Source organism: Corvus kubaryi, unplaced genomic scaffold, assembly GCF_017639235.1.
Source record: "Corvus kubaryi isolate FWS band 111438036 unplaced genomic scaffold, C.kubaryi_AGA036_p1.0 37341, whole genome shotgun sequence".
NCBI classification, from domain to species: Eukaryota; Metazoa; Chordata; class Aves; order Passeriformes; family Corvidae; genus Corvus; species Corvus kubaryi.
The window spans coordinates 2,128,151-2,272,329 of record NW_024581112.1 but is presented as its reverse complement, the minus strand read 5'-3'; the positions used below and the strand labels follow the sequence as shown (position 1 = coordinate 2,272,329).

At 40.1% G+C, this 144,179-nt stretch overlaps 4 protein-coding genes and 1 long non-coding RNA gene across 15 annotated transcripts in view; 2 read left to right on the top strand and 3 right to left on the bottom strand.

Moving 5' to 3' along the window:
• Positions 1-14,643, top strand: part of LOC121666254 (T-cell receptor-associated transmembrane adapter 1) — a 15,181-nt gene extending 538 nt beyond the window's left edge. The window contains exons 1-7 of one of the 5 annotated variants that reach the window (XR_006016632.1): positions 1-2,586; positions 4,690-4,800; positions 6,376-6,412; positions 7,775-7,836; positions 9,113-9,171; positions 10,213-11,337; positions 11,434-14,643. The exon at positions 1-2,586 is cut by the window's left edge and continues 368 nt beyond it. Coding sequence is in view for 4 of the 5 variants with exons in the window: in XM_042031577.1 (XP_041887511.1) it covers positions 2,496-2,586; positions 4,690-4,800; positions 6,376-6,412; positions 7,775-7,836; positions 9,113-9,171; positions 10,213-10,473 (621 nt within the window). In the remaining variant the exon portion in view is untranslated. Of the gene's footprint in view, positions 2,587-4,687; positions 4,801-6,375; positions 6,413-7,774; positions 7,837-9,112; positions 9,172-10,212 lie in introns of all 5 variants that reach the window. The other 4 variants (XM_042031580.1, XM_042031577.1, XM_042031579.1 and 1 more) reach the window with 4 other exon arrangements.
• Positions 14,644-14,844: 201 nt separating this feature from the next.
• LOC121666252 (Holliday junction recognition protein) lies at positions 14,845-33,055 on the bottom strand. Of its 5 annotated transcripts, XM_042031576.1 has the most exons (14): positions 31,704-31,853; positions 31,313-31,379; positions 29,930-29,994; positions 28,950-28,977; positions 25,988-26,043; positions 25,339-25,378; positions 22,554-22,609; positions 21,316-21,414; positions 20,504-20,564; positions 18,370-19,531; positions 17,943-18,063; positions 17,366-17,429; positions 17,105-17,192; positions 14,845-14,988 (listed from the first exon to the last, which is right to left on the bottom strand). In XM_042031576.1, the coding sequence occupies exons 1-14, from the start codon at positions 31,836-31,838 to the stop codon at positions 14,943-14,945; spliced, it is 2,088 nt and encodes a 695-aa protein (XP_041887510.1). In that variant the 5' UTR covers positions 31,839-31,853; the 3' UTR covers positions 14,845-14,942. The 5 variants fall into 5 exon arrangements, with proteins under 5 accessions (XP_041887510.1, XP_041887508.1, XP_041887507.1 ...); XM_042031574.1 differs by lacking the exon at positions 31,704-31,853 and adding an exon at positions 32,942-33,055 and having other exon boundaries at positions 17,943-19,531; XM_042031573.1 differs by lacking the exon at positions 31,704-31,853 and adding an exon at positions 32,202-32,339 and having other exon boundaries at positions 17,943-19,531.
• Positions 33,056-48,084: 15,029 nt separating this feature from the next.
• GUCA1C (guanylate cyclase activator 1C) lies at positions 48,085-88,546 on the bottom strand. Of its 2 annotated transcripts, none has more exons than XM_042031569.1 (4): positions 88,239-88,546; positions 56,397-56,546; positions 53,637-53,724; positions 48,085-50,602 (listed from the first exon to the last, which is right to left on the bottom strand). In XM_042031569.1, the coding sequence occupies exons 1-4, from the start codon at positions 88,440-88,442 to the stop codon at positions 50,472-50,474; spliced, it is 573 nt and encodes a 190-aa protein (XP_041887503.1). In that variant the 5' UTR covers positions 88,443-88,546; the 3' UTR covers positions 48,085-50,471. The 2 variants fall into 2 exon arrangements, with proteins under 2 accessions (XP_041887503.1, XP_041887504.1); XM_042031570.1 differs by lacking the exon at positions 88,239-88,546 and adding an exon at positions 74,004-74,283 and having other exon boundaries at positions 48,282-50,602.
• A 10,921-nt stretch (positions 88,547-99,467) lies between these two features.
• LOC121666250 lies at positions 99,468-130,329 on the bottom strand. Of its 2 annotated transcripts, XR_006016630.1 has the most exons (11): positions 129,406-130,329; positions 128,264-128,380; positions 123,974-124,099; positions 122,780-122,985; positions 121,220-121,461; positions 117,670-117,799; positions 117,451-117,590; positions 115,308-115,364; positions 108,159-108,252; positions 106,761-106,802; positions 99,468-105,451 (listed from the first exon to the last, which is right to left on the bottom strand). It is a non-coding gene; the product is annotated as an uncharacterized LOC121666250 (long non-coding RNA). The 2 variants fall into 2 exon arrangements; XR_006016629.1 differs by having other exon boundaries at positions 106,761-108,252; positions 129,406-130,294.
• Positions 130,330-136,554: 6,225 nt separating this feature from the next.
• On the top strand, positions 136,555-139,155 carry LOC121666188 (translation initiation factor IF-2-like). Its single transcript, XM_042031396.1, has 4 exons — positions 136,555-136,702; positions 137,693-138,196; positions 138,476-138,532; positions 138,837-139,155. Exons 1-4 carry the CDS (start codon positions 136,555-136,557, stop codon positions 139,004-139,006), a joined length of 879 nt encoding a protein of 292 aa, XP_041887330.1. The 3' UTR covers positions 139,007-139,155.
• Positions 139,156-144,179: the final 5,024 nt, after the last annotated feature.

The window sequence follows — 144,179 nt, the reverse complement described above, 5'->3', positions numbered from 1 at the left end:
GTACAAAATATTATTTATATCAAGATTTAATTGGAAGAGGGGAGGAAAGACAGTTTTATCTCATCTTTGACAAATTTGTAGACAAAAACAAGAGGAAAGAAAGGAAAGAAATCATTTTGTGCTCCAGATCATCCCCATAAATCTGGTAGCAATTAATCTGCCTCTGTGGCTAATGCGTTGATACCACAGGTGGCATGTCCAGCTAGATGGTATCTATATTCCTTGCCTCATGTTCCTTTTCAGTACAAAAACCTGTTAGATGTATGCTATCTTCCTGTTATCCTTTGTAATGGATTGTCTAAACAAAATACATTAGAGCAAGGAGGAACAAAACGTAGCACCCCTGCTACCTATTCTTATGTTGTTAGGAGGACAAATATCCAACATGAATTGTTAAATCTGGCTCCTGTCCCTGCAGGTAAGTACGTGATTATGTCCACTCCTTTGAGTTGCAATAAATTGAATTGCACAAGTTCATCAGGAAAGATTAGAATGTTTTGGAGGCTTTTGGTTTTTTTGGTTGTGGGTTTTTTTTGCCTCTTTTGCCTCACAGCCCTCCAGTGACAGTATAATGCACCCCATAAGGAGAAAACCTAAGAACAAATAACCAAAACTCTGTATTTATTCCCACGTCTTGTCTCTGCTGGTGGATAAAGTTGTCAATAGATTTTTAAAGAGAAAAAGTACAATTAACTACGCATTTAGAAGGTATGTTGTTTGTCTGTGTTTTGTGGTGTGAATATGGTAGCTTCAGTTTATAGCATTGTAAAAGATACTAAGAGGTGGAGAGTAATCCCATCCCTAAAGTCAGTAAAAACATTATCCAAATGAAGCAACTTACCTATGTTCTAGTTGGATGCTACTCCAAGTTTAACCTGGTTTTCAAATAGAAATGGAAGAATAGGAGCATAAGAATGTATCATTAATACTAAAGAGAGACTGATATTAGTTAATCAAAATACTGTAATCTTTTAAATTATTTAAATATACTGCTTCTCCACTCACACATCCCAAAGTCTTCTAACGATATAACAAGAATTGTTGTCCCTCTCATGAAACCTTTGGGTGTATAATGAACTTTTTTCCTTTCACAGAGGAGCACATTACTTTAAGAATATTTCAGTATTATTTCTTTTAACAAACTACTACCACCCTTAAGTTTTCCTATCACAGATAGAAAACTAGTCAGATAGACTGTCACAAAAAACCGTGATGGAATTTGAGCTTAGCGTATTAGAATCATAGTGTACTATTCTCAAGGGGCCTAATTATTCCATATGACTCTTTTCCAAAGATATAACAATTAAAAAAAAAAATCAGTTTGATTGCTTGAATGAGAATGCCCCTGAATACAGTGTCATGGATTCTTTGGACTAACCATATAATACGTAAAAAAGAATAATCTGGTTTTGCTCCATTTGAAAATAGATTACTTGAATGAGAATTAAAATTAGAGAATAGAAGACACCATTTCAAAATAGAATATAATTAATCTAATAGACTTTCTGTTTATTTCTCACTCACCATCTACAATCTCCTTATTTTTGTCTTTAGCACAACCTGCTAACTGTGAGAGGTTGCATCTGCTGTTGTACATTTAGGGACAGCAGTGTAGCTATCTGTGGAGACAAATTGTTCTTCACACAGTCAGTCAGCTTTCCTTCTAATGCTGCTGTTGTCGAAGTAGTTAATATTGATAAAATGCAGTTATAAATATAAGTGTCATATGGGAAACACCTATAACAACAAGAAGACATGGGAAGATCTGGGAGTTGCATATCTGTAAAGCTAGGATATAAAACCAAAATTTTTCATATTTTGTATCTGGGTAATAAGATTAACTTGAAACTGATGTTAGAATGGCATAGAGCTCTCAGAACAGCACCATTACATCTCTGATCAAAGTGTTTACTGTGGTTTTATGGGCTAAAAACTGTTGTTGTTTCTCCAGTATAAGTAGTGTTGTCTGACAAACAAATATCTAGTATTGCAAAAACAAACAAGCAAAAAAATTGAAGTCACACATATTGTTTGTATACATTCTACTGAAACACAAGCAGATGTTTAAGTCAGTGTTGTGGAAAATGAATTTAAAAATAAACTAAATAATGTTCATCCAGGAAGAAATTTAAATGTTCTTCTCTTAATCTACCCACACCCATGAAATTTCCTAAATTGTGTTTAAGAAAGAACTATAGATTGTGACATTTAAAACATTGGTATAGTTTATTAGAAATCCAAGTTTTATATGGCTTTTTTCCTAGAATGTTTTTAAAGTTCTTGGAAAGTGGGATTGCTCAAATACTATAGAATTTAAATCTGAAAACTGAAATGAAAAAAATTGTATCCAGCTTTTACTATTTCCCAGGTAATAACTTCAATTTAAATCAGAAGTTGAGACAGGAAAATAATACTTGACAACAAAAAGTGGGTCAGTTAAGGGTTGAAAATAGTCAAATGGAAACTAAGAGTTTTCCTTCTACTCTGGAAACACCATGGAAAAGTTGGATTCCTGGATCAGAGAGAAAAATTACAACATTCTATATGAAGAAAAAGGAACAACATTGGATCCTAACTGTACTTTAGGTACCTGCTAACTCTTCTTATTCTAATGAATCAGAGTTGTAGCTTGTGGAATGGGCTGCCCAGGGAGGTGGTGGAGTCACTGTCCCTGGAGGTGTTTCAGGAAAGACCGGACGTGGCACTGAGTGCCATGGTGCAGTCGGCAAGGTGTTGTTCAGTCATAGGTTGGACTCGATGATCTCAGAGGACCTTTCCAACATAATTGATTCTGTGATTCTACCACAGTCACATGTGCTTCCCTTCTCGCAGACCACAATACTGCTTTTGCTTTGAAAAAGTGTTTGTAGGAAAAGAAATATGAAAGGAACATGAGAAGAATGGAAAATAATCACATCAGAAAAGATAAGACAGGAGAAGAATGAAAGATGATTCTGATTATTTAGGGACAACAGTGAGACTTGAAATTTCTTGTCCTGGACAGACTTGTAGTTTTGGACAGGTTGCATGGGATGCAATATTGAGTGACTAATTGCACAGTAACTAGGTTCCAAAGACTGGTGATTCTTGATGTAGCTTGATAACATCTTTTCAGTGTAGGATTTCCCATTCTTTTAATTCCCTTCCTGAAAAATTATAATGATGTATAGCTTCATGGGGGTGTTGTCTCTCCTCAGGAATGTCAGTATCTCATTGCAAAAAAAGTGCCTTTCAACATGAAGAGGAGTATTGCAGTGATAAACAATCCTCAAACACCTTTGGGAGAACTCAAGTGGTAGAAAGGAAGGGAAACAGGACATTCAGTTCAAAAAGAAGGATAAATGGCCACTAAAAGCACCACATGCAAAAAAAAGTTAAAAGTCTGTCAGAAAGTTACAGCTTGTTTGTTCTGCTTTGTTCCTTTTAAAAGAGAGTTCTGGTCAGGAAAGAAACCTACATCCCAGAAGCCCAGGTGATTTGTGATTTTTGCTACCACGGTTTATCTTGTCTTGTTTTGTCAAGACAAAGAGTTGGAGTAAAACAAAACGAAAAGAGCTTTGTCAACACCAGCACAACAAGGGAACAAAACCTGTAAGGAGGTTTTGAGCCGGTCAGTCACGAACAAACATTCCAAATCTCGGAGAACATGAAACATGTCTGGGGAAAGTGAAGAATCAAGCTGCAAGCTCCTTTCACTCATTTATTTGGCTAAGTGTTTTTTCCTCTGCCAAGGAAGGGTCCATATGCAACAACGCTGATAATTTTGGCCACTGGACTATCACAAACAGGCTATTTTCCTCAGCATGGTTTGTGATGGAAAATTTGTATCAACTAGGTTAATCAAAGAATTAATTAAATGAAAAAAACAGATTTTGTGCTAAGGGGGGTTCTTTCCTGTCTTTCTTATTGCAAGGAGAGGCAAGTTTAGAGCAAAAGAAGACTTTGTTCAAATAACTGGACCCACCTTTTACCAAGTGATTTTCCAGGAGCTGTTTGAACTTTTCTCTGCAGTAGTACTGGGGGCTTCATTGGTTCCCCCAGTGTCATTCACTGGTGATGATAAAGGATGCTTGTCCTTTATCATCACCTCCTCTCGTTTTTCAGGCAAAAAAATGAGTACAAGTAAGCGGTTTTAACAGCTGTAAAACAAGACAAGAAAACACAACCAAATTTTGACATATTTTGCAGGGATTATTAAAACGTTACAGTCTTAGGTGTTATTCAGAGACACATCCAGTGAATTTGTTTTGACTGAATTCAGAACTACTTTCATGAACTCTAGAATTTAGCCAAGAATTTACTGAATTTACTGCAAATACTAAGTTAAAGACAACTGCAGAAATAATTTCACAGCTATCCAGCAAAATTACTTCTTTCTTTATTAATATCTTATTTTTTACTACATCTTACAGGCAAACCAATAGCCTAATCTTTGGCTGAATTCCTATGAAAAAGTATTTCTGCTAACAGTTTATTATAATTGCTTTCTTATTATTTAGCATCTGGTTTTGATATTAATTATTTTGATATTAATTATTTTGATATTAATTATGTACCTTGTATAGCAATAGCTGTCAGAGAGTAAGCAACAAAATAGCAGCTTCAATTACAGAAAGCAAAAATCAACCAAGCAAAAGGAATACAGTAAAACTGTTAGACAACACAAATGGTAAAATTATTTTCTTTCAGTTACAGAAATGGACTGCCATTTTTCTGTCTGGGGAGTTTTGGCCTTCCTGACTTTGGCTCTGGTTGTTTCATTGACACTGAATATTTCACACTGTATGAAAAAGAAGCAAGGTAAGTAATGTCTCTTTGTAAGGAATGGAGTTTCAATATTTAAAGTCATCCCTGCTCAGAGATATCAAGTCGACAAATTGATTCTTCTGAATCTTAAGGTACCTTTTGGCAAGAATGATTTTACTAGAGAGCATTTAGCTTTTGAAAAATTTTAGGAGAGTCAGGTATCATTACAGAATGATTGCTAACTGCCCAATCCACTGCTAAAAACAGCTACCCAAATCCATTCTCTGAAGGCAAACCAATACAACAAGAAGAATTTAGTTCTAAATTTTTACTTTTAAAGTATATTTTTAACACCTGCAATTTCCTTTCCTAGGAAGTACACTTTTCCTCTAACTGGTTATTATCTATTCTTCCATTTAAAAATTGTTTTAAGTAGATGCACTGATACGAAATACATCTGAGAAAATTTTCTCCCCCCCCAAATTCCTGACTGCTCATTTGAATTTCAGATTTCATACAGATTTCATGCCTTATCAGTGTATTTTGGAAAAACATTCTAATTGCTTTTCATAATGGGATCCTACTGTATTTCTTAAACCAATGTGTCACTCGTATGACTACAGTCATACTCTGGTTTTGGTTGAAATTAACTTTTACTTTTTTGACAGATTATGCCAGTGCAACCTCTCTTACGCGTGCAATTCTATGGTTAGGAAGTTGTACAATCCTCACCATTCCATTCACACAGGGAAAACTGCACCTGTGCTGTACATGTAGGGGTGGGCAGGCCAACACTGGTGACTTCAACCCAGCTAAATACACCTATGTATATAATCTACGTAAACAGAAGGCCCATGCTTATAAACTGCACTCACCAAGTATTAGAGAATCAGACAGTCACAGGATATTAAGAGAGTTGCTGGAGTGTTTTGGGATGGGTGTGGGTTGAGCTTTTTGGTTCATTTTGTGTTTTAGGACTACTAGGCAGATATTTCTATGAGGAAGAATCACAGTCATTTACAAAATTAACCTGACCAAGGTTTAGGTCAGAGTGGCTGATGCTGCATTTCTCATTGAATTGGAGCTTACTGAGCTAAATTCTGGAGTCCTGGAGCAGAGTTTAGAAATTCAGGCATTCCTGAATTATTAATCAAGTTCTAGCAAGAAATCTCCTTGTAGCCATTGCCTCTCTGCTTCAGTTTCTTCATCTGTGTGGATCACAAGATGTCTTTTTCAGACGTACACGCAGAACTAATAAAATAAATAAACCTCTCACTTTGTGATATAAACACATGATGCACCTCCCCAGACAGGGAAAATCTGATGAGAGAAAAAGATGAGGGAGAAACAGAAGGTGAAGGAAATCAGGAATGAATCACATGTGTTGCAATACACTTTTTGGATACTGCAAACTGACACAGACTTTGCAGCCACAGCACAGGGCCATAACACAAACATTTCTCATATTTGAAAAAAGTAGAGGGACAATTGAAGGTCCTGAGAGCCAGAGCTTTCAATTGTATTCTCTAAAACAAAATCAAAAGCATGTCTGTTGAGACAATTATCTGAAGTGTTCTAAAATAGCACGTTTCATTTTCTCTTAATTTTTTTTTAAAACAAATTTTCCAGCTAAAATGCATAAAGATTACGAAGAGAACAATCCAAGGTAAGTTGTACAAAAAGTTTCTTTCTGGCAAGGGTGAAATAAGCAATAAATAATGACAGATGGCTTGGGAGGGATGGCATAGAGGAAAATTCAGTATCTCATGCAGTCTGCCTGGAAATGTTGGTGGTGGAAAAAAGTTTTTAAGAAAACACAGGAAAAAAAATTCATGTGGGAGATACATCCTCCAGTCATTTTATCAACAATGAAATAATTGTATACTAATACTATAATTTTATCTGAAAGTGCAAGATATTGAGCTAAAGCACTATTACCAATCACTTAAACTCAATAATTCCATAATAATTTAAAAGAACTCTCAGCTCTCACAAAACAGTGAAAAATTATAGTGTGATAGTTAATACTTGTGGTGCAATAATTTACATGTATTTACATTTCATAACCATCTTTATACATGCCATCCAAAAGCAATAAAACAGTCTGTTTACAGCTGCAGGATACCATGAGCTGTTACACAAATCTGTTTCAGGTCTCTCTCTCTTATGCCATACAGAAAAAAACCCAACCCAAACCCAAACTTTAGAAAACAGAGATGGAGAGTCCCATCCCAACCCAAATATAAAAGGCCACTGAAATGAAAATACAAAAGACTGCACCTGTTACCCAAAACCAATTCTCAATTACAAATTTTCTTGAAGTTGGGAAGTCTCAATTTGTCTATTAGTGCCTGTTCAGATGAAAAATACCACGGAATGTGGTGTTAGAGCACGACTTCACCTCCTTGACGAGAGGCAATATAGGGATGCAATAGAAAGGTTACACAGTGCTTCCCACTAAAAATTCCCATTTTACAAACCCACTTAGAAGCATTTTCAAGTAACACCAGGTAATGAAACACAACATAACATTAAAAATCCAAAGCTGAACTTGTCTTCTTTGGTCTTCTCTGTTTGTATTGTCATGAGTATTTTAGTTGAATCAAGAGGGGACCTTTTAAGAACATCACTCCAAAAGACACATATAGTGCTTTAGTTTGTATTGCAGAGTGGTCTCAGAGGACATCAATTGGGTTCCTTTCAGTGATCATCAACATTTCTTAACCTACATCAAACTGTAGCTTAATAGTTTTGAGATTAGCTTTGTGCTTAATGAAGTTACAGGAATGGAGAGTTCAGTCCTGGGCTAGGTGACAAATCTCTCCTGAAAACACCCACATTGCCATTTCTGCCCCCTCCAAAATTTTTGATCTTGTTTATAAGATCACAAACAATCTGCTATATATAGATATATACACACAATCTGCATATTGCTACATGTGCATAAAACATTTGCTAAAATAGAATATTGGGGTGCTAAATAAAGCATATTCTGTGAATTAAAAGTATTTTTTCATTCCCCTTGTAGCTATGATGGCTATGACACAGAAGATTATCCAGTTTATGGCAATCTCAACCAAGATATTTTAGGTAAGCTTCATTTTAGGAACATGTGTCTATTCAGTGGTTATAGAAATATATGATTAGAAACTGGGTGACTGACATATTTTGTGTTTCTCAAATGGCAAACCTGAGAATCTACATATTTTAACTATTAATTAAAATTATTAATAGATACTTGGGATAGAAATGCAGACCTTCATACTGCACTACTATGTATAAGAACAGACCTCATACTGAATTTGATTTTTTACAGTCCATATGGTCCTGTTCAGCTAAGTATCTCAAAACAAAGAGCTTGTCTAAATGTGAAGCTCACTAACTGAAATAACAGCTTGGTCCATGTCTCTTAAAGCAATCTAAAACACATATTACTCACGGTCCAAGGTCAGTGCTCCCACAGAAGCAGGCAGAAACAAACACATAGCAGTTCTCTGCTGTGGCTATCCACAGATCACCAGCAATACTGACAAATGTGCTGAAGCCCAGCAGCTGAATGGTGGGCAGACAGCTTTGCTTTGCTTTACTGGGCTCAAGTTAACAATCCTTGGCAGAGAGACACCACATTAAAGGCTGTAGCATCATATAACTGCAGCTAGAGATAGGTGTGCCGAGGGTTTGTCTTTTGAAGTCTTTATAAAGCAGCATTTTTCTGCATATAACTTTTTCTGCAAGCTTTAATTGGGGTTAAGCAAAACTAAAGCACTTTAACTGAAGGGGAAAAAAAGCCCAAACAAACCGTACTTTTTCACACATAGTTTGCATAAATTTAATCAAGTCAACACTCAAATGCATTGACATTGTAAAACTTTGAAAACTGTAACGAAGTAACCTGTTTTACTGGTGGTTAAAATGAGATATAAAATGAGAAAATAACTAGAACCATATTTACAGAACACTGAAGTAGACTCAGGAAGAGAATTTAATCCCCAGCTGCTGCAACTCACAACCTCTTTCTCAGCCAAAGAAAAGGCTGCCTATGCTGAAAAATAGATCAATATGTGGCTACCTCTTACTTGCAAGAAGTCCTCCCTGCACTCTAAAATAATGCCCGGTTAGTGAATAATGAGAAACCTCCCGTCCATATGAACAGAAAATGATTTTTTCACAGTGTGTGTTTGAATTTCTTAGTTACTTGCCTCTCTATAATTAGAAGGAGAGATCTGTGTGTGATTTCAAAACAAACATCCTACCAAATAAAACTGGGGGGAGTTCATTCTCTAAAAGAGAGGATCTGTTGGTCTGATCTTTTAAGACTCAGTAGAATGTCTTAATAAAAAGATTTTTCTACTTTGATAAATTACAGAAGAATGTTGTTACGAGCAGATGAAGTCCCAGCCTCAAAGACCGGTTAACCAGCTACAGGTATCTTTCATTTTAGTTATGGATTTCTGAATTAGGGTAACATGGTCTGTCTCAGAGTTCCTTTATTTATCCTATGATAAAAATCTTCACACTCTCACAAAAATTACCACGCATATGGCATGATAAAGTTCAGCCACAGGCATGCAGATCGCATGGAACTAAATCCACATCCATGGCCATAGCTTATCTAAAGAAGTAATTTTATTTGGTTTAGTTATCAACCAAGTGAAAACACAAGCTGCATCACATGATACTCATGAGTTTGACTGGCTCTCTCCTGTCGTGTGCAAAATCTATATGCTTTAACCAGTGAAAGTTTGTTTTCTATTGGTTCGTATTTTGTTGAGATACCTGTATGCCTAAAAGCATGAAAGCTTCAAATGAAATTTTCCTGTAATTGAAGCATTCCTAGCATCAATTTCCCAAGTTGATTGCCACATATTTCATAGGGATCGATTTTCAGCCTCTCTCTCAGGGTATTTCCAGCAGGTATAAGAATATCTTTTTTAATCTAGACATTCCAATGTCAATAGTCATTGATGGTTTGGCTTGAAAAGCACTAAGAACCAAGGGAAAGACACAAAAAGCATGCATTTTGCACTGGAAATGAGATCGTTTATACAGACAAGAATCATCCCTCTTTGGTTTTCTGCACAGACAAAGCCTGTTAATAATGTTGTTAATAACTGGATTCTAACTAAAAAATAAAAAAGTGAAAAGAAAACCAGATCAAATAATGTCTTGCATCCCAAAGAACCTGGACTGATTACATAAGCTTCCCTCCTTCCCACAGAGAACCTTTCCAATGATACCTTGATGAATTTTTCCATATTGCCACTATGAGTCATTTACCATTAGGTTATATTGATCTGTTTTCCATTCTCCCACAGTTTAATCATTTGTACTTTTAATGAGTTGTTTTACAGCTAGCTTAGGCAAACTATAGGCAGAATTATGATTACAGTGTAGACATACTCGAAGTCTTAGATATAAATTTAAAGCAAGGATAACTACCGGATGTTAAAGTGAATTTTCTTTTAGGTGGAATCTACCAATCAGATGTGTTATGCCTCACTTGATCACAGTGTCAAGGGAAAATGCAGAAAACCAAGGAGAAAGAAAGATCCTTCATCAGAGGAAGATGAAGAAGAAAGATCATCTAACCCCAGGGTGGCTTCCAAAGTTAGCATTTACCTTAACAGTGAGCAGCTGGCTGCCGAAAACATGGCAAAAGCAGAAGCCATTCATGATGATCCCATCAGACTAATGGGCTTGATTCATAATACAAAAGGAGAGAACTGAATATGTAATGAACAAAATACGTAACAAACCAAGTATGTAACCATAAAGTGAGATTTGTTTTTTCATTCTGGAGGAACAATGAATGATTAGAGATAATATCCTGGAAAACTGACATACTAAACAAAGGTATGAAATGTTCCAAACTGTCTTCCAAGCATATTTACAGACTAAGCAAGACATAGGTCCAGGCTGCCACTCAGATGGATCTGCCCTTCTGAAGATAATTTGAGAGTTGCAGAAGCTGGTAGCTCAGTGCTCGCATGGTATGGATTCCAGTAAAAATTGATCCTGTTTTAAACAATCACCAGCTTTCAAGCAGTCCTAAAAGACCCCCTCCTTGCCTGTAGAGCTCTAGCAGAGTACAACTACTCTATATTAACTTCAGTACTTTTGAAATGAGATTGTGTTTTGTACTTGCACTCTTGGTGATTAATTGTTTTACCAATTAAGAACTGATCTGCTGTTCCACACTGTGACTGGTCTATGGTAATGACTGGAGAATAATTTAAGAGCTGATTTAAATTTCACATGATTTACATCTCACAAGACTTAGCAGTATCTTCATATATCTTTAGTTTCCTTTAGCAATACTAGAATACATCTCAAATCTCAACTCCTCTGCTAGTGGAAGATTGTATCCAGCTGTATTCTGGAGTCCACACAGATATTATCAAACCATCTGTAACAATAAATCTTCTGGGGAGGATTTCTTCCTTCTAATACCCTATGTTATGCTTACATTCCTATTGGGTTTTCCATTGCCATCCTTACTAACTATTTTACAAAAACAAAAAGAGGTTTTTATTTCCCCAGACCCTTCATTTACTGTGGGCACATGCATCTGAAGACTAAATTCTTTAAATGGTAAGTTTTATAGAGTGGGTATTTATATTCTGGGAGTCATTATGTAGTTGCAGCAGGAAACAATAAAGCAAGTTGACATAATATGCCTGCTTCTAGGTGTCAGACACTTCTGCCTTCTCAAAAAACCAGGATATCGGTGCCTTTAAAATCCACAGAGCAGCAGCAAGGAGCTTGAAACTCTGAAGGACACAGAACCCTACAGCTGTTTCAGGTCCTGAAAGAGATCGACCTGGAAACAAAAGGCCCATAGTACAGAGAGCCAACATCTCTTCTAACAGAAATGGATGAATACATCAAGGGATGAGACAAATTTATGAAAAAAAAAATATAAAAGAAATAGTTGTCTGACAGCCTGGTTAATGTTTAGTTTTGTTCATATTTAATGCTCTTATAACTTCCATGCTGGACCAAAAGGGGCTGAGTCCTGCCAGTGCTTATTATCCTGTGCTGGCACTTGCTTTTGTGTGCAGAACTCAGGTCAGGGTTCTTGGCTGCTACATCCCAGAAACAAGGCAGACATGGAATGAAAAGTCGTGGTATCAAGGTCTGAGCCCAGCTCCCACCGGATTGGCAAAAATAAATACTGCTGAAGAAGCTACAAAAACCACTCTGAGGGAGAACCGTATTAAATCGTGACACTGAGGAAGGCCCTAAGGGGGGAAAGAAGGTAGACAAATCCAAAATCAAATATCCAAACATCAAGATACAAGTGCATGAAACATTAATTTAATTAGACTGGGAGGAATTGTACTTTGTTCTGTAGCAGGGACTAAGTAAGTAATGAAATGCCTATCCATATACTCTTTCTTTCATGTACATATTGAGACTGAATACAGTGCATACACAAAACACTTACATAAAGTATTTTAATTTAGCTGGTACCAATCAGATGCAATATTTACACAAAGAGAAAGCTTTCTTAATCTCTCAACCAAATAAGCATAGGCTCAAGAGTCTATTTATTATTATTTTCCAACATATACATGTACCAATGGATACTGTATTTTTAATAACTTGTGCACACTTTGTACAAAAGTTAGTTTCCTAATTTTCTCACAGAATTTTCACTGTTGATTATGCCTTACTTCTAAAAATTTAAGAGTCAACTTGTACGAGATGCCTAAATTCAACTTCTCATTTCAATCTGGTAATTAACAGAAATGAAGTACGCACTTCTCTCATTGTGTGTACGTGTAACAGTAAGTTCACTTCATGGGATTTAGGTACAATTATTTTCCTTTCTATTCTCGGTCTTCATTGTTTAGTCCAGCTATGTGCTTATGCTAATATTCATCAGCTGCTTTCCCTTGCAACGTAGTTTGTTCGAAGAGCAGGGCATTTTTGTTAATATTCTCCTCTATATATATATACACACTTCCTTTCCACATTTAATCACTGCCTCCAATAACTTATTGATTGTGGCTCTCAGACAGGATGATCTTTAATGGCTTATCAGCTATTTCCAAGGCATTTCTAATGATGCCACATTCAAATTTAGCTTTATTCTTTTGGCTCTTTACCCTCCATCTGCTTAAATAAGCAACTGAATGACCTATTTTTTTTTTTAATGAGTGTTGGGGTAGTTTTCAAATGACTACTGAATCCTTACATGAAAAAGCGTGTTCAATATTGTTCCACTGTCAAGTCATTAGAGAAAGACCTACATAAACGATCATATACTAGTTAAATTCTTTACATATAAACCAAGTTTCAACTAATTACAACGTAAGAGGAGGTGCTAAGTTCTAGGTTTATACTGTCTCAGTAACCTCATCTATTTTTCCAGTGTTCCTTAAAAAAAAAATACAGCAAAGAGAAGCAGTGTAAAGCTGTTTTTATTAACAGTAAGTTTAGCATTCAAGTATCATTTCAATGGAACAGTAAAGAATGAATAAACAAGAAGAAATATGGTGGAAAAAGCAAAACTGCTTGGAAGGGAAGGATGGAACTCAAAACACAAGAGAGATCAGGTACCAACATGACACCTTTGTAACCTGACACAGATATATTCCAGCAGTAATTATAGCATTTGATAATCACTGCAGATGTACCTGGCTTAACAGTGGTGTTAGGAAAAACAACACAGACTTTTGCTTATACCATACTTCTAAGAGTCTGCTGACTCACATGGTGTAGGAAGATCAACTCTCCCTTTTTTGCTACTGCTAGCACTCAAAACATGGCACAGGCATGATCTTATCTTCCAACACTTCAAGGTTTTCCAAGAATGACTGCTTGAAATTATTTTGAAGTAATTTTCATGGAGACAATTTTGCTCTGTTGTATAAACAAATTTACCTTCCTGTGTGAGCTGCATTAAAGTTGCTGTGTAGAAGTCATATGTAGATTCAAAACAGGTCCAAAACCCAACTGCAGTTGACTTCTAAGTTACTTTGGAACAGAAAACAATGAATTATGCAATCTCTCAGTACTGGTGTATCAAGAAATATTGGGAAGTAATTACCTCAACAAATCCAAGAGGAAAATACTTCATAAAACATATTCTCTACAGTGCATCCATGTTTGAAAAAGGAAGAAAAATGAGCCCCAATACCATTTCTAGAAGACAATCTTTTGCTGCTGTCATTGAAAGAAATATAATATCCAAATTATGAAGAATGGAATGTGTGTGCAGAAGTTCTTATTGCAGAGAAAACCTTAATGGAGCTGGCTCCTTGTCCTATTCAAGAGCAATACTTAAGACAACAAGATTTTGATTTTAAGAGCTAAAATAACATAAAACCCTCCTGTGCATCCAGAAATAAAGTAAAGCCAAAGAAAACCAATTTCTTCCTTTTCTGAAGCTCAGAAAGCTGACAAGGGGCAATGCTGATAAAACAGCAAGTACTTGATCTGACGCTCACCACTAACACAATCTCCTTGCCAAGGAAGGCCACAGCAGTGAAAACCTGTGGGACACTCACACCTCATTCTCCTGGATTTGCTCATGTAGGTACACAAACTCCTCCTGAGAATTCACATAGGTGAAATAAAAATGTTGGAAGTAGGTATTTGTTCAGAACAGTTTTTTATTTAGAATATATATTGTGTCAGGTAGAACTTTGTCAAAACACAGAATATAACTATCAAATCCACTAAAAAGTACAAGATTTTATTGAACAATCAACTTTGGTGATCTACTTAGAAAATTTTAACATTAACATTGCATAGCAGACATAAGTCACAGCATACAACAGTGAATTTGGGTCTGAATTGATACATCCAGAAAGCATGAATACAGCAATTTAGGTAAATGAGCTTGTTCCTTATTATTAATACTTTCGGAATCAAAGCTTATTAGCAAATCAAAAGAATACAGATCACCTTCTGTTATTATAAACACTGTCAAATATGTAACTCCAACTTAGCCATAAATCGAGTAAGAAGTGCCCTGTCAAAAGGGACGAACCCTTTCCCAAACATTTCTATTACAAGAAAGTATAAACCAGAACTAGTTGTGTATTTCCTACATATAACTATAAATCCTTGATCTTGGAAGAAGAAACAACACTGAATAAAACCCAACCCGTGTAAAACTGTTTTATCTGTAGCAGTCCATGAATGCTTCTTGGTGAGCTTTAACCAGGGAGTCATCCAAGGGATTCCTACAATTGGTCTTTCCCATCAGCGTAGCTTAGTTTTCTGTATACCCTAAGGAAAAAAGCCCAAAACCCCTGTTTAGATGATGAAGCAAATTACACGAAAATACTATTATTTGCTGAAACTCCAATGAACAGAATGGAATTGAAACAAATTGTCAAAGCAAGATATCTCAACATCTTGATTGTGAACAGCAGCAGGGCTCACTGTCTGCCTCCCTATGTGCTTTCAGATGGAGAGGAAGCTTCTCATACTATGTCATTTTAGAGTCTCAGTAGTGCTACTACATCAATCTGTGTATATCTATCAAACTTTGAGATGCAATCTTTGGATGTATTCACAAATAGCTAAAAGTTAAAGACACAAGTGAGAACACAATTATTTACTTGCATATTACTTAAGAAATTGCATAAATTTTCTCTCATATATTTTGAACTAATTTGGTTTACATCTGACAATTAAGTATAGCAGTAAAGCTGTAGGACAGCATTCACACAGAGCTGAAGAAAAGTTCACTAGTTATAAACATTTCCTTTTCAGAAATCTCTTTCATAATCATCTTCTAGATAAAGGCAATCTGGTTCAGACAGAAAGACAATATTCTTTTTCTTTTCACAACCATTCATAACAACATACAGCATTTTGCCACATGGCTTAGGCATAAAAATTCTGAGGGATCTGAAGCTGTTGAAGAGCTTCACTGCTGGGAACCAAAGAAAGCTAAAAATATCACACCACAGGCCTAAGGAAGCTTTCCAGCTGACAGTCCATTTTGGCTACAAATCAGCAAACATGTCTCTGTGTAATTAAAGAACAAAGAAATAGATCTTATTCCAGATGACTTGGAAGAAAACGCTGAAATCTTGATTTCTCTACTTATATGCATTAAAGAAAGAAAAACCTTTCCCTTTAGAACAGTAACTCATCTTATAGGAATGGCTACTTCGTATGGGGAGCCAGGATATTGAGGAAAAACAAAAGGTAAGAAGAACTGAGAGAAGAAGAAGAACAAAAGGTGAGAAGAACTCAAGAACTGAGCAGAACTTTGCTCAGCTAAGTAGGCATACTCAACATCAAAGAAATGCCCTAGCATACTCATCAGCTTGTCTCCAATCCTCCAATTATATCAAAAATAATCCAAATATAACCTTTATCAATATTGTATGTATTTGTAATACAAGCCTCTAAATTTCAACTCCATCTTTGCTTAAACTGAAACTTTTTTCTTTACATCATTAAGCCTCTTTTCTGGTTAAATTCTCCACACAAGTAGTATAAAAATGCTTTCAGCCTTCCTTTGAAGTTCTAATTCAAACACTGTCAAAAATGTTTATATCAGCTGTGTGATAATCTCAAGCATACTGGATGTATTTCTTGACCGAGTTTGGGAAGCCAGCATAACTTGTGGTGACAAACTTGACTTTATGGCAAAAAAGTGAGTCAAAAATGTTTTGGTAAACAAAATTAGGACTTGTTTAGAGAGGTTTTAATGCTTTTTAAATCCTGTTGAATATTAAATGTTTGTAATTAAAAATCCAAGAGATCTGAAACCTGATAATCCTTTAAAAGTTACGTATTTCCTAAGAAAAACAGACATGGTAGGGCAGTATTCAGGGAACCGGAAAGAGTGTCTTGCTTCCAGAGATCTAAATACACTGCCAGTAGTGATAACAGCAGGAGGAGAGGATCTCTGATATCTTCCAAGCAGAGCCACTGCTTGTTTACACAGAGCCAAAATGCAGGTAATGATGCCCAGCTGCACAGGAGCTAACTTTTGAAAGTCCTTTTAAATGACAGTATACTGCACTCTCCACACTCTGCAGATCTGAGAGGACTTGTCAGCTGAAACACACAGCCACAGTCAAACAATTCTACAACATATATAAAAGAATAAATGCCTCTATAATGAACACCAAATCAGGACTACAGTAGCTATTCAGCTAGGTCATTTTACTGTCTTCTGCTCAGCAGCTCTCCTTTCAGGAATGTGGCTAGTTTTGAGCACAGACACTTGTCTCTAAGTGTTTGAGCCTGCAGGTGTGATTAGCTTGGGCTCTCCCATCCTCATTTTCACTCTACAAGTACACGTCACCTCCATATCTTTAATACAGGCGTAGAGGAGTAGGAATTCATTTTGAAATCTCTTTTTTCAAGAAGCTATTATTACCTTTTGTGACACTTCCTCACATTTCTGGGAGAGCTGCAATTCTCCATTGCCCCAGGCCAACCAGAGTGTGCACCTGCACTCCCAGATTCTGGTGATGAGAAATGAGAAACAGTAGTATGAAAAGGACAAGAATAATGTTGAGTAGCACGAACATTACAGAATGTTAAAGTATTAGCCTCTTTAAACATTGGATATACTTCAGTGGACAAATTTCTTTAAGAAAATATTCTCATGCAAATTAATGAAGTGTCTGAAACTAACCTTGCAGGGAAGTGCCAGGAATACCAAGAAAACCTTTATCTGAAGAATCATGAAATCCAGAGTCCTGAAGATAAAGCATTGACATATAACATTGATGAAAAAAACCATGCTATTTCACAGCTTGCCTCAGAAGAATTAACTGTGAATGTGAAAATAAGTGTCTGTTTAAACCAACAAGTCTAATGATTCCAGTGAAACCCAGAAAAACTTAATTTGTTTGCTTCATCTTGCCCATCCATAAAATTAATGTCATCATTTCAGGACAACACCATAACTGAGTCACTATTTGAGACCATTTTAACCAGTGACATTGTCTATTAAAATGAAATCAAATCTTTAATTTAGAACCATTTCAAAGTCATTAAATATAGAGAGCTCCTCACATGATCCAGGAGACCTGATACAACTTGTATTTTATCAAACAAATATCCCCAAGCCCCCAGAGCTGTAAAACCTCCCTACTGACCAAAGAGCACCAGAAGCATGCTATCACTAGTTCAAACAGCTCTAGTCCATTTTTAAGCCCTTCTCCAAATATCTAAAGTGTACAATTTTTTTCCACAAGGTCCTTAAATACCTGACAATGACAGCTGTGACCTGCAAAAAAGCTGGGGTTGCTGCAGTTGTATGTGCTCAAAAAATCCATGCCAGCTGTCTGAAGATTAACCATTTTTCTGTGGGAAAAATCTTGACATTTCCTTGAAGAAAAATAATGTTCTGGTATAAGTTTCAGCCGCTTTGTTGGTGAACAAGGAAGAGAGTTTTGAAAATTTCCTGCTCTTTTAATTCTGGAAATTGCAGAATAAGTTCGAACAGGAGAGTTAACAAGAGCATTTACAGTTTCAGGCATCTGTATTTCTTCATATTTCCTTAAATTTGAAGCTCTCTGAAACCCAGGAAATTTTGGAACAGACTCCCTACCCAGCTGCTCATAGATCCTGTCAAATCCTGTATTACACTGTTTAGTGGACCTCACAAAATCACTTAAATTACTCTTCACTAACCTTCCTTTCTCTTCAAGGTCCTGTGAGTTTAAAAGAGGTCTTGTCAATGTCAAAGACTTTTGGAATTCTTCAGAACACACTTTGTAGTAGAGTTCCTCAAATGCATCTTCATATTTATGGGGCATCTTTGAAGGACTCTGATTCATAAACTGTGAGGAAAATGAGTGTTTGTGCTGGAAAGTAGTTTGTCTTTCAGAAATTATTTTTTCAGGATATGTGAGCACAGTATTTGATGATCTTGCAGGAGAATAGTTTGTGATAGGTACAGAATTGTTACTATTGCCATGGGAACTGCAAGCAGATGAACACAACTCTGAGGTATCAACACAAGAAACGTCACTTTTCTGAGTCTTACTCTCTTTTACAAGATGAAGTGCTCTTGAATCTGAACTGGCAGGTGATGTTATAAAACTGTATTCTGAGAAATGTTTGCAAGCCATTTTTTCACTTTCTGTGTATTCTAAATTCTTTGGTGAGGCAGTAGTCGGTAATTCATCTTCAACTAGAAACGTTTCTCCCATTCTAGCCATAACATCAAGAAAAGCAGTGTTGTCTTTGGAGACTATTTGGCCCTTTCCAGATGCCAAATGTTGTTCCAGACTTGAGTCACAGTAGTCCATTTTGATTGCACTTGTATCAGTATAAGGTGCCAGACCAGATGAATTACTAATGAGGCAATTGTCATAACAAAATTCTCCGCTCTCATTTCCAAAAGTTGGATTCTGCTCGTCTTCACTTCCGCAGCTACATATGCTGTGAAATGGTTTCTTCAGTTTACAGGCTCCTAACCTCCTGATATTGTCCACAGTGACATTGAGCTTTGGTCGTCTAGAATGCCTCTTGGACCTTAAGTGTCCAAACATGTATTTTAACGCCTTTCTCTGAGACCGCTTGGCCATGAGCCTTGTAAATACCTCTACCATTCCTGGATACAAGTCTGCAAGAGTTGTATTGCTCCAGGAGCATTCCTCATCTGCAGATTGGTAATCTCCATGGATACTATCACTCAAAGTTTTGCTCAGTTCTGAACAAGGTTGACGCCTGGGTGTGGTTATTGTATTTGATGAAATGGGAACATCAGAATGTTGTAACTGTAGATACTTGGATGAAGAACATTCACCTGACAACTTTAGTTTCTTTCTGCGAACAACAGCTTGATCGTCTATTAAAAAAAAAACAAAAAACCAAACAAACCAAAAACCCCAACAATTGAGTCAAAAAACAAAAACAGAAGACAGAAAAAAATCCAAACCTATTAAGGCACTTCCAGTAATACATTGTATGACTTAAAAACAATTGCATGTGATACAGATAGTCTTATTGTAATAGCATATTTCACTAAGCTTTAGTGCCAGGCTAAATAGATGATTAACATGCAATCAATTAGAGAAAAAATTAATACACTTCCATAACCATATGGAATTCACAGATTATAGAGGACAGAAATTAAATATATTGGAAAAACCCCCACTATTTGAAGTAGCATAATATACAGATATTCATTGCAGAGGAAGACTTCTTTGCCCCTTCTGACTTCTGGTCAGAAGTAACAGCCTTATCCAAAACATTTGGTTACTTTTTTCCTGTGTTCCTTTAAAGCTTTGTGTTCAGCTAGTGCGAGTGCAGCTCTTGCTTTCATAAACCATGAGGAAAATAACGCTTTGTGTAGCTGTTAAGGTTAAAATAATTACACCAAAACCCTTAGGTTTGCATCAAGTCCAGAAAGCTTCTGAAGAAAGTTTGCTAGTAAAGTACCACTTTGACTACCAGTTACCAGCAGACTCAAAGCCACTGTATTACATGCCTTGAATTTAAAATAAGTAGAACTAAAACCCACTGCTTTCAGTGAGCTAAATGCTGCTGAAATTTTCTAACTAGGCATATTTTTTCCTGAGGTTACATCAGAAAAGCTGGATTTATGTACACAAGTTATTTATTTTCTGTTTTTCAAATACATTTTGCCATAAGAAAATCATGTCTAACTTCCCTTTAAAATCCAGCCTACTGAACTTTTCAGATGGATAAACAATGCCTTTGTGTTTACAAAAAATTAAATATTTTTTCTAATAAATGTTAATAAAACCACATTTTGTAACTAATATATTTGACCAACAGACAAAAGACTTAATTGTACCAATCAGTTCTTGCAGTGGTGAAGTTAAATGCTGACTTTTCAACAAACCTGGAGATGTTACCTGAAAAACAAATAAAGAAAAAAGCAACCTAATATTCTGAGCTTTTTGCACATTAAAGATAACATCAAAACCTTACTTGTGACTCCCCCTCCTCTTGCTATTCTAGGTCATGTATAGTTATGGTCTTTAGGGGCTCAGCCAAGTTCAGACAAAGTGGAAAACATCTAGTCTAAGACTTCAGTAAGAAGTTTTAGGAGTTATTAGTTTAATCTTGGAAAGCTATTAATCATTTTTTCAACTTATACATTATGTATCATGTATTAATTCCCTTTCCAAATATAAGAATTTAGACATGGATATATATACACACACACACCTGGATAATCTAGACATCTCTGGCAGGTCCAGCAGAAAACAGAAGCTGTACCATGTATCGTAACACTTCACCTCTGATCTTCCTCAGCCCCCAAATCAAAACAAAGCTAATTGTTTTTTTTCTTTACAAAGCTCAGATTTAGACTTGTTGGAAAACTTATAGATCAAAGATCAACTTGCACATCAGGATTCAAAGAACAAAGTATAAAAGTAAAAAAAAAAAAAAAAGTGAAAATAAATTTGTAAATAATTTTCTCTGTTTCTTACATACCATTGCTGGCAAAACCCCAAATACTATAATATTTTACAGACATGAAGCAGAAGAACAATGGGAGAACCACAGAGAAGTTGTGTTAGAATTCATCGTGCTACCCAGTTAAAGAGTTCTTGTTTTACTCTAACTAGCTAAAAACTTAAAATAGAAGACATATGTTACCGTTATCCATTTGGGAATGTTTCTCTCATCACCTTGTACTATCAGATCCACTTGAACTATCTCTTTCTTTTGGACTTGTCCATCATCTACATCCAGATTCTTAGAAGAAAATAAAATTATTAAAAGACGTAGAAATTATTGGCACAGACAACCCCAAACTTATTATTCAGATTTATTGCAAACTAGTATTTTTCAGATGAGGATATGCAACCAGCATAAACTTATTTTTAATGTATACATTTTATGCAAAAAAAAGAATCCCCCAAAACCCCAAGAAAAGCCACAAATCCCAAGAAGAAGCTATATGTGAAGATATATAAAGAGAAATAATTAACTAGTTTGTTCAGGGAAAACCACACATTGCCTTGAAGATTCACTGATAAAAACAAACAAACACCCAAATAAAGAGAAAAAAAGGAAAATGGTTACAAAGCTGCAATTACAGCTGCAAATATTTATGTGTATTCTTAACACTCCATGAGAACTCATACAGGTCTACTCTGCAATGCCCCTCTGTGTAAAATCTAAGAGAATTTGGTAAGAAATGGCAATTCATTAGTTAAACTGTCACTTTCTGAAGCAGATTGTATTAGCTGTTGTCAGAGAGAGGACACCAGCACTATGCTAAACAAGTAAGGAAAGCAAATCACATTTTTGGTAATGGTATTTGAGCAAGCAGAACACAGGATTAAAATGGCTGCACACACAAAGTGTGTTATATTTTTCTTCAACAGTGTAAATACTCATGGTAATCCTGACAAACATAGTCCAGGTCTGGGAAGCGAGAGCAGAAGATTCCAGTCTGCTTTTGTTATAGCAACCATTATTTCCACATTTACCTTTTGCTTTAAATCATGTTATCTATTTATGCTAGACTCTCAGGTGAACGAGACCATGTTTTTCATAAGTATTTTCACTTTATGATCTGTCTGGTTACTGTTTTTCCTTACCTATAAAAGCGTTTCTCAGGGTTGCCTGTTGACACAGTACATTGTATGGCTTTCTCTGGCCCACTGGTATTACCAAGACAATATCATCACTTTCTATTGATCTTCGTGACATTATTTATTGAACCCCTCACTTGCTATACTTGCTAAAAATGTGCATTAAGATGCAGACTATACCAAGTCTTCTGCTGACTGTATCAACTCATCAGGCACGTATAAACTATTTAAATAGTTAATAGTTTCTATTGAACACAAAACCACTACGTTATATTAGACACAGGAAATTTTTACCTGGAGGTGAATGTCTTCAAATTTTCTTCTTACTGAAACTATATCACTTTCTTCACCTGCAATTTGAAGGTAAATATTAAATAAAATATAGTTGAATTCAAAACCAAAATGTTTTTAAACACACGCTGTGTAAGTTATTGACTACAGTTTTCATTCTAGAAAACAGTTTTTTACACTATAAATTTTAGCTGTATTACCTTTCCTTTTCAATTCCAATGGAACAAACAAAATATTTTGTCCAGGGAATCTGAAAGTGTTTTTAAAAGCCAAAAGGGAAATTCAGTAACACCTTTGCACCTCAAAGGCAGAACAGAGAGGAAAAAAAGAAAACTTCCACCTTTCTCTCTCAAACATTTGACCTATAATACAGAAAGCTATTTCACTGGAGATGCACCCAAACACTATTATTGCCTAAGTTATAACTTATTTATCCCTTTCTCCAAATAAATTCATTTTTCTGTGATCATATCCTGCTAGATACAAGTAATTGTTCAGATATACTCTGCCATGCTACTTCCTGTGAGAACAAAGAGGGTAACCCTAATAACTCTGGTAATGTGATATTTTTACTGTATTTTCGTATGTTCTCTGTACCCTGATGGTTCATCCCTACCTTCCCCACTTCCATTCCCAGTTGGTTTGTCCCATATCCAAGCCGCTCCCCCCGTGTTCCCTATGGCTGTTCTCCTCCCCTTATTCTAGTCGGTTCCCCATCAATCACCCAAACGCCTCCCATTATTCCCGAAAGTTCAGTGTCTATCACCTAAGCCCACCCTGTTTATCCTTATGTGTCCTTGTCAATCCCCTGAGATCCTGCCCCTTCTGATGCCTCCCCTCTGGAAATCCCCTAAACCTCGACGCCCCATTGGGGCATGTGACCCCTTTCCCTCCACCCCTCGAGGCTATTGGCCTATGTGAATGTCTATCCCTGTCCATAGCCCTCCCCTAAAGATCCCTATAAGTCCCCTATTAAGCCATCCCCATTGTAGTGTCTCCCTTTACAAGGTGTTGCCCGGAGCTGCAGCTGCTCTGGGCTTGTCCTCTGTGGATATCATCCAGTAAAGTTGGATTACCTCCCGCAGCAAGCCTCCTCACTACTTTTTATCTCTCCCTTCATCGGGGGCTGCTGACTGCTACAGTGCCTGGAGCCTGTGCTATGCAGGGTAGAGCAGAGGCTTCAGAAGAGCAGCTTCAAAGCTCCGTGCCCCTGGCTGCTCCCCACTGCTGCCGCACACCGCTGCAGCCAGCCTGGGCTGTGGTCAGTAGTGGTCACTGCGACAAATAACTTTCCGTCTTACAGGCAGACTAACACTTGGAGGTCCAGGTGAGAACTGTTCCAGTTTACTTTTACCTGCTGTAGACAGGCATTGCATACTTTCAGCACAAAAATAGTGTATAATACCTGACAGAAACACTGCCTTCACTAAGCAGTGCGAAGTATTCTGTATGAATACTAAAATGGAGAACACCTGCCAAAACTAAAGTAAAACAGCTAAAGATAGAATTTTTTCTTAAGTTAGTATGCCCTATTGATAACCTTTTATATATTAAAAAATACCAAAACTGAACCAACAAAAAAAAGCCCTGGAAAAAACCACCAAAACAACCAAAAGCCAAAAAACCCCAAATCCCAAACAGCAGGGTGAACTCAATTTTTTATGTGAGGCATCCAATCCCATATCTCTAAGAATCTAATTTCTACATCTTGCAGTATTTGGAGATAGCTGGGACTCATAGACGTTTCTATAAATCCTCTCCAGTCTCTTCGTAGACCATTCATAAGAGAAGGAGAAGTGGATAATCATATTATTGTATGCTGCTATGAAGATACCAGAGTCTGAAGCACTTCATTCATTTATCCCACAAGTGCAAAAAGACAAAGGACACTTACAGAAGCCAAGCTACAAATACCTTTGAAATTTTTTCCTGTTTCATTGAGTGGGTTGAAAAAAAAGTAGTGCTTTCTAAATTGGAAGAAATGATTTTATCATTCAGTTATTTGACGTTATCCTCTCAAATGATAGTAGGAAACATTTCCCTCAAACGAGAATTATTTGTCTACCTCAGAGGCAGCTATGGAGATAAACAACCTAACAATACCAGTATACCTAAACCCGAGCTAAACATATTTTACTGCAAATGCTACTGCTGGCTACCACCTAGACATAGTTTAATTTATAAAAGATGCGTAAGTTTTTATTTGCTCAAGAATTAAAAATGTTAAGTAGTACCAGTTTTAAATACTTAAAAAAAAAAAAAAACAGTCACAGACTGCTGCCACTAAGAAATATAATCAAATAATTATTTGGGAATACAAGGTCAAAACCTCCCCAGAAAACTTTGCAGACCAGCCACAAGACTAATGCCAAACCCTTTACAAACACTACTGAAGAATTGTTGCAACTGACTGCAAACCTCTGTTTACTGCTCCCCTAATATTTAATGCGTCTATTTTAACTATTAATAAAATACTGACATATTGGCCAAGGTTTTTATTTCACTCTTCCTTTCTTTATTAAGAAAGGATAGTTGAACATATTCCACATCAACTTTCCAAGGTATCAGGGAACCAGGACTGAAATTTCAAAGAGGAATATGAATATTGATTTCATAGAACTACCAGTACACCTCAGGCTCTTGCTATTCCTATTCTTTTGCTTTCTGAAAGGATACCGGATATGCATAGAAACAAATTTTACTATATTAAAAAATGATGGAAAAGTTATTTGCAATTTTCTCAACAAGTTAAAAGAAGCGTAGCCAAGTAGTAAATTAAAAGACCCACCTGCATCAGATGTATCCACACCAGAGTTCTCAGAAGATTCCTTAAAAACACATGCAAGGAATTTTAATACATGGTAGATTAAGCTATATTAATTAGTCTGTAGAATTTTCTGCTTTCACTACAATTTTTTTGGGGGGAGGGTGGTGGTGAAATAAGCACAGTTGCATTCCACAAATTCTGTCCAAATCACACCATCTTTATTAACAAATCTATACAGAAACTTATTTTGAGTCAAAAGAAGCTTTTGACTCAAAATAAGAGATTTTTGATTACAGATACACAGATTTTACAAATAATATAAAAAGTTAGACCCACATATTGCCTAACTAAAAAGGCAATTGATGGTTAAAAGCTTATATCCAACTGCTCTCTCTCCCCTTCAAATAAACTTAATAATTCAGCTGAAATCCATGACTGATATCATGGTACAGGACCACCTGCTCATAACTAATTTCTTAGTTTATGACGAGATAAATCCATTTTCCTAAAGAGGCTGTCATAGAATGGTTTGGGCTTGGAAGGCATCCTAAAGATCATCTAGTACGAACCCCTCTGTGATGGCCAAGAGACCTTCCAATAGATTGCACAAAGCCTCATCCAGCCTGTCCTGGAACACTCCATAAAAGCAGATGCAATGTGGTGCCCATACCTGATGTACTGTTGAGTGTTCATCTTCAAAATCACTGCTCTGTTGCTCTGATATTTCTTAGAATGAATAGGAGGAAAAAAAAAAATTCTATTACTTTCATAATCTTTAGCTTCTCTTGTTCTTTTTTTAAAAAAATTCTTCTGTTTTTCTCTCTATTTATGTCCTATCAGTGGCTTTAGTAATTGGTTTCTTTTTCTGACTGACTCCACCCAGTCACACTACTATGAAATACAAACCAAAATACTACAGCACACGCTGTATCACTGCTGAACAGTGCAGAAAACCTGTTTTGTGTGCTTTACATTCAAGGCACCTGTGCAAATCTTCTAGCACAGTGCGCGCTATTTTTACAGTGGAGTGTGATGTCCTTGGCTGGCTCAACCAGCTTTCAAAATTGTCTCTTCCTGCATTTGATTATTCCCAAATAAGTCTGTTACTTTGAACTTCTTTGCATGAAATCACAAAAATTTTACTTTTAAGTTTTAGCCCAAATTTGTCAGACATCTTTCTCAGTGGTCAACCCTGCTTGGTATCATCTGAGGGTTAATTAAGGGTATACCCTCTTTTACTATTTACTTAAATAAAGCATAAACCAATAATGTGCACAGGACAAATCCTGAAAAAAAATCCCCTATATTTCCCTCAAGTTTAGACACAGACCATTGATAATTATTCTAAGCACAGTTTTCCAACCAGCGGGCTATAAAACCACTCTCTCATATAAAATTCATAAAGCATATTATATAACTAGAAGGGTCTGGCTATTGTCATTATTTTGCAAAATACTACAGTAATACTACTTCCTTTAGAATATATTTTTTTAGAAGCTGCATGGTGCATTTTCCAAACATATCTGGATTGGGACCGCAGGAATTAGAATAACACAGTAGTGTCCAGTTGAAATCCCTTACTGAACAAGGTCTATGAAACACTACAGAGGATGTTTTGTTTCAAAAAAATTTCTCAAGGAAAGAAAGCATTTTAAGTGGCTAATATGACAGAAATATCACTTCTCTTGGAGGTTGAAATTTAATATACCAGGTCCTCCCTTATTGAGAGCTGCCACATATAAAAAAAACGGCCACCACTCAAAGGATTGCCCTTTTAATCAGTAAAACTCGATGAGGGTGCTGGACATTCTATTCAAATAGTATAACTCAAGTCTAGCAAAATTCAGAACTGTGAGTTGGAAAAAACACCACTACTTATATTTCAAGGGGAGGGGTTCATTGATAGGTATTTGGTTTAATGTTTACACTTAATAGCACAAAACTTTATGTATCTTGATTGAAAACACTTAGGCCCACTTAAGAGTAAATGAATAAGTAAAATTTGTACATTAGCTTTAATAAATCCATCCTCAGAAGTAATTTTTTTGGTTGAGGGTTTTAGCTGTGGGGGTTTCTTGCTGGTTTTTTTTTTTTTTTTTTAAAGGCTAACAGCAGCCACAACCAGACAGTTCAAGTGTTTACTCACATGCCTTTGTGTTTCAAATAAAAAACTCAGAGCAAGATATGGTTTAAGCTGGATAAAATCTATGAGATTCTATTTGGTATGGAATACGTAAATATACATGTAAAAACACAAATCTATGCAGGATTGTTTTTTTATGAGAAAAGCTGTTCACCCAACTTTAATATTTAGTTAAATATTTAATATTTCTTCCCTAGGGTAACAAAATAAAATTAAATACTAAAAAGTTCTCTCAAGTTATATTAGAAGCTGAAAAAATGCATATTACCAATTTTTCTGCTCCTCTATGTCATCTGTAAGGCAGTACACTAAATTCAAAATTAATAGATCAAGACTTCACAGCATTAAAGAACTCCAAGTAAACTCCTTTTTTTTTTTTTTTAAGAACTTATAAGACATTCAGATCCTGAATTGAATTAGCAAAATATTTCTCCTAAAAGACCTCAAATACCGTATCTTCGAAAAAACTTACTTTCTTTCCAACTTTTACCACAGACTATAGCAAAATTTTTTGTACTACTTGGCCCCATCAGCTGAACGGAGAAATTAGAGGTAAAGGTCTGGACCATCTGAAACTCATTTCCCAGCCCTACATTTAAATTTCTTAGGCTGATTCAAACCCTGTACCTGACCACTGTACGGACAAATTTTTTGGTGTTGTAGAGGAAGAGAGGTGCTAGGCAGTGTTTTGTCCTCTGATGTTCCAAATAAAAGTTTCTCAGATGAATGTCATAAAATAACACCAAAAAACCCTCACTTCAAAACCTTGAGAGAATAGAGCCCAACATGCCTTCACAGTACTACACTGGAAATTTCCCCCCCTCCATCATTTATCCCAGTAGAAATATATATTTTATTGGAACATACAGCTCCTGTTCAGAAGAATGTTCAGATGTTACACACCCCACTGAGTAGTATCATATTTACACTTTGGTGTACAGGCTAGTTTCAATTTCTGTCCTGGAACTTGATTTCTGAGGAAGTAACTGTACGCTACTTTTTCCTGGAGGCAGCCTGATTCACTGAGTATACTGAAAAATCTCCTAAATTTTGATAGCTCATTATGCAACTTCATGAGATTCTTTTAGTACATATTTTTTAATATGCCTACATATCTAGTAATTTTTAAAAAGCTAACAACATTCATATTTCTCCAGTCCATGCACAGAAGTCAGGGTTGGACTTTTTAAGATTCCATGATTATCTGACAAAAACAACAAAAAACCCTTTGTTGAATTGATAAGGGGAACTTATTTTAATCAGCTTATGATAGCACCATCAATTATAATGCATTTATTAATCTTAAATATTTTAAATTATATTTTTGAATCCTTGAATCCTTATGAACATAAGTATTGCTGATTTATTAGATGGTTCCTCACACAAAACCCAGTGAGTATCCTAAAGGGTTTAGCATGAACGTGAATATCTTCCATTAAGACTCTTTGGACAAGGTAATTTATAGCAGAGGTTTTTTTAAACACTTTACCTCTATTCCTTTGACTTTGTCTATTATGCTGCAATAAAAAAAAAAAAAAGAATAATCTTAGAATAGCAAAATTATTTTAACCATTACCTTTATTTACTTTGGTATAGCCCACAGCTACATAGCCATTCAATTTCCTCAGGTTTCCCAAGGCCCGACCAGAAAAGCCATAAGTATCTAGCAAAACTTACCTCATCATTCACTTTTTCCTCATACTGTTGATGCTAAAATCACAAGAACATACCCTAGCCCACATAAGAGGCTAAGACAAAGGATTGCTCTTTCAGTCCGTAATGGATTTAATTGGGAAACATGTGAAGCAATGCTTAGTAGACTGTGCACAAGGTATTACCGGGAGTGGAAAGGGAATCATAAATACAGCCTTTTTTGGTCTCCATTAAATCCACTCTTGCTCCCTCAGACTGAATTTCATTCCTCATCCCCTTATTCTGTGGGGTTCAGAACAGCTTCTGTGTTAACTGCCCAGGCATACGATACAGGCCATGGCTTTACCTGACACAAGGAGTGCTAAGACTACAAAGATTCTTTAATTACTTTGGCATTGTTTTACAGGGGAGAAAAAAAAGAAACTAAAGATGAAACCAGGAAGCCCTGTGGAATTGAAGAACTGATTACCTGAACCAAGATAAATTGATTCAATGCAATAACTTCACTGAAAACATTCTGATGAGTTCCAGAAATACACATTCCCAACAAAGAGCAATTAAAAAAAAAAAAAACAACCTTTTTCCTGGTTTACAAGTGGTGCTAACCACTGATTAATGGTCATCTATTTTAGTCTATTGCATTTGAAAATCTTAAACAATCCTAAACCCCTATTTTAAAGCAGATACTGACCTCATTAATACCTCTGAAAATGTTAAATGGCACAGCAAGATTAGAATATAATCCTTTTTATCTATACATATATAAAGAAGTACTGCTACATTTTAACTGCATAGTGTGACTGTATTATCAAATACCTTAAATATTTTCTTCTTCCATTTTTTAACATCCTTCTTTGACACTTGTCCCCATCGTTTTGGTCCTAGAAATAACAAAAAGTAACACTATTAACACAGGTTTTCTTATAACACCATCTATACTGAGTATCACTCTAACAAACAAATATTTAGGAAGAATATATTACAGAATAACAAAGCATTATCAAATCTGAACAGTCTCCACCACAATTGCTGAAATAAAAATTTAGAGGAAAATAAACCATGAGAATATGGTAACTCAAATTAATTGAGAAGTTAGGCAGGGCAAAAAAAAAAATCACATGCTGAGTCTAACAAGACCGAGCTAAAATCCAAAGAGCATTACATCCCCATGTGCTACCAAGAGGAGAAAAAAGGCAAATACTTTTAGTTTTTAGATTTTATTTAATGAATGCAGACTACATGGTATCTGAGGTTATTTAAAGCCATAATGAAGGCTCTACAGGTGTGAGATCCATATTCATTCCATATTGAATCGAAGTTACTAAACCAAAAGCATAACCAAACCTTTATAAATCCAAAGCTGTCTATTACAGTACTGTATGAATATTTCCTCCCTCTTCCAATGCACAATGTATATAAAATGTAAGCCTGCCAGTCTGTAAAAACCTTTGGTGCACAGCTGGTAATTCCCCTGTATGTGTAAATTACAAGAACTGATATGGCAATTTATGTATCATAATCCTCACTTAGGTGATAATAAAACCTGCCAGAACATTTCATTTCCCAGAAAAGCCACCAAGATACTAAGTCACAAGTCCCACTAAAACCCTGAGCAATACATTTTAAAACAATAGGTTTTTTCTTCAATAAGCTTTCCATAAGCATTACTGCTTTGTAATGGATCAACCATTTCAATGCAAGACTGGATAAATATTGTCACGGGCCCACATGATGTAGATTTATGCTAACCACATGGGAACAGTCAGTGAAAAGCTGGAGACTGTCTACCTACTCTGCCCTGATATTTGGCATAACAGAAATTTGTCAGAGCAGTATTCAGAATACTAAGTGGAGATGAAAATACATGACCCATTCATGCATATCACCTCCTCCTAAAATCTCCATTCCTTTGCTTCCTCTCAGTCTTTTCCATTTTGATTCTTCTAACAAGTCACCCAAACATTACGCATTTTTATCCTGAACTTTGCTAATAATTCTTGTCTTGTCTAAAATGGAGCATGCAATAGACTAAAACGGCACACAGGAGTAAACTCTTGGTATTGTACCGAAGTCTACATATGAAATGTCATACCTAAGTGAACAAAATTCAGTATCTGTTGTATTTGAATGTTCTATAGCTGTCAACGCATGCTTTACTAAGTCTAAACATACAATATTGTAGCTTTAAGAAGTTCTTACCGTCAGGTGTATCGTAAGTGAGGGTATCCATGGAAACAAGTAAGTCATCTTCAAACGGATGATTATACTAAATAAAAAAAAGTATTAAATATTAGAATAAACGATCAAAGCAATGTTTTTAACGTGTATTTTACGTATTGTTTTTAGGACAATTTTGCTTTATCCAAAACATGAAATTATCAGTATGTTGTTTTATTGGCTAAAGCTAGAAGTCATCAATCTGGAAATATTAACTCCTAGAGGAAATCGGTATGTTTTAAGCATGTGTGCAAGCCATTCAACCTCAAGGCGTAAGCCAGCCAGTGCCAAACCAGCGCTCCAGAGTTCTCAAAAGCAGCTCTCTTACACTTTCACCCGAACTTTCTCTGTAGTAACTAAAAGCAGCCCTCACCAAAGACCAACAGCTCATGACATGTAAAAATATCCAGTGTGGCACTAGACGAGAAAAACCTTCTCGAGCCCGCCTTAGGCCGGTGGCAGCCCCGAACATCTGAAAAGGAAAGCCCGCGTGCCGGGATAAACGCATGCGTCGGGGCACGGAGGGGGACCATTCCCACACCTCCCAACACAAAATGGCTCTCGGGAGAGGAGGATTCACGGAGGGAGTCCCCACTTTCTGTACTTTCATTGAAAGGCCCCCGTCTAACGCGAACGGATCGGGGTTAAGGACACTATCAAGTCAGCGCGCACTTGTGATTAAGTCGCTTATCCAACACCGGCAGTGCGTTTTGTGGCTGTATTCCGGGAGCTGGCTCTTGCTAGCTCCCTCCTGCCAAGGCACAGGAGTGCGCGGCTCAGCACAGACGGCACCACTGCCTTCAGTCCCCGCTTCCCCGCCCGCCTCAGGACGGCGCCCGGAGCCCGCGGCCACCCCGGCCCAAGAGCTCACCCGCTCCAGGATGCTGTTCATGGAGGCCATGAAGCGGGCGTTGCTCCGCCGCAGCCCCTCCTGCACGGCCGCATCCCGCTCCATGGTGCGGTGCGGGACCGCCGCCGCGCGACCCCGCGCTCGCCCAGCGCGGCCGGCTGCTCCCACCCCGCGCCAATTCAAACCGCGCGCCACCACCCCGCTCCCCGCCTCCGATTGGCTCGTGCTCAAATCAGTTCCGGCGCTGCAGCCAATCGAAGCGCACGGTGGGCGGGCTTTATAGTCTGCTGCGTGGCCGATCACCCCGCCTCCAGTCCGGGCTTGAAACGTGAAGTCGCTGTTCTACCTGGCAACAGCGGCCGGCCGCGGGCTCCCATTGGCCGGGGGCTGGCTGCAGCGGTCGGCCGCGGGCTCCCATTGGCCGGGGGCTGGCTGCAGCGGCCGGCCGCGGGCTCCCATTGGCTGCGGGGCGCGGCGCCGCCTGGGCACAAGGCCCGTGCCCCACAGCCAGGATGAGCCGCCGGCGGGGAAGGAGATGCGGCGGGGCTCTCTCCGGCCTGGGCTGCTCTGGGCAGAGCTCTACAGAGCGTTGTCTCTCTGTGGGATTCGGCACGAACGGCCAGAGGAATCGGGGCTGGGAAATTTGGTGTTCAATGGCTGCCGGCAGTCACACTCTCCCCAGTCCCGCTCCAACTGGTCCCCTAAGGCTGCAGGCTGGAGGCCTGTGAGGAAGAGTGGAACTGGCAGAGACAAAGCGTTACCTGGCCACTGGCACTGGGCATTTTGTTCCTTCTCAATATTATTCAAGTAACCATTGATTTTCTGTAAATAAAGATTTTTTAAAAAGCAAAATACTGTTGTAAACGAGGCTGAGACTTTTGAAAGGAAAAGTCAACTCGTTTATTAACTGCTGAGAGCGGGAACCCAGGATAAGCCCAGGCTCCTCGCGACAAGCCAGAATAAAACAATACACCAACAAGACAGTGAGACCCACTCGGCGCTCCCTTGGACCCCAAGTTCCGCAGGTGAACCTCTCGCTTCAGGTGGCTTTTAGAGTCTTTGGTGCCACCGGACTGGTGCCTTTCTTAATCCTCATGCTGATTGGTCCCTTTCCTGTTCGCTGGTTGGCCTATACCTCCGTGCATTCCTCACCAATCATTTCCAAACAAGTCCACTTCATTGGTTGGCTCGTTCTCCAATCACAGTCCAGGGCATCGTCCTCATCCCTTGTACCCTGCGAAGCAATGGACTAGAAAGTTCCTTCTATTAAACTCATTGGGTCCTTGATATATCCCATCCAGTGGTTACATTCCAGCTTTACACCCGTACAGTCTCGCAACTTAATTAACATGTCCATCTATTCCACCTTCAACTCCCCTCTTTTATATCTCATTTAAGCAGTAATAACCAACACCCTGAAACCAATTCATTTATTACAATACCATCATCACATCAGATTCCTTGGAACCTCCCATTACAAAAACATTTGGCGTTTTGGTAATGTAAAGACGGATGCATTTTTCATAATCCCTTATTGTTTAAAGCTGATCTGTATTTACTTACTATTTATTCAATTGTAGTAAACGTTATTTTTTCAAATGGCAGGACTTCAGAAAAATACATAATTTCATCCACATTTAAGTATTCTTACTAGTGTGTGACTGTGAAGTTTTCACAGCTGACAAGTTCTGCACTAAGGCCTTACCCTGTTTATGGCAGGTCTTACCCTTTTTCTGGTTCTTCATTAAGGCCTTACCCTTTTTCAGGGTATGATTTTTCTGCCACTACTGCACGAAATACTGTGCTCAGTGGTTAAGTCATGTGTGGTGAGCAAGCTAGCTAGAAGAGTACTGAAGTGTTGATTTCAGTTTGCAGGAAGAGAAAAGATGAGTGTCATAATTCCAAGGTGACAAACCAGATCCCGCTCCTACATTTGTCACTCTACTACCACCAGGATGACTGCAGGACAAGTCTTCTTAAAAAACCCAGGGTCTCACTGAGGATCACCTAACTTCTTGTTATTTTCTGGATACATACCTGGGAGTACATTTGCAGAAGCTCTCAATGCTTTCTCTTTATGTTTACTTTGATGGAAAGCGTGCTTTGAATATATCAAAGCTTATATAAACTTCCTAAGATTTAAAAATAGGGGGGGGAAAAGTGTAACTATTCTGAATAAATTAGAATATCTGTATCACAGATTGACAAAATTGATGGGCTCTCAGTAGTTTGAAGCAAGTCCCTTTAATCCTTCCTTTCTCATAGGTGAAATATACTTCTAATTTTACTCCCTTGAATAGATGAAATATAATTTCTGTGATACTTTCAACATGGTAAAATATTGGGATAGTTTGGAATAGCAGTAGGGATTTTATTAGTAGACAAATGAATCTATACATATTCAGGGCAAGCTTTACATGATGTGTAGAGAATGAGACCTGGAGCCCCACATTTAAAGAAGAGTAAAAGGAAATAAGAGGTAACTAACTATTCAATACTTCCAAATTTCAAAGTGCTAATCATATGGAAAAAAATGCATCATTAAGTCGCTTATGGGGAAAAAAGAAGCATCAGAATATCTCTCTTTTTTCACCGGAGGGTTTAGGGTCATCATGGCCTTTGTTGTGGTGTTCTGTGATCCCCTTGCAGTGCTTTGATAACTGAAGATTGAAATACAGCGCACACAGGATGAGATTAGTTACTTTCCTCTGACATTTCCTAGCTTAGGACTTACTCACTTTACAGCCTTAATGTCCTTTAATTCCTTTATATGTAATTTTATACTAGAAATAATAGAAGTAGTCCCTGACTTATTTTATATTTGAAGTAATGACCAACCTAGGAAAGCAAGGGTATGATCCAGTTATTTCAGTTTTATCCACAAGTTACTTTTGCCTGTTTTGAATTCATGGTACACCTCAGTAGGGTGACGAGAGCACTCAAATGCAAATAATTTCTTTTACCACCTGTAGGAGAAAATGAGAGTGACATTCAGCAGTTGTGCATGAAAACTGTCCTAAATCAGCAGCAACTGGTACATTTGATAATGTGTAACCAAAAAAATTCAAACTGCATGACCTTAAGAACCACAAAGTCAACAGAGATTAGCTAATGCCTGGGTGAATTTATGTAGATGGCAAAGCAAGGTCGTGGATCAAACTGTTGACAAGCTAAAGAAAGAAAACAAGGAAGAGCTATAGTGTAAAAACCCTGATGTAAGATCCATATAGGAAGTAGCATCTGTTAATTTGTCTTTTGTGACCAGAATGGCCTATCTTTTCTAACACTCTTCTGTCGTCCTTTTTGTGTCTGCTACTTTTCATCCCTTGTTTAATAGTTGAGGTTGTAAATTAACAGAGACTTCCCATTTGTCTTCTATTTATGCAGCACCAGGCTTAACAAAACCCCTGTCTCAGGTTCTGCTCCAGTAAAGATACTTAATAAATCATTAAACTATTTCTGAAGCCATGAATAAGCTGAGTCCTGAGAGCAGTGGTTTGCAGTCCTCATTTGGGTGGGGATGCTGGGGTTGTAAAGGTGTAGTTGTGCTATGTGCCATGAGGAAGCAGGGGCCTTGGGCTGTTCCAGTGGGGAGATGGAAACGTCCTGGTTCCACAGGCAGTACACAGCCAGACTTCTGAGTCTTGGCTCTTAGGTTGTCACCCTTGCTCTGCCACCGGGAAAGGGCACACTACTGTCGGCAAGAAATTTCCTATGGTATGAAGACAGCCAGCATCTTTTTAATCTTATGACTAAGTAAACAGTGAACATTGTTCCATTTTTTGCTAGAAAAGAGAATTCATTTCAAGAAAGAAACAGACATTTCAAGAAGAAAACCTCTTTGGTGCCTGTGTAGCACCAGAAGCTCATCCTCTGTTCTGTCCGAGCTCTACATCTTCTGCTTTTCCATTGAGTAGGTCTGTGCAGAAATGTTTGACAGAAGATTTAACTTCAACTATTCTTTGATTAGTTTGACTTGTAGAAGAATAATTTGTGGCTCTGAGTTGTGTGTGTCATTGTTTACCCTATGGTTTACTGCTATGTGTAATTGTTTTATTTGTGGTGTTTATTCATATTTGGAGAGGCCTGTGTCCTCCCTAGCTCATTGTTTAGTCTAGCCTCAAGCTCCATTTTATCCCTTTAATCTTTTCATCACTTAAAAAAAAAAAAAATCAAAACATCTGCACTAAGTGATCATTTTTACTCTTCTGCTCTGGACTCTTTCCAGTTAGTCAGTATCCTTGACTACCTAGGCATCTGGAATAATAAATAATTTTCTGAAAGCAACCTCTGAAGAACCATATAAAAAGCCATTTACACATCTATTTTCAGTAAATGTTGATCTTCAGATACAGCCAAAACATGACATTGACTATGGAAATGACAAACTCCTCTCTCTTCAGTGTATTTCTTCCGGATTGCATGCTGCTCTCTCTCTCTTTGTACAAGGGAGTATGAAAGCATAAAATAACTGATCCTTTCCAGAAAGCCTTGCACAGCTCAGCTTGTGTCAGGCCAGTGAATATAATTAGAGATTCAGAGACTGTAAAAAAACACTGAGGAGAGTGGAGGGGGGTGTAGCGGTAGGCATGCAGGAGAGCTGTGGAAAAGGGAAGTGTGAGCATTCCAGGAAAACACCAAAGTAAAAGAGTCAGCACAGGTCAGGTGCTGCAGCAGGCACTTTGTATCCTCCCCTCTGCAAGGAGCCTGCTCTCCAAGAGGTAGGAGGGAAAGCACTATTTTACTCCTTTTATGTACAACTCCATCCAAAGTCATAAATTAGTTTCTTCACATAAGGCAGTCCCCACATGAGTGTCTGTTAAACAGACAAATGCTTCCAAACCTTATCATAATTAAACACACCCAACCACTCCATAACTCTGCTTATGTAAAGCATAAAAGAGACGAAAACAAAAAAAACAACCACGCTTGGCCATCAGGAAGGCATCAAAAATCTTGCTTGTCAAGTCAAAAACTTTGCTTCCAAACACAGTCCTGGGCTGAGTAACATTATTTAGGTCTCTATTTCTGAAAATTGTGTGCAGGCCTGCTGGAATCACATTTGGAGCAAGCTCTAAGGCTGCACTTGCTGGATTGCTTGTTTTCTGAAGGCTTTGTACTGTCCTCAGTTGTCAAGAGCATGTGTACTTTTCTTTGGGAGTAATTTTATTCGTTCCAGTTTAATCATTCCTCTGCCAGAATAGGTACTTTGCTATTTTCATTGTTTTGGTCCTGTTGTACTGGATCTGGCCGGGATGAAGCTAGCCCTTCATAGCAGCCCTTTTGTGCTAAGTTTTGGGTTTGTGGCTAAAGAAAGTGGTGTTGGTAAGACAATAATTGTGTGGCTATTGCTGAACAGTGAGTACAAACACAAGGCTTTTGCCTTTTTCCCCACTGCGCTGCTCTTCCCCGACTCCAGTGAGTATGAGTAGGCTGGATCTGTGCAAGAATTTGGGAGGGGACCCAATAAGAAATCTGACCTGAAATGATCAAAGGGATGTTCCATGCCATACAACGTTATGTTCAGCAGTAAAACCTGGGGTAGAGGAAGAAGAAAATAAGGGCTTTTTTCTTTCATATTGGCCATTGCTTGGAGACTTCTCTTGTGGGAAATAGTGAGTCATTGGCTACACATCACTTTGTTTTCACAGGATTGGTTTCCCCCTTCCGTAACTTACTCAAGTGTCTTTATCTTGACTCCTCAGTTTTCTTACATTTTCTCTTCATTTTCTCTTCCCTGTCCTTGGGTGCTTGTGGAGGCTTGGCTGCTGGCAGGATTAGGCCTACAGCAGGTTATTTCTGCTGTATAACCTGGTTATTTCTGAAGCTTTCTGATCACTGAAATGTGTCTGACTGCCAGCTCATTTATAAAGACAGGTCCCAAGTTCACCTCCCCTGTCTGTGAAGAGAGGAATAAGGAATTACTAGGACAACAATCACCATGAAATGGTGAATTCTTTCCCCATCACATGTGGGAATGCAGAAGTGAGAACAAAAATAATTTTTAATCATTTAGGACTCAGGGCACAAAGCTCAGAAATCTGACCTAATAGGATTGTATTACCATTGAAGCAAAGGATGAGAATTTCCTTGAAAAGGAAAGAGCAATTCTTGTCCCTTTCACTACTCACCACTGTCCTCAGTTTTCAGCACCTGTTGAAACTGTCCAAACTCTTCACTCTCTCTGGCATTTTGTAGAAGTAGCTCTGTAGCTCCTGCTTGGGTTGGCTAAGAACTGAGTGTCACCAATGTGCTGAACAAATGCCACAACTCAACAGTCACATCATGCCTCTCTCTTGCATAGATTTTAAAGTGCTTCACAAAACATGGCAAGAATTATTAACCTTGCCTCAATAGGCAGAATACCTAAGGCACAGTGCTAAGTGATTTGCCCAAGGTTGTGCACGTGCTGTTGGCTCATCAGTGAATAGGCTGTAAGCGCACCCTAAATTCTAGTCTAGCATCCCCCTGCTTGACAGTATTAACATCTAAATAATCATAGCCAATTCCCCTGGGTGGTCCCACAGACATCAGTATGGAAGGCTCAGGATGTCCCCCCTGGATGCTTGTCCTCCTGAGGCATGCACGGCTGCCTGTCGTGTCCTTTTCAATCTGCCTTTGAAGGAAAGTGTGACCCCATTTGTTCCTGCCAGCTTGCACAAATGGATGATTGCAGTTGGATACATTGGAGGTGATATAAAAGCACATTCATCTGTAACAGAGGCCACTAAAAGATGTGCTGTAATCATCACTGCTACCTAACCTCTGTCCTGCATGAGCAGATTAAATTGTTTTAAAATGTTTGAACACAGCACTCATTGTGATCAATGTCATTCTGTTGATCAGATCAGTGGGAATGAAGAATAAAACCCCATTTACTGAACAACAAACATTGGCAGTGTTTCCAAAACAGGCCAAGGGCTTATTGAAAAGAATATTGATTCAGCCAAGAAAACATCGAGCAGTTATAAAAGTTTAATCATATTCTCATTCAAGCCTGCCTTCAGTGCCAGGAATTAAAATTCTCCCATCTCCTGAGGATGGAAGATACATTTCCATAATGTTCTGTAAACTTCCAATGCTTAGCATCTGTGCTGAATGGTGGAATTATTCATTGCAAGTGGTTTAGCTGAGATGCATGGCACTTTCTGCACCAAGTGTACAAATTACACACAAACGAGCTGTGATTTCTTGAATGTTTCTCATTTGCAATTGTTTAACAAAGAGCTGGGCAAGCCAACGTTAGCCCACAAGGTATTTTTGAAGTGGCCAGAATAAATATTTGGTCTTCATGATTGAACAACATATGCCTGGTCCCTCAAATCAGATGAAATTATAACGATTCCTGAGCTAGAAAAGATTGGTTTCATTGCAAGGATGTGTCTATGTCTTTATCAGAAAACTGCTCATAAGCATTTACAGTTGCCTGAGAGAACTGCTGTATGCAGGGAGTGAAAGGCCATGTTCAGAATGGTACAAGTGCTGTGGCAGTGTCTGGTTATAGAGGCTGTGTGGGGTTATAGAGGCTGTGTGGGGTTAGTGTTTGCCAGGAGAAAACAGGAAATTGTTTTTCTGGGCTGTGGTTGTGAAGACTTACACCTTTCTAAGCTGAGCTCACTGCTGTGGAGAACAAAAACAAAACAGAGCTATGTCTGAGCTAATATTTCCCTTCTGCTTTCAATCCTCTGCTTCTTTTACAGCTGTGGCAATCTTTATGGAAGTCATGTGTTGCTGGGTCTGCCCTGCAAAGGGAGATGTGAGTGTAGCCAGGGCAACGGTATCTCAGTGGCTTCCAAATAACTGAGACTGCAGCATTAGCAAGGATGGTAGGGTTACACAGGGCATGGACACCATCTCTACACACCAGGAAGTCCTCAAACATGCTGCTGTATTTTCAGGGATTCTTGTATAGGTACCTGGCTAAGTCAGAGTTATGTGGCATGTACACCTATGTGTTGTAAAACTGACCTATATCCTACCCAAAAAAGGGTGTGCTGTGCATCCTTCCCCCTTTGCAAAGCTTGTAAGAATTCATGGCTATAAGGTCAGTGGGCAGCATAGCTTTACAGACGTGTCCTGATTGTCTTGGAGGTCTGACTTCTGATGACTGTGAACTGCAGAATGAGGAGTTAAACCTGTCTAGACTCAGAGGCTTCAATGTTCTTTGTCTGGCCTGTCACTTCTGAGATGCAAAGGACAGTTGCATTGGTGCATGGAGTTCTGAATTTCTGTCCTTTCTCTTTCTGCCCCACCCTTCAGTTGCCTTCTTCTGTGAGATCTTTTCAAGAAAGTGGAAGGAAATTTCATACTCGAAGAATACTTTAAAATTAAGATAGGGTCTGTGTGAAGGTAGCTGAAGAATTGGGGTGCAAAAAAAAAATATCAAAAGGGATAAAAGACCTGGCAGCAAGTGCTAGGTAGAAAATAAAAGCCTGTGATGCCTTGGTAGGGGTAGCTTGGGTGCAGGTAGATACAATTAGGAGCAAGGTCAAGAGGAACAGGGAAAGCCTTGAAAACCTCCTTTAGCAATCAACAGATGTACACAGTGTGGATGCATGGAGGCTCTTTTCTCAAGGGAAGAAGAAGGAACAACCTTTCCCTGCTTGAGAAAAAACCAATAAGCAACACAAAACCAACAAGAAGATATAAATTAATTCTTCTTATGTTTTATCTGGGAAGGAAACAGTCAAAGTAGCAAGTCCAGAGCACAGGGCTCTGCAGAGCTGTGTCCTGAGGCACCTTGCCTACATTCACTTGTCCAATCCTGCGTCTAACACTCATGGATTCGTAGTAGAGTACCTCTCGCTCCAGCTGTACGCCTGCTTCACAAGCCAGTATAGTGCTTCCTAATGGAACCTGTGCTTGGAAATGCCCCATTTGAGGACATGTTCCCAGTCTGCACTGTTATACCATGGTCCTTGACATCATCCAGCACCCCCGGTGCCTATTGTGTAACTCTGAGCTTACTCTGTATGTGTTTGTTGTGCTGCTTTGACAAGATGAATGTTGTGCTCCCCATCACTTAACCCAGAGATTCAGTTTGCTTTTTGGCACAATTAAATCAAATAATTTAGAAAGCAAACAGAAGTATTGCTTTTTCTGCCTTATTCTTATGGTGCATGAGGTTAACATTTATTTGCTTGGACATTCCTCTGTGATTAGAGGAGGTCTGGTAAGGTCAACACAGACCTATACTGTGAGGTTGGGGGGTAAGATTGTCTCAGTAAGGAGACAGGTGCTGGGAGGGAGCAAAAGTGCTGCTAGTGAAGGGGTTGTACCTTTTGCTTTTGTGTTTTAAAGGATTACGTGGATTAGCAGCATGTGGAGAAGCAACAGCTAATCAGGCACCATTTACAGATTATTTATGGAGGGAAAATTAGAGCTGGATTTATACAGCTCACTGTATCTGGTCCCCATATTACTACAGAGGTTGTAGTGATAACGAGTCTCAACAAAATCTCCTTTAAGAAAAATTTGTGATTATTTGGGCTGCTCTATCTCTGTACTCTTTTCGGTATCACAGAAACATGTGGAGATAGACTTGTAGCCAAATACTAATCTCACAAACTCCACAAAAGTTAACTAACACCATCTGTGGCAGTTTTTACTGCAAATTACCACAACATGTGAAATGCTTCTCAGTGATTAGTAGAGCCTTGTCATGGGAATAGTGTCACAAGGCCTCCTTGCAGCATGGCTCTCATTTCCAGATGTCTTTGTTTTAGATATATGGGAAAGGATGCTTGATTATATCTCTTCAGTAAAAAATAAGATTTTTCTTCTCAGTGTGCCTTGAATGTTAATGCAAAGCAGAAATGAAAGAAATTAAATCAAGCAGTGCAAGTAGCACATATGTAAGTAAGAAGTTTTCTCCATTACAAAGCTACTCCCCAGATGCTGAAAAGCCATTTTTATCTGTCCCCTCCTGCTTGTTCTCAAGGTCTGATTCCCTCTCCCTTGATATTGCAGTAGTACTTTTGACAAGTAGAAGAAAGCAGAAAGGATTTGGAGGGGGAAAAACCCACCTCAGCAACAAGCAGACCAAAACAGTGGGAACAGGAGAAAAGACACGAACAGTGAGTCCATAGGAGGAGCCACCAAAATTCTTAAAGGGATGGATCACATTTTCTAGGGGAAAAGCTGAGAGAATTGAGATTCTTCAGCCTAGAGAAGAGAAGGCTTTGAGGTGACTTAGCTGTGGCCTTCCAATACCTGAAGGGTGCCTACAAGAAAGATGGAGAGAGACTTTTTACAAGGGCAGGTAGTGACAGGACAAAGGGGAACGGGTTCAAACTGAAAGAGGGCAGGTTTAGATTGGATACTAAGAAGAAATTTTTTTCTGTGAGGGTGGTGAGACTCTGGAACATGTTGCCCAGAGAAGCTGTGAACTTCCCTGGAAGTGTTCAAGGCCAGGTTGTGTGGGGCTTTGTGCAACCTGGTCTGGTGGGAGGTGTCCCTGCCCACGGCAGAGGGGTTGTAACTAGATAATCTTTAAGGTCCCTTCCAATCCAAGCCCCTCCATGATTGTGTGATTCTGTGATTGGTTGGACTGTTACCCTCTAACTTTATACCTGCATTATATTCTTGCATGTCCATCCTCCTTTTGTTTAAGATCATTGATTAGCACTTCCCTTTAGTCCTGGCAATCGCTTCTTGCCTATTGTGCACATTTGGCTTCTCTCCAAAGGTATGGCAGCATCTGGTACTTTTCTAGAGAGGAGGCTGTGAAGGTGACAGCAGAACACATCCTGTATCTGAGTGGGCACAAATGTGCTTTCTACAACAATCAATACCACTAGGAAACAGCAAATTAAGATTTATAATTGTGTTCTCCAGAGACATTTACTAACTCTGGCAGACAGAACACATCTTTCTGGGAGCTTCCCATTTTGGGGAGCAGCACTATGCTTTTATTTTGCTTGAGTTTTCTGTATCAGCTTCTCAAGATGCTGGGTCTCATGTGCTGACCTACCACTACAAGAACTTCCTCTTTCCACTGATGAGCTAAGAAAAAGCAGTTCCTAACTTGGGTACTTGGGAATCTCACCATCTTAGATAATGAAAAAAATTGATTGATCCTTTATAAGCTTGGATATTTTTGTGTATTTTTGTGTATTTTTTCATGACTTAGAAGATCACTAAGTTATTATAGTCTTTCCTAGAAGCTGATTGCTAACTGACACTGCCATTAGAGGCTGAACTCGTGAACGGGATATGAAAGGGAAGACTGACCTAATTAAAAAATAAACAAGGACAAGGGAAAAAATATTCTCTTTTGATATGAGCACCCTTAGTATAATAAGAACAATAAAAACATGTTTAATTGCAAATATTAAACTTTTTCTTCTGTTAGCAGCTTTTTAAAAGCGAGCTGTGTTTTAAATCTGAGGGGATTTGAAATCCTCCAGGATAGAAGCAGTTTGTCAAATATTTGTAATTTAAATAAAAAGAGAAGGAAAAGTGCAAGCTCTTCCAATATTGTCCAGAACCATTAAAGCTAAGTGCCGGAGGTATGCTGCAAGTGTAAAAAAAAAGAAGAAAAAACCCACATAATTTTTATTGCTTTGGGAACAAGGATGGAAGGGGCATGTGAATGGATGGTAAGAATGAAAAGCTGTGCCTGAAGCCTGATGGGAGTTTAGTCTCTTTTGATATCCTCAAAACTATGTCAACCCTTTCCATGAATATTTCATTGGTTTTTAAAAGGAAAATGATCATGATTCTAATACATCACCTGTTTTTAAAAAGTGTTTTCAAAATACTTATTTCATTCCTTCCATGCATCCTTCAGCAGTAGCCCACAGAAATACATAAAAGGTTAATAGAAGTGCTACATAAAAGGTTAATAATAGTCTGAATAAATCAAGAATTTCATATATTCTTTAGGTGTTAGTGAAGAAATTCTGTTCTGGTTTGCAATCAATGGGATCATTGACTTATATGGGACCACAGATGGACCATAAGTTCATATTCATTTATCATTCTGAATGTACTTTGAGTTTTCCAGGAAAGGTGAAATTTAAAACATCTATAATTGCAATGTATTTACAAGTGACTAGATGGCTTATGGGATAGGAGAATAAAATACTAACCATTTTCTCTTTATATCAGTTGCTCAGACTCAGCTGCCAGTTGCCATTCAGAGCTCATGCAGTGACTTGTGAGGAAGAATTTACTGTGTTTCCTAAATAAATAGCAGTTTTCCACAGCATGGAAAATTCTGCATGCCAACACATCAGTTGCTACCTTGCTAACTTGCACAGCTAATGAAAATAATCTAGAGAGGAACAATGAAAAGTACCTTTGTTTTATTGAGCTGTTGGACATTCTCCGCGAATAAAGAGAAGACATCTTGAGTGGTTAGTTCCCTTGGTATTTGAGAAATCAGGTGCAGTACAAGTGCAGAAGAAACTGCTGGAGAGGTTATCACTGTTTCAGAGTCTTTATTTGTAACATTGCAAATCTGATTTCTTCTGAATGCTAGAAAATTTCAGAAGACAATTTTAGTTTGTACCCTTGTGCAGGAGATGATAAAGAGATGACAGGCTGATGTATCTGACCTCTTTTGAGCTTTACGTTCAGTGCATTGTTGGAAGTTCTTCAGTTCCATTAGGGCAGCAAGGAAATCCAAATTTTAGACAGACCCTCAGATTAAGTACCATATACTTTCTGGTTTTGTTGTGTAGTTGTTGTTAGGTATTATCTGAGGCAGAGAACATGAACATGCCTCTTCATAGTCTCAGTCTCTTCTTCCTTTTCCTCTTTTCCATACTTTGACATTTAGACTTTCCTTTAGAATATGTCTCTTAGGGACAGAGATTGTCACATCATGATATTCCTTTGATGAGGCCTGATCTTTGCTACCTCTTTTACTTTTTAAGGTTTCTTGCCCTGCTTTTTTTCTCCTGTGGTCATTTTGGGTGTTCTGTGACTCCATCCAGTCCTCTCTCCCAGCGTTTCCACTATTCTGCATAGGACATGAGTTTTTGTAAAGAGTGCAGCTTGAAATGAGACAAAAAATTCAGGCCTTACTTTCAAACTGGAGCCAGATGGTTTAGCAACTCAAAAGTTATTGTTTCAATACAGTGTTTTTTTTAAGCACAGTAAAAACTGCCTAGCAAGGTGTCTTAAATTTTCTTACATGTTGTGGATTCCCCGTCCTTGGAGGTGTTCAAGACGAGGCTGGATGAGGCTCTGAGTAAACTGGTCTAGTGGAAGATTCCGTGCCCATGGCAGGGGATTTGGAACTAGGTGATCTTTAATATCCTTTTCAATGCAAACACTTCCATGATTCTATGGCAGAGGAGGTGGAAATAAAAATTAAGTAGTGATACAGCAACGCCTTTACATTAACTGTCTAAGTTACCTTTGATGGCTGACTCTTCTCTCACATGGCTGCTGTAACACAAAAATCAGTGCAGGCCTAAGCAGAAGATGTCACTTTTCAGGTTGATCCATGTAGCCCAGTGATGATCCATGTAGCTGAAGTCCAGCCCCTGGCCCTGCACAGGACATCCCCAAGAGTCCCACCCTATGCCTGAGAGCATTGTCCAATCACTTCTTGAGCTCTGTCAGCCTTGGTGCTGTGACCACTTCCCTGAGAAGCCTATTCCAGTGCCTGACTACCCTCTGGGGGAAGAATCTTTTCCCAATATCCAACCTAAACCTCCCTTGACACAACTTAAGGCCATTCCCTTGGGTCCTATCCCCGGTTACCAGAGGAAAGGGATTGGTTCCTGCCCCTCCTCTTCCCCTCACAAGGAAGTTGTGGGCTGCAATGAGATCTCCTTTCTTCTCCAGGCTGAACAGAACGAGTTACCTCAGCTGCTCTTCAGATGGTTTCCCCTCAAGGCCCTTCACGAAGCCCTCCTTTGGACACTCTCTGATAGTTTAATATTTCTTTTATTGTGGTGCCCAAAGCTGCCCCCAGGACTTGAGGTGAGGCTGCCCCAGTGCAGAGCAGAGTGGGACAATCCCCTCCCTTGCCCAGCTGGCGATGCTGTGCCTGATGCCCCCCAGGACATGCTTGGCTCTCCTGGCTGCCAGGGCACTGCTGACTACGTTCAACTGGCCATGGACCAGGAACCCCAGGTCCTGCACAGCACTGCTTTGCAACATCTCATATCCCAGTCTGTACCTATATCCAGGGTTGCCCCATCCCAGGTGCAGAATCCAGCACTTGCCCTCATTAAACTTCATACTGTTGGTGATTGCCCAGTCCTCTGAATATTCTACCATATTTAGCAGAAGTTTTCTGAATGGATTTTAAAAGTCCCTCCCTGATATCTTCAGCAAATTCTATAATCATGGAAGACTTATAGAAATATCTCCCTGTGAAAAATTTTATCAAGTAAATGGACATATGCCCTTGCATGCAGGGAACTCCAGCTTCGAGTATTTAGCTGTTGTGGTTTGTATGGTACAGCTAATCTTACATAAGAGCAAAAATGAAATTCAGCTATGAGATCTCTTCCACATCACAGAAAGTTATTATCCCACTTTGTCATGAATGCATAAATATACCGCAAGGTTTAATCCTGCCTGTTAATGCTGATGTCATATCTACAAGGAATGCAGTTTGCTTCTGGGTTTGAATTCCCATATTTCATATTCTCAGGAAAAACAACCCCAAACAAACCTATTTATTTTCTTAGCATATTGAGCAACTAGAAAAGGAGATAGTTTTATGACAACTAGGAATTGTTTGAAAAAGGAGACTGTCAGGCTAATTACCCCTAGCAGTTTGGCTGCAATGAAACATAAAATCATAAGGATTTCTTAATATTAAAAGAGATTATATTAGAAGAGAAACTATCAATTATCCTGTGGATTGGCAAAGCTCACCCAGCTACACAGAAAGAAACCTGTGATTCTTTCCAAGGTGAATGTATTGACAAAACGATTAGCTGTTCTCAGTGCACATCTGTCTTTAATTAAAGCCTGATGATGATGCAGGCAGTCCAGCTTCTCCAGACAGTCACAGCTGGAATCTGCATCAATCTTGTTGACAAAAGACACTTCTTGAGAGCATGTGCTTTAATGTCTTTTCTTCTAAGCAAAACCACCCTGTGGACTCAGGCAGCCCTCAGGATCATCAGGTCAGCAATGCCCTAAACCTCTGAAGTGCTTGCTAAGGTGTGTACGTAACATGCACTAACAGTGGTCTTTCTTTTTCCTTTTCTGCTCTCTGTTCAACCAGCACTAGGCATTCTGATAGTCAGGTCAACTTACAGTATACCTTTGTGACTATAAATCGCCTCCAGAATGATGAGTTGCAGCTTCATGTTGTTTCAGAACAAGGTTTTGGGAGGAGGGGTCGCACTTGACAGGTTTTCCATGTGTCACCTGATTTCACTGATACACTTGACAAGCAGCTGACAAGTTTAGGTAGAAGTTATGGCCATATCGCATTTATCTCAAGCAGCTGTTTATCAAATTGTGTTTAAGTCATCAAAGGAAATGTATGTTAATCAACTTCCAAAAAAATTAGATAGAATCTTATGTATAGTTGCAAATGTGGAGTTCCTGTAGATAAATAATTTTTGAAATGATGTGCCACGGTGTTTACATTAAAATACACAAATATTTGCTTCTTAATTACACAGGTTTCTGCTAAATGATTTTAGATTAGTGTAGGAAATGAGCATTTCAACTACACCTTCTTAATTTGGTCTAACAAAATTTGGCCAAGAATTTCCTTACACACATCGTTTTTTAATGCAACACAGAACTGGTAATTCACTTCATATAATTACAGTTACACAGAAAAATTAGGTGAATTTAAATGGAAATAGTCTTTTTAAAATACACTTATAAAAAAAAGGAGTCAGTGTACATAGATAATAGCTACTTTTCCAAGCCTATCACTTCATTAGTTTAAAACCAAAAATCCCAAACACAGCTGTTTCCATATGCCCAATCTACTTAGATTGGACCATTTTATTTTAAGTATTGTAAAACCAGTTCTGAAGGACACCACCCTCCTAGGCTCTAAATACAAAAGCATTAGACTAAGAAAAGTGACTTTCTGAAGTCTGGATGTGAGAAAACTGACAGTGACGTATTTATGTGTCAAAGATGAATAAATACAAGAACTTAAAATTCAAAGCACCAGCAATCTCATACATAATTTTATTTTTTTTTTTTATTAAGGACATAAAAGATTCAAATGTCAGAACTATAATGTCAGAACTGTTTATAATGTCAAGTAATGCATGTTGCATATTCTTTCTCTATTCCATTGATCAACCAGAACCTGGGATAATAATTGTAGATGATGGAGTATATTTCATGTGCAAATGGTCATGGATTTGAAGTGAATTTGGAAGAAAAACACTTTTGTATTGAAGTCTTAATAACGGTTTTGTTCAACCTGCACCAATCCTTGCACTACTTATTTTGCATAATACTAATGTTTCTAACAATAATTAGTGTGATGCCTGCAGGGCATTGTCAGGCAAGGAGAACTTAGTCTTATGATATAATATAGTAATTTTGTTACAGACTTGAGAGAGAATCAATTGTGATAGAACCAGAAAGAATTACAGTTTTCCCTTTGCAGACATTTCATGCCATTCCATTTCAGCTCGTAGAATTAATCTTGTTATTTACAAAGTAACATTGTGTTGTTTTGAGCCTGGTTTCCTAAAAAAAAGAAGAATATGTGATCATGCCATCTGCAAATGCCTTCCCTGCACTCCTGGCTACCACCTTCAGAGATAATTGCAAGCCAGTTTGACAGGAGGTAGAAGTCTCAGAAAGACTCAATTGCTGAAAGCTTTCACCCAGGTATTTGGGCAGGGCAAACAGACCTAAATTAGTCAGGGAAAGGCTGTCTGTTTTGCAGAAGTACAAGTTACCCTATACCTCTTACCTTTTGTCTCATGCAGCCATGGCAAAGAGTTCAGTAAAAACACTGTTTTGCAAAGGAGGACATACAAGTCAAAGGATGCAAATCTCTGGGAGTGCTTACAGAATGATTCGGTTTTTGCTATTCTTTGAACTTCTAACTTTGCATTACAAAGATAACAGAATTTAATTCCACCACTTTAATAAAAGGTTAATTTGAAAGAACAGTGGCTGAGCTCTGGAAAAAACATCAAAATAGCACATTATTTTAACTTACAAATGTAATAAAATCAAGAGTAGTAGAGAGCTTGTTAAGGAGGATACACATCTTTGGAATATCAAGCTAACTGAGGTGTTTCCCAGAGAACTTAACCCAACTTTGAGTACTGATTAGAGCAAATGTTAGGTTAATACAAAGCAGGCTTTGTTCTTAATTCATGTGGATAGAACCAAGTCCTACCCAAAAGCTTGTGTCCACACTTTAGATAGTAGGTTAAAGAACACATTATTAAAAAAAAAAAATTATTAACTTTGTGTCTTCTAGAAAAGTTGCAGTTTGTGTTATATTCATTATTCTATTGATTAATCTGAACAGAAGAGGATGTGCTGGTTTCAGTTTGGATAGTGGTAATTTTCTTCATAGTAGCTGGTGTGAGGCTGTGTTTTGGATTTGTGACCAAAACAATATTGCTAAAACCAAGAAGTTTTCATTACTGCTGAGAAGCATTTGCACAGTGACAAGTCCTTTTCTGCCTCTCACCCCACCCCACACCGAGTGGGCTGGACATGTACAAGGAGTTGTGAGGGGACAGAGCCAGGACAGCTGACCCCAAGTGACCACAGGGATATCCCATACTATGTGGAGTCACGCTCTGCTGTGTGAGAAGAAGGAGGGGAGGGGATGTTCAAAGTGATGGCATTTGTCTTCTCAAGTCACCCTTATGCTTGATGGATCCGTGCTTTCCATGGAGATGGCTGAACATCTGCCTGCCTGTGGGAAATGGTGAATTAATTCCTTGCTCTGCTTTGCTTGCGTGCCTCTTCTTTCTGTATTAAACTGTCTTTATCTCAGCCCACAAGTTATCTCACTTTCACTCTTCCAATTCTCTTCTGAATCCCACTAGAGTGGAGTGAGTGAGCAGCTAGCCAGGGTTTGACCACAACATGTTCACAGAGCCCAATTAAGTTACTTTTACTGCATTAAATACTTTTTCTATTATATGCAGGCAAAGTTCTTTTTTTTTTTCCTGTGTCTGCCACAGTCATTAGCAAGGGAAAGAATAAAGAAAATAAAAGGAGATATATGAAGAGTGAAAACTGTTACTCCTGGAGAAGGCTGCTCAGTATTGCCTGGGCAGGCTTTGACAACATCAAGCTCTCTGAATAGATCAAATATTTCTTCTTGAAATGATGACACAGAGACCACCTCCATGACTGGATCCTTCAGACGCTGTTTCTCCTCCCGTTCTGTATGACTTTGAGTACGTTGGAAAGGTCAAAACTTTTTGTAATCAATTCCATTAGGTCCTCATCTCTTTCCACACCATTGATAAACTCTTCTAAAGTCAGCTCCCCTAAAAGAAAGTCAGATACTCCTTAGAAACTGAGAAACCAAGCAATCTCTCTAGCCAACACAAGACCATTCATGGGGGATTGAATCCCTTGTGAAAGTTGCTGATAGGCAAATGCAGGTAGAGTATTTGCTAATGTTTTCTCACTTTGCATCAGTCAGGTCCTAGAACTCAGACTCACTTGTTTTTCTGTTAAAACAGGTCAAACACAGCTTTCAGTGAAGTCTGAGACAATTATAAGTGCTCATAAATGTGTGTAAAGGGGCACTAATGAAGCCTGTACTAGGGCTGAATTTAGGTGTACTGGCCACTTCTCTCTGAGCTAACTGGAATTTATCTTAGAGCTGGTTTTAACAGAGATTAGGGTGTGCTTTGCTAAGGATTACTGGGCATAGTCCCTGTGTTGACTAGTAGGATTATTTAGAGCCATGATCAGATGTAGGAAAAAAAAAAAAAGAAAAGAAAAAAAAAAAGAAAAGAAAAAAGAAAAAAAAAAAATCAGCTAAGTGGCTTGATAGATAAATTCTTCCAAGAAGTGAAATGGCCATTTAGAGTGTGATTTTTTGGGCTCATATCAAAATCAGCTAATAACTTGGTAGTTCCAAGACAACGATAAAATCTCTTTCATTGAAGAGTAGGGATATTGTTTAGTGTTATTCCTGCTTTTTTCCCGGTCAGCAAAGCCAGTTCTAGGCATGTGTCTGTTTGCATAGTACACAGAAATGTACACAACTCTCTTTCTAGGGGTTATTCCAGTGATGCTGCTTTGAGAAGAGGAATAAAGCTTGGTTTAATAAGAAGAGCCAGATTCTTTCTTCTGAGAATGGTTTAAAGTTTCTTATTAAATTCACAACAATGAATGGTTTCTCAGTAAAGTAAGAAATTACAAGGGCCAGGCAAAGAGGAAAATAGCGGGATGAGGGCCCCAGGGTGCAGGGGAGCAGCAATTCAAGTCTGTCTGCTGAATGCCTAGCTGGCTGACTTTTGGCTGGTTTCAGATGTAAGTACTCCTTGTAGGGGTTTTTTTGTGTCTTGGTTTTTGTCCATGGCAGCCTTGGAAACTTCATCTGATATGAAAAAGGAAAATTATCAGCATTCAAAAAATGTGAAAACCACTTTCCTAGCCATGGTCAGTAAAGGTTGCTTTCTGTTTAGTCACTATGTCCTTGCTGCACTGGTGACAGGCTCATTTAAAGAGGAAGGTCATCATTTGACAGAAGTCCTGGTTCTCAGGCTTCACTGAAAGTACTAAGACCCTCTCCAGGAGCTTGCCTACAGAGCCCTGAGGAAGTTTGTACTTCTTTTTTCAATAACAGTGGCCTTAAATAATCATTCCACAAGCATAGACAGAACAAGCCATCTCTGTACACTTGCATGCATCATCCTGCTTCGGCACTCATCCACTCACTTCCTCTGAACTCTCCTCCTATCCCAGGTACTCCTCTAGTTCCCCTCTCCTTCCCTTTGTATTGCCTTTGATACAGGTCTTTGGGTGGATGAGGTTCCTGGACTCATCATGTGGACATGCTGCACCATTTTCCTGCTCATTCACGTCAACTGGTTATGGATTGCCTCCTCTTGATCCCAAGCTGTACATTTTGAAGTACCAATAGCCATCTGCAGGCATACAAACCACACTGTAGTTGCCAGATGTTTGTTACACTGCAGCCCAGACTCACTGCTGCTGTGACGGGCCTCAGGTTTCCGTGAGATAATGAAAATAAATTGCAAAACAAACAGGAGATTGTTTGAAGAATTGTTCTTTACAACCCATGGGATTATTTATTGTATATTAATGTAAGGAATAACTTTGCAATTTATTTGTCTGTTTGCACTTTTCTTTAGTAAGCTACAGGGAGGTAGCATAGTTGAAGCTAGACTTGGTAAAACTTGGCCCATTCCTCAGGCTGAGCTAGTCCTGTTGCTTTCCAGCAATTTAAAAAACTAAGAAACTATGGGAAACAGTTTGAAAGGGAACTACTGTGAAGATAATCCTGAATATGTGATGTTCTGGCTTTCCCTTGCTAAAATGTATGACACAAAAGTTATTTTTTCAGCTGATGGTCTAGCTCAGATACAATTATTACTTGCAGTAAATGTATGGCCAAAACCGTGAATAATCATAGAATTTGGGCTAGATTTTGACTTTGTTATTTGGACTCCTTTCATAATTTGTCTTCACCCAAAGACTGGGCCAAGGAGGTGGGTCAAAAACATCCTCCACTAGTGCATCCTCCACATGCATCACAAGACCACTGTTCATACTCTGATTATATACAGCAAACAACTTTTTAAAAGAGTAACCTCAATATACTAAATAAGACCATAAAAATGCCCCTCCCTTTGCCAAACTGCTGAAAATTCCTGTCTGTGACCTGACTTCACTCTGTTTTGCTTTCCGAATATTCCTAATTTATCAATGATCACAGCAATTGGTGTAAAACATAGTTGCCGGTGGAAGGAGGATCTTCATGATTGGAAGTATGCGAGGAAGGTGGGGGCACATTCATGTGCAACAAGTTTTCAATTGGAAACAACTCTGAAGCAGTGAAATGAAGTTTTCGTTTCCAAATGCAAGTCCAGTTGGCTTAATGTAGTATCTTGAGGAAAAAGCAGGAGCATGTGTCTTAGCGTGTGTTGACGGTCAGCCCTCAAGGAATATCCAATATGCTGACCAATCTTTAGAACATGCTGGAGCATATGCAACCATGCATCTTATTTGTTTTTTTAAATTATTTTAAATAGATTATACCAACACAAATATATTACATCCCCACCACCAATCATGCTTTCATTTTGCTGTGCAAACAGAGAACTGGCATTTTGGATGAACAGTGCAAGACCTCTGTTTTAGCCCTTACTGCATGTGATTCCTATGTCAGTTGATTTACACTCCACTCTAAAGCTGAAGTAATAAGGGCAAAGAAGAACAGATTCAGACTTTCAGTTATCTGAACCAGTCAGTCCTTCAGTTGTGTCTTCAAATCCTTTCTTGTAGAGGAGTCCCTGCCAATGCCAACAAAACCTAGGTCCTTACCGTCATTGTTCACATCTATCTTCTGAAATATCATGTTTGTGAACTCTTCAGCAGTCATGTTGGTGTAGCCATTAATAGCCTGGATAGCCTGAGAGCGGAAACACAGGAAGTTCTTTCAGAGTTTTTTCCATCAAGTTGTGAAAACAATACACTGGCAGCAGCACTACTTGAAATGCAACTCTTTAGTTCACCAACCCTTTCAAAAAATCACTAAATAAACAGCTATTTCAAGTAAAACTTCAGTAATGAGGATTGGAAATTTAATTAACATAACACAGCCTGGAGATTACAGAATAATTTGCATATCTCTGAAGGTCTGAAGAACCATGTGGCATCACTGCTCTGTAATACACTTTAGATTCCACACCAGCATTTTATCTGGCCCTAGAGAGTTCTGTGCCTTCAGAGAGTGCCCTATGGTCTGTGTGATTTAAATGCAGTATTGTTTTTCCCAGCTGAAAGCACATGCAGAGAAAGCCAAAGTCATTTCTATGTTAAGACATGTTTAACTTAGTCATTACAAATAAAGTCAGACCAGCAGTCCTGGAAGTTGAAAGAGTTTACTTGTCCTCCAGAGAAGTTAAGAAAACCAGAAGAATGCCCTCTGCTTTTTTTTTTTTTTTTTTTTGGTGGCGAAAGGACTCAATATTTGGAGTAAAGGTATAAATGTATGTTTGTGCAAAATTGTATCCCATTGCCTGGGAAAATATGTGTATGTATAAACATGCATATACATTATATAAAGGGCACACTAGAGAATTTGTTTTTCTTCACTTGAATTATCTTGAGGTGAACTGTGTTGTGTAAGATAAGTCACTGAATGTGCCACTTGTTTCTTTTGGTGTTTCTTTCCTAATTATATTAGACCTCATTATATTTTAAAACAATGTAAGGTATACCTATTCAGCACTGATGTGAAATTCTTGATCGTCACTGTCTTTATTTTGCTTTTCAGCTTTTCATAAAAGTAACCTTAATACACCAAATAAGACCATAAAAATGCCCCCCCCACCAATGCCCAGAATTCTTATCTGTTTCAAAAAGCAGCAAGAATTTTATAAAAATAGTTACATAAACTTTTTTCTATTACTAATTTGTACTTTAGGTACTTTTGGTGTTTTATATGTCTGACCGTCCTGCAGTCTTCAGTAGAAAGTTGTAGCCCTTCCACAGTTAAATTTTTTGCAGTGCTAAGAGTAAAGCAACACTGAAGTATTTGAGTCACTGACTACCACAGAATCCCCTTAAATAGTAAAATACTGGGCACTGAAAGGATGTATAGTTGTCTGGAAGGAGTTCTGATGATTGATAGTGATATGCTGGTCCATAGTTCGCATAGCTGTAGAGACAGATTTAATTTTAATAGGACTTCTGTGTTTCTAAATTAACGTCTCAGATATGACACATCTTTTTGGACAAGCCCTTGTTTACTGATGCTTATTATAAGCTGGGCACCCCCTAATGGCTGCAAGCCCGTTTGTTCTCTTTTAGAGCCCACCATTTTTAATCTAGTCTAGGTCAATGACTTAGGCAGGCTTAAGTTAAAGTTCTTATGCTCCAAAAGAGATGAAAACACACAGAGTTTTAAACTGGTTTTAAAACCAGATAAGTTAAAAAATAAATCTTCTTTACATTGAAAGGATTTTAATTTTAATTCTCATTTTGGATAAAGCCCCAGACAAAACATAATTGACTCATTGGCTCTGGGTGAAAATTAATGAAGAATAGCTGCGAAAGAAAGATTTCATTAGTCTCAAAGGAGAAATCTGGAAGATTCAATCTCTCCTTCTACCTGTAGAAAGCTGCTCTTTAGGTAATAGCTTTATTTGTTTGACCCGGTAGCTCCAGTTCTTTTTAGTTTTGGCAGCAGCTATTTAAAGTCTCTGACTGTGACTGGCTTGGCACCAGCAGTAATGCAGAATCCAGGAAAAGTACATTCCTTATTTGTTATGACATTAAAACTCTATTTAGGTCTGATGCTCCCTGCAGCAAAACTTTGATCTGTAGTGAGTCCTGTACATTTAGGGAGCAGTATTGAGTCATGTATACTTGTAAGGAGCCCTAACATACCTCTTGGATGAAAGCAGCTAACGAAGAGCACGTTATTTCATTAGAGAAAGCTGAAAATTATGAAGATCGTTTTAAAGAAAGAATTGCACTTCTTTGGTTTTATGGGTTTGAAGGGGACCCATTTTCTGCAAAATTTTGAAAGTCTTTTTATCCAAATGTCACTGCATGATTTAATAGTAAAATTATATTTCCATGATTTCATTTTAAAACAGGGGTCATGGTATTTGTAGTAAACAAATCTAAAAGCCTTCAAAAAAGTTAAAATATCATAATATTTTGATGACATCTATATTTTTCTTGCTGCGAGCTCAGTTTGAGAAGCCAGTTTTCCACAATAGACTGGCACATATACTTGTAACCATCTGTTTTATTCATCATGCTGCTACAGTTCTACCCTGCCTCATAGTATAGTTTATCACAGAAATGTCTCTACTGTTTCTGCAGTATTTCACTTTCAGTAAAGTATTTTATCTGTAGAGCCGTGGTTTAAAGTAAAATACTACTTAGATGTGTTTAATAAGGAAGAAACTAATGTCAGGACTGTCACTACTAGCCACTGTTAATTCTGGTTTTACAACTGTAAAACAACAGATAAAGTACAGACAATCCATTTACAGCACATGATGAACCACTGTTTCAGAAGCAATGCACTATATCAAATGCTCTTGCTATTGGTCATAACTTGCTTACCCTGAATATGCTTAATAGTTCCTTTTTGTCAATGCATCCGTTTCCATCAGCATCGTACAGCTTGAAATACCATTTCAATTTTTGGTCAATTTTCCCTCGTATAACCAAATTTATTGCAGCTATGAACTCCAAGAAGTCTATAAATCCATCCTAAGAGAGCGAGAAGGAGAGAAAAAACCACACCTATTTAACAACATTGGTTTTCTGTTCTTTCTGGCAATTGCACAGAAACAGGTCATCAAATTCCCTGCAATACACATTGATTTATGAAGCACCTTAGCATAGAAATCTCCTGTGGTATTAAAAAAGGATAAAAGGGTGCACTCAACTGGAAGAACTTTAGGAAGAGGTGTTAGGAAAGACATTTTTGTTCTCCCCTGAAATCTGGAGGTAGTGAAGGTGAAGGGCAAATCTGTTCCGAGCAATTGTTATTGACAGTTCTTAAGAGGAAAAGAAACTTTTTGTGGCAGACTGCCATGTGAAAAAGAGGAGTCTGAGATATCTGATTTGGTACTAATGAGATATCTACAGTGGAGTTGTTTACATCTATACTGCAGAACTGTGAATGATTTCCAGTGCCACAGAACTGGTCCATATGAGACATCATGTAGTATGATATAATTCATATGAGACATCATGTAGTAAGTGTTTTGAAATTGTAACCAATACTCTGGCATGAACCCTAAGTACTGTGGTTTATCCAAATAAACGTCAAGTCTCTCTGATGAACATTTTGCATGGGATATAAAGCCTTCAAATCATAAACTAGTCTCTAAATATTGAGGATTGGGGATATTCATCGGGAGAGAGCATTTCGGATTTATTTAATTCATTATTTTCTGACTCCTTCACTCAAGCTACTGATAGAAGCCTGTCAAGGACAGACCTCCATAGTCAGGTTCTTCTGTTTCTGTAAAAATGTGCTTAGGATGGAAGAAATAGTTGCTGAATTTGGAGAATACTTGCTCCAACTGTTTCTCATGTGCATACAAAAAGAATTAACAGCTGGTAAATTTAGTCTTGTGATCTTTATGTTGGTCAGAATCCAATTGCTTGGAAAACCTTGGAAAGACTGTTGTCAGTTTCAGATGGCCTTTGACTGAAAAGAGAAGGTTGGATGAGTATCCAGTAGGTTTAGCATGTTAGTTTTATTGTCATATATCAACACACATCTTGCCAGTTGAGGTTTACAACCAGCAGGCATTAATCAGTCCTCAATATTGTACTTAAGGAAAAGAACACCTGTCAGGATGCGGTTTGACTCATTGCCAAAATCAGAATCCTGAAATCACTTAGGTTGGAAAAGACCCTTAAAGTCATCAGGCTCAACACTTAACCCACAACTGCGAAGTCCATCACTAAACTGTGTCCTTAAGTGCCACACCTTACATGTCTTTTGAAGACATCCAGGCACTACCAGTATATTTTTGTGACAAGGAACCAAACATGTGAGCATGCAAAGAATGACGACAATCAGGAATTTATAAGGGCTAGAATATACTGAATTTGAGAGCTCTGCTGACCAACCTTCCATTGAAAAAACCCAAAATGCCTAAAACCATCCCCACACATCTACCTGCCTAGATTCAGTCACGGCAGTTTGTGGAAGTGAATGTGGGTTCTCAAAGACTGAATATATAATTTTAAATAGGGGCCCATCCTCTTGTTTTTCTTTTCTTCATTCTCTTTTTATATTCCTCACGATTGTGCCCTCATGATGCTGATCTGGGTCAGAGCTCCTGGGAGCCCCCTGTAGTGCTTGTTTTGATTTCTGTGCAAGGCTGATCAGCAGAGTGGCACCTAAGGAGATAAATTCAATGTATTCAAACACACTGGGTTCAGTGTTCATCCAGAAATGGTGTGTGCGTAACTTGTGCAGACTGATCATTGCATCACAGACCCTCTGCAGGTTCTCCGGTGGTTGCTTGTTTTACTCAAATTGCAATCACAAGCAAATGCAGCAGACACCATTCAACCACTGTTTAAGTGAAATTTGACAGTAACTACATATAATTTTCAAACAAAATTAGGCCCAGTATTAAAAGCAGATACTTAACCAAAAATGACATATTGTGCACCACAAACGTAATCTTTGTTTTGGCACACTGGCATAAATTTCCATTTTGCAAGTATTATTTCAAGAAGGATCTCATAAAGTATTTTGCTGGAGGGCAAAATGTATTTTGCTGATTACATTTCCATCATCTGATTTGATAAATCTATTAAGAATGTAGTTAAATGCATTTCACATTGCTGCTTTTTTACTGCATTTCATACTGCTTATTGCAACTACAGATTAATTTTAGGATTGTCAGATGCCCATGGCCAGATTAATTTTCTTTTTTCTCCCTTACATTTCACTCGGGATTTTGGAAAATATTATTTTGTTTGCTTTCTTTCTACATCTTGGTGTCACTATGGTTGCTCTGACAAAACATCAGAAGTTTGGACAATGTAGTAACCAGCCTAATGTGTTTGGGTATGTAATTCTGATCTGGTGGATTATATGGCCTATCTCAAACAGGAAAGGACCGAAGGCCAGGGCCAAAAAAACTTGCACCTCTGAAAAACACCTGGGAGAAATTGTGATTGTCAGGAAAGCCCTTGCCAATTTCTGCAGTCGTGCAAAAACTACTGGTGACAGGGTAGCCAGCAGCCAGTTTCTATTTCTCAGGAACAGAAATACTGAGAAGGTAGACATGTTTGTCTACTTGATGTGGAACCAGAAGCATTTCATAAAAGCATTGATGAGAAATGTACTGTTTTCCTTTCTACACCAAAACCCATACATTGTAGGTAAAAAAGAAAACATTAATGGAATGCAGAATGCTACAGGGATCTTGTTGCACATACACAGAATTTTCTGAGATAAATAGAAATAGTGCACTTTTTATAGTAGCATCTCAAAACACTACATTAAACAATGAAAAACATCATAACAGTAACCTGTGAAGATCATCCTGTGGTTCTGTGAGTACAACAAATAATGCAATAAATGTGTTATGATGTTATTAAAAGAATACTGCTGTGCTGATTTACCCATCTGCTGCTCTATAATCATTCTCAATACAAGTATCTAGGTAGGTCTTTATGTGTCTCTGGGCTCTGTAAAACACCTCTCTGCAGCATGCACAGTAACGTATCTGTTGTCTGTTAGGAAGTCATTAATTCACAAACAAAGGACTACCAGAAGAATAATAAAATAAATTTTTAAAAAATGCCTAACAACATAATAAGCAGAGCTGATTACCAGTGGCGGAAGATATAAATTATTTACTTTTGTTGTTTTACTCTGTAATTGTCAAAAGGCATAGCTGTAATATTTTTATTAAATGGAATTAATGCCAATGAAACCTGCTTATTCATCAGCTTAGGATACAGGACAAATTTGGGTGATGGACAGATTGTTCTGTGTGAAGGTTTCTTTTCCATGTCTGTATGGTGCTGGCTCTGCCTTTCTTGTCTGCAGCACATTGCCATGGGCACCTGTAGGGATGGTGAAGTCCTGCACCCTCCCCTGCCCAAGTGAACAGAGGCACATGAAGTCAGTTCACAGGGTACCCTTCTGGATATGGTGTGAAACAGAGGGATAGAAATCTCCCAATGTAGTTATGAGGAGTGGGCTGGAGAGATACCAAAAAAATGGATTCAAAATTTCTTTTACATGCCCCATACTCATCTGTACTTTTATAGATAGTAGGCTTAATAAAAAAGTATTTTTTAAAAATGTATTTTTATTCTTTTAACAGCTTGTCTGAATGAACTAGAAGCTTAAGGACACATTAGGGGCATGCATCTGTTTGTGCCCTTTGATGTTGTGCTTTTGTAACTTGTTTTTGCCTTCGCTGATGAGTGATTTTTTTAAGTCACTTGCAACAGATTGATTCACACAACAAAGACAAAAGGAGGCTCCAAAATTGGAAGAGAGCTTGATGATGGTATGAAATTGGTCCTCAGGGCACTACCAACTGTGACTGTCTAGGGCCCAGAGCCCATTTCAGTTTTTCATTAGCTACTGGATCTCCTGAGGAAAAAGGAATTTATTTTTGTCTTTTTCTGAGAGGTTTTTGCTTCAGGCTGTCAGTCTACGTGCCTTTGCTGCAGGCTGCTCACCATTATTTGGTGAGGATAGAATGTGTGTCCCCTGGGGCAAAGCTGGGCAATGAGGGATTGCCACATTATACAACGGCCATTAATACCCCAGCCCTGGAGCTGTAGGAGGGCATTACCCTTTGGCTCCCAGAACAGCACTGCTAATCTTCACAGATCCTTAAAAACCTCTTAGGACTTCAAAATATAGAGATTTTTAAAAAGCGACTTGTCAGCTATGAATACACACCTGATCTGAAACAGCATGGTTATCCAAGGCTGTGCCAGGGTGATCTGAACTTGGTGTTTCGGCTGCCTAACTCTTCCCTGAGAGTGATTTCCTGGCACTGACAATGCTACAGGGATAGTGAGCCATCTCCCACCACATGCTGTGGCCACGCATGTGGAAAGGGACAGTTTCTGTCCCTGAAAAACCCTATGGTGAGTGAACTCATTGTCTTACTTGGACCACTGTGGGCTCTACCAGGAGTCTATACACAATAAACAGTGTCTTGTTTCCAAAATTTGCTCCTGAAAAATCTCTAAACTCTATCTGACAGCAGAGGAATAGCTCAAATTGTTTGTCGGGATTAATGTGTGCAAACATAGATGGTCCAGGTATTTCAAACCTAGGGCTTAGGTCATTAAGCCACCTCCCTTCCCAACCGCCTGTCTTTCAGAATAGTCCTTAAACCTCTTAAGGCAGAGGGAGGAGGCATGGGTCGAACAGCTCAGAATAACTGTGAAATTTATATCTAATCCTGTGTGCTTCTTTCTTTCTCTCTGGCCTTGATTTCAAATATAGCACTGCTTTATCTGCCCTCAGAAGCCTAAAGGAGGATTCAATTCACTCCATTTAATCTTCCCCCATTTCATGGAATCAGAGAATAATAGAATCATGTAGGTTGGAAAAGGCCTCAAAGATCATCAAGTCCAACCATCCTTGGTTTGTTTTTGCTTCTGAGTACTTTCAGCTGTTCCTCAAAGGTTGCATATACATTATTGAAGAAATAAAGAGCTACTTGTAACTCTGTTATTTTGATACATCCCTAGGATCCAATATTAGAGTTTGGGCTTGGACGGAGCTGCAGATACCCTGCAGGCTACAGCCCGACTCACAAGTTTCATAAGTAAACAGAGCTGGCATTTGTCATGGGGCAGGGGAGACCTCAGCAAGCAAAGATTATTAAGTAAGGATGAAGAACAAAGCAGGAAATTAGGAGCTGCAGATTGTTAAGGGGTTTTGTAATCATTGCGTTCTCACTGTTACATAAAGAGATGAGGCTGTATTGACCAGATTGTTACACAAGGTTCTGCTTTGCCCAGATGAAGAGGATCTGCGAGGTTTGGGGACTTAGAAATTACCAGGACCTTTGTGTTGGAGGAGTTGGAAATGCAGAGCCAGCTATGTGTCCCGGCTCTCAGACTTGGAGGCTACTCGGGTAAAACCTGGTGAAATCCAAAATATTAAGATGATGAACAATTTTATTTCTTTAAAGTTAACAACTACCCCCTAACTCCCTGCCATCATTGACAATTTCCTTTCAAGATTACTGCAGAAGACAGGGAAGTCACCAAGGCATCAGGCTGGCCCCTCTACCCAGGAAGGCTGTACTGAAAAGACCTAGCCTTCTGCCCTCTGCCATTCTCTCCTGGATGCTGGGGTTTACCTTTCTGCACTTCTAATTTTGAGCCTTTGCGTGTGCTTTTAGGATCATCTTTCTCAACTTAAAGCAGTAGGCAAGAAGGAAAAATACTAAAAACACAGCCATGACAACATAACACATTTTCCAGCAAATTCCTTGCTAATAATTCTAGCAAAATTATCTTGTTTGACAAATCCAAAACCATAGCAGGACAAACCTCCAGGAAAAGTTGGCTTGGTTTGAAAGACAGGTGTCTGTCAAGGAAGGCAGGAAAAAATATGACCCACTTCCGTCTGAATTATTATAACTTCAAATTACGGGGCTTTCAGGCAGATATATGGGAAAAGGAAGAAGAGTTCTTTACTAGTACATATATGTATAACAAGGCAAACAAACAAACAACACAACCACCGGCAGCAACAACCAACAGAACCAGGAACCCAGTGCCAGCCTCTCTCGGCTGTCGGGCCCTTTCCCCTCGGTGCAGTTCCGCTCACAGCCGGCAGGGGGCGCTGGTGGTTCCCGGCCGGGCAGGGCTGGTGCGATGGTTCCCCGCGCCTGCAGGGGGCGCTCCGGAGCGAGCTCAGACATGTCTCCCTCACGTGGTCTAAAACTTTTAGATCATAACTCAGAACTCGTAACGTTAAATCCTACAGTCAAGAATTCAACTGTACTTGCATTAAGCAAGTGATGATTTTAATGATAATGTCAGCTTTTAGTTGGTAATGACACTTTGTTGTAGCATAAGTTTGTACTATCACAACAGCGTTGGCTTCAGACCCTCTGTAACTTCAGCTCCAGAATCCCAGTGGTCGACTCCGAGTCTCACCAGGCACCTTCTGCCAAAGGCTCCAGGACAGACCCTTGTTCCCGGCTGCAGAGTAGAGCATGTTCTTCACCTCCAGTCCCGTCCTGACTGGGCCAAGGGCTACCATATGAGCCATCTCCTGCATGATCTGGGTGAAGGCTTGCTGCTGTTCAGGGCCCCAGTGGAAATCGTTCTTGCGGGTGACCAGGTAGAGAGGACTCACGATCTGGCTGTACTCAGGAATGTGCATTCTCCAAAAACCTATGGTGCCTAGGAAAGTTTGTGTGTCCTTTTTGCTGGTTGGTGGGAACATTATGGTGATCTTACTGATGACCTTGATGGGAATCTGATGCCTTCTGTCTTGCCACTTTACCCCCAGGAACTGGGTATCTCAGGCAGGCCCCTTGATTTTGCTCTTCTTGATGGCGAAGCCGGCTTCCAGGAGAATTTGGATGATCTTCTCTCCTTTCTCAAATACTTCCGTTATCGTGTTCCTCCACACAATGATGTCATCAATGTATTGCAGATGTTCTGGAGCCTCACCCTTTTCTAGTGCAGTCTGGATCAGTCCATGACAGATGGTGGGACTGTGCTTCCACTCCTGGGGCAGTCGGTTCCAGGTGTACTGCACGCCCCTCCAGGTGAAGGCAAACTGAGGCCTGCACTCTGCCGCCAGAGGAATGGAGAAGAATGCATTGGCAATGTCAATAGTGGCATACCACTTCGCTGCTTTGGACTCCAGCTCGTACTGGAGCTCCAACATGTCTGGCACGGCAGCGCTCAGCGGTGGAGTCACTTCATTCAGGGCACGATAGTCCACAGTCAATCTCCATTCCCCGTCAGACTTGCGCACAGGCCAGATGGGGCTGTTGAAGGGTGAGTGGGTCTTGCTGACCACCCCTTGGCTCTCCAGCTCACGGATCATCTTGTGGATGGGGATCACAGCATCTTGATTTGTCCGGTACTGCCGGTGGTGCACTGTCGAGGTGGCAATTGGCACTCGTTGCTGTTCCACCTTCAGTAGCCCAACTGCAGAAGGATTCTCTGACAGTCCAGGCAAGGTGTTCAATTGCCTAATGCCCTCTGCCTTCACAGCAGCTATTCCAAAAGCTCACCTGAGTCCTTTTGGGTCTTTGAAATAGCTGCTCCAGAGGAAATCTATGCCCAGAATACACGGGGCCTCTGGACCAGTCACAATCAGATGTTTCTGCCACTCCTTCCCAGTCAGGCTCACCTCAGCTTCCAACAGGGTCAACTGCTGGGACCCCCGTGTCACCCCAGCAATAGAAACAGGTTCTGCCCCCACATGTCCTGATGGAATTAGGGTATACTGCGCACCAGTATCTACCAAGGCTTCATATTTTTGTGGCTCTGATGTGCCAGGCCATCAGATCCACACCATCCAAAAGATGTGATTTTCCCATGCCTCTACCTGGCTAGAGGCAGGGCCCCTCTAGCCCGGGTTATAATTTCCTCCCCGGGCATACATACCAGAGGTTCCTTCAAGGGGATCTGACATATCATCTTCCCTTCTGTAATACCTGGCAGCTTGGTCACGGGAGGCTGAGGCTACCTTCACTTTGGCAGAACTCCCTCGGTTAGTGTTTTCCTCCTTGACTTTGTGCACCTGTGCTGCTAGGACAGAAGTGGGTTTCCCATCCCACCTTCTCATGTCTTCCCCATGGTCCCACAGAAAGAACCACAGGTCAGCTCATGGGGTGTACCCCCTCTCCCAAGCTGGGGGATATCAGGCTCTGACGTTGGGGCCTGTGACTTGCAGTGGTGCCACACTGTTCTTCCTCGCCTCCTCCCTCAACCTCCCTAATCTCCTCTTCAAACTCCTCCTTGAGGTCCTTAACCACAGCAGAGACATGGGCCTGCATCGGGCCATTGACCATACTCTCATAGTACCTGAGCCTGTTGGTGATGGAACCCACTGTCTTGCGGTTGTCCTCAGCATTAATCATTGCAATGATGGTGGTGTACTGGGATGGCCCTAGCTTTGCCAGGTTCCACGACATCTGCCCCGTGCACCTGACCTTGCTGGGGTCATTATCATGCTGTCTGTCCCTCCCAAAGAATAGCTCTAATACTGCTACCTCTCTTAGCTGTTGGATCCTTTCCTCAGTGGTCTTCCAGGGCATTCTATGATGGTGATCCTGCATTCTGTGTTTGTGAACAAACGTCTCTCTTACACCTGTTAAAAGTCGCTCCCAGAGAGAAAGGGGGCCTAGCTCCCTCACAAACACCTGATCAATACCCGCATCCTGGGTCAGGAACCCCAAATACCTTGCCTCACCAGTATCCAGTTGCACACCTGTGCCCATAAGGTCCCAAACCCAAAGCAGCCAGGTTGTATAAGCCTCTCGCCTCCATCGCACAATGTCTTTTTGCAGATTGTGGAGACTGTCGTACGACAGGGACTCAGCGATGGTTTCAGGCTCTGGCCCCCCTGCTGGTTCCCCAGGGTCCCCATCATCATTAACTGGGCATACTGATTTGGTCTTACACTTCCTCCTCTGCACAGGAGCGACTGCTGCTGGGTGTGGGTCACTACTGGAGAATTATGTTTGGCCTAAAACTTTTAGATCATAACTCAGAAATCATAATGTTAAATCCTACAGTCAAGAATTCAACTGTATTTGCATTAAGCAAGTGATGATTTTAATGATGATGTAGGCTTTTAGTTGGTAATGACCCATTATTATAGCATAAGTTTGTAATATCACAGCAGTGTGTCCTGTGCAAACCACTAGAAAACAAAACTAAGATTATGAAATTGCACCAATAACTGTGGGAAGTACTTATAATATTACAGAATCCTTTTTTTTTGGAACCAATATATACAATTGAATGTAAAAATTTGGGAGGTAGTTTAGAATGAGAAAAAAGGCATTCTTTAGTATAGTCTGTAAATAAATAGAGTAGTATTTGCAAACAGGTGAAATATTTATAGAACATGGAATTTTTTATCAGGGCACTGCACCTTTCAAAGGCACTTATGCATACTGAGAAAAATTAGGTAACTAACACTGCCTTGAACAGAGCAAAGCATAATTTAACCTCCGTATTTACAGTAATCAGGGTAGTTACTTTACATTTGAGATAATTTTATGCAACATTACTCCAAATTAAGGAGAAGCAAATGATTTGGCTTTGTTGCTTTTGTTGGATTGTGTCTGAAACTAATGGGAACAGGATTTTTATATGTTACCTTCAAAAAGTCCAAATATATCAGGAAGTAAGAGCTGTAGATTTTTTTCTTCTGACAGAAGAATACTTGCTGTCTAAGACATATCTAGAGCCTTATTTTCTTCTAGCCCTTGGTTTAGAAGCTGATTAGTTTTTTGACATACAGGCTTTTATTTCTGACTACAATGTGATCGCAATGACTGTCATAAAAATAAAATAAGTTTTCTCGGCTTTTCTTGTTGTGGAGACATTTATGAGAGTAACAAAGCCTTCAAAATCAGAAAAAAGCAAGTGTTAGACTTCTCCGGGCAAAGTAGAAGTGCTAGCTACATGTGCTGAGCCAATACAAGAACCATGGAAAAGGGATAACGTAAAATAGCCTGCCTCAATACAATATCAGTTTATATGGTTCTTGGCCCCACAGTGTAATGCAGATGTTTCTGCTACAATCTTGTTGCCTTGGCTAAGCTGGTTGGTTAGAATAGGCTAAGAAAAATGTCCAAGGAGTCGTTTCAGGCTGAAGACATCCCTAAAGTTATGTGTGTTGGTGAACTTATGTTTGCACAACTATTCAGAGACTTACGACACAAAAGAGGAGTAGTTCAGGAAAGCTTGGGAAAATATTTCTCCGATTATCATCCTTACTATCTATTAACTATTTAATTCAATTTTATTGTGTCAGCTTTGGTAAAGCTTGCAAACATGTACGGATGCAGCAAACGGGCTAAGTGACTCCTTAGGCAGCCTGACAATTCATACCACAGCTGCTATTCCCAAGACTGTCAACAGAGCAAGACAGTCTGGGAAAGGAAGGCCAATTTAAGATTATATTTTCCAGGAAAGGGGACTCAGCAAAGATGTCCTGAGCCATTATAGTTAATCCCACAAGAAGCGGAAATAATTGAGATTTAGGTTCCAGGTAGTTTTTGAAGCATTGCTCTCTAGCACCCATTTTTTTTTCATCCTTTAAGAGCTCTTCATACCCTCTGTGATCATGTGGAAGGCAGCTAACACACCGTGCTAGGTAACAATTGCTCAGCTGGGCCCTGCTGTCTTTAACAAAATTATATCTTCACTAGAATCTCTAGACTAGTTGCTTCATAGAGATGAAAATAATATTCCTCTCTCTCTCACAATTCTTAAGGTGGAAAAAGTAGAAGGAAAAAAACAACTGAAAGTCAAATGAAGAATAAATTACAATAATCAGCAAAAGATCTCTGAAAAATATGGCATCTTTCTTTGGACATTTGTACGCTTTTCATGGAATATAAGGTGCAACCCCTGCTTTAATAGAGAACTTCATGGCCAAATGAGTCTCATTTGCTTTTACTACAATACCAAAGATGTTGTACTTGGCTAACCACATTCATGTCCATATAACCAAAAGAAGATAACATCTATTTATATCCAGAACATAAAATCAGATGCTGAAAAGACTACATGAAAATTTGAATTAAAGACACAGAAACACAGTGGGGAAGGAGCTAGGATGGGAAAAAAAGAAAAGGTGGTCTTCCTCCCAACACTTATCAGGTTTGTTCAAAGTACAAGAAGTGAAGGGAATCCGTTACTCTTCAGGAAAAAAAAGAAATGGGAAAAAGAAAAAAAAAAGATTTAACTTGAGATTTAGTTTACATTGCTATGTAGTCATCCCTACATGCAACAAAGTTCTATTGAAGTAACATATTTTTGCATTTCTTATTATCTGTTCTACATCAAACATCCTTTTAAAACTTTCTTCTTTATATTTTAAATGGATTCATTTTAAAATCTTTTTTTTATCATTCTAATTTGCATAATGATGTCAGATGAACTCTATCAAAGAACTACTTTACATTTTAAATGAAAAATACAAAGTAGAAAAATGATTTAAGGTTGACATCAGCTGGTGGCTCCTTATCTAAAGATTTCTAAAACTGCTGTGGAGTGTCTGTCTTTGTGCATCTACCAACTTTATCTCTGCATAAGAAGTGTAGTAGGAAATAGTGTTCTCTGATGTGGTCTGTCCAATGCTTTATAAATTTTAACAGAAAATCCTTGAATTTGTGTAATTTTCCTTCAGTGCCAATTCCTATTAATCTTCTTTACTCTTCACAGTAATCCTACCTTTTAAAATCCAATTTTCTTACAAAGCAACAGACACTTATTCCTGTAGCTAGTTTCAATTAATGCCAAAAGAAGCAGTAAGAGACCTACAACAGCAGCATCCCATTTTCAGTACATTGCTTCACGTACGCAAATGGCTATGCAAATTTTGTCCTGCAGAGGTCATAAGAACCCAATCAATCAATCAATGTGTTTGATTTTCATTTTTAGTGGTGTCAAAAGCTATCTGCAAACTAGCAGGAAATGAATGACAGTGATCTGGGTTTCTGATTTAAAGAAAGAAAATATTTTAGAATAAGTATTAAATAGTAGGAGTGATAACTGTAGAATTTTTCCTTATTTTTGCCTAGAGCAAATAACACTTCCAATGTATTATGGATATACCAGACATTATTTTTCTATTTCCATATTTCTAGATATGTTTTCTCCTTTAACATCTGTGAAACCTCGTTTTGACAGATATAACAGCACTGAAGTATGATACATAGTCTCCCTGAAAACCAAATATACATCAATATACTTGGCAACTACTGAGATATTTTAGGTGAACATAACTATTTCCTCTCTAAAATTCATGATTAGGATGCATGGACTAGGACTGCCAGTTATGTGTGGACTGAGATGCAGGGGGAGGAAAAAAAGTAGGAAGAATTAAATGTATTTGTATGTGCTTGTAGATTTATAATTTTTGTATTACAAATAGCTTAAGGGCGAAGAAGACTGAGATAATTTTTCCCTAAGAGGGGACTCTTCAAGTCTAAGAAAGGGAATACTTAAAAAAATTAACTTGGTTGCACTTATATTTTAATAAACACATTATTTTTGGAAGTTTTCATTGGGAAGCTGTGACAAAAGATAAACCTTCCACTTATTATCCTGCCAATGTCATTATATAAGTAATGCTTACAAGTGTTAATGTATGAGTCATCAATAAAACGTTTCCTGAAATGCTACCTTCTGCACTCCTTGTGATAATCTCAAGGAAAGTGAACTTTGTAATTACAGTTCCAAACATTCAGCATCTTTATTTTTCAATGCTGTTAAGAATGATGAAGAACAGCTTTCAAACTTCACTAGCATATTTATTTGCTTGCTTGTTTGTATGTTTAATTATTAGCAAAGCATCCCACAGCGGGCAAGGAAGGGCTGAAAATCTTCACATTATAGCCCCTGTTTTTAAGGAACTTAAAAAAATTAAAAAGATGACTCTGTTCTTGGTGTATAAGGTCATTTAATTATGAAACCACTGGTAGTCTGCACAAGAGACACACTAGAAAGGGTTAGTGCTTATTTAGTATGCTTCTGAGAAGAAAGCTTTTCAGACACAGCCTTGGTCGCTAACCTCACACAGAAACAGGCCCTGCCTGGAAATGGCCTTTGTACATTGAACAGGTGCACTCTGTTGAGCTGGAGTCACGAATACCTGTACAGTGCTGATAGGCGTACCTGTACCTCACAGGTGTAACTTACCTTACAGGTGTATCTGTACCTTACAGGTGTACGTTACCTTACAGGTGTACCTGTACCTTATAGATGTACCCGTACCTTACAGATGTACCTGTACGTTACAGATGTACCTGTACCTTACAGGTGTAGTTGTACCTTACAGGTGTACCCGTACCTTACAGATGTACCTGTGCCTTGCAGGTGTACATTACCTCAGGTATCCCTTACTTTATAGGTGTACCCGTACCTTACAGGTGTACCTGTTACGATACAGGTGTACCTTACCTTATAGCTGTATCCATACACACATTAGCATGTCAGATAACTGAGCCCAAGAAGCCAAACAGCCACAGCACCATTGCCTCTTTGGCATGAAATGTTCTGCCTGCTGCCGGGACCAGAGGAGACCTCAATCTCCACATGGCATTAAATTGGTCTGTGAAGATGTCCCCTTCCCTGTCATACGTCCTCTGGCCATAGTGACTTCCATGAGTGGGGAGCTGAACTACTTTATTATGTCCAACTTAAAGAAAGGCAGGGAATGATAAGGTTTGGTTTGCAACTGAATTCCTGTTGGTATTTATATGGATGACTTGAGTGAAATGAGTTTTGACTGGGCTTTCAATCTATCACAAATTGTCAAAAAAAAACTTACCATGCTGCTATTATTCCTTTTAAACTATTTTCAGTTTACTAGAAATTTGGGGTTTTTACTGGAAATCCTAAGAGGGAGCAGGGTGTTTGTAACAGGCTTCAGCTGGAAGCAGCAAAGGCAATGAGAAGGTGAAATGCAATTCACAACTGTAATTACATCCCCTCACCACAGTCCCACTGGCAGCCTATGAGGTTAGTATTCCACACCTTACATGCTAGAGGTTTTAAACTGGGTACACATGAAACACAGAGGGGAAAGTCTATTTCACCTTTCAAGAGTGTTTTATCATCTGGTTATATACCTGCAACCGTGGATGTCCTCAGATTAACTCGAGGCATTAGGCTGCTATAATTGGAATTGTAGATTACTCACAGGACTAACTCTTTAGCAGAGCTTTCTGAGCAGATTCCTATTTTGAGAAAACGGAAGCCTACATGTGAAAAATATATTTTATGCTTAGAAGACCGTATTAGATGACTCAAGTTTTCCATAATGAGTTTCTCTAGATTTAGATCAACTGTAAAATAGTCCCTAAACTATATGGTTTTTAAAAGCTTCAGCAATAGAAGTCATAACAATTTTAAACTGTAAAAGTCCACTATTAAACCATGGTTAGAGCAGGAAAAAATCAGGTCATAAAAGTCAGCTGGGGGAAGCATGGGAGAAGGTTCAAGTTTGCCAACCATCTAATTATAACAGCACTTCTGTATGAAGGGTACTTTTAAGAGAAAGGAAATAATTTCCATCAAGAAGTTTTGTATACTCTCCCACTCACTGGGATAATGACCCCTTTATTAGAAAGCAAAATCCAGAAACAAATGCAGTAGAAAAGGAAACAAAATTTTGATCTTCATACCTCAGAAGCTGTTGAAGTACTAAAGGAACTGAATGCAATCAAAAATGACCAGATTATTTCTGAATTTGTGCATTATGCACTTGCATCCATTAATTTCTGTGGCTTGGAGATGAAAGATTCTCATCTGTTTAATACAGCAGAGTGCCTAAATGTTCTGCATAATGTCACAGGCCCTTTTTTGTACAATAATAGTTGCCATTTCAGAGCCCACAGTGTGATACCCTCAGTCAGCCATCCATTGGCCACTCTTCACGCATTGGTACTTAACTAAAAACTTCTCTGGATCAAATCCTACATTTTTGCCAAAAATCCTGGGGTAGAGAAAAATCTGTAGAAAGGTTATAGAACAAAAAGTGAGTATACGGAATAAAGAGATCCTCCTATTTTATCTCATCAACAACATGCAACAGTCTTTTTTTCCTGCCCTAAGAAGCTGTCTGTTGCCACTTTATTCTCATCTTAATCACATAAAAAACATCACAGCCATGTACTTGAAATGCGTTTGATCGATGCTATTTGTTTCTAAAAGTATTCCTTAAACATAGTGGCCATTTGTCTTGGTAATAAATGAAAAAAAATTCAAATTTATGAAAACAGAGTGCCTTTAACAATGCGAGGAAAAGAAAAGGAATACAATCATTATACTGAATAGAGATTAAAATACGGCAAATCTGTAAAGCTCTGTAAAAAGTTGCCATGGGCACAGGAGCTAACTCTTGCATCTTACATCTTAAATTGCTCCTTCCCATTTTTTTCTGAATAAAAATATCTGTTGGTCTAGAATATGCCAGTGTTAGTTTCATTTGCCTGACATCCTTCCCTAGCAAGGTTGATCTTCTCAATATCTAACATACCTTTACAAATGCTCACAGGCTATTGATCAGCATAGATTTCTGAGCTTTGCTGCACTCTGGCTTGATTCCCAGATGCTCTATTGTTTAATACCTATTGCTCTACTCTGTTTTCTTGGGACTTTATTTCCTCATTTTTCTTTTAGCTTGGGAACTGATCTAAAGGTTGGGATGTCCTTGCTGTAACCACAGTTCAACTCCACATTACATGGAAAGCTGAAATTTTCAGTAAAACTAGTTATGAAACACCTGAAAAAAAGGGATATCTGTAGGGACTGGTAGAGGTGTCATACTAAGACACCATCTGGACATATATGGCCTTCTCTGACAAAGGGACTGCATTCCAACCACCCAGTTTGTTAAACCAAACAGGTCACCCCTCATTGGTCTGGTATCTGTGACCCCAAGAATTATAAAATACAGACAAGGGAGAAGGAAGTGGGGGGGAATGCTTTCTCCTGTCTTGACTTTACAGCCATACCCTGCAGTCCCCCAAGGATGTGTTCCTGAAAGTTGTGATGGTCAGCAATATGATGGGCAATGAAGTGGTTTTCCTGCAAGACTGACTTCCTGGTCATTACCCTGCTTTCCCATTCTTTAGCCTGTGTTGATCTTAGCTCATCTGAGGAAGACAAGGATGAAGACAAAAGTTCAGAAAGATGCAGCAAAAAAGTTCCTGATAAAAGAGGGAGTTCAGTCACAGAGATGAGGCAGCTGAGATCTTTGAGGACGGTGATTCTGAAAGCTGTGCTGAAAAGGCAGTGTGTTCTCCAGCTGACAATCCTGGTGCAGCTCTTCATGCCTCTCTGTTCTTGATGCTATACATACAGCCCATCTACATTTAAAACGCGTATTAAGTCCCTCCAAGCATCTATCCTCTACTTCTCATGAAAGCAGTTGCTTTAATATCTGGCAGCTTAACCACTTCATGTACAGGTGATGACAGCCTGCAGAGCAGGGTGACACAACTCTGTAACACCAGATAGAGAAGCACCAAATAACCGATGGTTCCTATTTTAAGTCTTTGGCCATTGCCACAGCAAAGAGTGAGCAAATGCTCTTTCTGTAACCTGCTTTGATTCCACTCTCCTCACTTTTACATTAATCCACAATCTGAAGGTCTCAACAAATCTGAAGGTTTCATGGTACTGCAGAGTGTGTGCCCCAGGCCACACAGCATCACAATGAGTGGAGGGCTCAAGGTGGCCAGCTCCAGGACCTTACAAGCATGAGGCGGTGCTCAAGACAGACCTAGAAAAGGGTGCTACACAGAAGTACCAGATGACTGTGTGTTCAGCCTTGTCTGTACTACTAAGGAAAATATATCTTGTCTGTCTGGGAGCCAGCTACATTACAGAGAGCTGATTGCAATCATAAGCAGTTATTGCAGTAGAAAGGAGGGTAAATTAGAAGTGTAGCCTGGAGAAACTGCTTGACCATTCAGTAGTATTTGGTCTTGTGACTTGTACACTGCATGTGAACTGATCATCTGAGTTGTTTTCCTCTCTGCCACACATTCAATATAGTACTCTGAGAAAATAAATTTAAATCCATTTATATACACTGCCCTTCATCTTCAGTTAAGTGCGGACCGTATTTCCCCTTTGTCTAACATTGTTGTAAGAACTTATTAACTTTGAGCACACCAACGTTTTCATATGCTTATATACAAGCACAGGATAAGCAACAAATAGAAGAATAACCAGTGAACTGGAAATTACACCTCTTTTTAAGAATTGCTTCTTGACTTTTTTTTAAGTGCTCTAGAAGGTACTAACAAAAATCCTAATGCAAACCCTCAAAGCACAGTCCCACTTCTTTACCTCTAGTGCACCTTCATGGCAAACCTGTCCACAAGAGCAGTTTTGGGAGCATAGCACAAAGAAGAGCCTGCAGGCTACAACTCACTAACAAAGCAGTTGTATGAGATTAAAAAAAATAAAGAAAAGAAGGTTTACCTGATTCAGATCAAAGATATCAAACACTCGTTTAATGTATAGGTCTCCCTCTGGATCCAGCCCTTGAAGGCCCAAAAGCTTCTTGAATTCGTGCAGACTAAGCAGCCCAGACGGACATTCTCTCATAAATTTGCTGTAATAATGGTGCATCTCTGCAGGGGCATCTTGCAAGGGTGATGATTCTTGGGAGCCCATGTTGTTACACAGTAAGCGTCCCTTTTAGTCTGTTCACATTTCTATCTCCCAGGTTCAAAGTCTTGCTCATAACAACCACTCGGGTTAATATGGCTTTTAAATGGCCACGTTAAACATCTTACACGTAAGTCTCTATTTTTATTTAGTGCCTATCTCTACTCATGAGATTACCTTTAATGCCCATGTCTAAAATAGAAGGGATTTCAAATTGTGGCTAAAGTAGAAGCAAAGAGCACCATAGTCGAATTATAGTTCATCACTCTCCCACTGACTACAAACATATCTGTTACAAAAAGAGGATATTCTAAAAGTGATTGATTTTGAATTATATACAACCCATTAGCAACACATAAGAGTCTAATCCTGGAATAGCTGTAAGGAATAGCTATAATTTTTGCGGCAAATAAGGATGGAAAAGGTTGTCAGTGCAAACAGAAATGACTATTATTACATCCTCTTTGCTGTAAGTGGATTAAGCCTTTCTAAAAATTGAGCCCTTTGGACTCCTCCTTGATGTACTTTTTATCATAAATATGCTGTGTGGGATCTTGTATTTGTGTGCAAATCGCATCCTATTTCTTCCCTCTCAGCATGGGTTTCCAGATATAACATACAGTTTTGGTCATCAGCCTTGTCACAGAACTTGACTGAAAGAGGAATCTTTTACAGTAACTTCCTTAAGAGGAATCGACTTAGTCTGGTAAATAAATTAAAAACAGGTTTGCTATTGGTCAGTGCTGTAGTCCTGCTTTTTATTTTACAGCTTTCAGGAGCTGAATTCCTTCTTCCTTCATAAGCTCAGGGAAGGAGTTAGGTATCAGTAATACTTCTGTACTGATTAGTACAGAAGTCCTTTTCTACAAGGAGATGAGTGGCTCAGGAGCCTTACTATAGGACAAAGAAATGTGGAGCTATAAATATCAGTGTAAACATATAGGATTTTAGTGACTCAGAAACAAGGCACTGCCATTCATCCTTTTCATTTATAATCACACAGTGGAGTTAAAGAGCACAGTCCTGTGAGGTGGTGAGTGCCCATGAAAAATGGCAATCATCCTCCAGCCCGACTTCAGCCAGAGAGCAATCAATATCTTATAGGATCAGGTCAGTTTCTGAGAGGGACTCCCATACTCCTTTGCTACAGCTCTCTCCACAAGGACACCAATAAGTTTATCATCATATACTTCAAAATATGGCATACAAGTAAGAAAGCTTGAACACTTTCCAGGTGCCCATGAACCTCTGAAAATCAAACAGAAAGACACAGACATTGCCATCAGTGTAGCCAAAACTTGGTTCAGTAGGCAAAGAACATAGAGCAAAGTCGGATTGTCAGTGTGGTGCCTTTCCTCCAGAGACCACGTCTGAGCCCTAGAGATGCTGTGTGGTCGCAGTGATGAGGGAGAATGGAAACACACCCTGTGCAGGCATTTCATCTGCAGATGTGTGCTGGCTAGAACAGTGAGGGTGAATGAAGAGGATGCGAGGACAAGGGAGGTGAAAGGAAAGCAGACAAACCTCTTGACTATGCACAGTCTGACAATAATCCTGAATTTTCTTCTTCAGCCATCATGCCCTGCTCTTTAAGGAATGACCAATAATTGTGTCAAACAGCAAAGACAGGTGTTGTGGTTTTATCCCAAGCAGCAACTAAGTACTGTAGACAGCTGTGCTCTCACTCTCACCACCCCCACCCTCCCCCTGGTGGGATGGGGAGGAGAATAGGAAAAAACTAGTAAAACTCATGAGTTTAGACAAGAATGGTTTATTTATATTTATATAAATGAAATAAAATAAATAACTACTACTACTACTATTACTACTACTAATAATAATGTGAGAGAGGAATAAAACCCAGCAAAACCCAGTGTAGTACAATACCATTACTCACCATCTGCTGAGCGATGCCCAGCCCCTCCCAGCCAGCTCCCCTTAGTTTATATACTGAGCATGACATTCTATGGTATGGAGTGTCCCTTTGGCCAGTTTGGGTCAGCTGTTCTGGCTGTGCTCCCTCCCAGCTTCTTGTGCACCTCCTCAGTGGCAGAGCATGAGACACTGAAAAGTCCTTGACTTAGGATAAACACTACACAGCAACAACCAAAGCATCAGTGTGTTATCAATATTGCTCCTACTAAATCCAAAACACAGCATTGTACCAGATACTAGGAAGAAAATGAACTCTATCCCAGCTGAAGACAAGACAACAGAGTACCAGGAACAAGACTTAAGCAGGCTGCAAATTTGACATGATATGGTTAGGTTAAGAACTGTCCATCAATAACTCACCCAGTGCTAGTCATCCTTCCTCTTTTCTCTCTTTCACTCAGGCAATGACAGCTCTCTCCCATCTCTTCACATGACCTTGTGCAGACACTGGTCACAGGATTTCACTTAGGCACAGGGAACTTGGGAGTTGCTCACACATAACTGATCCCCCTCCACTCCCTCCTCTTTTCTCCCCCTCAAAAAATCCACACACTACTTCTGCTTGTTGCTTCCAGATAGCAAGTCTTGGGGAAGTGTACCCACAGTGATTGAGACACAGGAGAGACTGCTGCACTGCCTTAAAGAAGGGCCTTTTTGTCAGATTTTGTACATTCTAGCAAAAGACTTATAAGAGAATGTTAAGTTAAAGTTGGAATGCTTTTAAAGTAATACCTATTGTCAGAATCCCTTTAGCTTAATAAGAATAACTAAAATACCTGTAAAGACAGCAAAGATGCCTGGGTAAAAAATCATCTGATTTATAGCTCAATCTCATAGCATCTCTCACCCCTAGAAGGGAACTAGAACAGTATATATTGGTTGATATAACACCTGACATAAAAAGAAAGGTGAGTTTTATGGGGCACAAAAAGACTAAAATTTATAACCCTCTGCATAGTTTGACGACACTTAATGAGCTGCAGACAAAGCATGTGCTGAGATAGTAGAAATTCTATAGAAATCACCCGTTGCAGAAGCCAAAGGCATCAGAGCATTTCTATTTATAAATAAAAATAGAAAAATTGATAACAATGTGGAGCTGAACTGAATAAATTAATATAGGAAAGCCATTTCAAAGAATGCTGAAAAAATGGCTGTAGAAACTAGTGTGTGTATAGGAAACCCAGTGAAAAAATTCCTAATGAGCTATCTGTACCAAACTAAGCTGATTCTAGAAGATGAAGATAAAATTATCTATCTGAAGATAAAAGTATCTATTGAGATGCCAAGAAGCTTTCTGGAATCTGTACAATATTCTGGGAATAAAAAAACCCCATACAAACAGGCAACAGTGGGACTATGCACTTACACCAAAAATGACAGTCCTGTAATAAAAGATTGCTGGTTCAAGGACAATCAATGCAACAACGTGGGCACACATAAAATGCACATTGCAGGTAAAGCAAAACTGTCTCTGTAGGGAACCATGAGAAAAAAAAGATCAGTTTCCTTAGTTCTGCTCTGAAAATGATATAAAAGCTCTTAGTTTTAGAAGGGGTCATGTAATTTAGATTTCTTTAGAAGTGAAAAAAGGTAGTTTTTGATGAAGGTTGAGAATAGAGTTTGAGCCTTTCAAAAAAAACCAAACCACATCACAACAAAACAAAACTTCTCAGCAGGGTGATCAGGAACGTAACTTGATATATAAAAAAGCAGAAAAATAAAATAATAAAGATGATATTCTCTTTCTCTTGGGTATTGTGAAAACAGTGGTACCTTGGCAGTAGGCAGGCAGCCCTGTGTTGTGAAACAAGGAGGCCACACTGATATCCACGCTGATAGATGCAGCTGAACGCTACCTCTTTGAAGTGTAATACAAAAAAGAGAAGTGCTATCGCTTGAAGTGGCAAATGCCAAGTTTTACATGTATTTGAATAAAAAGCTTATCTACAGATTTTTGTCTAAATTTATGTCATCTTTGCCAATTAAATTTTTGTATCTGCTCCAGCTCAATCCAGCCCCACTTTCTGTTTCCTTCCTCAGCAATTTCTGTGTTCCATTTTCTCCGAAAACAGCCACTTTTCTCTCGAGTTACTGAGTTCATGCTTCTATACTTTGCCCCATTTCTCTCTCTCCATCCTGTTCTTCCCAGCACCCCGTTGCCATCGGATGCTGGATCCTACCAGTGCTGGGTGCGCATGGAGATCTGCCACTGCTCATTTCAGTTGCAGAGGGGAGCTGTGTCGGCAGGACCAGAGGAAGCAAGGTTGCAGGCATTCCCATGTCCCTGACTTTAGAGCATGGTTTCCTTCCCCTTATCCTGCCATCTCCCTCTAGTAGCTGCCTTGCCAGCTCCCCATAGACATGTGGCCACTCATCATCTGTAGCCAACTTCAGAGTCCATTTATGTCTCTTAAGGTAGATGCAACCTACCTCCCAGCTCAAGCAGACCTGGGTGAGGTGTTTTCAGAGAGACTACCTAGCCAGTCCAAATGAAAGAGAGTCATCTGGACAAGACACAAAATTTTGGAAAGAGAAGGTTATCTTTCCAGAAGAGCTGGAACGGCCTATCCCAGTCAGAAAATTTATCTATGAAGGCTTTAAGTGTTTAGGGTTTTTGCTTTTTTGTTGTTTGCTTTTTTTTTTTTAAGATCCAAACTATTAGGTCCCAACCATCACCATCTTCTCCCTATGGACCACTCTGCAGTTTTCTAACTATTTGAATGAGTGTTTAGCTTCTCAGTTCTGCATTTCTTCTCCTATGCGTGATACAAGGAGGAAGACCAAGCTGGCCTTTCTTTCTTTTATCTTCATCAGAATGCAGGTTGCTTTTAAGGGCTGTATTCCTCTCCTTTATAAACCAGAAAGATTTTGCCCCAATGAGACAAATTTCTAGTAGGACACAACCCCTAATCTCTCTGTCTGACATGAGAGGACTCACAAATTCTTGCTAACTCAAGCATGGAGATGGGGAAAAGAGAGGTCACTGCTGCTTTCTGTGGTGTTTAAACCCTGGCACCATTGTGGGACACACAATTGCTGAATTACTCTCTCACTGAAAACACTCATCAAGCACTGGCCCAACTTTGCTAGTTCACAGCCACATTCCTTGTGTGCCTGCTACTATAGTTCTACAAACAATTAACTCCTTAAGTTGTTGTATAGCCTTAAAACTGAAAAAGAAGGCAGTGACCATTAAAACAATACATCTATAGGAGCCTATTATGTCTGATTTCTTTTTGTACTACTGCTTCATTATTGCTGACGCGGAGATTATGAGTATAGCTCAATGATACACGTCTTGGTGATGAGAAAGTCAACTGTGCTTATCTTAGTTGTGCAGAGCCTGGTCTAGGAGCTTTTTTTTTGTCATTAACCCAATGACAGATGTAATTCTGTGGGTGTTGTTAGCCACACATGCTACAGTGCACCCGTATCTATAAATAACCAGCAAACCATGCAGAATGAAATAACAAGTTTTATCCTTCCCACAGAACCATTTGTAGCACGGTTCCTTTAGTTTTAATGATTATGGGAAGTGCCCTGAGATACCAACTTTACATTTTGCATTTGGAGTTCATGACTTAACACAACAAGGACCCACTGATGAAGCTGTTGTTTTCATCAGGGTTTCTAGTTGCCTTTGTCAGGAGGATAAATCAGGAATACTTTCTTTCAGTAGCTATTTTGAATTCACTGATTTTCCTAAACTCAGAGTGGGCAAGAGCTTGGCCTGCACCTTCTCTGGTAGGTATCAGGGAACTGCAAGGTGGACTAACAATCCCTGCTAATGCTAACATGCTACGTTTCAGTGGTCTTGTTAGAAATGAAGGGAAAGGGTTCTCTCATCCAGGGAAAATCTGAGAGGCCAGTGAAATGTCCTGGCTCCAACCGGGACAAATAACAAGAAAAGCAATCATGGAACTTTACCATGCTGATGAACTAGATGGGAGGATCCCCAGAAATCTTCATGTTAATGGTAATAGTTCCAAATTAATGCTCATCCCAACATTTTAATGCCACAGGCTGTTTTCATGAAGGATTTCAGCTTAGACAAATTGGATTTTTCCAGTTAATAATGCTACATATAGATCCTTAAACAACTCTAAATCCTGGCTTCCTGTTTTTATCTGCCTACACAGCACAGCTATTTGGAAGAAATTTTAATTTTTTTTCTTCTACTAGCAATAAAATCCCCTAAGTACCTTGGAAAAAGGAAAGCCAAGCCAATAGATTCATCAGCAAACATTTAATTAAAAGACGAGGCTGACTTCCCTAATTAAGTGCCGTTGTTTTGATTGGAGATGTTTTCCTTCCTGGTGCCTGAAGTCTTTCCCAAGGTGAGCAGACACTGAGCCACTGGCATCTCCTAGTGGCCTGGGCTTGCAAGACAAGGGCTGGCGTTCTTGCTAAAGAGCACGGTGATATTTCTGTCCAGTAATCCCTGTTTCAGTGCTTTTCTGGGACACTGGAGAGGCCTTGTGGAGAGACACCTGGAGGGATCTTGTGGCTGCCACTGCCAGCCCCCTCTCCCTGTCACTGCAGAGAGCAAACAACCACATTTATTCCTGTATGTTGTTTCTGTCCAATTAGCAGCTCTCTTTCTGATGGAGAATGAATCTCTTATTAAGATTTTAACTATCTTTTCAACACTTTTTCTCCACAACTGACATTTCAGTTACATAAGGGTTTCAATAAACGTACAAAGAAGGGATGAGGCACTATTTCCTCCTTCCAGTCCTTGAACATTTATTTCCATCTCTTTATACTTGTGCTTTGATCTTTTAAATTTTGCTTTTTGTTTTACATTTCACTTCTTTCTTCCTTCTCCTCAAAAGCTGTTATCTACTTATTCCTGTCTGTTCCTGTGTTTTTGACTGCACTTTTCCCACTCCATTTCTCAATTCTTGCTATTTATCTGCTTGAAGTACCAGAATCTTCTTTCTGATCTATGCAATAATTGAAGTCTTCCTTCCACTACCTAGCTTTAAAAGTTGTTTTTTATAAGAGGTGGATAGGGAAGTAAAACAGCTGTCTAACTCTTTTACAAGCTTTACAAATAAAAATAAAAATGGCAATGATAAAATAAAGAAGAAAACCAGAAAAGATTAATTGTAATTGTCTGACAATGCAGCTCTGAACAGAATTTACTTTAGAAATGGTGGGAAAGTAATTTTTAAAAAGGAGAGTGAAGACAAAAATATTCACACAACCTACCAGTAGTGAAAGGGGAAAACCTGAGGGGTTTAAGGCTCTCATCCAGCCCTACCTCCAAGGAAACAAACTCATTTAGGAGATTTTTGAAGAGCTTGTCAATAGGCGGGTCCTTCCCTTTGTCTGGAGTGACCTTGACGTGTTCTCAGGTGCTTTTGCACGGACTCTCTTGAAGACAAAACATGTTATTTATGCTCATGTTGTATAAGAGCTTTTGCCAGGTTTGCAGCCTTGGTACTCTTGCTAAACTTCAAATAGACCATACCACATCATTAAAATTGGGGAAAAGTGTTCAGATCTGACAGAACTCTCTCACAGAGAAGATCAGGTTATTTAAATACAAACACTGGTGAAAATCACATGACAGCACCTGAAGAAAAGATGTAAATCAGAGCTAGTGAAATTCAGGAAGGGCACTTCTTACTGAAAACAGACTCCTCATGAATCTCCAATTAAAAGTACATACTTTGAATTAACACCACATCTAAGGCAAGCATGGGTATAAGTACTTTTCCTAATACAATCCTAAAGTTAAAAAGAACTAGCAACATGTCTTTATGTATATAATTCTGAAACTGTGACGATCTGTTCACCCATTGCTTTTCCTATCCTGCATTGTTTCCCACCCTGTTCCTTGCCCCTAGCCCTTGCCACTCCCTCAGGCCCTCCCTATTGGTTCCTGTACCCCAACTCTGCCCATGTACCGCCCTGGAGCCCCCGAGAAAAGACCCCTGCACCTGGATCATGAGGTCTCTCTGCCTCTGGAGATCACGGAGACAAGATGTGATTAAAGTCTTCTCAAACCCTCATGGAGAGACCCTTCTCTGCCTCCTTTGCCATCACTGGTTGTAGCGCTGCTAGCTGCTGGAGCAAGATGGCGGGGCTGTCTGAAATGGACTACAGGAGCGGGACCATGGTCACACTGCCCTAAGCATCCCTGCTGAGCTCCCAGGAAAGATGCAGCCTGCTAAGCTAAATCTAGCGACTACAAAAATGGTGCACCAATGTGTGGCATCTGAGAAGAGGTGCCCTGGAGAGCCTAATCGCCTTTGGGAAGCCATTTCCCTGACACAAAGCTTGTGTTTCAGTGAGACGACCAAAAGGACAGCCAGTAGCATCTTGAGAAGAGTAGCACTCTTAAAAGATGTCTGGCAGTGATGGACCACATCAAGTGCCCTAATTTGATTCCCCATTCTGGAAAGCCCTGAAGAGAAGCCTGGTGGGCCTGGTAAAAAGAGTGTACCAGCACTCTTTGTACTGGTAAGCCTCAGAAGGGAGCCGGGTATTGCCTGGTTTGGGGGATCATTTTTCTTTTAAGTTTAATCCTTTTGCCTCGGTTTGGGTGGAGGGTTGGGGGTGGGTTCTTGTCGAGGTGAAGGAGGTCGCGGCTCATGTGAAGCCCTGGCAAGAAAAAACCTATTCCTAACAAGAGAAGATGCAAGTTCAGTGCCCCCAGTTTGGGAATTTAAAGATTCATGGTGTGGGGTGGGGGTTGGGGGGGGGGGGGGGGTGTCCTTGCATGCGAGAGAACTAACCTTTGTTTCACTCAGTCATCTGGAAACAGAGACCTCCGATCCTCTCCCTCCGACCCTCAGGAGAGATCAGAAAATGTTCTGACCCTTCCGTGTCTCCCCTGTCCCCTTACTGTGCTAGGGCTGATCACCCCGGCCCAGGAGCTGCCCCTAAACCCTCATCCCAACCCCCCAAAACTCCCGCCGTGTAGGCTCTAAGCAGCAGCCAAGATGGCCGCAACTGCGTATTTGGCTCCGCCATGTTGCCTTCTACTGCTTGTACTCCATTATTTTCCCACGCGCGTGAGAACCCTTGGTCCCTCCTTAACCCCGCCCCCTGTGTTGTTCGGTGTTGCTGCATCGGCTCTCCCCCTCCGAAACACGGAGTGCCTTTATGCCGAGTCCCTGCTCCACAGACGCGTGTGCCTCCGACAGCCCCTCCGCCCTGTCACCACGTGTCCATTCCAGCCGTGTGCCCGCCGTGGTCCTGCCCCTAGCCACCCCCGCCTCCCTCCCCGCCAGCTGGCTCCGACCGCGGCACGACAGCAGCACCCGCACCGAAAGTGAAATAAAAAGCCGCAGTGGCTCGGCAAGAGGCGCCCCAGCCCCCGCCAGGCCGTCCCTGGCCCCAGGACTGGGCCGGGAGGGCCCAGCCTCAAGTAGTATCACAGTGGGAGCGGCAGCTGCACCGGGGAAAAGGCCCAGTTCTGGACCAGACCTGTGGGGCGGGCCTGGCGTGGGGACTGTGCAACCCAGCCTGCCCCAAGGGTATCCGCAGCCCCGCACGGCAGAGAAACAGCAACTGCATCCCCCTTCCCTGTTCGCCATGCCACCTGGACCGAAAGCCGCAAGCAGCAACCAAAAAGATGCCATCCCAGCAGCCCCAGCAGAAGAAGCTACAAAAGCAGCTGTTGTGTGAGAACTCAGCTGGCACCGATCTCCAAAGCCAACAACAACCAGCCACTTCATCATTTTAATTTAATTATTTTGCACTGTTTTACCATTTTTTCTGTTGTATAAAAATTAAGCCCTTCCCTTTTCAATTTAAAATGAAAGGGGGAGATGTGGCGATCTGTTCACCCCCTGCTTTTCCTATCCTGCATTGTTTCCCTCCCTGTTCCTTGCCCCTAGCCCTGGCCACTCCCTTGGGTTCTCCCTATTGGTTCCTATCCCCCAACTCCGCCCATGTGCTGCCCTGGAGCCCCTGAGAAAACCCACCTGCGCCCAGATCACAAGGTCTCTCTGCCTTTGGGGATCACGGGGACAAGATGTGATTTAAGTCCTCTCAAACCCTCATGGAGAGACCCTTCTTGCCTCCTTTGCCATCACTGGTTGTAGCGCTGCTAGCTGCTGGAGCAAAAACTGCGGGGCTGTCCAAAATGGACTACAGGAGTGGGACCATGGTCACGCTGCCCTAAGCATCGCTGCTGAGCTCTCAGGAAAGCTGCAGCCTGCTAAGCTAAATCTAGCGACTACAACAGGAAACAGTAAGGGCATGGGGAGAAACTAAAAAGTAATGATATTGCTTCATTTGCATAATCCACTTAAAACACATGTTCTGTTCACAGGCTCAGTGATGAATTTTCAGATAATAAAGTGATAGAAATTTGAATATTTAAAGCATAGCACTTTCGTTATCACAGAAACTGGAAGCTGAAAGAGTCCTCTTCAGCAATTTAAGGTTCAGGAAGAAGCTTGCAGACACCTAAGTCTGTTGTTTGCTTGGAATCTCACTTCCTAAAATCTAAACGCATGCTGCAAGGAATTTAATCCCAAAATCTTTTCCTCATACATGAATATCATAGATCTGACAATGATTTTTTCCACCATGGCAACAGAGGAAATCTGATCCTCTATCAGAGGAAAATTAATATGCACAATTCAGGCGGGACTGTGTTTGGAGGGGACAGGGTGAAGAAAACAAAAGAAAGTTAATGCTGCAATTTTCAATGTCAAAATAAAATTGCATTATGGCTTTTTTAGATTTACATGTAGGATGTTTTCACAAACTGATTGAAAAAAATACCTGCTTTTTCTGTCAAGAAAGAGTTAGTTTCCACTGACTCAATCAGGTAGGTTGTTATTTCATTGATGTATAAGGCAGGGCAGAGAGACTTGGTTCATCTGACTTGGAAAGAGCTGAGTCATCTTGAAATAAGATCCTTTGTCTCTGCTAAGCATAGAAAGGAGTCTTGAGCTGGATTTCTGCATTAAGACCAGAATCCAAACGACAAGTGCTTTTCCGTTGTAGTCTGCCTAAGCCATGCTCTTGTTAGAAGGGTTGATGCAGTGGGAATGACCAAGAATGCTATGAGGATACTGTTATTGAGAAAGCCATGCCAAGCCATAAAACTCCCAAATGCATTTCTATTGGCAAGCTGGTATGGCCACAGCTCATTCTTCTTGTTACGTAAATCAGTCCCCTAAGACAGCCTGAAGCCCCACAGAATGACTTCACAGGAAACATACATTACAACAGATAAATATACACATCGTATCTAGCTAAACAGAGGCAGTGTGAATGCCATAGAGGAAACTTATGAAATCCTGGCACATTATTTGAGAGGTCCCGGTTCTCATTTGCCACAGGGTTTTCAATGAGGCTTCCACAAGACTTTATTCAATGCAAGAGAAGAATAAAACTGAGTTACAGCTTATCTAGATGCTATGTGCTGTATCTGAATAACGTAGCTGTTGCAATTTCATTAAAAATGGTACTGTTGCTGTTTAATCAAAAATAGATTTTTAAAAAAATTATTAAAAGGGAAAAAGTAAAACATTCAGGTAAAACATTCTGGTTCACTTGATTCAGTTCCCTAAGTGTTTAAGCCTTTCCAAACATTAAATTATACAGATAGAGTGGGCAGGGATTAAAATTTGCCAGCCTTTTATCTTGGAATGGATGCTACATTCTTCATCTTATTTCCATATCCAAATGAATATAGACTATACAATCTTATGTAATTGACAATTCTAAACGTGCTATTCCTGTTCTGCCTTCTAAAAAACTTTGCTTGGTCCTACTGCTGCAGCTGAGCAACAGCTCAATTAAGAAAACACACAATAAAATCTATGCCTCAGATTAGCAGTAGCTAGTAGAGGATTGCTACAACATCTTGCAGAACAGCAAATGAATATCAGATATTTAGTGGGAGCACATTATTAAATAATGAGGTTTTAAGCCCAGCATAAGCAGTTTTATAGTGGATTTTATGAAGCCCTAAAGGCCAAATCATTGTTAAATTTCATTAAAATGGGGGAAGACTTCCAAACTGATAAAAAATTGAAGCATCTTTTTCTGTCTAACATGGAACATTAATTAAACAAGCCCTTCTGGGAACAGCAAAACAAAAGCCTAGACCCATACAAGCTATGTCTTTTGTCCCCTAAATCCTCACATCCTGGTACCCCAGCACCACCCTGTGTTTTGTCTAGGCAAAAGGAAACAAGTGCCTGATCATTTTGTCAGCCAACTGTTGCCTTAAACGATGAATAAAAGCTTAATTCTGCATGAATGGGGCATTCATTCTGGGTGTGTCCCTGCTACCCAGCTGCCAAATTTTATGAAAACATTAGGAGCTAATTAACTGAAATTCCTGCTTTTTGAAATTTGATGGAAATATACCAATTGATTAAAACCTTGTGGGGATACCAGAGAAGAGGATGAGAGATTGGTAGTAAGAGTCAAACTCTGATGTGTATATAACCTGACAAATTTAAGGCATACATCTTAATATTCCTCACATAACTTGAGTAGACTACTCCAAGGGTGATAAGCTACTTGTAGTGGGAGAAGGCAATTAGGAATTTTTAAAATGCTGACAAAGCAAAAGAAGTTCTCCCATTAGAAAAAAAGCCAAAATCCCCAACAGCCAAAGCTCCCTGTACTTTTCAAGTGCACTGAAGTCAAGGGCTTTTTGCAATACACATTAATGCTAAACTGGAATAGCTCTTAGGTGAGCTCAGACACTGTCTGTGTGCATCAAATTATTAATTGAAAAGAACATAGCAAATTAACAATTTCTTCAAGTCAGGTTTCATGTTTGTAGACTGGAAGTTTGCTCATCATCTGTAATTAGCACATTTATTGAGTTAGGTGATGCTACTTAATCAAATTTCAGTATGTTTAACCATCTGGTAATTGGCTGTGGGAAAAAAAGAGCATGCAATGAGCCTGATTTTATAGGAAGAGTCCTTGAGGATAATGGAAGAAAGAATTACATAATTCCAAAAAAAGCTAGCTGAATTGGGGGTGGAGGTGTGTATGGAAACACAAGAAAACAGTGTAATAGAGGTACTGTTGCATGTAAAAACACATGGTACCTTATACTCTCAGCATTTTCTGAAACAAATATAATTAATTCCATAAAGAAGAACAGAAAGTCTATTTCTAGAAAGGGAAACTGTCTGGAGTAGTTATGGCTACTATTTGGACCAATTTTAACCTGCTGTTAAAGTAATTTGTGTAATGTAGTAACACTTTTTTCATTGCATCTCTGAACTCATTGAGATAAATGCTGTGGGTAGAGAACGCTAATGCTTTATTGTTTTTTTAAATATTTTTTTTATACCATGATGGGCCCTTCTGTTCTCTTATCTGAAAGCTGAATTTTTATTATTGACAATTCAGCCTAAGCCTAATTTCAGTCACTTTTGTAGGGATTACAGATGACTCTTCACTCCTTTTGTCACATTTGGTAGAAGGTGTTGCCTTGGCTTAAGGGGAAAATAACTCCGGCTGAGTCTCGTGGCTAGAAGGAAGCTGTATGAACACTGCATTGGAATAACAGAGACAGCAATGCATCTAACAGCTGCTGGACATATCTTTAGGAGGACCTAGGATGTTAAGCAGTAAGACTGGGATGATGGATCAAAACCAAACAGATGTGCCTTTGGAAAAGGGGGATTGACTGATACCGAATTAAGCCACAGAAGGTGTTGAGAATTAATCCCGCGACAGCCAAAACATATTGTGCCCATGTTGCATAATCTGAAAGCATTAATACCTATGGATCCAGCCTAACACTTTCTGCTTGCTTACTTACTGCTTTAGAAAGATTTTTCAAGCAGCTATGTAAATAAAAATTTCAATTATTAATGCACACTGAAAATAATAATAAAGATCTGGCTTTCAAAGATGAGAAACCGTCAGCATGTATTAGAATAACTGTATGAAACTTTCAAATTGGCAAAATGTGCTGGGAACAGAGCATTCAACATTTCTCGCCTCCACTCAGGTTTATGTGTTCAGGGTTTTCTATTGAATCACCTCTGAATCACTTCCATTACCTCTGTGTAGGGAGCTTGCAGCTCTCTGAGACCTGTCTCTGAGTGCATCAAATGAGACAGCCGTAAGAAAGCCGGGAAGTCAAGAATGAATTCTTACCTTATTCATGTCAAATGTGTGAAATACTTGTTCCACATAGTTGTTAGCTTCAGGGCTAAGTCCGTGTAGATCCAGGACATGTTTAAATTCATGCAGGCAAAGTTGTCCAGATGGGCACTCCTTCATAAACTTTGTGTACCAGTGGTGAACTTCCATAGCATTAATGTCATCCGCTGATCCAGCAGCACCCATTGCATCAAACATACCAGGTAACCTTTTTCAGTTTTTATTCATCCAAATGTTGATTCTTGCTTCCCAACAATGATCATTCAAACACCAACTCTGCCTTTGAGAGCTACTTTAAACCTCTTACAGATCACTGCCAAGATAGACTAGGTAAATATAGCACCCTAGCAAGATTACTGGCACACAGTTTTAGTGCCCCGTGGCTTTATCAGCTAATTACAGTCTTTGTGCACAGTCAGTCTGCAGAGTCTCAGGTGAACTGATTATACTGGTTCTCATTTTGAACTTGCATCTGTGGTGCTAAAGGCATCTAAACTGGATGAATATTGAAAAAGAAACATGCAGGAACTTTGAGGCTAGTTTCTAAACCTTAATTTTAATAATTTGTAAAGTTTTTACTAGAACTTAGAACCATTTTAAAACTTGGATACATTTTGTGCAGCTGCCTTGGAGTAACTGACTTTTCATTTTCATTATTTCTGTATATACAGTGATCCAAATCTTACCTTACAAGTCAAAACTGCAACACAGTTTGTCTTGGATAACCTGAAATACTGAAAGCGGCCGTACACCAAGCACAAGAAACTTGTTGTCTTTAGACAGCAGTTCTACAAGCATCTGAGTCTCCTGTAAGCCAATGTTGTCCTAAAAATCACTTCCCTTGAAAATTACTGCCATTGCTCTTTCAATCCCATCCTTTCCCTTCCCTTAGGCCAGCAGAAATGTTTGTGGTTGCACTTGGAAACAGGTGTTAGAACAGATCCAGGCAAAAGCTTGCAATAAGATCAAATACCAAAAAATAAAGCTAGCTTTAGAAAACATTGCTTACATTTTTGCATTTCCTGGTGCCACAATACTGGGTTGTACAAGAGAACGGATAAAGTGAGGGTGGAAAAGGGTGGCCAGCAGTACAGGGGGTGCAGGACTGCTGCTTCTGCTGCTTCAAATTGCTTGTGGAAACTTGCAGTGTCATACTGTCTGTGCTGTATTGCAGGACATAGCAGTGTACAGGTTTACAGCATTTAAGCCCTACAGCAGCATGCAATAGTTAAAGACTAAACTAGTAGAATTAAAAAAATACAGCTGTTACCTCTAAGCCTACTGCAAAGGTGGTGTCCCACCAGTGGCACTGCAGTGGTGTCTCACAGGAGGAAGGTGAGCACCACCTGAGCAGCTTTGCTCTGCAGAGCAGGGTGCAGTCCCATTTCTCTTGAGTGCTGTGCAGCTGCATGAGATGAATTTTCCTCTGGCCCTAGGCTCCTGCTGGTTCAGTTGCAAAAGCAGTGTCAACAGTCAGGAGAGACAAATTTGGTTTTAGGACGGCAAAGGAACTGAATGCTACTGTTGGACATGTCATGCAACCTGGTTTTCAGGTGCCAGGAGCGATGAGCATCATGGTGGTGCATCCATGGGGTGTGCACTGGTGGCAGAACCAGCAGGGCAAGCTGCCCCTGATACATAAAGTTTAGGGCCATGGCACGCAGGTTCATGTGGTCCTCCAGTGTTTTGAAATCATTCTTTAGGCACTTAAAAAGCTGTGACGTGCTAATCATGTAAGATCAGAATTGCAAGGTATTTTTCAGAAATGGGTACAAGCCTTCACTGTAAAAAGACAACAAGCTGGGCTGTTGCTGGAACAGTCTTTCAGCACATATTTGCACCTACATTGCATAAACCAGAGTCTGCAGCCAGTCAGGGCAATGCTGCTGAGGGGGGAGAGATGGGGGAGAAAAGTGCACAGGGATGCCTGGAGGACTTCAACAGAGACATATACTGTAGATATTATTAAAAGGTGATTTTTTTCCCTAATCTCTAGTCATTCCTTGCATCACTTTTAACAGTCTCCCCAGAGCAAAAATAGCTGCCACTAACATCCTGTTAGTTATAAGATCAAGACCTTCGGTACTGAGAAGCAGCAGGGATTTTCTATATGAAATACTGAATAAAACCAGAATCTGAAACATGTGAAGTGGTATTTGGAAATACTTCACTTCAAAATATCACTAGCAGGCAAAGGATGCCGAATTTTTAATAACAAACAACAGCAAGCAAAAGAAAGGTAGCTTAAAACGGCAATCTTCAGTATTTTATTGTTCTTCATCAAATCTAAATTTTCAGTAGTTAGGAATTGGAAATGCTGACACAGAATTTCCCAAATGTATATCTACCAATTTTCTTGTTCAATGAAAAGAGGAAGTTTTAAAAAACTCAAATGTTACTCAGCCTTCCTTTCCCCCCATCCCTCAAAATCACAGCAGTATTCAAAGGGAAAAAATCAAAGGTTTGAACCATAGGTTTCAGAGGCTGTAGACAATTTTTTTTTAGTAAATAAAGTGACCTGCAATTGGTTTTGTACATTTTTATTTTCAAACCTTCTTCTGAAAAAAGCAACAGCATAAATGGGAATATTAAAAGTAAGCCATCTCAGTCCTTGAAAATGTGCATATTTCTTTCCATGGCATGGAAAACTCTCCTAACTCTTGTTGTCATTTTCCTTCTGGAAGACAAGGTTAAAATGTCAGAAAAATCTACATTTTATTTAAATAACTATTCAAGATAATCATCAAGCTATTCTAAATTATGTATTTGATGAATCTGAAAAAAACCCCTCAACTTTTACACTGGAGAATTTGACAAAATAAGCATGTGAACAAGCATGACATGCTTATCAGCAAAGGTCATAATTCAAAAAGAATTAAGAGAAAATGCCCAGAAGACTTGAAGAAGCAGTGCAAAAACCCAGAGTAAAATGGAAACATGGAAGCTAAAATTAGGTGCAAGTAGGAGAAGAAGCTGCTTCTCAGGGAGTTCTTGTTGGCCATGTTCCTGCTAGGAGTACTGAGGGATTATAGTGATGAAGTGCACACAGATTAGAAGGGCTATGCTGGCAACACTGTTCTTTTTAGCCGTTTAATATCCTCACTTTCACTCTGAGGAAAAGTTACTTTTCTATTTAAAGCACAATTTTCTCAGATTTATTACATGTCCACATCCAGGTTAGCTGGGGAGTACATTTTTTCATGTGTATTACTCTCCAACAAAGTCCAGAAGTAGAATGAGGGAGAATGTAGAAGCAGAGAACTCACATTGTAGGTCTGCAGGCAATGTAATACAAAAGGGAGGAAAGGCAGATGGAAGAAGAAAAGCAATACCTATCAGAGGGACTGACAGGGCTTTGAGAATGCAAGGCACTTCAAGAAAGGATGAAAAATTATATATTAAATTCTGCCATAAATGTGAGGCCTGAAAAGAGAAAACTGAACTTATGCATTACAGTAAAAAACAAAATTTAATTCCAATTACTTAAATCTAGCATCAACAGTTACACACAGAAACCTATTGCCTGGGCATGCCTCTATCAAAGAAGCATGTGCTTATTTGCCTCTGAATATGATTGTAAAGACCCACCCAGGTCACCTGGAACCTCCTAGCACTGTTCCAGATGGTACCTGCACTTAGACCTTCATATGTGATGGTGGGGACACACGGCTACTAACATAGGTTATGAAATATAAACCTTTGAGGGGATGGCAGACTGTATCTAGGACATTTCAAGTTTTCTATGGATGATGCTATAAAATATAGGGGAAAGTTTAATGAAGCATTTGAAACTTAAGAATTGCAGACAATGAAGACAACAATATCAGGACAGAGAAATCCATGTCTCTTTTAGGAAGAAGCTTCAAAGGACTAAACTCTGACCCCAGCTTTTCCCCAAAGCAAAATTCTCACTAAGTCTCTCTCACTGTTATATATTAGCATGATCAGTCTTAGCAAGCCACAGGAATAAAACATTTGGACTTAAAGATGTAGGAAGACAGCACCATTTAGAAGTTTTATCTGATACCCTTACTACAGTGACAGGCAATGATCTTATCTGTAGCCATGAAAACCACAGGTCCCTGAAATGAAAAGTCTTATTTTCCTTTAACCTCAAGGCAGCCTTTCTGGAACTCTTTGAAATATTCCTGCAAAATAATCTGAGAAAAAATTAGATTTCTTAAAAAAAAACAAACCAGAAGAATGTGTGATTATAATGTGGAACTGATTATCACTGATGGAGGCTAAAAGTAAATGTAAGTTTAAAAAAAAATAGATAATTTTGTGGAGGAAAAGCCCATTTAACCCATTTGTTGAACCTCTTATTTGAATGATTGGCCATAGGCTGCTGGAAGCAGAGAGGGTGACTGAGGGGTACCTGTCCCCTAGGCACATGCTCCTGCCTTTTGCCAGAAACAGGAGAGTGGAGACAGGAGAGTGGACCTGAAGTATCTTTGTCTAGTGAAGTGTGGCTATTTTTATATAACAGACATGACTCAGAGAGTGTTTAACTGGCTTATCTTTATCCAACCAGTGGTCAGACTGACTGACTGAAGATCAATCATTTTGGAAAAATTATGGTGTTCTGAAGGTCCTGTCTTAGGTGGATGTCTGGGTACAATGCAGGCAAATCCACTTTATTTGTAAATTGCATATTTATCATAAAAGCATTCATGTAAATTATATTTTCTGTACAGTTTCTATTTGCATCTTCCGATAATTTTTTTACACAGGTTTAATGCTTCTTTATTAGGACACTTTCTGATTTAATTTGCTTGTAAGCTTCTTAGTATGCTTGCATGTGACAATACACAACTCTGAATACACAATAATAAACCTGTAAATTAGTTATTTACTGCCTTGTTGCTGTCTTAGGTCCTGTGTCTGTTTTCTTATGTAACAAAATAATACTTATGCAGAAATCTGTCTGCTACCAAAGTCATGACACATAAAGGGACAACAAGGTTCTACTGATATCAACTAATAAGAGAATAATTTTTTGTGATAGCCTACACTGAGGAGATGATTAGATGGCAATTAAAATTTAATTCTTCCTCTTCTCTAGTTATCATTAATAATAATTTTTTGTGGTTCTCAAACTTCATTAGATGCCTTTTAAAATTAGTTTTCTAAGTAGGTTCTGAATTGTTTTTAAGGTTACTTAAGTAATATTCTAATGCTACTAAAGCCCTTTATGAAGTCTTAAGGTGACACCATAATCTTTCTGGGACTCTTACATAACACACACTCCTCTGTATTAAAAAAAAAAAAAAAATTAGGCAACCATGCCCTTTCCTCTACCTAGTAGAAAAAAGAGATAGGATAAATAAAACTTATTTCTTCTTCAGAAGGATAGTAAATATCATAAAATTCACCAAAAGGAATTAATGAAACAATTTAACAATTAATATTTGCTAAGTGATTATATAAACTCAATTTGAAGAACATCTATAACATGCTTACACCACTAGTCTTGAAAAGAATTCCGACATTTAGTAAGTCATAATTTGGTTTGATACCAGTAATTGCATGTAATCTGTTGGTCCCTCCCTGGGATAGAGTCTGGGATTGTCTAAGTGGCAAGATTAGTGCAGTGTGAACAGGCAGGGGAATTCATGGCACACAAAGCATCAGATTCTCTCATGAACCCAGAGGGACTCAGTGGGAAACACGAGCACATTCAAGTAGAGTGCAGCAGGGGATGTTTCCCTATGAAAAATCCATAGGTGAATATCTGTGCTATCTGTGTGCAGCTGTGCTTATAGATGAACATGCTACTAACTCTGGAAGCCCAGAACCAGTCACATTCTTCTTCTTTTGTTAAATAACAAGAAATACTTGAAAATTAAATGTAATTTAATGTAATTTACCCTGTGAAGGGACTTTAGTAATTCTGCCATCTTTCCCCTCAGACGACTAAGTTTTCCTGGAAAAGCTATGTTTGCAGTTCACAGCTTTGCTGCAGTTTGCAAGCATAGTCTGCTTTGTAGACATGGCAGTGGATAGAATTTTTCTCTTTCATTTTTAAACAGTATGAGATCTTTTCAATCTAAACAGACTGTTTCATTTTATATCCTGAATATAGGCAATCCTAAAGTCCCTTTAAAATATATTTCTACTGAGAACTCCTTTAAATATTCATTGGCACGTAGAGAATTACTAGCTAATAACTCACCATGGTTAATAATCCCTGACAGAGGACATGCAAACAGTGGCCTGTAAGGTCCATCCATGGTTCATGCCTGGTCAGCAGCAACCAATGTAGAATGGACTCATGTAATTCCAATAACTTACTTAGTACCATATCCAAAACGTTTGGCCAGCCACGATGCCAATTTTTTACATTAGTGAGTTCAGAGTGAAAAAAACTTGTAACTTTTGTTACTAATGTTTTTTGTCTGTCAGAAGGACCCTGAATAGTGGAGAGCAAGGTATAATAATGGGATAGGACAAAGAAAACAAAAAGGAAAATAATATCTTTTTATCTTACTATCAGCATTTGGTATAACATTCTGAGAGGCAATGCACAAAAATAAAACCAGCATGGAATTTAATTTAAAAGAAAGATGCATGGTGGTCTTTCAACCCTTTATAGTTTATATTCCTCAAGAGGAATTTCATCACCACTGTGCTATGCAGCTCTGACTGTGCTCTAAAGTTGTCTTATGCTGCCACAGCAATCTCGAGGTAGTTCTGGCTGCTGTAATTCTTGACAAACTTTAAGATATGAAAAAATACCAGTAGGCACAACACTTACTCGAGTGGTTTTTTAACCAAGTATTAAGAAAGAGTATTCCTTTTTGTTTTAGTCTGAAAAACTGATAAAAATACACATTAGAGAACTTGCACAGAGAAGCTGCACTCTGAGTAAGAAGGCACAGCTCCAGTGTATTTAGAAGAGGAATGTACGTGCTTAATCAGCACATGCAATTAAAATAAAGGCAAGCAAATCTGTTAGAGTTTAGAATGCAAAGATCATTGTTTCCAGACAATTTTGCGGATGTATTGCAGACTTCTTTTTTGCGTTTTTAAAGTGTTTTCATCATCATGGAACAGGTCATAATATCAGCATTCACTATTAAGAGTAAATCACTTGAACTCTAAGCTCTGGAAAATTTGACTCAGACTTCCAATCAAAATTTGAAAAGAAACTAAGGGGAAAAAAGATTGGGGTCCCAAAGCTGTCTGGAGGTTTTATTTAATGAAAAGAAATGTGCTCTTTAGCTTATGAAGTAGGAGTTTCATATTCTGTTTGTGAAACCAGGTATGCTCCCACAGCCGTTAGACTTAGACCCTTTAACAGACTAATTTTTCTTCTATCACAATTCTTAAAAATCACCATGTTGATATGATTTGTCTAAAACATAAGATACACCTCTTAGAGGATTTCCTCTCAGTCTGAGGAGTTACTCAATATTAATCCTTGCTTTTGCATTAATGAGTTTGAGACCAAATTTTCCAGGCTGTTAGCAAAGAAATTAATGTATTCACCCCCCCCCCCAAAAAAAAAAATCACAAAACCCAGTTAAGTGAACTAAATTTTTCATTAATCTTTTGCTAGTTTTGACTGCAAAAATATTTTGCAACAGTAACTGAAAGCTAAAGCTGTGCTCAGGTTTTCTGAATTAGGCTTGACCTGTTTGTCTACTTCACATAATTTAAGAAGCCTCTTTGAAGTATTAAACATACTTTTGTTAATAAATTCAAGAACATAAATAAAATCATGCTCTTTTTCTTGGAAAGAGCATCCACAAAGCATTATACCACCTATCTAGTAGCATGTTTTTAAAGAAAAAATTTTACCTGGATGTAGCATGATTTTAATTGTTTAGAAGGAATGTTATTCAGAGAGAAAAAATAATTAGTATTTACAAGGTGTTGCGTGTGTATAAAAGGAGTCAAAAGAAGTTTGTAAAGAAGAAATAACTGAACAAAAGCTAATACAGAAAGGAGAGAACAGTAATTAAATTCAGGAGGGTATAGAAGCCCTAGCTGAGCAAATTAACTCTTTATCATCAGTGGGTGAATAATGACAACTGATTTGTCCTCTTATGCCTTAAAGGTGACATTGGAGTATTTAAAAATAATAAGTCTGCAGTATTGGAGTAAAAGGCCAGGACAATAGATAAATATGCCCTCCAGTACTATTACAAGTTTCCTATCCTTTGATCTAAAAGGAAACTCAAAAGAAGAAGGATAACAGGGTGTTTAATACTGTAGATCAGTTCCTGGAAAAGTTTAAAAGCCTGAAGTTTGTTTCTGTGAAAAACCTCTAAGAATGTGAATGTGCACTTTGGACAAGCAGCTGCTGGCATCTCCCAGTAACATAGGCTCCTAGTAAGCACACACAGGTAGTGAACTTTCCTGATGCTTTAAGTCAGCTAGGACAAAATATGAAAAGATCCCTGAAAACAAATTCTTGTGTCCTTGATGGGGAAGCAATTCAAACTTCACATGCAAATGTTTGATCTTTACTTTTCACCTTAAAGGCATCTGAAAGCTTTTACTTCTAAATTGAATTAGCAGTTTGCAAAAACTGCAAAAAAGCAGCTTATTAATGGGAACAGAGTGACCTGCAGCTTCTCTGAATGGTGCTGTAGCCCTGTCTTCTGAGTTCATTGTACATCTGCACAGTTGTAGAAACAACTGGGTGGCAATTTGGCCACAGAGGAAAACATGGCAACTAAGAACATGTAACGTGGAGTGGTAAAAATAATCAAGCTGAGTAGCTGTACTTACCCAGAGTGACTCCACAAGTGTAACGATTTCTAAGTGATTGTGGTGGGTTGTCTGTGTCTGGCTGCCAGATGCCCACCCAACTACTCCCATTCCTGCTCCTCAGCAGGACAGGGGAGAAAAGATGAAAAAGCTCAAGGGTTGAGTTAAGGGAGGGAGTTTGCTTACCAATTACTGTCATGATGAAAACAGACTTGACTTGGAGAAAATTAATTTCGTTTATTCTCCATTAAAATAGAGTACCTTGCAGAGAAAGAAAGACAAAACAAAACCTTCCCCAAAGCTCCTCTTTCTGACATGCTCAACTTCACTTGTTCATTCCTGACTCCTCTACTTCCTCCCTCCAAGCAGTGCAGGGAATGGGGGCTGTGGTAAGGCCGTAACAGCTCCTCTCTGCCTCTCCTTCCTCTGCATTCTTTTCCTCTTCTGCAGGGTGGCTCCTTCCCATGGGCTACAGCACTTCAGGATCAACCTGCTCCAGCATGGGTTCTCCATGGGTCACAGTTCCTTCAGGGCATGTCCACTTGCCAGTTGTGATCTTTTCCTGCAGTGTGGATGCCTGCTCCAGTGTGATCTCCTACAGGGAGAATCTCTGCTCAAGCACCTGGAACATCTTGTTCTCTGACTTTGGTGTCTGCAGGGCTGTTTTTCACAGCCTCCCCCTCACTCCTCACTGACTGTGCACACGGGCTTTTCCTGGGGCACTGCCATTGTGGCTGCAGGGTTCAGCTGTGCCTCGTGATCGGTCTGGTGGAGTGAGCTGGAAGTGGCTGTGCTCAGCACAGTCCCTGCCACTCCCCATCAAGGCCACCTTGCAGCCCCCGCCACCTGTACATTGCTTCAACCACAATTTCAGTGCAGCTGAGGATTGGGACAAAAACAGACATTGTCTGCATGGAAAAACAGGATAAACAATCACTTCCCATACAAAACTCACTGGAAAAGTTGTGACAATGCCACAGTCAGGGTAACCATGGTTTCCCATGAAATGGGAACTCTGCATTCTGAGTGAATACAGTCAGGCAGCTGTAGGTTCCCAGACTGTTAACATAGATGTAAAACCCCTCCAGGTGTGCAGGCAAACTGTTCTCCTAATAGCCTATGTTTGGAAAACAATAACAGCAGATCTCTGAGAAGTTCAGTGACAATAAAAGCAAATACACATCAGTGATGAAGATTTTGAAAGCACCAAGGCCATGTCCTGGTCACTCACTCAGGGCACCTTTACTAAGAACCATAGCTTGTAGTGCAGCTATCCCCTCGTAGAGTGGAGGGAAACAAACTGTATGCAGCAAATGAAACCAATGCTTTCAAGTGCTGCAAGGCTTTAACTTCTTGTAACTTGGTCAGAGCCTTTATAGAGAAGGATTAAAATCATACATACAAAGTCTGCTTACAAGACTTTGGTGCACACCATTCCACTACAAGAAGTAGCAGAAAATTTCCTTAATGGGCAGTGTTTAATTTAGTACACTTTTAAGTAGCTGAAAACTTCTCAATTTTTCTGATAATTAATTCTGGGTTTTTTTTCAACCAGCTGTATAAAGTGATACCAAACCATCTGGCCACCATAGTGTATAATTTGCTGTGATTAAAATTAAGAAACTGGACTGCAGGCCAACTCTCTTTGCTATCCCATGTGTCTTCACACTCTATCTGTACTAGCTGACACCATCAATGTGTCTTCCACACAGTGCCAGTAGCAGAAGAGAAAGCTTTTTTATTTTAATCTTACTTCAGTGAGGGAAAGACTCCATGATTTTAAAAACAATTCCTTTATTTCAGATAAGAAGCTGCAGCACAGAAAGGGATTTGTCTAAGAGCTGCAGGAAAGCCACGCTGGTGCCAGAGTGTGTGCAGATCTGACACCTGACTTAGTCACTTGGCATCTTGGGGATGAGATCCCCTCCCACAACTCTGTCTCCATCCATGGAAGGGGTGATGAAGAGCTGCATTCTGCTGCGGGGCTGCAGTAGCCCCCACTGGACATTTTAGGCTGTATTTTCTCAAGGCTCTGCTTGCACAGTGGTTGTGAGTTCAGTCAGGAGGGTAAGAATATCAGCAGAGAAAAGGGGTGAAGGAGGAACTTCTTTCAGACAGAATATTCATGTTGCCTAATCTGCATTGCTTAATAACCCTGCTTGAATTACTGAATGTCTTGAGATGGAAGCAAAGAAATCATGGATGTCATTTCAATAAATGAAGTGCAACCAAAGCCACAGATAGAGACTAAACACACCTAGAAACTGTACTGCAAGCTTGTGTGACACCTTGCCTTACGCACTGAATTATTATGCCACTGCACTCAGAGTAAGGGAAGTCAGCTTCTTGCAACTTAGTGTTACCTGCAACAAGTCTGATGCTGGTAGCACCTCAGATCCTGTGATTTTGGCCTTAAGGCTGTTGTCCTTTCCCACAGAACTCTGTTGAAAGGCTGGGTCTAGTGCATTTCTCCCTTTTGGCAGAAAAGTCACTTTAGGGAACCACTGGTATTTCTGGCAATTTTATTGGACATTACTCAGTTTCAGACACATAATAATGATAGGGCTGCTATATCACGCTTATAACACACATTTGAAGAGACCGCTTAATGCATGAACTAAAATCTGATGGTTCAACTGCAGAGTGCTCTTGCTCTTCTACGAACTGCATTTACTGAATAAAAGAGTAACAAAACGAAACACAGCTTTTCCTCTGTCAAAATTATGAAAATGTTTTTGAGCGACTTCAACATTCTTCTAATTAAGAAATTGTTTTTCTCTCTCAGAAAATAACTTAGAGTAATTATTTTAACAATCTAAAGGAAGTAGTTGCCACCATTTTGCTATTATTTACCTTTAAAACTTATTCGTATCTCCACTTTTTTATTTCATAAGTTGATAGTCCTTAAATAAAAAACCTGGTTAAGTTTTAACATTTTGATCTTAGTTCCTGACTATGTTTTTCTCTTTACTTCAAGAAGAGTCTACTAAACTATCCGGTGGTTGAATGTAAAAGACTCCCGGAGGACAGAAACCTACTGTGAGACTGGGTACTCTTTAGACCTGACTTAGAGCTTCTTAGTTTTGATGGTCAGTGTTAACAGAAGTGTGGAATATGCCCCTAATTCTGACATTTGCTTAGTATACCACCCCTTTTTTCTCAGGGAGTAAATGGGCTGAATATATCTAAAACTCTTATTGCTTCTGTCTTCAGAACCTGACTTAACACTTTTCTTTTTACTACAGACCAGACAGTCTTATGAGACCAATCTGCCAAGTGAGTAAGTTTGGTATTTTATCCCTATGCACATGTAGTGCATCACAGGCTAAATTAAAAATGCAGTAAAAAGTGAAAGAGAGTTACAAAGACAATTTAGATAGCACTGCTGCCACAATGCATCCATTTTAAATTCTAAATGCAATGTTTCAATCGTATATTCTCAACTCCTTATTCCTCCTCCATATCTGGTAGAAACACAACATCTGGCAAAAACTTACATATTCAACTTACACCACTTCCTGAGCCCTGAGTTCAGCAATAAACCAAAGATTTCCTCCCTCATCCAAGGACAAACTACTTGCAGCTTCACTTTTAATTCAACTCACTGTCCAGAAAAAGGAACAGTCTTTTGGCCCCTAAACACCAGTCCTGAACACCCACAGGGGGCATGACTATTACTGGCTTCAGAGACAGGCATAAGAAGTAGTAAGAGATGAAAATCCTCACTTCACCCTGCTAAATCCACCATTACACTGTGGTTATGTGACAGGAAAAGAGCCAAATACCTGCCACTTTCATCCTGCTGAAGTGCTGAAACAGGGATTAGAGTTATATAATGCTGTAAAATAGGAATTCAGTGTGCTAAGGGAGGAATGTCTCAGTTCCCTTCCTTATTAAAATCACTGCTCACATGGAGGAACAGCACTGCCCCTATAAGAAAAAACGACAGCCAAGCCCTCAAAACTAACTTTCACCAGAGCACAGTGTTACAAAATCACATTCCAGAGTGATCGCTGTGTGCCTGAGAATTTCTGCTGAGAGTAAAACTGTACAGCACGTGCCCTAGACTGGTGGAAATGTGGTCAGAGGTTTATTACGTTCTGGGTATTTTTCACAGTGCTCACATTTTGTTTATATTTGTGCATAAGACTCTGAAACAGACTGAAAAATGATTGAAACCAATCTGTACACAAGGTGAGCACAGCAGGATTTCTAAAGCATTTGCATAGAATTTGCCTTGGATGAGAAGTTGGCATTTCCAGTGTTCTCCTACACTTGCACAGGGACTTCTTCATAAATAAGCAGAGAGCAGAAAAAGAACTTGAAGAAATTAAGGACTGAAAGAAAGTTAGAAGTCCTCTTCCTCAGCAGTTCTTAAGGCTTCTTAGCAGTTAACATGCTAAAGCTACCACAGTAGGTGTCAAACTAAAACTTGAAATCAGGGAGACCACACTGTCCTTACTTTTGAGTCAGGGCTCTGGAAGCAGGTGAAAGCTCCAGTGGGCTGAGAACACTGTTCACAGGGCTCTGGACTAGGGAACTCTGGTTTTCTCCAACCCTGCAGCACAATCCTAAAGCCCACTTGGTCCAGAAAGCAGGGAGTAATGGATGACTATCCCAGCCAATTCAGCCAGGCAGAACAAAATTAGGCATCACAGCAAATTGAAAGCAAAGAGCTGACAGAAAACTTGCTAATAAGTTCAAGTAGGTTTGAGCCCTCCCACATGATGGTGGTACTAATACTTCTCCAGAAGAGAAAGGGTTGGAAGAGTTTGGAAGAAGTGGAGTGAAAACAGCTCGGGTATTAAATGTCTGCTTGTGCTTTGGGAACAAGAGGATATGTTTCTTGGAAAAGCATGGAATCCTTGACAGCCTGGCTGTGTAGGGTAGAGTGTAATACACACAGTGCAAGCCAAATAAATGTTGATTAAATAATCTGTTCTGTCCACTGGAGTTCAATAGTATCAGCCAGGGATGAACAGAAGTCATCCTTCAACATATTCCTTTTGTAGCAGGGAGACAAGTGAATTAGAGTTGCAAATTTTATTAAAGAGCAAATAAGAAGTGGTTGGTGGAGTGAAACTTTAGAAATTAATTAACTTAAACATGCAAAATCAAACAATTAACAGGCACTTTTGCACAAAAATAAGGAAAAATTGAAACAGACTAAAACTTTTAAGAAACACCTAGTGTTCTGTATTTTGGATTTTAAAAAAATGTTGGATATTTTACACTAAAATATCTAGTATTTCAGTGCTGGCAAGTCAGTATTTTGACTGTTGCCATCTTCAGAAATATTACATCACTTGAGAAATCTGCTAAAACAAAAACTTTATTCGGTGGGCTTCCTTTCAATGACTTTTAAGAGAAGCACATGAGAAAATTCAAAGCACCAATTCCCAGTTTTCATACATACTCTAAAGTACAGAAATTGATGCTGCACACAGCAGCAGTTCAAGATGCCACATAAATGATTGAGGTACTGCAGGAAAATTATTTGTCCAGATACTACCTCATTCTGATATAATATTATTTTAGTACCTGCATTAGTGTTACTGAAGTGCCATTTCCATTTATCTTACCTCTGCACAGCCACACTCTACCTGACTTTACACTCATCCATCCAAAAAAGAACAAGACAGTTGGTGGAATGCTACATTGCATTTAACCACCCTGACAAGAGCAGGGTCAGACATCCAACACTCCGGCTGAGGGAGTCTTATTATAGCAAATTTATGAGAGCAGATGTTGCTCCAAGCCTTGCAAGACTACGTGTTGTATTTGGCACACTGGAGTTAAGCAGCTACATTTTCTTGCAGCTGCATGAAGTAGCAATTGTACTGTTCTAACTACATGCTAAAAATGTACCACTGAAGCTAAGCTAGCATGATTAAGGGATCTGAAACCTTGGACAAACCCTAGATTTTAATACACTGGGTGAATAGCAGGGTCTTAGAATAACCCTTTCTTTTGGGTTTTTTTTTTGGCAGTTTAGAGAATAGGTGTTTAATCACTTCTTTTAAAGTCTTCTTTCTGAAAATAATTGAGGCTGTTTTCCATAAACAATGTCAGATTTATTGTCTTAACCCTATATTTATAAAATAAATTACCAGTAAATGAAGATGAACAAGAATAAATGAGAATTCTGTAGATATAATTTACATCGAGGCATTTATTTACAGAAAAATGTGGCTTGTAAAATTATTATTAGTTTTTCAAAATTGACTGCACTTACAATTTAAATCTTTAAAATAATAAAATAATCATTTCAGTGGGTATGGAAGGCAAAATCCCATGCATAAGATTCAGTTAAGATCACACTCAAATCTAGGAAAAGCCTCGTGCTGAAGTAAGTCTTCAGACTCATCTTGAAGTTTATAAAATGCCATGTACAATAAATTCAGGTTTTCCATGTGTTAATCTACCCTACTTTTGATTAAAAACAAGACTGTAGCTAACAAGTGTCAGATGCTACTGGTTCATCAGGTGCAACTGTCTCCTACTTTACCTTTGATTCTATTTTCATCAGAAGCAGGTCCACTGATGTTAACCGGTTTAAAATGGTGGAGCTGAGCTAGAAATATTTCCTTATTATTTATTTCCCATTTCAATCCAATACATTTTCAAACAGCAGCTCATTGTTATTATAAAACAGATTATGACACTGTCTTGATCTTGAACCACATATTTTTCTCACTTTTACTCTTCCTATTCTTTCCTCCAGCTCCTGGGGGATGGATGCGGTGAGGGTGTGAGAGAGTGGCTGGTGGGTAGCCGGTTGCCGGCCACAACTGCAGGAACTCAGGCCTTCTGATCAATGAATCAATATGATTATGCAGAAGCATCTTATTGTTTAAAATACACTCCACTAACACATCTCACAACTTTGACATAATACCTTACTTATACACTTTGCTTACTTATACATTTCACTTGCTTATCTCCTACTACTTATACATGTACATATCACTCTACTTACACGTTTTCTTACTTACACTTTTTACAACTTCTTTGTAACACAGTCCTTATGCATTTTACTTCCTTATACATAATACACTACTTACACATTTTACAACTTATCCATAATACAATACATGTACATTTTGCAACTGCTGTGCATGAGATCACACATTGCTTGATTGGTTTCTCTATTTTGTCCCTGAGCTCTGCACGCACTTTTCTGATAATATGATTGGTTTTAATCCAGTGGAGCACAGTCCTTTTTAGCTATTCCTTGCTGTCTTGGAATTCAGTTTTTCAGCTTTTTCTTTCCCAATTCAGCATAGTTTACCTTTCAGTCCTTGATGAATTCCTGAGGGCTCTAACAGGTGGGGCTCCTGAGCCAGGCAAGCAGCATCAAGATGATGACAGCAACAAAACCCATCCAGTGATCAGCAATCAAGTTAGTCCAGGAAACCAAAACATCAAGATCTATACCTATCCCACCTCCCACCCCCAAAACCTTCAAACTGGAGCTTAAAAACCCTCTTGGGGCTGATGTGCTGCAGCTGAAGGTGGAAAGGGCAGGTGAAGCCAGTGAGAGTAATTCCAGCCTGGTCCTACTCTGAGGGCTCTGGTAAAAATAACTAAAAATGGTTTGGCTGGGGCACACTATCAAGCACTGTCATGCAACATAGAACAAAGGGATGTATATATGTAAGTACATACAAAGCATTTTACTAGATCTGGTGAAAAAGATTAAACTTTTTGCAACTGCTTTGACTGACTTAATTATCTTAAATTGTCTGTCTGCTGCTGGTTACTAAATAACATCATAACCAGATACAGAGACCTGTAAGAGAAATGGCTGAACTAATGAGAATGGAAGAACCCTGTTCACAGCTGCTGTGAAAATCTGAAGAAACAGAAGCAGCTTAAGCCTCCCAGGGCAGTGCGTGGTCAGCCTCTTTGCTCATTCTGCCCTTGGACATGCTAAGTCCAAAAGGAAGAAGTAGAAACAAGACCGATTTTGCAGGGAAAGCACTCAGTGGAGTGCAGGCTGTCTACTGGAGACAGAAACTGAAAACCCTGCTTGACCAGAGGAACAGATTCCTACCAGCCTACAATTTCCTGTCATTTACGTATGGCACATAACTGCTTCAACTGCCCTGTTTTATTGCCTGCTGGAAAGTGAGTGGGTAATTTCACACTTGCTCTTGGATATTACATTTATTATACAAAGCTTAATCTTAGAGAACTGTTATATATTTCAGAAGAACAGGGATTTGTAACAGAGCTTGTAGCAGGCCTTTATTATAGAGGTGATAGAAGTTACCATTTGAGAATAGCAGAGGCTTTTTCGCAGTGTAATTGGCATTGATTATCTTCTGTCCATGTGCACTGTTGCTTATCAGTACAGATGCCCCAGAAAGATGCTTTTATGTAGTTTCTTTGTGCAGTACTGTAACTTTCTTTGCTGTAAGAGAAAGTTGATTATCAATCACAATGAAATCAGACCAGCTACAAAAGTTAATCATGGAGCTAGATGTCTGGTGTAGAAGTCAAGGAAAGTCAAGAATTATTAGTTCACAAAACAAGACAGGCAAGCGTCTAACTTAAGGCAAAAAAAAAAAAAATCAAAACAAACAAAAAAACCCCACTCCCCCACCAAAGAAAACCAAACCCAACACCAAAACTGCCCTCAAATCCCCCAGAATTAAAGAAAAGAAAACAAAGAGCTCCTGAAGAGCAGGGTGCTGTCAGGGGATGCAAAGGGCCCAGCATGAGGAAGAGCATGAAGTGCTCTTGTTCCTCTCTTGTGGCCACAGTGAGTTTTCAAGTGAGTTTTGACAAGGCTTAGCTGTGCCATTTCCCCAAGTGTGTTGATGTAGCTATTGCCAACAAGGCCCAACAGATGATTAAAGGGATGAGGAGAGGAAGCAATGTCATGCTTTCCAAGAAGGGAAAGGATCAGGACAGATGTAACTTACTCCAGTTCTTAACAACACGTTCCTACAAATAGAAAGCAATACTGAAGCTATTACTGTCACTACTCAGGCATGATGAGAAGTGTTAAAAGTAATGAACTACCTATCTGAACACATAAAAATGAGGTAAAGCATGGTATAATGGTTATCAGACATGTCAGCTAGTTCTGAAACAGGGATAATATGTGTTCTGCAAACTATCCATCAAAGCTATCCTACATTATTCCATGTGACAGTTTAAATGGCTGATCTCAGTGCATGCAGAATTGCCAGATATCCAGGAACTTAAGAAAACCCAGGCCAGCTTTAACAAAGAGCATGGGCTTAATAGTAGTAAAAATTACTACCTTATTTTATTCTGCCAAAATGCCAGAGTTTGCATGGCTTAAAACATAAAAATGAGAGAAAGACTCTGTGCAGACAACCAGGCAAGGAAAAGCAAATCACAGTGTAAGACGTGTATCTATGTTTTAAACAAACTGAGGCAGTGATAAAGGGCTAAAAGAAACTCCCATGGAATCACAAAACATAAGCATTGTGGGGGTGGCATACCTGGAGAGAATTATGCAGTAATTTTGAAAAGTTAATGTTTAAAGCATAACCATTTGGAATGAGTTTATAGCTATTCACCATTTACAGTACAACCAGAACAGTATCTAAGCAGGAATTAAAGACAGACTGGGATTGAATGATACAGGGTGGGTAAAACTTGTGTTATGGTGAATGCTTAATTAAAAAAAAAAAAAAATAGTGTAACACAAAAAAGTGTCCTCAGGATGTAGTTGGTTTCACAGCACCAAGTATTGTGTATAGATTCAACTTTTGTTTGCACATCAGCAGGCACAGGGGCCATCTATTACAGAAAGGATACAGCTAAGTGGGGAATTTCATTTGTAACATGATTTGGTAAGACCTGCAAAAATCAGGTGAGATGATACTAATTTATGCTGCAATTCTATCATTCATGCTGCCTCTTAAAAATGAGTTTATTTGCATACAGACAGGTATTCAATTGAAGGAAAAACATGGAACAAAATGTAAACAAAAGTAACACAACTATGGTTCATCTTGACAAAAAGGATTGCAACCAAAACAGCTTCCTGTGATACCACCCCAAAATGGATGAATTCCAACGTCTGATAAAAAATGTAACATACCCTTGGAGCCTTGCTCAGTGCCAAACTTTGTATCCCTTATGAGAAACAGTTGTGTGCTATAAGCACTCAAAACTTTGCTGACATTTAGTTTGATGGACTTAGTTTGCTTTCAATCAACTCAGGAATGTTCTGCTCTTAAATTAACTGCTAATTCCTAATGCAAACCTACTGCTACTACTTCTTCTTGATTTGAATGTCCTTCTCTTTCTCCACCAAAGTTGCCAGAAATTGGTGCAGATTTCTTTTGTTCAATTAAAAATGACATTAGGATTTTTTTATGCTCTTTGTACTCTAAAAATCCTGTTTTGTACTGTGGTGAAATGCTACAACTAATTAATGAACATAACCTGTTAATACTGTCTAAGCTTTGCCTGATTTAACTTCTTCCTACACTTCGTCTTCTTGATTCTGGAGCATTCAGTTCTAAATATTTTCAATAAATTACTTTTGCAGTATTTCTTTATAATTTTGGAAACTGGCCTCTGCCTATCAAATTTCCATTTCTGAAAGTTCATACATTTTGGATGTCTTTATCTCTGATTTACTGTATCAGTAGCTTTTCTTTTTTTTTTTTTTTTTTCCTTTGGAAAGGGGGGTAAAGAGAGAATAAAAGATAAACCTGCTATTTTGAGGGTTTGATATTTTTCTAAGTTGTTTATGTTTGTGTAATTACTTGTAAGAAAATATTAATTGAAGCTATAGATCAGATTTTTCAGTTCACTTTCACTGCATCACCAACCTTATGTTTTCAGGAACAAGTCAGCACTTTAAGACAGATGATCCACAAGTAATTAAGGCAAATGATATCCCAAGCCAGAGATTTAGAGTGCTCAGTCACCATATTAAGAGTATTACTGGCTTTTAGACTTTCAAAGTCCATCCGTGTTACTTTTCCTGCCACAGCACAGCCTTTTGTCATGGTTTACAAGAACCATGGTAAATTCATATTTATGCACAAATGCTTTCAACCGGCAATGATAGTACAGCACTGTAAGACACCAGTTCAAAAAATGTTTTTTTAAGCAGCAGGAGGTTTAGCATCACCCCCGTGTTCAATTCTGATACAATTTGTTACCATACAACAGCTCTGGCGTTTTAAAGAAATTCCTCACACAGATAATTTCTGGATCATTGTTTTCCACATCAATTTTAACAACATCCGCGGTTCACAAAACAGGTGATTTCCTTGAGATTGGGAAGAGGTACCTGCAAAATTACAAAGGAAATAAGCTAGGTTGGAGCTATTTTTACCTTAAAAACATGTATCTTGATTGCCTTCACAATCTGAAATCAATCCCTGGGATGTCTCCTTCTCTGTGTCACATTACAGAATATGTTTCTTTTTGAAAAAGTCTTGAGATTTCTAGAGGACATTCCAGATGTGACTTACTGCTATGCCTGGGGTGCATAGAGATCTTAAATACATTTCTGGGTAATGAATGAACACATCTCCATGCTAAAAAAATCCCAGTTCACAGTTCTGAAAGTGACAAGCTTTCAGGAGAGAGGCATTTCTTTAAAGCACCATTTTCTTGTGCAACATCCTGCTTGCAGTTTTCCTAGAAAAACATTGAGTGAAACTGGATGCTTTTACATTTCACTGATTGACTACTATCGGAAAAAAAGTTTTCAATTAACAGCTTATTGGCTGGCAAGCCTTTATCTTCTTGGTAGCACTTAGGTTAATGACAGGTTAATCTTCCTAAGACAGATCTGACACTCCTCTTTTTCAGGAAATCAGAAAACCAATAAAACCCTTATCAGTTCACATGTGGCCACATAATGCCTCTCTACTACTTGCTGCTAGTATGACCAGGCATTATTTTATCAGGCTAAATCAATATTTCACGTAATCTTCAGCTGAAGTCAACAATAGGGAAAAACAAATAAACCAGAATGCAAACAATCATGCTCATACTCAATAAAGTTGCAGTGAAAGGAGGATAAATTAAATGCAAGGGGATAAATGTTTCTCAACCTTTTTGAGTGATCAATGTACATCCTGAAGCATGAAGACTAACAGCATCTATAAGTTTTTACCCCAGCCAGTTTAACTAAAAGCATTACTCATGCCATGCCTTATAATTTAGACTTGTATTAACATACAGCTTTATTTACTGCTCTCTGGCATTCTATTTCTTCTAGCACAACAGAGAAATGTGGGGCAAGGTGAATTATAGGAGCTGTAACATCGCATTATTTTCCCAATTGTATATACATTAACGTTCTGATCCCTTTCAGGAATGAAATCTGTAGTGAGAGAGGCCTGGTCTCTATCCAAGACAAAGCCATTTGCTTAGTTCACACAGACACCCTTCCCCTGTCTTTAATCGTTCAAGATGTATGTGTGGGTGGAGTTTTCAGCCATCTGAAATAAAAGCACTTCTATCTTTTTGACACTTGAGGGAATGTGAGAACAATCTAATTGAAGAAAAGTTAATTTTTTGTTCTGAATAAAAAAAGGCAGCAAAGTACAATGAGCTGTCTCTAAAATGGTTTGGGAGCTATTCTAATGGAAAAACATAAATATAATAAAACCTTCACAGATGCAATCCAATTAGTCCTCTTGTCAAAAGCATGACCTGCAGTAGTGTAACAGGTGATTGCCAAATCTAAGAAGCTTTAATCCTGAGTTGATCCAATCACCATAATAAAATTACGACGGCAGAAGATGAGCTTCATCATCATTTGTGTGCTAAAAGATGAGTGGAAGTATTTGTGTTTCAGCAAACAAATGGCCTTTTCCAAAGCACTTGCTAACTATACTCTATAAGCCATACAGGTGCTCCTGAATTTGGTATTTCACGCAGCCTTTGTCAACAGCAGTAAGAAAAGTAAACGTCTTGCTCTCAACTATGAACTGGTTTCAAAATGAAGATGTTAAAACATGTAGCCAGTATCTATAATTACAAGAAAACTTTTCACTGAGAAATAAGATACAGTAACATATATCACCATATTTGCAATTTTAAGATCAGTATACAGGGTAAAGGTCCTAGGAGACCAGTTTTTTAATAGACACCAAATTCTGCATGCTTGAGGGAAAAATATTAATGGCTCCCTGAATGACCACTATGACAATTGTGTTTTGATGTGCAGCAAATGTGAGTGAAACAATAGAGAGTTACATGAAAATAGGTGTGTAACAACAGCAAAAGGAGTACACACCTCTTTCTGGGAGACTTGGATATTTTTCCAGGGAAGTTAATGTCCATTGAAGTGCTAAGAAATGCCATAATTTATACACTGAAACCTAACCAAACCAGGTCAATATTAAATGTGTTAATTCTTCCTGTAATGCCAAATACCACTTACAGAATACAGAAGTTTCTGCAACTGCACCTTAGGCTGCTCTTTGTTTGATCTGATTTTTTGGTCTTCCCTATGTGGTATTTAACAGAACAGATTTTAAAAAAAATTTATTTTACTGTATTTCCTCTTCCATGTGCCTCCATGTGTCAAATGACAAAGGGAAAAACTTGTGTTTCAGTGACACTCTGGCCTGTGTACACAAACGATCCCCTGGGAAAAATCAGTGGTTCTTTAATTATATAAAAACTACCTCAGAATTTGAAATTAGGTTTCTCATGTTCTTGGAAAGCACAAAAGCATTTACTATACACACTCAAACAGCATTTTAAGGCCAGGGTTTGTTTTGTTTGTGCAAGAACCCTTTTAAAAATACTGAGAACAATTTCTCTTTCAAAAAACTTACTCTTCAATGAGTCTGAAACAAGCAAGATTCAGTACATGGGGCCTCCTTACATCAGCCCCTGCTTTGTCACAAATGCCTTTTAGAGGTCTGCCTTGCCTTAATCTCTCAGTATTTAGTGCACGAAGCTTTAGTGAAGCTACCATGGTGGCCCAGCACCTTGAGAGCATCACAAAACCCAGCTCAGTGGCAGCCCAGGAGACAGCTGTGGTGTGCAGATCTGTGTGACTCTCACCTGCATGCCTCTTCCACAAGGTGCATGTGTCAGCCATCGAGCAGGGCTCACAAAGAAAGAATTTGCCAGACTTCTGATTAGGTCTGGCAAATCAGTTTTGACAGCATTTGCACAATCTTCACTGTTTCAAAACCACGTTTGAAACTGCTTGGCTACAAAAGAAACACTTCGCCAGTGCAGAGCTAAAGGTAAGGTGGGGAATGAGGGACTGCAATACTGTATCTCAGGAGCAAGGGGATGATCCCCACGGTTCAAAAAGAAAACACAATATGCTCATCATCCAGGTGATCTAGTTTTCTTTGGAGATGGAAAGTCTTTATCCTGACTATGGTACCTTTTAGAGTCCACTTTTTGCATGTGGCCCTTTTCCCCTTACATTTCTGGGCAGAGAAATGACAGAATTGATCCCTCAAGTAAAATTCGTTTGGTGCTTGCTTTTGTGACCATCCATGTACTCCTCAGAGAAAGGAAGAGGCCAGCTATGCTGAGATCTGCACCACTTCTGCTTGGTTAGTCTACTTAAGAGTTATCCCTGTTTGATTTTACAGAGTAACTCATGAATAAGTGCAAAGTTTGACTTTTTCTAGTTCCCTGCTAACACTAAATGGGTTTCCAACCAGGTAGACAGCCCCTGTGAGACACAGCATGATTTTTTCTGGGGACGAGTTTCTATTTTGCACAATGTAAAGCCAAAAGCCGATTGTGTGCATGGAGTATTTTAATTTTTATTCTAGCACTGTTTCGTTAGTATTTGTCAGAAAGCATGAAACCAAACAAAGACATTTGTTCATGGGGCTATGCTGCCTCCAGAATGAAGACCTAGCTGTTTGTGGCCCTAGTGAAAAGCCCTCTAGGAAAAAGGTGCACAAAATTTAGGCACTTAATTATGTATGCCTGTCGTTAAATAGTAAAGACTCACTGAATGACTGTTCAAAAGGTTAGCGAGTGACATTTTAAGTTAATGCTAAGATTCAGCATGCCCCCTGATGTAGCAGCACAAAGAAACAACTACAGAAATAAGCTGCAACCCGCCTTTCCAAATGTCTAACTACCCTTATAAAAAAAAAGGTCACTTCAGCTGTGGACACCTGCTTTCTCAGAGATCATTCACCCTGGGTCTGTTCTGGTGACATCAAACCACCTTTCCCATGCAGGGCAAACATACAGACTGCAGGCATACAATTTCCTGGGCATTACCACCTGAACTCTGTATTTTCTGTTTTTAGGAAACTTAGGAAATGAGATTATGAAATGTCCCTTCACTTTTTCTTCTCAAAGGTCTTGAGGTTGGCTGTTAACTAAACTCTCCAGAAGACTGGAGGATGAGCAGAATGAAAATTTATCAAATAAAAATACTTATCAAAAATGGGAATATGACATGAGCAGTTTGAATGGTAAATTTTCATAGATCACACTAGTCCAGCACTAAATTATATCTCTCCTTGGGATTCCTTAAGAGCTATTTTGCATACATTTTCCACACATAGAAAACACGTTATGCGCAGAAGGTACTTCTGTAATATTCTTTGCATGAAGAATACTGGCTTTGTAAGAGTGGTCACTCAGCATAAAATTCTATTTGGACTTTCTTGATGGAACAAATGCATGTATCAATTTTGTAAGTGTGAGGCCAAAATACTACAGGTAAATTTGTGATCTGGTTCAGCCCAAGGGCCCTTCTCACCACCTAGTCTGTTCCCAGAAGTGCTATAAGAAAATTCTAAAGGGAGAACAGGAACATATTACCATATGTAACATTGCTGTAACAGCTTTCAGCTACTTTCAGCTGATTTTTTTTACGTGAAACTTCTCTCCATTTAAAAAAAAAAAATAGCTAAAGTATGTTTATACATGAAAATGAACACAAATTCTCAAAAATGTGAATGCATTTTTACTTCCTTTCTGGGAAAAAAGTTAGTATCACTTAAACTATGTGCTACAATGGCTATTGTCTCTTCTTTTTTATCTTTTTCTTTCCTAAGAATAAAGGTTTGCACTGCATTTTGAAAAGTATATATTATTCATCACTTTTCTGCATTGTGCTATCACTACATTTTAGGAATTCATTTACTATTCTTTGATAAGTGATTTAATTCCAAGAAGCATGCAATAAAGAGCTTAACCCCTCTTCACTTGAAAATCCTCAAAAGATTTTGTCATTCAAGAGAGAATTTAGAAAAAATGGACTCTAGCAAAAGCAATGATTCTTTACTTGAAAAGGCTGTGTGTCTTGGGGTGACTTTTTGATGTATATCCCATATCACTGCCCTATGCCCAGAAATTAATTTTTGTGCCTTTCTATGGCTTTAAACTGAGCCTGAGAGGGGGGAAGAAAAACTGAGCAAAATTTTTTCAAAGCAGTTTGCAGCTTGTTCAAGGTCACACAGAGACAGAGACTTTTTTCAACTGTGGCAGGACAGCAAGAGGGAAGGGAAGCACCCAGCTTACTTTTCTTTCCAGACAGCTTTCAGCAGCTTTTTTTCCTCAGCTCCTTTTCCTCCGGAGAGTTGAACTTTTGTCTTCCTGGGACTTTGTTTTTTTCCTTTTCTCTCTGCTGGACTGTTTCAACATCAGAATACAATGGGAGGACTTTCCACCGAGTCCTTGGCCCTGGAGGTGGGCTCACCACCCTGTCCCAGCTCCAAGGAGGGGGGAAGAAAGAGACTACAGAGGGACTCTGAAATTTTCCCAAGTTTCTCTCAGCAGAGCAAGAGGTTTTATTATTTAGCATCATAATCCCTTTTCCTGTGTGTTTGTTAAATAAATAGTTTTTATCTCTTTCACTTTCCTTCAAGGAAAATTTTTTTTTCTGAACCTGGGGCGGGGGGTGGTTGTAGCCTGCCTTCTCTCAGAGGATATATTTCTAGATTTGGCCAAACTGGAACACTGTGGTATAAAGAGGTAGTATAAAGCCACCATGATAAAATGCACACGTTTGTCAAAATTCCTTTGGATCCATGCACAGCTGAAGTGTTATTCCTTATTCCTTTGTACAGTGGAGAAACCATTTATCTTAACTGCAAGGGTCCTTTGAAGGTATTACCACCAAGATAAAGGGAAATTCAGAAGATGTAGTTATATTTAGATTTTTCAAGAGCAATTGGCAAGGGATTTCAATCAAAGAAGGTACAATAGAATATGGAATAAAAGAGCTGTCCAAAGAACAAAAAGAAAAGCTTCATAGCAGGAAGCTTTCAGTTCAGCAGAGGTGGCTCCAATATCTGCACCTTTTCTATCCTCCGGAGAGGCAGTTCTAGGAGCTAGAGACTGCCCTCAGACTGAAAAGCCAATAGTTTATATAGTTTAGATAAATGTGAGATATACTAAGAAAAAAATATTCAGTATGGCAGTAACACAAGTGTATCAAGTTAACTGTTAAAGTAAAGTTTCAGCACTTGTATGATAGCTGGTTCTTGGTGATTCATGAAACCTTTATTTGCTTCATTTATGGACCATCAGTGCATCAGTGCATGTATTCTACATGCTCTAAACTCTTAACTTTACTAAATCCTTCTTTCATAATTCTTTTGGGAGAGCTAACAACTTGGCATAAATGAAGCAGGATTGAGTAAGAGCTGCAAACATTGGGCTAAATAGAATGTAGAGATTATGCTACTAGGCAATTAAATACCAAGATACAGAAGATATGCACAACAAAACCAAAGTAATCAATGCTGGAATAGACAAACTTCAGAACAAAAAAGAAGACTAGATGAAGACAAAAGTAATCTGTTGGTTAACTTGGTGAGAAGCAACAATCCCGAAAGAAATTTTAAGGAAATAATACTAAGAACAGAAGAGGTGTGCATTTGGTAAACTGAAGGAGAAATTCTGAAATACAAATAATTTGACTTGTAACTTAATTTATTGGTAATTTCTGATCAATGTATCAACTATATAGGGAGATGTAATTTGTTCTAGAGAAGAAAGAAATATAAATGGAAACTTTGATACTGAGGAACTTGTTTGTAAACCCCTTAAGAAGAGCAGAAAAATTATCAAATATACAGGTGAGCTGAAGGGATAAAAGAGAAGAGTATTACCAGCCTTGCAAAGAACATCACAAGAGCTGGAGTCAATGTGCTTTCCTGTAGCTGGAGTGATTTCAGCTTTTCTATTAGAAACAGATTCAAAAATAATCAACACAACTACTGACCATTCTTATGTGAGCATATTTCTGGCTGACGACTTGTGCAAGACTTGAGATGTGTCCAAGAATCTGATTCTTATATAAACTGTAGTCAGAAATCCTTAATAAACCAAACAGATTTTGCCCAGAGTGCAGTGGTGAAACCCTAAACAAAACTAACTTACCTGAAATGACGTGACTTGAATGGAAAATCTGATGAAGCAACAGGTAGATAGATGTCACTATGGAGATAAAAAACACATGGGCTATGAGACTGAGGACAGGCAAAAAGGGATAATTCAAAAATTTAGGATAGCCAAAAATGCAGTTAACAGTGAAGCAGAGAGAAGCGTCCATGATGTAGAAGGAAAGCCTGATCTTCTGAAGTGAGGCATAATGGAGTGAGTGGAGTTGGGAAAGAAAATGAGAGTGAGAAGATACCAAACCATACCCTGCAGAACACCTGCAAGTCATGAGTAATGGTAGAATGGTGCACTCTTTAATTCCCACTTTACCAAAGAGCTGGAAAGAAAGCAAACATTTAAGAAACAGTGTGCAAAATCCATCTTCCTCAACTACACATGTTCAAAGAGATAAAAGCACAAATGGGTCCCAGCAATGGAATAAGGCTCTTGAAAAGAGAGCGCTTACTGCTCTGGAAAGAGAAGTCCCTCTTTCTGAAGGAAGCTCCAATAGCTGCCCTCTGTCACAGAGCAGGCTGCGGTGCTGAGACCCAGGCTCTGGAGGTGCAGCCCTGTTCAGCTAAAGAGCAGGTGGTGCCAAGGCACAAACACTGCAGCTCCAGCTGCTGCAGGGGGCAGAAGGGTTTGTGTGACACTGCACAGCTGTGAGCAGACAGTGCAATGGACACAGGAGAACTGATTTCATATGGATTAACTAAATCAGCTTCATATTCGCTTGTGAGGCTGTAAAGACAAATAAAATATGAAATATTTTCCTGTCCTTTTATCGCTACCTAGCAATGGGTAGAAATTACCTGAGGTGCTGTGTCTTCATTGTCTTCATCTCTGATTATTAATACCAACTCTGTCAAGCATCTTCTTGGAAAATAGCAGAATAGTTTGAAACAGAGCATAACATGACAGAAAGATGGAATGAGGTAGTCTAAAAATGAACATGCTAAGTAATTTTTAGAACTATGCAACCACTGCATATCTAGTCGATAAGGAAAATTTCAACTGTTAAGACAGCAATTAGACATTAAATATATTTAAGGAAAGTCTTATGATCTCTTTTTCCCTCAAGAAAAGACAGATCCAGAAATCAGGATTAAAAAGAATGGTATTATGCATCACAAAATTATAATTTGACCAAACAGTAATTTTCTGTTCCCTAAATATGGCAGAAACAAGCAGATGTCCTTGTTCACACTATTAGAAGTTTGTTGATGAGAACAAGAACTTTGTCATCTGAAGAAACACTAAGCTGTACAGTTTTGTGATGCAAATTCCTGTGAACAGCAGATGTTTATTTACCCCTTGTCCCTTCATCTAATGCAACAGTTCTTAATGGAAGAATTCTCCTTGGAAACCAAATGCTGGGCTTAGGCTCAAGATCCTGAAAGACATACTTGCATTTGAACTTTTTTTTGACTACTCCTTCCACAGACTAAGGAAGACAATTCCATAGCAGCATTTAGGAAATGGCTTGGCTGTAAACTACTAATATATCCTATTCCTTAAAACCTAAAATCCCTAAACTTATTACTACTTTAAAGCAAACATTGACTTCTGTATTTCAGGTTTAGGAAGAAGAAGGTCTATGTCTTTCAAACTGGTCAACATCTGTTTCATTCCCAGCAAACTTGGTGTTTGGCAATAATTTCAGATGTTATTAGCATCTGCATTGCATTTGGATAAGAGGTTACAGCAGCTGATTGCACGTTCCTAATGCCTATATGAAAACTCCTGAGTTAAGAAAAATTTCAAAAAACATTAATACATTAAATGTAGTATCATTGTTTCAATGCTTGTACAATCGGAATATTTTTTGTGGATGGATTTAGAAACTTTTTGTAATTTTTAAAAAATTTTATTTTAATAAAAGGTGTGTTCAAACAAGTAACCTTTAACTAGGCAATGGTAACCCCACAGTTCCCATGGTACAAGTACCATGTGGCCCACAATCCCTCTAATCATGCTGCTTTTTTATCTTTTTTTCCCAGGAGATAGGGAGGGAAGGGAGCCCAGAAAATAAACAAAAAAATTCTGGTGCTCAGTTCTCAAATACGGACTGCGTTCAGCAGAACTTTTCAAAGACAAACCACAGATGAGTCGAAAGCTGGATAATCTTCAAGTAACAGCTCACCTGGGACTGCAGATTTTCCAGTTGCTTTTGATGTATCTCAATTGACTCTCTTAAGATGATTCTTTTTGTCATTTGACAAATGTAGTAGTTTCTTCAAAGTGCTCAGAGGAATAGAGTGTAAGCACCCCAGTCTATCACACCTACAGGATATAGCCAATCAATACATGAGAAAGAAGCAGCAAGAGAAGAATATTATGTGCTATCATTATCTCGCATTACCTGGCAAGAAGTTATCTTTAATGATTTAAAGCACAGCACTGTTCTCACACGGTATTGTTCTCCAGAGTGACTGGAAGAAAGGCTTTGTTTTATACAATAGATCCTTCTCTGAATGCACTCCGCATCATTCCTGTTAACATCAAATGATAAAGCAGGCATTTTTAATTTTAGCTGTCAGCTCTAGGAAGCATACGCTTCTCAGAGACAGGCACTGCATGCACAGTACCACTGGTTACTAGGTCTGCAAGAAAGGCTAGTTGTTAATTGCACTGAAGGCAGGTAAAGGTCACTTTTTTGTAAAGATGGTGCTAAAATTATACAGCCAGAATAAAGCACTGATGTGAAGAGACTGGTTGAGCATCACAGGGACAACAGCTTTTCCATGTCACTTAGTTTCTTTTAGTAGAGCAACCAGAAGCAAGGTTTCATTTGATATTTTGTTTGCAAAGTTAATTTTCAGACTAGAACTACACCATGCATACAGGTCTCCATCATGACTGTGTACCCTCTGCCCAAAGAAAAGGGTCCCCAACTCTCACCGTGGACAAAAAATGGGGATGTATGTCTCCTCCACTTCCCACACAGAACAGTTTTTGATAAGATCCCACAAAGCTGCCTGGTTTTCAGTCACATATCCATTTACCCTCAGCAGAATGAGGCCCTGGGAACTGAAACTATGAACATGAGAGAAAGAATTGGGTGACTCAAAAGTTTAAGTTCACTGTTAGGCTGGGTGTTGGGGAAGATGAAACAGGAAAGCCTTATAAATATGATTGCCTGACAAAAGATTTTGGGAATATGAAAACTATAAGCGACATTGAAATGAAAGCCACCTTTGAAATACCAAGTCTTAGTTACTGAACAACTGGAAAACAATGGTATGGCCGACTGAAGGTAATCCCCTCTTGATTGAACAATACCCTCTGCTTGCAGGCAGGTCCAAGGGTCAGAGCAGACCCTACTAGCTCAGCAGAAGGGGTCCAAAGAGTAGTTTTTAGGAGTTAAGATGTAACACTCTATGGTAATTTAAGAACTCTTATAGGCTGTAGGTAAATGCTATAGGATTTGTATCTTGTATTAGATTGGTTAGTGACAATTAGAATATTCAGTACAGAAGATGATTTATTGTATTGTAACCAGGACTTCACCATTCCATTCTCATTACTCTCTCACACTCTCATTCCTCTCTTACTTATCTCTCACTCCACTCTACTTACTTGCTCTTACTTTTACACTCTTGCTCTCCTGGGCCTGCTCCGAACTGCGCCTGGCAGCTCTAAGCAGTGCCCCTGTACCCATGCCCTTTGCAATAAACCGCATGTTCCAAGATCTGACTTCAGAGATCCATCCGTCCCGACCGTCCGACCCACCCCAAAGCTCCCACCAGCTGGGTCCAACAGCAGCCATCAATATTTGGTGTATGTTTGCTGAGATGGAACAAAACCACACCCTATTATTAGGTCATGAGAGTGAACTCATCTGAGGGAATTTGCTGTCAGCTGTGGCTTGTCAAAAGATGCTGTGTATTTTACTCTCTATAGCTATGTATAACGGTATATTTATGCATTAACAGAGCAAATCAGAAACACAAAACGTCATTCAGCTTCCACACGTGCTTTTACTGGGTGTGATTTATTACTGCAGCAACACTGAAGGTAACCAATGGAGAAACAGCTATGTCAAAAGGACTCAAGTGATGAATTAGAAGATTCATTTCCTCCAAAGCCCTGGGGATTTTTGCACAAGTCCTTAGAACCTCTGCCTTCTACACTAGAGGAGTATGTTTGAACTCTCCATGTAAGACATTAATCTGGGGGCAACCAGAGAGAGCAAACCAAAGCAGTTACCAAATTATTGTAAATGTGGGAGCTAATATCTAACCCTGTGCCCCATTTTTTTATTTCTTTTGAATAACGTGCTTAACTGCATCCTTCATGACCAATCATTTCTTGAACTTTGTATTAATTTAACATATCAAGATGAATGTAAGCAAACAGCTTACATTCAAAGCTCCAGAGTAGCCCATCAGAGAGGAGCCTGTTTTTCATATTCCTTGACCTACTACCACATCCCACAATGGGTAACATTTAGGGTGGATGAAGTGCCGTGACTTGAAGTGTGAGAGATGATGATGGCCCATCCAGGAGTAGGAATGACTGAAACCTGCTGTCAGCCTTCTCATTAAAAAGCCAGGAACTGGGACCACAAATCCTTCGAGGACAGAAAATATGGTGCCACAGAAATGACATGACATATAAAAAACTGGCTGAAGTAGTTCCAAAATGTTTCCAAGAGTGATGTCCCCAACAGGAATCACATTACTAAAGAAGATAACATATATAATTCCGTAGCTGGTGCAGTGTAGCCCTGGTGCCCAGTACATACTGTATTGCCATGCTAGCAGCACTATTGAGTTTGCAAGGCCTCAGGACAGCAGCTTTTCAAGTTTACTTTGTCTCAACTTCTCTTGATCTGCCTGCAATTTCCCAGCTTAGCTATAACAGAATTTCTTCTAATGACCATGTGGTGATGCTGAATTTGCTGTATTTTTTCTTATCTTAGTATGGTACAATAGTTTTATCCTGATATTCTCTGTAAAAGACATGGCACGATAGCAGAGACCTTGGAAAGCAGGGACACAGGAGATGGTCTAGAGAAGTGCAAGCATGGGATGGTAAGAGATGGGACAGTCTCACACAGGAGCCCCAGCACTATACACAGCTCACCAGTGCTCAGCTGGAGAAATGCAGACTGAGAGCTGAGCAAAACCTCATGCAGAGGCACAAAGAGAATGGAGAACAAACATGCAGCTTGTTGGAGTAGTGGAGGGGAGTTCACTGCTTTTTCCCTGGAGCGTCTCTGGCAAGAGTTCGCTTCAGGTGCAGCCACATAGCATGCTAGCAAGCTTCTCCCTTTCCCCTGTGTAGCTGTTCAGGCGCTGATATCACACACACACACACACACACACTTAAGCCAGATAGCTCAATATTACCAGGGACAAAGAGTCAGGAGGGCTCGCTGCATGGTAAATTCCTCGATTGAGGTTTACTCCGTCCTCGGCAGAGGAAGCCAGAGACGAAGCCGAAGCAGGCTGCTCGTAAGCAGACTTACACAGTGTCACAGAGCCAGTGATGTGAGGGCACGGGGGCGGTACAAAGGCGGGACCAGGGAAGGGAACCAGTGAGGGGAGGGAAAGGGCAGAGCCGGGAAGCAGGTCAAGCATGCAGCCGCACAGGTCGCTGGGAGATGGACTTTTCCTTTAACCAGGGTCTGGGGTGTGTAGGGTTACAATTCATTCCCAAGACATTGTGGGAGAGGCTTTTCCTTTCTTTACAGAAATAAGAAGGCTATTTCAAACATCTGACTTTTTCTACCAGCAGGCCTCTGCTACCTCGGGGCTCTCCAGCCCCTCAGCCATCACAGCTGCTGGCTCGGTGACCCCAACAGCTTGTGTGAAATAGACCGTGGATAGGAAATTCAGCTGCACCATGAACTACTCAGTAAAGAGGAAGCAAGGTGCACGACACATTAGCAAACACAGAAATATTACTTCAAGAAGCTCCCAAGATGAGAAGGGAGAAATCAAAAATATCATATTCTTCATGGCCAAAGATTTGAGCTGCATGATTCTCTCTTACTTCTGAAAGCTTCAATGCCCAAGGGGCACTGGAAGGCTGAGCATAATACCAGGAGAAGTAGCAGATACTAGGAAGCAGGAGTATGACAGCTCTATACTATTCAATTTCTTTCTTTTAAAGTACTTATTTTTTCCATGATGACTTCTGTGGGCTTCTGTGGGATAATAAACATTATTTAATTAGACAGGTAATTTTCCATTTGGACTTAAAATAAATTCTTGGCATTACACATAACGTGCTTCTTCTTTTGCCCTTAATTAAAATGTGAGGGTAATGATATGTAGGTATGGTTTTGCTTACAGAGGCGATTCCATGCCAGGATTTTGCATTATTAGTATGTGTTATTCAAAATAATAATAATTTCCTTCCTTCACCCATCCAAATTTAAAAGCAAAACTGCTCAAACATGTGATTTTTTTTCCTGGTAGATTTTTTGTAAGTCCACTGATATCTAGCAGTAGTTTAAATGCCTACACTCTTCTGGTTTCTACTTGGTCAAAACTGAGTTAATTTGTTGTTGCATACAGTCTGTTTGTGTGACTTAAGCAGTAATATAGGGAGCAGAATATTTTCTAAATATTTTATTATATTTAAATAAAGTATAAAATATTTTCTAATATTTTTCTTCCTATGTGACAGGAAATCAGTATTTTTCTAATTATCAGTCCAGTGTCTTAAACATACTTGAGAAATGACTAACCAGTAAATCTGCTGTCAGAATGTCATATTGCAATTCACATTGCTGGCTTTCATTTCCACTCCATTGAATTCCAACACTCTTAAGTGTCACAGAAATCACAGAAATGCACAAAGAATTGTGATATTGTTGTGGAAGCAGCAGCTCAACAGCTTCAGCTCTGGCTAACTTCCTGTTCCACTGGTTTTGCGATCAATTTTTGTAATTAATTACATTTGAATTCAAGTGCCCTGGGAAAATCAGACAGATATTAAATTTTAGGACTTGTAATTTGTTATTCAAGTCACCGTGTCTTTCTGAATCTGAAAATGAGTACCTTGCATGCCGCTTTGAGGTTGAGCAGTGTGAGGTTCTGATGATATAAGGCAAATTCTGGTGAGCTCTGTACATTTAATGTTTACCAATAGTTTTTCTGTGTCACAGTGGAGACTTTTCTGCCACTGATCCAGGCTGAGCATTAAGTGCAAGTACAAGTCAAATATTCAGTTCTTCTGTAACAACTTTCAATCTTTTGTGTATGAAAATATATGTATCTAATGGATGAAGAAAACAATTTTATATTTTGACTCTACACTGAAGCAGAGGACCATATATGAGATAGAGACATTTAAAATTTCATACACCATCTGTATCTTTTTCCTTTTTAACTGTAAAGGCAATTTAAATGTTACATTCTTCACTCTTACTGTTATTACAGTAGTCTCCTTCATGAAAGCAGATGACTTAACCAAGAAAATACTGTATTTCAGAGACATTGAGGGGAAAGAATACCTACCCTGTTACAGGAGGTTTTCCTTGAAGATACCTCTTATTAAACTTTTGACTTGGAACACCTGTCTCCTCAGTTCTTCAGAATGGCTTGGGCTGCACTTGTTTATCTGTGTTATGATAAACTGAGACATAGGAATAGTTTCCTATTATAAAGTCAGTAGGTCAAGCTGACCATCTGCAAAATAAACATTTCCATGGGATGGCTGGAAGCTGTAAAAAAAAGAGGTTGAAAATTAAACCTGAACAAAACTAGCAAGACCTCTGTTCACAGTATGTTGCTCATATGAAGAGTCCATCCTTGCGTGCCCCTGGTAGGCAAGGAAGGAAGAGTGAGACAACTTTAATGGGAGTACACTTTGCAAGATAATACTTGTAAGAAGAGTTTAGAGGGTTAATTTAGAATGATGATTAATGTTAGATTTAGGTGGTTAGACTTAGATTAAAAATTTTGCCTCTATTCTCCTGTTCTTGAAGTAATGAGTCCTTGTATACTACAATGCTCTGAACTGCTGTGGTCTCTCGTGTGTCTTCAGAAGAGAACAAACAAAAACTGACAGAAATGAAATCAGCAAATCGCCTTTACAAAATGTTGACAAAATTTTTTAGGCAGGGATGAAAAATGAAGAAAGATAGCATTAAGAAATAGAACATAGCCTGTGTTGAAAGAAGCAAACAAGAGAGCAGCACTGTATTCTCGAGGTGCTGGAAAGAGCAGAAGCAAGATGTTTTATTTTTATAATTTTTAGGGGTACTACCTTGCTAGATTCTATCTCTGTTTCACTTTATATAGTTCCAATTGGCTCACCACAATGAGCAACAATGGGGACTGCCTGGCCTCATTAATACCGAGTTGCCTCTGAGGCTTTCACAGACCATTTGTCACTTAAACCGTAAACATGTTCCAGAATGAAGCTACCCCCTTTGGGTTTAAAAAAACCAAACAAACCAAAATCCCAAAACCAGCCAGTTATCCTGTACCTGAGGAACATGTTTGAGTAGTTTTCAGAGATTATGGTTGAAGAATGTACACATGGGAAGCAAATTTTATGCATATCAAGAAGCACACCTGGACGAGAGGCTAACTGAAGCAAGTAGCTGCCAGGACACAGGCCTGTGTGACATTATGCTGCCCTTCAAGGGCTTTCTTCCAGAAGCTACAAAAGCATCAGGGTTGTCTTCTTTTCAGTTAAATACCTACCTGATGTAAGGGTTGCAGCAAGACTGATTATCTCATTTGTGCTAAGTTTGCTGAAAATCCTTAAACACACAGGAAGCATCTCTTCATCATTAAACTCCACTAGGTAAGTTGTGAACTCCTGCATACCTGTAATTTGAAGATGTGCTTTAAGTGCCTAGTGTGAAATAGAAATGGAGATGTATGCGTAGTAGAGCACTCTCCAGAGATGTGTTTTTATTTCTTTTCAAAATGACAGCCATTCCCACCTGCCCAAACCCCAAGGCACAAATGTAAGCAAAAGAAGACACTTTAGTATCAATTTGTAAAATATGTTCCCTAAAAACTCTCCAGTGCCATGGGAACTTTCAATCTACATTTTAACTAAATCATTTTTCTTGAAGCTAAATATATTCCAGTCTCCTGTGATGAAAAACAGTGGCAGACCAGGCAAGGTTTCCAAATGCAGTTCAGAAAGTTTCCGAAAACCTTTACTGAGACATTCAAAATAAAATTTTGAGGCATTCTCATCAATTTAATAGGCATGTCTGTATCAAAGCAATTAATGAGTCCTAAATTATGTAAATACTTTGTATACTTAATTTAGGGCTTAAATTCTACATATTTTAACTCCAAAACATTTATAAACCGACCCACTGGCATTTAGGTTTGGAAAATTAATTGTTGAGAATCTCAAGATCACAGAAAACAAGGGAAGATTTACTGTCAAAAAATACAGAGCCAAGTAAACTTCCAGAAAATCTTTCTCATCTTCCCATTGTGTCCAAGAGAGTGTGTCTCAGAAGAATGAAGAGATAATTTTGTTTTGGTGAAGATATGGAGCACATAGCACAGGAAGTGTTGATAAGTGGTATGGCATACACAGGTATAACATGTTTTCTTACTCTAGGTTTGTAGTTCATTGAGAACTACTCAAAATTCTGTCCTGGTCCCAGGTGAATGGACTTGGCTGCCCAGTTATCTGGATGTCCAGACAGTTCTGTCAATTTATGTTCTGCACAAAAAGGTTGCAATTGCTGTACAGCATAATGGGTCAAAGGCAGGAAAAGTTAATGACAGCACACCTGGTGTGACTGTTTCCCCTGCAGTTACCACTCTTGCTCCTTGTGACAGCAGAACTGGTAGTTCATTGCCCCAGTCCAGCCCCTCTCCTATTAAAACATCCTTGGGTGCTGCACATATGGCCAGGTTAGCTATGGGCCTCTGTGCATCTTTTGAAGCAGGGACTTTTGCTTAATTTTGTGCTTTACCAAAGCCAAATTGCTTTTGAGGTGATCCATATGACTCAGCAACTCTCACTAGTTTTCTAAATCCCATAAGCAACCAGCAAACAAGCCATAATGCTGCACCCAGTGTTAGTAATGCAGCCTAAAAAGATGAGCAGCACCTTCTTCTCCACTCCACGTTACTGTCCCTGATATCCCAGGGTGTGCTTGGCACAGGCGTCCGGACTCTCAGACACAGGTCAGAGCTGTGGGGAAGGCACCAGAAGTGGATTCTGATGCACTGGGATGAAGTAAGCAGGAACCTCACTTCAGCTTTTATGATTTATACACTGGAGCACTGGAAGTATTTTATTCCTCTCCCCCTTTTTTGCCAGCTACTGTTGAGGCCATGGCAATGATAATTGTCTTTTTTTTTTTTTTTTTTTTTTTTTTCTCCAGAGTCAAACTAACAGATGAAAGTGGACAAGAGGAAAAAGGTAATCAGCCAGAGAAACAGACTAGGGCTGTGTTTAGTGGGTGGAATCAAAAATACGGAGACTTAAGCCTATCAATATATTTTCAGACACTTGTGTAATAACAGCAATTGAGAGCTTTTATAGCTACACAAATCTGTCAAACAACTACTTCAGTGATATTTCAGGAGGGAACTGGGCAAAAAGCTTTTTACAGAGGTTTCAGGGAGTTCTGTCACACCTGATCTATGAGATACTGCTTTTAAGTATTGCAACAGCACCTCTGTGCCCAAGGTGGAAGAGGGAGGGCTATAAGGGAAACCTAAGCTGAAATAGAAAAGACAGGAACTCTTCTGAGGCAGCCAAAAGCTCCTCCCCAAAAGAACACTTTTGATGGTAGTGAAGGATGAGGAAACTAGACTCGGCAAGAAACAGAGCTGGGTGATGCAAGAGGCTCAAATGATGAAAAAAAAATTATCTGAAACAGAAGAAAGTTCCTTTTTAAAAGTGACAAATTCATGCTTATATTGAAAAAAAACCTCAACCTTAAAAACAGAACCTCATTATTCCACTCACGAGCATAGAGCTGAGGACTTAAGACCCTAAACAAAACCTAGTAACATGTTTTATTTATAAGAAAGCCATACTAAGATTGTTCATTACTTTCACTCCTGAGTTGTTATGAGAAAGCTCAGGTTTTATTCATACTGCATAAATTTGTAATACACATTGGAATTAAGAAATACTACAAAAAACAGATTACAGTCTTTAAAACATTGCTTTTACTTGGACACACCAAGGGTTTCAGCTAATTTGCATGGATATATAGGCAGATTGTATTTAAAATTTACATCTTTCTCTATTTGCCTTTCCTTTTTTCTTTCCTTGCTATTGGAACAGGAATGGCTTGATTTCACTGATACCAGAGCATCATATTGAGCAGGGAGGGTGTTCTTTCTCTCATTCTTGCCTGCACCTTTCTCCTCTCTTGATCAAGGGTACAAATGGGTTGCCCTTTAGGGTGACTCAGCTTCAACATCACCCAGCAGCCAGCTGCCCATTTAGGTTTGTATTTGCTTATCCCAGTCCTTCTGCTTCTTAAATTAAACACTGCTTAGGTCAAAAATAAACTGTCTGACCAGACAATGACCTTTCTTAGATCCCAGTTTAGCTTTTGAATTGCTAATATCCTTGTACATGAAATATGCCTCTTAAGAGGTGTCAGGGCATTTACTGGTCTTTGTTCCTACATATATTCCCAGGCAAGGTGACAGCTGCACAGCAAGTACATCGGTTATCTGGTTACCATTTATGTTCAGCACTCAAAAATTATCCAGAAATTGCCACGGGTACCATTTTTGACTTATGCCCTCTCCCTGTGCTTCCCTGCTACTTTACCAGGTATATTTAATGGATTAGCAATGACATCCAAAGAGAAAAAAACCAAACAACATGAAAAACAAGAACCTAAGAAACCCTGCTCACCTGGGCCAAGTGACCAGACTTGCTTGTGGCTGTGCCCTCCCAGTGTTTCACCTGCATACATTGCAAGGATGACACCGAGGGGCTTAATTGCCAGTAAAATCTGTGTATCAGGAGTTGCTCACATTACATCCAAAAACCCACCCACCTTAGCTATTACAGGAGCTCCAAACCCAAAGAAAACCAGCTGGAACCCAAAGCACTTGGAGCAGTGAATAAAGCAAGAACATGAAAATGTGTTGCGGATGAGAGAAAGGAAGAGTCTCTGGAGCCTGGGGAAGTAACAAAGATGCTACCTCTGCTTTTGTCTTGCCCAGGAAAAAACCCCAACTTGAAACAGCATAATCAGGAGTAACAACTTTGTAGGCAGGATGACTTGGAAGAAAGCAAGAACCAGTTAGTTCTTTTTTAGCTCTCCTACAATAGATTTTATCCTGGTATAATTTTAGATATCCCAAATTTTAGATATTCCAAATATTGGTAAGTGTCTTGTCACCAACTAAAAATTGCTGTTTGCTGGGAAAGCACATGTAAGTTTTTTAGCAAGGTCTTATTATTAAAAAAACCCCAAATATAAACCTTGCTAAGATTGTGGCTTATTTTCAGGCTGTAATTTTTCATGCATTCTGATCACACAGATATTTTTACAATTTAAATATCCACCCTAAATTCTGTTTTCTACATTTATTCTGAATATTTGATAGCACTTCTTTGACTTACATAATTTTCTAGATAGTGCAAAATGAACACTTTTAATTTTTAAAAATATTTTTATGTATTTCCTGTTTAGTGGCTGTTGCCAAGCTGTGTTTGGAAAGAATTTGTTCACTGACATTGAATAGCTGTCAATGTGTAGGAGAAAATATTAGCAAAAGCAAGGAAAAAAATTACTAATCTACCCTTTCCGATAGCAAGAAAAGTCAGAGGCATCTGAATACTGGTAACTGATACAGAGAATATGAACACCAAAGAATTCCTACTGCAATCTTGATGAAAAATCAAAGCACTTGGCTGAAAGGGAAGATAAGTAGAGTTTTTAACAGATAACTGAGATAGCTTTAGATTTCAGGTGTTCTTCCAGAGAACACAAAGTCACAGCTCTGCTGAGGAGGAGATAAAAAGGCTCAGCATACCTACAGAATACTGGTGTCCTCATGGTATTCCCAAGGATATCTGAGATCTACTCTGAAGATGATCTGGCCAAGGAAGACAATCCAGGCTATTTCCTCCATGCTTTCCAAAAGAATACACTAAGCAGATAAAAATATTCCTGACATTAGGGATTATGAGCCAAGCTTGTAATCGTAAAAATCGTTTTTATAACAGAAAGTTGCAGAGAAGCAAGTACAGGCTGCACCCAGAAACCAGTACAGGAAAATACCAGCTGGAATCTAACAGCAGAATATTCCTCTCAAACCGCCCAGCTTTATAAAGTACCAGCGGCCTTGCCTGTTGCATGCTTGCTCTCCTAAGTGGCTTAGTGGCACCTGGGGGCTCCAGAACCTACTTTGACATAGTTTTGATTTAATCTCCCAGGCACAGGGGAAGATTTTCAGCGACACTTCTAACAAAGGGAACCAGAATGTAAGACATTGCTTTCTTTATGCATTACAATTATCCCAGAACATTTTCCCCCTGTCCCTTAGATGGAGGAACCAATCTTTGAATATTTTGCATCCTGTCCTTGTTTCTCTTCAAGTTCCTGAGACATTCTTTCTGCACTTTCCTGTACAGATACTTTCTGCATTTTCCTGTACAGCTGAGCAGGCTATTTTTTCAAGGGAAGAAAAAGGAAAAGAAATGTAATTTTGCATCAAGTAAAACATAACAAGTTACATCCTCCTGTAAAAGAGAAAACAATCAGGATCTCATGGTGCTTGCAAAGCTACCCCATTTTCTGAAAGCTGACTCAGTGCTTGTTCATAATGTTTGTAAACTGGAAGCTGAATCAAAATAAGTTTAAAAGGCTGCCAAGTCTTTGCTCCCACCTTTCAGTAGAGGAGACGGAGCTGAAAGCAACAGCAGGATACACTGATGTTGGCATATTGAAGGAATTTTCTCTCCACAAAGAAAAAAGCAAAAACAGTCCTGTGAGCTGAGAAGATGAGGAGAAAATTGAAGAAATAAAACCAGTGACTTTGACAAGTAAATATAAAATAAACTGTAAAACACAGGTAGAAATGGCAGACTCCTTCCAAATACTGAGAAGTGTGAATACTGTGAAAAAATAATTTAGAAAGTAATTTAGTTCAACGCTTAGCAATTGTTTACCTACCTGCATCTGTTGCTGGTCCGTCTTTTCCATGTTTCTATTAATTGAGCAAAGTCGTATATGTTTGCAGAGGAAAAAAGCCTTGCTGTTATCACCCCTAGAGAAACTGCAGAGAGAATTCTAGTCTGTGTACATAAACAGACAGGAGACTGTGGAAAGAAGTAAATAGGGAAAAAACCCATTTATTTGTTTTCTCCCACAATACAATTGATTTAAACATAAGGAAGTATGAAAAATTCAGTGCATGTAAACTTAGGGAAGTATAATCAGCCCAATTGCTTAAGACCTTGTCTTGGAGGACTGACAGAATTTGATCCCAAAGCTACTTTCAGCTTGGTAACAGTAAATATGTAATTAACAGCAAACTGCTCTGTTGATCTTCTCTGTCATTTAAGTCTAACAGAGGGATAATGTCAAAAACCTTTCCTTCCACTTGATATGGTTTGGAACAATTAGATTAAAAATAAACAGAGTGTTTTTCCAAAAGCCTGCCATTGTTGATTTTCCACAGGAATGTCCTGGGTCCCATAAGGCAGGTGTTGCTGCAGTGTATTAGAAATGAGAGGCAGCAGCTCAGGGTTTGTGTAAGAGACATTATGTATGCTACAGTGCCTCGCTGGGTTCATGCTAAAGAGCCGCTTCCCAGAGCTTTAATTGGCACTTAGCTTCTTTTACAGCTTGTTCGCCCAGACAACCTGCATCGTGTAGCCAGTTAAAGTGTAGCTGAGAGTATTACAAAGTACATCTTTACAGGAAATAGGAACATTCATTTGATAATTGGCATGAAAACTTGGCCATATTAGATTTAAAAGTCATTAGTTTTGCATCTGTGAGATGCTGAGTGCTTTTCCACCTCTGGGCATGCACAGCCACCAGGAGCACTAGCTAAACTGCCTGGAGGGACCTGTTCCATGTGAGCTGCTTGGTGCTGAATGTGGCTACAGCCACTGTAGATGGCGAAGGGGCATCACCACCCTCCCAGCCCCGGGCATCGCCACCCTCCCAGCCCCAGCCGTATGCACAACCCCAAAAACAGTTAGCCAGAGGTTTCTGAGTGGTGTATTCCCCATTCATGTTCCAAGATATCTCACAATAACTCCAGTTTGAGTGAGAAAGTGCACTTTGGTTGCAGACCTAGAGATGCAGGAAGAGTACCAAGTAATGCAACCTGCAACAATCAGGAACCACTTGTTCAATAAACCCAAAGTATTCCTTAGGAGCATGCTGACTGCTGAATGAATATCTTGGACAAAAGTAAGAGGGGAAGTGCAGGGAAATGGGATGGCAGGCTTGGGTATGTACAGATGAAAAGATGTCTACCTCCCAGAGACGGGACTTCATGGCTTCCAGACTGTGGGGGATTAACTACAGTGTGTTTTGGTTCCTTGAGAATTATTGCTTTCCAATTCTTTCTTCTAAGAAACTTGGAATTAAATTCTTTACTATAATTATGAAGTAATAACATGTTTTTTATTTGTAATTCATACACATGTGCATATATATATAGATATACACATTTCAAAGAGAGGTACTTTTGGGTTTTGTTATGGTTTTGGTTTGTTGGGGTTTTTTGTTTTTTTTAAGGATGAGAAAAGTGTTGGGGAAAGAGAGAAGAAAATAAATGTGCTTCCACAGAAAAAGCAGTTTTTCACTGCTGCTATTAAAATTCAGGTACATTCCCATGGAGAAATTAGTGAAAAGTTTGCTTTTATTTTTTTAACTGAAAATATACAGAAGAACTCTGTGCATTAATAAATTGATATATTTAGTAAATTTTCATTTTGCTGTTTATACTTTACATTGAACCACTCTCTCTCCTCTCCTCTTGCACTTACCAATTCCAAGAGCAATCACTACAGTCTTGCTTGCTAAGCAAGATTCTTCTTTAAAATAAGGTATCCCTAAATAGTGATTGCTCATCACTATTGATGATGTTTTTAAAAACTCTGGAAGTATAGAGAAGATCTATGAACAAAGTGGGAATAGTCACAAGAAAATGTTACTGAGTTTTAATGTCAATTAAGCTTAGCTTGCCTGAGTAAACCACAAGCATGTATTAAACAGCAATATGAGAGTGCACACTGCAGCAAAACAGTGCCAGCAGGTTGATACTGCATATCAATCTTCAGCTGTTTCTGCCTTTTAACTTCATTCACTGCAGCCTTTTTACTGATGATTGAGGTGAAGGGATACATGTTATGAAGGAGTACAGCAAATCTTTATAACCTTTTCTTCAAAGGGTGGATTTTACAGACCCCTCAAGACAGTTACAAACTGTTTCTTAATACATTAAGGCCTGTGTAATGGATTACCACAGTTTTGACTAATTTACCTTCTGACAAAGCAGTAACACATGGCTTTACAATGCACAGCCCCTGCTAGTTAAAAAAGTTCCTCAAAATGAGGTCTGCCACCCAACTCCAATGTAGAATCCACCCTTTTCTCATCTCTGCAGTACTATTTTCAAAAGGATTTTCAGAAGCATTTGTGTATGATGAATTTCATCGGACTGTGGCACAAGAATCGTGATGTCTGCATCCAAACTATCCAGCACACATACCTAATAAATATCATAAACAAATACACCAGGGCTGCAAGCTTCTCTGTGATTCATACAAATGGATTTGCTAACTCAACCTGACAACTCAGCTGATTAGACAAATAAAGTGTCTTGGGTAACACCAGTGTCAATAATTACATTTTCCAAATGGGACAGCTATATTTCAAGCTGAAAATGAATGTACAATTGCTCTTAGAGATCACAAAAAAGCTTGTACAAGAGCTAACAAGAAAAAGCAGGTATTTTATGAAAGACTGTCTCTTTTCTAGTCCTTGTTTATACTAGAGGTTTCTAGGGGAGGCACACTTTAGTCAAGAGACGTGTCAATGTACAGGGCTGCTGAGCTCTGCTGGGCGTATGAACTCTGGAGGTGGCAACACAGGCTAGCCAAGAGAGACACCAAACCTGCAAACAAATCCTCCTCTCTCCATCCCTCTGACCCACCCCCTAAATTCCTCCCACCCCTGGGAAGCACAGTGTGCCCAAGAGACAGGACTAGGATAACGGGCCAGTGCGGGAGACATTCATTGCGGCAACCTCGCCACGCATCGAGGGATGGGGGAGTGCATGGGCAGGGCAGAAAAAGTTATGGACCTTAGAAACACCTAGAAAAATAAAATGTACAGAAAAATGTTAGGAACTGCTGGGTTATACAGTGCACTGACAAAAGGTGTGAACAACCAGCCCCCATCAGAGAAGCTCTTGGAACTCAAAGGAGAGAAGCCAAAATCTGTAATGTTTCTGATGCCTGCTTGAAATACTGAGCTGCAGCCAAAGAGAACTAGAAAGCACTCAAACTGCTCAAGGGAGAATACTAAAATGAAAGAAGATACCATTAAGATAATTTTGCATACAGGAGATCTGTACAAGACAGCTCTTCCTCTAAAAGGAAGTAGCAATTTTGTGATCTTTAAAATTAATTTGGATACTCTCATTGCTTTTGCAGAAAGCTTTCCAGAGAAAATTGAAATGAAAAAGGGTTTTTAGAATTAAGAATGATTTGAGATGATGTGACAATGTTCAAATGATGCTGTAACATTTGAAGAGTGAATTAGTCTCATTACCAGCCTCTTCTTTTTTTCCCTAGCACTGAATTTTTAAGAGCAATTTTGCAAAAATTATCACAAATGTCCATTTATTTAATAGTGTCCTTTTATTTAAAAAGCTTTCATTGGCAATATAAAGAGTAAACTACTCGAGAACATGAAAATTTTGTCAGTGGATTTGATATGATTCTAAAATTGAAAAAAATTAATGAGATGATTTCATGAGTTCTCAATTGTTCCAAAGAGTCTGTTTCAAACCAGTAACTAGCAAAATAAGCAAAATGTACTATGTTAGAGATTATTTTTCCCCAAAGCCCAAAATATTAAAATTGAGCCTACACATGTTTTGTGTTCTTTTGAACAGTAGAAAACAGCCATCAAAGAACCGATGACTGCATAGTAGAAACAGAGACTGATTGCTTTTCTCAACTAGCAGAATGAGTGCAGAACTTGAATTTCCTTTTTATGTGCCATTTCAATATGATGCAAAATGCCAACTTGTATAAAAGGGATAAATATGCGCAGTGCTGGGAAGCGAAAGCTGTGCTTGTCAGTGCACCAGCCACGGCACACCTTGGCCAAGGGAAAATCTGAACGTCTTACAGCTCCACCTACTGAACCAAGAAGAAATTATTGGAAGGGGTATAATTAGTCAGTGTAATGAACTGTAGCAGCTGAGGGTCTGTGTAGACCCTGGAACAGATTTGACACTGCAGTCTGATCAGCACTTGTACTCCTGCTCAGTATCAGGGAGTATCAGATACAATAATTCAAAGTCGTGGAACTTGCCCTGTTTGAAGCAGCAGCTTGTTTTTGAAACTCCCAGGAATTTTAAAGAGCTCATTCCTGCCTTTTCTTATAGTGATTGATTAGCACAAAAATCAAGGCTTGTCACTTCAGAAGGATGCTGCTACTCTGGTGTTTTTGATGAAGCAACAGATACTCTGTTTATTCAAGGACCATGAAGTGAACAAGCATTTGCTCGTATTTTTTCATGTATGACAAAAGCTAATGAAAAGATCAGCCAATGTGAAGTTCACTTTGAACTGGAGGAATACCAGGGAGGTTAAAAAAAACGTAATGTTTTAAAGAAATATAATCATGTAGCTACACTTTTAGCAAAAGATTAATCTCTTTAATCTAAGGACAGTAAGCATGAGTTAAATAGGCTATTTCAATGAATGCTGGTCTTTATATATATATATGCATATATATATGAGCCTTGTGGGTTCATAAAGCGGCTCAGAGCCAGAAATTCTGGTTATTGTAGAAACCTTTAAGACAACAGGAGTTCAGACCAATATTTCCTACATCTTGAGACCATGTTGTCAGGGGAGAAATAAGTAAAGATGGAGAAGCAGAAGTTCTTAATCAATAACTTGTGTTTAGCACTTACTAAGAAAAGCACAAAGGAATGTGCAGCACAGCAGAACAAGAGTATGAATAGCATAAATGTTTCATGCTACCTGAAAGATTCCTACAGTTAGTCAAAATGACTCTCTCTGAGTCTGAAAGCAGGCAGATCTAAATATTGGACCTGATGCAATGCAGCGTTCAAGAACATGTCAGATATAATAGGTGAATGATGAGGCATTTATTTAATCCAGAGGATTACCAGAGTCCAAACACCCACAGAGCACTGGCAACAAAGCAGCACAAAACATGTGGAACCTGGAATGTCAAAACAAAATGATATTTTTTAAAAACAGAACCTTTGTGGAGCATAAACCAAACAAGAAATGACACTGATAATAACTGGAAATTGAACATATGCCTAATGTTTTCGTGCTGTAATTAAACAACTTAAGTGCTGGAGAGATGATAGCTAAAAAGAAAACATTTACATCAGTGGGTAGGGAATGTGGAGTCAGACTCCTTGAAAGGTAGACACAATTGTGAGCATCTTGATCCTGCATATAGCGTGTTTTTCTTGCCACTTGTCTGTGAAGGAATTTTCTTGACAAACATAGTCTGAAGTGCAGACTTGGATCCCAAGCCAGCAGGAACGTCAGGTGTGGGAGGAACGTAGCTCAAAGGAAGCCAGTCCTGAAATAGCAGAATGGATGGAGATGGCAATTTCTATGGACACAGAGAAACAATACTTATAAATTGGGTATTTATACCATAAGCCACCCCTTTCTCATCTTTGATTCTTATGGACTCAGCAAATGAAGAAAAAGAGATATAAAAGCCAGGAACTCAAACCTCAGTATTTGAGTTGTTGAACAGTAATGACAGCATTCAGCAAAGACTTCTGAATGAACGTGTTTCATGGAGGAGCTTGAAGAATGTGGAGAGCAGACTGGATTTAGCTGACATGAACAACAAACATGACTCTTTGTGACATTTCCACTACTGAGCAAGTTACAGAAACAAGTTATGAATTAAGCGCAATCAGGAATCAGCTGGATTGATAGTTTTTTGTCTCACAGCTGCCTCTTCCCACTAAATAAAAAGATTTTGAAAAAGCACATATTGTTGGAGGAAAAAAAGGAGCAGGTAAAGACCACCTGAACAGAGCTCTAAAGTCTTGGGTGAGAGAGGTAATATATGGAGTTGATTAGACCATATTTAATTCTAATATTGCTTTCTCAATTTGTAACAAATGTAAGAATGTAGCAGCACATTATAAGATCTGAAGAGATTCTGATTTCATAGTAAAAGGAAGCAAAAAGGGGAAAATCAAATATGATACATTAAAAAAGAGAACTGGCAATAGGTACTTAAAATAGAACAACTCACAGAAAAGTCCATTAAATATGGCTGAGAACCAAGATAATGGAATTAATATTTAAAAACTCATTGAACAAAGAAGGAACATGCAAATGAAATTGATGCCTTTTCTTGGTCTTAAAATCAAGAGTCTAACACTCTTAGAAGGGAAAAAGGGATTTCACCTTTGTATTTATTTTAAGGATCCTTAGGTGCACTATGTCCAGGTTGAATGCACCTCAATACAATGTCCACCTTGAATGCACACCGCAATGCACACCCACAAAAGATCTGGTATAACATTAGAGGTTGTCATACATGAAATCCCTAATTAGCTTGGTCTTTGCATGTTAAGTGCTTTAATTAGTTAATTTTGAGTTAAATATGTTTTAATTGAATGTTAAAATTAACCCATCAACCCAGGTACAGAAATCGAGTTCTGTTATTAGTGTTTTCACTTGTTCAAAGCAATTTACACCAGTCCCAGTTAAAATCCCCCAGTTAAAAGTTTCCCAGTTAAAAAACCCTTTTCAAACTTTAAGCCACTTGTACACTATAAGAGTTATTTTTCCCAAGTTCATTGTATACTTTTACAAATGTTTTAAGATGTATTAGATGTATTTTAATATTTTTTTAAGGGTTTCTACTTTGCACCTTAGACCGAGGACCAACTCCAAAACCCCAGTTTCTAACAGCCAACAGCTATTTTTAGCCCCATCTCCTTTATTCTGCAGGCAAACTCCAAGGCAACCTGAATCTTAATGAGGGCATGTTAGCACCCTTGCTTCAGCTGTTACTACCCCCCTGACAACGACGAGCTATTGGTAGACAGAGATGATCTGTCAAAGGGAAAGTACCAATCACTTTGGACCAAACGGGTGTGCTGTGGGCGGGCTGTGGGCGGACTGTGGGCGGACTGGGGTGGAGCAAAGGCACTATAAAACAACGGGGCAAGTTTCAGAGCAGCACAGATCACTGCAGAGTAGGTGTAGTGGGTGCTGGTGCTTGGTGTTAAAGCCTTACTCCTATTGAGGCACCTTTAGTTTTTCCTTGACTTTTGGATTAGCTAAAAGTTAGCCCAGCACTGCAAGTTCTTCCACCAGAGGTGCAGTGCTGTCTAAGCCTGAAGATCTCTAATCCCTGCACTCCTGGGGCATACCTCCTGAGCCACTATGATCCCAAATTTTTATATTTTTATACTTTTTGTAATTTTTCAATTTTTCTGCTTTTAATAAAGTATTTTAATCTTTCTAAGAGTTGTCTCATTTCTGACGTAGGTCTTACTAATTAGCGTATCTATCAAAGATTCCCCAATGAGAGGTTGAATCAGCCCCCCTCCTGAAGGAACCGTCCCTGGATGATTCTATCTTAGTTTAAAAATGTGTTCTGGAGGGGATCTTGGGGTCTGGGGCATTTTGATCCCTAACTACGAAGCTTATAAAATATTTAGTCACCTACTTTGACAAGCACGTTGAAGAGTGTACGCAAAACACTAAGAACACGAAAGTTGTAAAAGGATATAAAAGGGGTAAAAAAGAAATGGCAAAAATCATCATGGCATCACCATCTCATCCCATGGGAACATGCCGATGGACAGGAGGGAAGAGGGATGATGGTTTATTAAGGGAAGAGGGGGAAAAAAGGTCCTGAAGTCAGACGTGCGCCAGAGCCTGTTCCCACTCTCCTTCCACTGCCATGACGAGGACTGGCACGTGGCCAATGTGAGGCTGCCGCGGTCCCTCTGGGAGGGGGCTCGGCCGCCTCCTGCCCTGGCGCCTCATGGGCTGCAGCATCCTCCTGGCCTCGGCACAAGGACACGGGTCCTGTGCCCTGGGCTGTGGTGCCATCTCCCGCTCTCTGCTGCTCTCCAGGCCTCCCGGGAAACGCTGCGTTGTGCGGCCAGCTTCCTGAGAGATCTCGAACGCATGCTGGACGTGGATCAGACATGGAGGTTCGGTGAGGGCCTGGTAAGGACGGCCTGGAAGCCCAAGCTGCAGCCTGGAGAAGCCCCCTGACTTGCGGTGCTCAGTGTGTGGGGCTGGCAGCTGTGCCCCCCGCCCAGTGCTGCAGCCAGGGGCTCCAGCCCGCGCCCCACACGCTGCTCCCATCCCTGGGCCGCACGGGCTCTTCTCCAAGCTCCTGTGGCCCCGAGCCGGGTGCCCACGGATCCCCGGCCCCGCTGGGCTGTGGCGCGGGGCGGCACCGCGGCTCCCCGGGCAGCGCCCGGCCCTCGGCCCCCTCCAGAGCCCGGCGCCAGCGGCGCTGGCCGGGCCTCAGCGCTGTGCGGGCAGGGGAGGCCAGGGCGGGCCGCAGGCAGCGCCCGGCCAAGGGGCTGAGCCCGCGCCAACCCTTCCCTCCTGGCGCTCTCTCCAGCTGGCAGAGGACAGGAGCCGAGCGGCCGAGCACTCGCGGCGGGCCCTGCCGTACCTGCGGAGCCCACAGGAGTCCCTGCGACAGGCGGCCATCAGGTTCATTGGTGAGCCACGAGCCCGGGGCCCCTCCCCTCCCTGCCCCGCCGCAGCTCGGCCCCAGCCCCGGCTGCTGCCCCGGCAGCGGGATCCGGGCCAGGGGCCGTGGAGCCCCGCCTGCCCTCGGGGCTGCCACCGCCCTCTCGCAGCCGTGCCCTCGGGTGTCGGGATGCGGCGAGGCCCGGGCTGAGCCCTGCCGGGGCGAGGAGAGCGTGCGGCCGCAGGACTGGCAGCGCCGCTGAGAGGGAGCTGTGCCGCTGGGGCCGTGACAGGCTCTGTGTTCCCAGGCATCGCCGGGCGGCACCTGAGGGGCCAGCAGGAAGAGCTCCAGCTCATCTGCGAGGGTGAGTGAGTGCAGCCGGCTGTCAGCGGGGGCTGGCGGGGGGAGCTGCAATCCCTGCCCCGGCTGCGGAGGGCTCTGCTCCCTGTGCAGACGAGGGGCGGCGTGGGCAGAGCACAGAGAGGTTTCAGGGGCGCGTGCGGGATTTGTGGCCAGCAACTTTGGTTGTTCAGGGCCCTTCGATCCCGTTGCTCCCTGCTCCCTCTTGGCCATGGCCAGAGCAGGCTGGGATGGCCCTGGCAGGGGGGGGTCTCCTCAGTCCCCGCAGATCCGGAGTCTGACCGTGCCTCTGTTCCTCTCTCTTGCAGCCCTTGAAGACGCGTCCCGTGACATCAGCCCTGCCGTTTCCAGCCTGGCGCGTCAAACAGCCTACGTCCTGTGGGCACTGGAGAGAGCTCCGCGCTCCATCTTCCAGGTGCTGCGAGATGGACTCTGCAGGGCATGCAGGACATGGCCTCGTCTGTCGGGCCGTGGCTAGCTGCAATGCTGGAGTTCTGCAGAGACCTTGTCTGGGAGGCTCTGTCTACTGGGGCCACCTGAGCTAGCGGGCATTTTTCTTTTCTTTAAGATGGTTCTTTTCTTCTTTTGGTTTTTTCTTTGTATGTAAATATAGAATGTGTTCTAATACACAGCCTCCCAGGAGCTTTCTTTTTGTGCCCAGTGTCCGCGGGGCACAGGGGAAGAGGGGAGAAAGGGTGCTTGTGCTCAGCAAGTTGCCCAGGTGTGCAGTGTGGAAAGGAAAATGGCCAGAAGCCCCTTGGCCTTTGGTGGTTCTGCTGAAGCCTTAACGCTGCCAACAGAGCGGGTGGGCAGGGGCCGGAGCTGCAGGGATGGCTGCGAGACCGCTGTCTGGAGATGGCCGCAACTCCTGTCCCAGGCAGGAACCGCCGTCTGTGTCCTCCTGCCCGTGCGTTGCTGGCTGGACTGCTGAGGGCTCCGAGGTGCCTCTCAATCCGGCCCCTCTGGAGCTCCGTTGGGGCTGCGGCGCTGCCGGGCCGGGCTGGGGGAGAGCCTGAGGGGCCGGGGTGGTGGGAAGGCCTGAGGAACCGGGTGTCAAAGGCCATAAGCAGCCCCCAGGCAGCCGCCTCGTTCCTGCCACCCGGCTGTTCCGGCACTTCCCCGATGCGTCTGTCTCCCAGGCCTGCGGCAGAAGCCCTCGAGGCCGGGCCTCAGCAGGAGGTGGGGAACACCCCAAGGTGCCCAGGCTGGGCTGGCTGGGGACAAGGAGGGCAGGGGGGCCATGCCGGGGCATGGCCACTGGCCGCTGCCAATAAGGGGCAGCGGGCAGAGGCAGGGCTGGCGGCCAGCCCGGGCCCCCGCTGCTGCCCAGGCCACGGTGCTGTGACCGAGGCCCCCCTGACACAGAGCTTGGGGCCCGCACAGCTGCTGCCTCCACGGGGAGGCCGGCGATGTCTCCTCGAGCAGGGCTGCCGAGTCACTGCTGCCAAAGCAGCTCTGGACGCCGCAGAAACAGCACCAGAGCGTGCACAGGAACAGCAGCAGCCCGAACGCCTGCTCAACAAAGCATCCGCACCAGCCAGGACGCCAAACGGGGGGATACTGTGGGCACAACTGCACGTGGCTTGCCAAAAGGCTTCAGCAGAATTGGCCACAATGGCTTTCTCTTGCCTTGCCAGCCTCACAGCGACGCTCGGCAGCTTCGGCTGCAGCCCGTGCCCTTGACTGACTTCAGTGGCTGTGCTTGAGGGCAAACTTGCCTTCCACAGTCAGGCGTCCCAAGGCAGTGGCAGTGGTGCCATCGTGAGAGACTGATGGGACACAAACCCTGCGCTGCAGCTGCCATCCCTCTGCTCCATGCAGGCCCCTTAAAGACACATGCATGAGCTTCCAAACTAACTTTGGACTTGCTTGGAACAAAGGAAGAAGCAGCCGGCGCTGAAGAAAAGCAGGGAGTGGTGGCAGACGTTCAGGGGTGGAGGGAAGCGCTTGGGTGTCTGCTGAGGAGATGGCCCCGTTCACAAGCTCAGGCTTTGCTGTATTACTGCAGGCCTGGTTCCTATGGTATATCACCGTGTCCCGCAGCCATAGGGAGGAGGAGGAGGAGAAGATCCAGTAGGCAGGAATTGTGCAGCAAGATTGATTTATTTAATTATTTTACAAACTCTTTTATAGACTTTTTTCTTCATAGTCTAATTGGACAAAGGACCAGCCACCCCTTGGGGGTGATTGGCCAAAATCCTAAAACATCCATTATCAAAATATTTTCTACTATACCATAAACAAGACTTTCCAAGGTTGCAGGTGGCTTGGTTGTTTACATTCCCTGCTACCTCTTCTGTGAGAGAGAAAAATCTCTTACAGACTTAGAAAATAACAAGAAGATCCTCACTAACAGCATTTTTGTAGCTACATTGCTGCTAGAGGATCCTGCTTTGCTCTTGCTGGAGGCCATTCCCTACCAATGCATGGCTCTCCATTTTTCCCGGATCAAGTCTGCTGGACCTGTGGCAACAAGCGTGTCCTGTGTCCCTGTGAGAGCAGAAAAGGGCAGGACATGTCTGCTTCCAGTGCCTGTCTTGGCTGCTCCTTCAGGGTGCTGGCACCATCATCAGAGACACCCAACGGCGTCTCCTCCCCGAGCTATCCCTATCCTCTGCGCTTCCCCAGGTGTCTGCCTTGACGTTCCCAGGGGAACCTGCCTGCTTGTGGCCATCCATTGCCGTGCTCAACAAGGACGCAGTTGTGTTTGGACGTGAGCTGCCACAGCCAGACACGCAGCAAGTGGAGCGGAGAATATCAGAGGCTGGGCTGATTCTTTTTTTCCAGAATGCAAGAAAGACAGAAAAGCACAAGGAAATGTCACAGTGTCTCTCTAGAACCTCTTTGTCCTGTGAAACTTAGCAGCTGAAGCTGTTCTGGTGCTACTGCTAGTCTCCTCCATGAAAAAATTCATTTTAGCAAGGAGCAACATCTCCTGTCAGATACCAATCTGTTGCCCCCAGTCGCTCCAGCTGCTCCTGCCAACAGCCCCCTGCAGGAAGGAGCACAGACCCCAATGCGCGTTGGCTTTGGCTGCCCATGGGCAGAGAAGCCCCCCGGGGCACAGGTCTCTGTGGCAGGAGACGGGCGCCAGCGCTGCCAGGGCTCGGGGGGTGGCAGGTCTGCTTCGGCAGGGACTCTGCCACACCTGCCGATTGCAGCGTTCCCCGGGGCCCAGGGGTCAGAGCAGCATTCGTGCCCTGGCCCACACGTTCCCTGTCTGCATCACAGCCCCGGGCTTAGGATGGCCACCGGCCGGGACGCGTCCCAAGGAGGCCGTGCCAGCTTCTGTGGAAGGCCCCGTGCCCTTCCCGCCGCGGCTGCGTCGGCAGCCGTGGGGGCTCCTGGTGCTGCCCCGAGCCCGCAGAGCAGGGGAGCGTTTGCTTATGGTTGGAGCCGTTGCTTAAGTTCCTGTCGGGCTGTCTTAGACACTCGGGGCAAGGGATTCCTTCCAAGCTGGGCCACTTGGGGCGGGCTGGGGGCGGCCCAGGGCAGGTGGCATTGTGTGCAAGGGCCCTTTGTGACACGGTGCAGCACGGTCACCGTGGCTGTCCCAGGGCCCTTTGTGACACGTGCTGCTGACATAGGTGCTGGCGGCGACGCGGCCACGCCACAGTGCTCGGAGCACGCGACGGGACAGGACGGGACAGAGCGGTGCCGCACAGCCCACTCGTTCCTTGCCGACCCGGAGCTTTTCCGAGGCATTACTCCTGCAGTGCCCTCGAGGCCAGACTGCAGGACTTGGTGACTCGGAGCTTTTCCGAGGCGTCTCCCTTTCCTGCGGCCGCTGCCCTCGAGGACAGACCGTGGGATTTGGTGACCTGAATCGTTTACGAGGAGTCTCCTGTCATTGTGGCAGAGCCCTCTGAGAGCAGAGTGCAGGACTTGCTGTCCTGTAGCCTTCCTGAGGCTTCTCTCTTGCAGGTGCCTTCTGCAGAAGGCAGAACTGCACGACTTGCTGAACCGGAACTTTCCGGGGCATCTCTCCTGCGAGTAGCCACACGTCTACTCAGTGTCATGGAGCAGAAGGCCCTGGAGCTGCCCCAGCACAGCAGCCTGCAGAGCTGGAGCAGTTCCAGCAGCCGCGGGAGGGTGAGGGGCAGAGCTGGGCCGCAGGGCTGGTGCCTGCAGCCAGCTAGGCCCCATCCCGTCCCGTCCCGTCCCGTCCCATCCCATCCCGTCCATGCCTTTTGTTGGTCTTAAAATCAGGACTCAAACATGCTTAGAAGGGAAAAAGGAATTTTACCTTTGTATTTATTTTAAGGATCCTTAGGTGCACTATGCCTAGTTTGAATGCCCCTCAATGTATACTTCAATGCGCACCCCTAAAGGATCTGTTACAACATTATAGGTCTTACTAATTAGCATATCTATCAAAGATTCCCCATTGAGAGGCTTATGTCAGGCCCCCTCCCCAAGGAACCTTCCCCTGGATGGTTTTATCTTAGTTTACAAAATGTGTTCTGGAGAGGACCTTGATGTCTGTGGGCATTTTGATCCCTAACTACGAAGCTTCTAAAATTTTAGTCTCCTAGCTTGAGAAACAAGTTCAAGAATTTAGGCAAAAAGCACTAAGAATACAGAAGTTGTAAAAGGATATAAAAGGGGTATGAAAGAAAAGGCAAAAATCATCATTGCATCAAAATGAATACTACCCTAAAAACCGATACGACTCCTCAAATGATGGGAAAAGTTATTTTTGTCACTATTCCACATATATAGAATAGAAGAATAGTTTATTTTCAGAAGGAATGATTTTTTGGTCCCTCAAAAAGTATTTTAATATTTACCTAGCATCTGCAGCAAGGGTGGCTCTGGATGATTGTTGTTCCAGGAGACTCAGATCGCAACGCGGCACGAGCTGTGGTGGCATTGAGCACGGGCTCCAGCCTGCTGAAGAATTACAAGTGGCTTTCAGAGGTCATCTAGAAGACAGTCATTAACTTGCTGTATGCTGAAGAAACTGAAAGGCTTAGGTTCCTGCAATCCTTTCTGATCCAGAGTGCTTTCCAATTCAAAGCAGGAAACCTGCAGCGACTCATTTTTTGACATTACTTAACAGGCAGCCACCTCGAGACTTCAAGCAATGAAAAGCAACTCCTCAGGGCAGGAGCTAAAGATTTCACTTTGTTAATACCACAACTCTTGAACATTCACTTTCTTCACGCCAGTGGTCTTTAATGTACCTCTTTATCCCTATAAGTTTGTGCTCAGCATTTTCCAAAATGTCACCCACACTTTGATATTGCTCCCCCTACCAAATGTACTTTTCAAGTTTTATGTGTGCTGCTTTCTACTGGGCTCAGCAGTTGACTTTAGATATCTATTTGCAGCTTAAATGTTTACAAAATACACACAAATACTTGGATAAGTTGTGAATTTACCCAAATAATGGTAGCAACTGTACAAATTGTTTACACCTCATATTGGAAAAATTTGCCTAGCAGGAACAGTTACTTTATTATTCTTAAGCAGTTATTATAAATAAGTAGTTATCACAATTAGAAAAAGAAGTAGGAGAAATGCTAACACTGCTAGATAGAAAGTCATTATCATTAACCCAAATATTTAAATATATATATCTCAAGCAAGGGAAAAGAGCCCTTAGTAAAGCTCAGCAGGATACAAAAATGAAGGCACAGAACAAGAAT

Bases quoted from the DNA above. Each gene is read 5' to 3' on its own strand.
- GUCA1C (XM_042031569.1), bottom strand. From the start codon at position 88,442: ATGTTTGATGCAATGGGTGCTGCTGGATCAGCGGATGACATTAATGCT. The intron at 56,547-88,238 runs GTAAGAATTCAT...TCGCTCTCTTAG, and splicing joins ACACATTTGACATGAATAAG to GATGGATTTATAGACTTCTT. The intron at 53,725-56,396 runs GTAAGCAAGTTA...TTCCGCTCTCAG, and splicing joins AACTATTAAGCATATTCAGG to GCTATCCAGGCTATTAATGG.
- LOC121666188 (XM_042031396.1), top strand. From the start codon at position 136,555: ATGATCTGTCAAAGGGAAAGTACCAATCACTTTGGACCAAACGGGTGT. The intron at 136,703-137,692 runs GTAGGTGTAGTG...GGGCCTGGTAAG, and splicing joins GCAGCACAGATCACTGCAGA to GACGGCCTGGAAGCCCAAGC. The intron at 138,533-138,836 runs GTGAGTGAGTGC...TCTCTCTTGCAG, and splicing joins GCTCCAGCTCATCTGCGAGG to CCCTTGAAGACGCGTCCCGT.
- LOC121666252 (XM_042031571.1), bottom strand. From the start codon at position 31,838: ATGCGTTTATCCCGGCACGCGGGCTTTCCTTTTCAGATGTTCGGGGCT. The intron at 26,044-28,949 runs GTAAAGTGTTTA...ATTCATTCTAAG, and splicing joins ACAAAGTCAAAGGAATAGAG to AAATATCAGAGCAACAGAGC. The intron at 25,379-25,987 runs GTATGGGCACCA...TGTGTTTTTAAG, and splicing joins AACACTCAACAGTACATCAG to GAATCTTCTGAGAACTCTGG.